General features: G+C 45.2%; 4 protein-coding genes across 6 annotated transcripts; 3 read left to right on the plus strand and 1 right to left on the minus strand.

Moving 5' to 3' along the window:
* The first annotated feature begins 16,172 nt into the window (after positions 1–16,172).
* On the plus strand, positions 16,173–27,087 carry FAM210B (family with sequence similarity 210 member B). Its single transcript, XM_006049067.4, has 3 exons — positions 16,173–16,422; positions 23,869–24,044; positions 24,552–27,087. Exons 1-3 carry the CDS (start codon positions 16,237–16,239, stop codon positions 24,766–24,768), a joined length of 579 nt encoding a protein of 192 aa, XP_006049129.2. The 5' UTR covers positions 16,173–16,236; the 3' UTR covers positions 24,769–27,087.
* A 1,827-nt stretch (positions 27,088–28,914) lies between these two features.
* On the minus strand, positions 28,915–44,575 carry AURKA (aurora kinase A). Its single transcript, XM_006048996.4, has 9 exons — positions 44,459–44,575; positions 41,338–41,381; positions 40,082–40,361; positions 38,603–38,657; positions 37,397–37,588; positions 36,493–36,631; positions 31,975–32,123; positions 29,707–29,881; positions 28,915–29,566 (listed from the first exon to the last, which is right to left on the minus strand). Exons 2-9 carry the CDS (start codon positions 41,374–41,376, stop codon positions 29,387–29,389), a joined length of 1,209 nt encoding a protein of 402 aa, XP_006049058.3. The 5' UTR covers positions 41,377–41,381; positions 44,459–44,575; the 3' UTR covers positions 28,915–29,386.
* A 97-nt stretch (positions 44,576–44,672) lies between these two features.
* CSTF1 (cleavage stimulation factor subunit 1) lies at positions 44,673–58,681 on the plus strand. 2 transcript variants are annotated; one of them, XM_006048994.4, is made up of 6 exons: positions 44,673–44,817; positions 50,369–50,569; positions 52,060–52,337; positions 52,441–52,638; positions 53,741–54,131; positions 56,474–58,681. In XM_006048994.4, the coding sequence occupies exons 2-6, from the start codon at positions 50,401–50,403 to the stop codon at positions 56,731–56,733; spliced, it is 1,296 nt and encodes a 431-aa protein (XP_006049056.1). In that variant the 5' UTR covers positions 44,673–44,817; positions 50,369–50,400; the 3' UTR covers positions 56,734–58,681. The 2 variants fall into 2 exon arrangements, with proteins under 2 accessions (XP_006049056.1, XP_006049055.1); XM_006048993.4 differs by lacking the exon at positions 44,673–44,817 and adding an exon at positions 44,874–45,022.
* Positions 58,682–64,768: 6,087 nt separating this feature from the next.
* Positions 64,769–100,155, plus strand: CASS4 (Cas scaffold protein family member 4). Of its 2 annotated transcripts, none has more exons than XM_006048998.4 (7): positions 64,769–65,113; positions 84,548–84,964; positions 90,052–90,153; positions 91,887–91,967; positions 93,053–94,387; positions 95,263–95,340; positions 98,666–100,155. In XM_006048998.4, the coding sequence occupies exons 1-7, from the start codon at positions 65,069–65,071 to the stop codon at positions 99,074–99,076; spliced, it is 2,469 nt and encodes an 822-aa protein (XP_006049060.4). In that variant the 5' UTR covers positions 64,769–65,068; the 3' UTR covers positions 99,077–100,155. The 2 variants fall into 2 exon arrangements, with proteins under 2 accessions (XP_006049060.4, XP_006049061.4); XM_006048999.4 differs by having other exon boundaries at positions 64,770–65,113; positions 93,077–94,387.
* Positions 100,156–108,645: the final 8,490 nt, after the last annotated feature.

The following is a 108,645-nucleotide window of genomic DNA, read 5'->3' on the forward strand; positions in this document are numbered from 1 at the left end:
AATCTGCCTGCAATATGGGAGTCCTGGGTTCCATCCCTGGATTGGGAAGATCACCTAGAGGAGGGCATGGCAACCCACTCCAGTATTCTTTCCTGGAGAATCCCCAAGGACAGAGGAGCCTGGTGGGCTACCGTCCATGGGGTCACAAATAGTTGGACATAACTGAGCAACTAGGTATACACTGGGACTCTTTAGAATCTTAGATGGTGTGTTAAGCCCTCTATGTCTTGTTCCATCCACTTCCTGCAGGAACCTGGACCCCTTGCTTTGTAAGGTGCTCCTTAGCTCCCATCCTTTCCCCTCCCCGTCTCCTCCCTCCAATCTACTCCACAGCTTCTGCCCAAGACTCCTTTACTTGTTGTGTTTCTAGACAAATCTTATTTACAGTTCCTTCTAAACTCATAAGCTAAGTCTAAATATTGAAAACTGGACTTCCCTGGTGGTCCAGTGGTTGAGAATCCATCTGCCAATGCAGGGGACACCAGTTCAATTCCTGGTCAGGGAAGATCCCACATGCCACGGGGCAACTAAGCCCAGGCAGCACAATTACTGAGCCTGCATGCTCTGGAGCCCATGCTTCACAACAAGAGAAGCCACTGAAATGAAGTCTCAGCACAGCTAGGGTACAGTCCCCGCTTGGCACAACTAGAGAAAGCTCAAGCGCAGCAACCAAGACCCAGAGAAGCCAAAAATAAGTAAATAAAATTTTACATACTGAAAACCAATAAATAGACTTTATATATTACTATGAGATTATATGTCTAAAGAGCATGGTACAGTGTTTAGCACAGAGTAAGCCCTCCAGCCATAGTAGTTATTATTTTTACAGCAAATATGATTCATGTTGGTAGCCAGCCTCCAAAGGGGTCCCCAATGAGTCTCACCTCCTGCTTTATTCGCCTCCTGCACTGAATAGGGCTGACCTGTTTGACAAATGGGATGTTGCACAAGTGATAGCGTGGAGGACTTCCCTGGCGGTCCAGTGGTTAAGAGTCCACCTTGCAGTGCAGGGAATGTGGGTTTGGTCCCTGGTTGCAGAACTAAGATCTTACATGCTGTGCAGCAGCTAAACCTATGTGCTGCAACTGGAGAGCCTATGTGCCGCAACTAGGACCCAGTAAAGTCAAATAAATGAATATTTTTTTAAAAAAGAAGAGACTGTGTGTGATTTCCAAAGCCAGGTTGCAAAGAGTATCATAACGCCTGCCTTGTTCTCCCGGGATTTCTTGGGCTGGGGAAAGCCAGCCATCATGTTGGGAGGACGCTCAAGATGCTCTGTGGAGAAGTCCTGTGGAGAGGAACTGCCGGCTACATACAACTGGTCTGCTGTGTGAGTGAGTTACTTCAGAAGTGGATCACCCAATCACAGCCAAATCTTCACATCCCGATAGCCCTGGCCCATATGTTGACAGTGACCTCATGCAAAATTTTAAGCCAGAACCACCCATTTATGAATTCCTAATCCACAGAAACTGTAAATGATATTAAGAGTTTATTATTGTTTTAAGCCACTAGGTGTCAGGGTCATTTGTTATGCAGTAACAGATAATTACTAAACTCTACAATGGTAGTCAGCCATGGTACTGAGGACCATATTTCACAGTACATGACTAGTCCCAAAGGGCACTATCCTAACTCAGATAAAAAGACGGGTCTCTCTCAACCAGAGGTCATTCTTGTAGCCTGTGCTAAGACATGGTTTTAATTATCTACAAAATTCTTTCTTGATTCTAGTGGCAAAAATCAAAGCCAGTTTTCTATTCTAAGCTATAGGTCATCATCTCACTGAGGGCCTTCAGCTTTGACATTTTAACAAAGAGGAAGGCTGTCCAGAGCTCAGCCTTGCACCATACTCTAATGCTCCCTCCCATCTCTAATGCACTGCAGAAAATCACCTAAGCAGCTCGCTAAACTGTAGATCCCTGGATCTCATCCCCAGGGATTCTGAATTAGTGGTTTTATTCTGGAGCCAGGAATCTGCTTTATAAGGAAGCCATCCCCAGGTAATCCCGATGCAGGTAGTCCCGCATCTACACTCTGAAAAGAGGTGCTCTAAAGTCTGGTGCCTCCTCTCCCAACCCCTACTGCCCTGATACATTAGCTGAGTGATCAGTTAATGCGATGGGAATAACATTGAAAGCATTTGCCAGCATCATCAAGTCAGACCTTCTCCAAGTCTGAAGTTGGGGGACAGCAAGCTGAGCATCATTGTGTAAAACATATACAATCACAAGCCTTTCTCTATCTCACAAAAAATCTGCCAGTAAACAACTCAGAGAAAAATCCCCGTGAAAGAATCAGTGGCCCTTCCTACCTCCCGCAGGATTTTTATTTTCCTCCCTCGTTTTGCAAATCTGAAAGAACTACATCTGTTTCACTCTATCAGGTGTTCAGGACCAAGATTGCTTTTCAGCAGCTCCTTAGAGTCTCATGGATTTCCACGTAGGCAAAACGACTCAGGAACCTTGAGAATCTGACCTGTGAAAGAAGAGTGTTTCTCTCCTGCTGCCTCGCTTACGTTTCTCGGGGATATTGCTTCAAAATAGTCGTTTCCTAGCCCTGGTCAATAGCCATTGATTATTCAGCACTGCAGTTATTAGAGAAGCTTGATGTGCAGAAGCTAGAGCTCAGCTGGTGGCCAGGTTCACCACACAGGGTAATGAGATGAGGACTTTGTGCGCACCGAAGCATAAATATTCTATTTTTAACTAGGCCAGAGATGATCTTGAACAAAGAAACCCATAGATACAACAGCTGAAAGTTCATACTCCAAGAGACAAACCCACAGAGATGCAGGTCCTTTGAGAGTTGTTGAAAAAATCATTCTCTACATTCACCTTCAATCAGTATCTATAAATTCACTAAGATTTACATGTGCCAAGATTGCTTCAAAGAGAAAAATAAGATTTGTTTCTATTTCATGGTCTTTATTGCATTGTGTGCAAACTAGTGATTCCTGGGGCCCCATCTGGAGCTCAGAAATATTTGGCCACACCTACAGAGGTTCTTTGTTGGTTTATTTGGATATACTGTCAACATATTCAGTTCAGTCACTCAGTTGTGTCTGACTCTTTTTGACCCCATGGACTGCAAAATGCCAGGCTTCCCTGTCCATCACTAACTCCCAAAGCTTGCTAAAACTCATGTCCATCAAGACGGTGATGACATCCTACCATCTCATCTTCTGTCATCCCCTTCTCCTCCTGCCTTCAATTTTTCCCAACATCAGGGGCTTTTCCAGTGAGCCAGTTCTTCACATCAGGTGACCAAAGTAATGGAGTTTCAGCTTCAGCATCAGTCCTTCCAATGAACATTCAGGACTGACTTCCTTTAGGATTGACTGGTTGGATCTCCTTGCAATCCAAAGGACTCTCAAGAGTCTTCTCCAATACCACAATTCAAAAGCATCAGTTCTTCAGTACTCAGATTTCTTTATAGTCCAACTCTCACACCCATACATGACTACTGGAAAAACCATAGCTTTGACTAGATGGACCTTTGTTGGCAAAATAATGTCTCTGCTTTTTAATATGCTATCTAGTTTGGTCATAATTTTCTTCCAAGGAGCAAGCGTCTTTTGATTTCATGGTTGCAATCACCATCTGCAGTGATTTTGGAGCCAAAGAAAATAAAGTCTGTCACTGCTTCTAATGTCTCCCCATCTATTTGCCATGAAGTGATGGGACCAGATGCCATAATCCTAGCTTTCTGAATGTTGAGTTTTAAGCCAACTTTTTCACTCTCCTCTTTGACTTTCAACAAGAGGCTGTTTAGTTCTTCTTCACTTTCTGCCATAAGGCTGGTGTCATCTGTGTATCTGAAGTTACTGATATTTCTCACAGCAATCTTGATTCCAGCTTTTGCTTCATCCAGCCCGACATTTCCCATGATGTACTCTGCATATCAATTAAATAAGCAGGGTAAACAATATATAGCCTTGACGTACTCCTTTCCCAATTTGAAACCAGTCCACTGTTCCATGTCCAGTTCTAACTGTTGCTTCTTGACCTGCATACAGATTTCTTAGGAAGCAGGTAAGGTGGTCTGGTATTCCCATCTCTTAAAGAATTCTCCACAGTTTGTTTTGATCCACACAGTCAAAGGCTTTGGCATAGTCAATAAAGCAGAAGTAGATGTTTCTCTGGAACTCTCTTGCTTTTTCGATGATCCAGCAGATGTTGGCAATTTGATCTCTGGTTCCTCTGCCTTTTCTAAATCCAGCTTGAACATCTGGAAGTTCACAGTTCATGTACTGTTGAAGCCTGACTTGGAGAATTTTGAGCATTACTTTGCTAGTGTGTGAGATGAGAGCAATTGTGTGGTAATTTGAACATTCTTTGGCATTGCCTTTCTTTGGGATTGGAATGAAAACTGACCTTTTCCAGTCCTGTGGCCACTGCTTGAGTTTTCCAAATTTGCTGGCATATTGAGCGCAGCACTTTAACAGTATCATCTTCTAGGATTTGAAAAAGTCAACATTTTAAGTCAGGAGATTTCACACTCTTTCAATGCAGATGGAAAGCCTTGGTCAGTTAGCATTTTCTGTGTAATACCATTGATGGTCCTACGATTCTAGGGTTCAGAAACTTGGGCTGGGCTCAGCCAGGTGGCTCTCCCGGTCTGGGATGTCTTGACTGATCTCTGTCCAGGCTTGTTCATGTGTTTGTGGTCAGCTGTCGGATCAGAGGGGTGCTGGCTGGTGGAGCATGGCCTCAACTGGGACAACAGACTGTTCCATCAGGTCTCCTCCCCTAGGAGGCTAGCCTAGGCTTGTTCACAAGGTGACCACGGGCTCTAAGAGCAAGAACAGGGTATGCAAGACTTCTTGAAGCCTGGGCTCAAAACTTACACATGCCATTACTTCTGCTACATTCTAGTGGCCAAAGAAACTTCACAGACTTGCCTAGATTCAAGGGATAGAAAAAGATTTCATCTCTGGATAGGAGGGGAAGAATTTGTGGCCAATTTTGCAAATTTACAAAGCGCTTATCTTAAAAAAAGTCAGTAGGACTGCCCTGGTAGTCTAGTGGTTAAGAATCCACCTGCCAATGCAGGGGACGTGGGTTTTATCCCCAGACAGGGAACGAAGATCTCACACACCATGGAGCAACTGAGTCCGCGCACCACAACGACTGAGCCTGTGCTCTAGAACCCGGGAGCCACAACTACTGAGCCCACGTGCCTCAACTACTGAAAGCTTGCGGGCAACTTAAGCCTTGTGCCCTTGAGCCCAAGCCCTGCAACAAGAGAAGCCATTGCTGTGATAAGCCCAAATACTGCAATGGAGAGTAGCCCCCTCTTGCTGCAACTAGAGAAAGTCCACACACAGCAATGAAGACCCAGCGAGCCATAAATAGATAAATAAAAATTAATTAATTAATTTAAAAAAGATATCAACAGATGTGAACACAGTGTTCTAGAGCCTAGAGGAAGCTTCTCCCTATGAGGGCGATGTCAGCACCCCTCTGCACAAGCTGTGCCCTTGGGATTCATTTACACAATCATCTGGCCCTGAGGACCTGGCAGGGTTTGCCATTCCTGATCCTGGAATAAGTTCCGAGCCGGTGTATCACAAAGCCCCATCCCAGCCATGACTGCTATCTCTGTCAGGAATCACTGGAATTATACACCAAACCCTGGGGTCACGTTTCACTTCTCAGGAACATCTCCTTTCAGTCCATCCTATCTCCCTCCCCACAATAAATATCCCACTTCCTACTATGAGAATCAGTGAGGGAAGGAGCTGTGTAAGAGGGGAGGGAGATGACTCTTCAGCAGATGGAAGACCCAGGAAACAGCAGCTTTGGAGCCAATGGACTTGGGTTCTCCTCGAAGCTCAAGGATCCCCATTTATTTAGTCTCTCTAAGCCTGTTTCTCTTCTGTAAAACCGTACCTGCTATGTTTGCATACTTCTCCTTGAAAATTAATTATGTTAAATGATCCAAACATTTTGCATAAATATGAACCTGTTTTTAGTGTAACAGAAAGTTAGCCCCCAAAAAGAAAGAAACATAAGTAATAACAACCCAGAAAAGCACTCAGAGAAATGAGTGGTTAAGGTCATTTTCCTGCTCAGCTGTGAGTTTACATCAGGCTCCCTATAACAACAACAATTCAAGACTCTGGTGCAGAAGTGATTTGCTGAAAGATCCGGAGACCCAAGGGCCCAGGGGGCTGTTTTAGGACCTTGAATTTAAAAACTGTAACTTGCCCCAAACCTCAGGAACACCTACAGTGCTTGCTGCTCCTCTGTTGGCCTTGGGAGAGCCTGCACTGCCACCTGCTGGCCGAGAACGTCGGGGACAGGGTTATCCGCCTGGCACAGAGCAGGGTTACTGAGCTAAGTCCAGGACAAGATCTGCACCCTAAGGGACCTGCAAGCATCACTCAGTGGTAAGCCAGCAAAGCCGGGGTCCCCTGACACTCAATTCAGAGACCCAGCTCTGCAGCCCCTGCCCCCTTCAGAGCCCCCAAACACCTTCTCCTTAACCTCTCTAAGCCTCAATTCCCTGGTTTGCAAAATGGAAATGATGTCCATCCCTTGAGGTGGCTGTTAGGGGCAAATACACAGACCCAGAAGAAACCCTCAAAACCTGGCAGCAGTGTGCAACAAGCAGCAGCTATTGATGTTAGGCCTGAATTTCCACTGAATCAAATAACGGAACAGGAATAACCAATAGTGTCCCCACCCCCGCCCCATCCACCAGGAATGAGATACTCAGGAATTACTATCGGCCAGGCTCCAAGACCCTTAGATGTACTGAACATTTTTAAACCTCAAGTATTCCCATAAAGGCACTTTAAAGGTGGTGCTAGCGGTAAAGAACCTTCCTGCCAATGCAAGAGACATAAGAGATGTGGGCTTGATACCTGGGTCAGGAAGATCCCCTGGAGGAGAGTGTGGCAACCCACTCTAGTATTCTTGCCTAGAGAATCCCCTGAACAGAGGAGCCTGGCAGGCTATAGTCCACAGGGTCCATAGGCAAAGAGTCAGACATGATTGAAGCAAATTAGCATGCATGTATGCATTTCCATAAAGTCAGTAACATTTCACAGATAAGGAAAGCTCAGGGAGATTAAGTAACTTGGTCAAGGACAGCTAGAAGCAAGTAGCAGGACAAAAAATTCAAAAGCCAGCAACCCTGTATCTAGAAGTAAGACAAATTTTCTTCCTGGATGGATATTGGCAGGTCAGATCTCCCTCACCCCCCATCTTTTTTCCTGGATAATCTATTTAAAAGGGGAAACTAAGAGAATCAAAGAGTTGGACACGACTTAGCCACTGAACAATGACAACAGAACAAATCAAATAGCTTTGTTTTCCCCCAAAGATCCTCCTCCACACTTCTACTACCTGACAAGCTCCTCAGCCACAGGGCCTGCACTCAGCTCTGGAGCTCAAAAGCGCGGAGTGCCAGGGTGCGGTCTGAAACTGACCCGTGTGAACCGGGCCAGGTGAGGCCCCAGAAAGAGGTGTGCCCTCCAGATGAGTGAGTGGAGCTTTCAAAATGCAGGGAAATTATGCACGAGGCTTGTAAGATACAACAAGCCATTCTCCGCCCCGCGCCCAAGAATCTTAAAGGTTTATGCAGAGGCTTTAGAGGGGTTCAGTCATCCAGAAGGCCTGGGACAACACATTGTTCTCAAGGGTACCTCCTTGAAATTGTTCCCACTGCCGTGTGGTGGGCAGAAGGTACTTTTCCAGGATAGGGGAGGAGCTTCCAACTCTCAGGGTTTAGTTCCAGAGCCCAGCGGAGGTCAGATCCTCTCCTCCTGGCCCACCTCCAGGCTTCCCACTTCCCACATCTCCCAAGTCTGCCCACTCAGCCGCCCCAGGCGTCCCCTCCTTCCCATTTGCTTCCTCCACCCACACCTTCATGCTCCACAGTTTAACATGGTCGTCAGATTGTGTCCGCTCCCTTCACTGAAGATGAAGACCCTTCAATGCTTACCCACCGCAGCTAGAATAAAATCAGCTGATCTGCGCAGCACCCTACCCCACCCCCACCCCCTGCAACTTTTTCCAGGCCCCTTCAAGCCCTTCACTCCTTGCAGTCCCAGCCACTCAGGTCTCCTATGAGTTTCCCGTCCCCAGTCCACCATTCACATCACTCTCATCCTCCTTGGGACCTGCACCCAGCCCTCCCTCAACTTGGTGACTTCTCCCCAGAAGCTCTGTGTCTGCTCCTCGGCACCTTTCAGATGTCCGATGCCTCCTTCTGCCGGAAACCTTTATGATCACCCCTTGCCCACCACAGATTCACAATGCTGGCTTCCACTGGCGATCTGTTCTCTGTCCATCAATCCCACCCAACTCTAAGCTCCCTAAAGGCAGGGACCATTTCCAAGCCATTCCACTGCATGATCTGGCAAAGGAGAGGGCAGGAAAAATTTGAGGAAGGGAGGGAAGGAATGAGACGACAGAAACAGCCTTCATGGATGATCAATCAGTGATTATTAATGTAATTTGTAATGATAACAGCTGACACCAGGATGGGCCTGCTCTGAGCTCTGCACTGTTCAAACTCCACATGTCAATGCATTTATTTAATCCTCACATTGTGTCCCCAGTATATTATTCCCATCTTCAGTTCAGTTCAGTTCAGTTCAGTCGCTCAGTCGTGTCCGACTCTTTGTGACCTCATGAATCGCAGCACGCCAGGCCTCCCTGTCCATCACCAACTCCTGGAGTTCACTCAGACTCACGCCCATCGAGTCAGTGATGCCATCCAGCCATCTCATCCTCTGTCGTCCCCTTCTCCTCCTGCCCCCAATCCCTCCCAGCATCAGAGTCTTTTCCAATGAGTCAACTCTTCGCATGAGGTGGCCAAAGTAATGGAGTTTCAGCTTCAGCATCATTCCTTCCAAAGAACACCCAGGACTAATCTTTAGAATGGACTGGTTGGATCTCCTTGCAGTCCATGGGACTCTCAAGAGTCTTCTCCAACACCACAGTTCAAAAGCATCAATTCCCATCTTACACGTGCAGAACCTGAGGCTCAGGTTTGGTTGCCCACTGTCTTCAGGAAGCAAGCAGTGTGCCTTGACCATGAACCTGGGCTTCCCTCCAGAGTTCATGCTCTCAGCCCCCACAAAAGGGGCCCTAGATGTCCATCTCATGAGGAAAAGGACAGCCCCCTGTGCAGGGAATACAAGGCAGATACTTAAAGAAGGATTTTTGTGTTTACTGACATGGACATGTCCTTGATGGGACAGTGGGTGAAAAAAGCAAATGACGAGCATGAGAAATGGTATATTTCCTGCCAAACTGGTGAATAAGATATGTTACAATCATCAGCGATTACAACCACCACCAATGGTGAGCTGGTGACCCCTGAAGGAACCCAGAAAGGAAAGAATACCTGCCATCTAGTACCATCAGAATGAAGCCACTCCCCACAGTGAGCCCTGAGGAAAAGCAGGATGTGAAAACACAGGATGCTGGCCCCAGAAAGTGGAGGTGCATATCAAAGGAATGATTTCAGTGAGCCCAGTCTCTTCCATCTTCCCATACAAAGAAAAGTGCCCAATTCTTTGAGATAATCTGGTTTTCTTTAACAATAATCTTTTCACATTCAGATTATCTACGCTTTGATGCAAAACTTCAGTAAAACCTGGCTCTTCCCATTGCCTCCTTGAAGCAATTCTCTCAGGATTACTTGAGATGCTGCCTTCCAAGCTTGAAGTCCTAAAAATTCCTGCCAAATGAAACATAGCTCTCAACTTTTAGGTTGTGAATATTTTTTAAGTCAACAAACACATGTTATAATCCCATTTTTTTTAAAACATCAAACAAAACAACCACCAGATGTGATTGTTCATACATAGAAAGGTGGCTGAAAGGACACGCAAAGCTGGTCACTGAGGGGAGGGTATCCCCATTATCTTGCTCCAGGCTCTGGAATTCCCTGAGACCTAGCAAGGCTGTCTCCAGTTACAGCGCCCAACTCCCCAGCCCCTTACTTGACTGACACCATAGGGCTCACTGTCTCTGTAAAGACATTAAACAATTAAGAATAAATTGAAAAAAGTTGATTTTCCCTGGTGCAAAAAAAAAAAAAAAAAAAGATGAGAACCTTCTCATCACCACTTTCCTTTTCTTAGAGCAGTTAACTCTTCCTCTGCCCCTTTGAGTTGTATGCAAATGTTTTAAAGGCAAACTTAGCCACTTGCCAGTTTTTACGACCCAGGAAAATGTTAGTTAAGAGTCTTAAGAGCTGTCTCCTTGATACTGATGTATAGAACAGTCTTATGGACTCTGTGGGAGAGGGAGAGGGTGGGAATATTTGGGAGAATGGCATTGAAACATGTAAAATATCATGTATGAAATGAGTTGCCAGTCCAGGTTCGATGCACGACACTGGATGCTTGGGGCTGGTGCACTGGGACGACCCAGAGGGATGGTATGGGGAGGGAGGAGGGAGGAGGGTTCAGGATGGGGAACACATGTATACCTGTGGCGGATTCATTTTGATATTTGGCAAAACTAATACAATTATGTAAAGTTTAAAAATAAAATAAAATTTAAAAAAAAAGAGCTGTCTCCTTGAAATGTGAACATCAAGGAAGACAGCAGCCTATCTCCTAGTCCAGGTAAGGGTTTAACTTTGGTGGCCAGCTCTGTGTTATCATTATGGGTTTGTCATAGAGATGGGAGAAGTGTCTATTCCTTTGGATAGACAATTAGCAAGGACAAACGACCTCCCCAGTTACCAGTGGATTTGGGGCGAGCTATGTGTGACAAATGGTGCCGTCAAGTCCTCTTACCTGAGAACTAGCTATTTTTTGTCTTCAGATGAAGCATACATTCAGCTGCATAAAAGGAGGAACTTCCCGTCTTGCAATCTCTAGTGAATTGCCTGCTATCTGCATCACATTCTATTATACTCTATTATTCTATTCTATAATAACTTGATGTTTATTCAATAATAAAACTCTTTTGTTTTTCTTATCTTTTTGCTGAAAGATTTTCTGGGTCGGCAGATTTTGTCTTGAATTCCTCCCACCACTCTTCCCTGCCTGGCATCTCTTCTCTGGTGGAACATAAGCTCCATGGGGCCTTGTCTTCCTACTTCACTGCTGTGTGCCCAGCACTTAGGAGTGCTCAAAATGTGTTTATTGAATGAATAAATTATGTTGCTGGCTGTGTCCTTTGAGCTTTATTTTTTACAAAGAGCAAATGTTACCCATTACAATAACTAATGTATTCTTAATTATTAATTAATAATAAAGTACTCTTGCCGGGAAAATCCCATGGATGGAGGAGCCTGGTAGGCTACAGTCCATGGGGTCGCAAAGAGTCAGACATGACTGAGCGACTTCATTTTCAATTTCTTTTCTTTACAATAATTAAAGCAAAAACAAACAATGAAGCCTTTAAAGACTCCATAGTTGCCCGTAGAACAGGCAGCAGCTGGTTTGCTTTACGGATATTGATTTTATTTCCTGTTAATCCCCATGCTTCTCAGACATGAGTCAATAATCTTTAAATTGTTCTAAGTACTTTAGGTGTTCTTATTAGCAACCCTCCAGACATCGAACAAACAAAAGGAATCTTCATGAATCATGGTTCCAACTAATTGAGACCTTTCCCGAGTACTGAGAAGTGATCATTTCTATCTTGAAGGCAGTAGAGGGGAGATTCCTAGAAACCAGCAAGTTCATCCTCTACAAGCTATTGCTTTTCTCAGTGGTGGTTTTGTAAGTCGCATCTCTCTCGTAGGTGGCCTCATTGGACTGGACAGCTCAGGTCCCACACCCTGTGCCCCCCACACACACTCAAAGCCTTTAGTCGTGTCCAGCCCACACCATTCATCCTCTTCTCAGAATGAATGAATGAAGAGAAACAGTAATAATAATAATGATGGCCACTGTGCTTACCATGATCAGCTTTCAGGAAGGCACTGTGCCAAGCACCCAACTACATGAAATTTCTCTTCTTCACAGCAGCTGTGTGATATGGCTGCTATTAGTATTCCCATCTTACAAATAAGAAAACTGAGGTTCCAAGATGTTGAGTGATTTAACCAGTTACATGGTCAGTACACCTTAAAGGGGGGGACACCCCCATCAGGCAATCTGACCCCAAGGCCCCAGCTCTTGGCCCCAAGCCATAAAATGCTATTCATTTCAAAACAGATTTCTGGAGGCTGGAGGTCTGAGGTCAGGATGTCAGGATGGCAGCATGGTCACGTTCTGCTGAGAATTCTCTTCCTGGCTTGTGGACTGCCTTCTTGTTCTGCCCTCTTGCTGCAGAGAGACTGAGCGACTGGCGGCTCTTCCACTTCCTTTAAGGGCGCTAATACCATTACATGGATCTAGCCCTTACGACCTAACCTAACTGTATTTACCTTCCAAAGGCCCCATCTCCAAACAATATTGTACTGAGGGTTAGTGCTTTAACATATGAATTTGGGGAAAGACCCCCTTCATTCTATAACATTCCTCACCAAGACACTGGATTAAATAAGTCATGGAGTATCTATAGACAGAATGTTCTACAGCTTTTAAATAATATTCCACAATTATGGTTCCAACAGGAAAGACATTCAGTTCAGTTCAGTTCAGTCCCTCAGTCGTGTCCGACTCTTTGCGACCCCATGAATCACAGCACGCCAGGCCTCCCTGTCCATCACCAACTCCTGGAGTTCACTCAGACTCACGTCTATCGAGTCAGTGATGCCATCCAGCCATCTCATCCTCTATCGTCCCCTTCTCCTCCTGCCCCCAATCCCTCCCAGCATCAGAGTCTTTTCCAATGAGTCAACTCTTCGCATGAGGTGGCCAAAGTACTGGAGTTTCAGCTTTAGCATCAGTCCTTCCAAAGAAATCCCAGGGCTGATCTCCTTTAGAATGGACTGGTTGGATCTCCTTGAAGTCCAAGGGATTCTCAAGCGTCTTCTCCAACACCACAGTTCAAAAGCATCAATTCTTTGGTGCTCAGCTTTCTTCACAGTCCAACTCTCACATCCATACATGACCATTGGAAAAACCATAGCCTTGACTAGATGGACCTTTGTTGGCCAAGTAATGTCTCTGCTTTTCAATATGCTATCTAGTTTGGTCATAACTTTTCTTTCAAGGAGTGTCTTTTAATTTCATGGCTGCAATCACCATCTGCAGTGATTTTGGAGCCCCCCAAAAGAAAGTCTGACACTGTTTCCATTGTTTCCCCATCTATTTGTCATGAAGTGATGGGACCAGATGCCATGATCTTCATTTTCTGAATGTTGAGCTTTAAGCCAACTTTTTCACTCTCCTCTTTCACTTTCATCAAGAGGCTTTTTAGTTCCTCTTCACTCTCTGCCAGAAGGGTGGTGTCATCTGCATATCTGAGGTTATTGATATTTATCCTGGCAATCTTGATTCCAGCTTGTGCTTCTTCCAGCCCAGCGTTTCTCATGATGTCCTCTGCATAGAAGTAGATTAAGTGAAAAAGTCATACTATGATGTCTATATTCAGCATGACCCCATTTTCACCAGTACAAGGGGCAAGGATCTCAAATCCATCCCCTGACCAGAGGGCTACTGACCACTAAGATTCATACAAACTATAGTAGAGAGGGACAGGCATCTTTATTAGAAGGAGAGAGCTGGGTAGACAAAAAAGAAAGAAATGCCAGCCACATTTCCTTGTCTTGAGTCTTCCCTGTGCCAGATTCAGTTCTGCAAGTACTGAAATATATTATCTCCTTTAACTTTTGCAGTAACCCTTTAAGATAGGTGTTATTACTCCCACTTCTTACAAGTGAGGAAACCACCAGCTTAGACAGTTGGAATCACTTAACAGAGATTCTAAATCAGGCCTGCACCGCATCAAAGTTGTGATGCTAACCACCAGCTCACGAAACAACAAAGTCTTATTTTCACTGCATCGCCACTGCTGGCACAGGCAGGTGTTCAGAATAATGAATGCTGATTGGAAATGAACAGAGAGGAGGCATGAAGCCATATGTGGGAATGGGTAGTTTGGTTTGCTTTGGAAAAGGGGACTGAAGCAGGAGGTGGAGAATGGTGGAGGGAAACAAGTAGGTGGGCTGGAGCCATCAGTTAAGACCCAGGCTTCCCCTGAGAGGTAGGAGGCAAGGGTGTGTGCCAAGAGGGAAGGCATCAGGGCAGGAGGGAGGACCCCAGGTGGGCAGAAAATGTTTAGAATAGGCACTGCAGAATCTGACAGAGAAAGAGAACTGGAATAAATACAGAGGTACAATCAGAATATGTAATCGGAGAAAACAAGGCAATTTGTCCCAAATACTGTCCACTTTTTATTTTAACACAGTCTGCCAGATTTTAACACATTCCTAGAGAAATTAGCCACAGTGAGTAACTCTGAGGCCCTGGACCCCCAGGCAGATTCCCCTGGAAACTGGGGCAGAGTAATTCCTCCATCAGAAGGGAAAAATCCTTTCTTCTTCCTCCAGCATCCCAGCCCCCTTTCTGTTTCAACCCCCTCACATACACACTGACTTGTTCCCTTCCCCCTGGTACACGTGCACTTCCCATGTGACACTCACCACCACACATGGGCACACAGGCCCATCCACTTTCTGGAATTACCATTCCGCCATACCACCCCTGCAGCCATCCTCCTCTACCTCCCTGCCAATAGAACCCCAACTGTGTTCAGGAGGACAGTGTGCCTGCTTTGATCTAGGCCAAGTCTGTTTCTTTGCAGGATCCTCAAATTCCAGAGTCCCCTGCAGCTAACAGTATCATGTGACTCAGTTCTACCCAGTGAGACAAGGTGGGGGCAGGTTAGGGGGCGGTCTTGAGGTACTGAATTTGAGCACACGGATTCCCATCCCTTTGTTGTGCACCTTCTGGTCAGCATGGCTATAATTTCCCTTTGCAGCTAGGTTTCTGGGTACTAATTTCTTTCTGCCAACTGGATGCACTCATAAAATATTTTGAAGGCAGAGGCATCCTCCCGTAGCTTGGGTTGTTTGCTGCTGGTTAACAAGTTGGGAGAGATGTGGGGTTTTCTGCAGCAGAATCCAGGTGTCCAGTTGCCAACCCACGAGTGTGGACAGTTAGTGGGGACAGAAGCCGCAGCTTGACCCTGCCTTCTGGTATCCAGTGGCCTGTTTTGTGGAAGGCAGCTGCAGTGGCAGCTTTCTGATCCTGGGGTCACTGTCTCTGGCAGTGTTCTCTAAAACTCATTCTTTTCGCTAGCTTGCCCCTGACACTCACCTTCCCGCTTGTGACTGAGGGGCCACTCCCCTTGCCCCCTGGTGTTGCTCTAACCAGAGTCTTTCCTGGGGGCCCGGCCACTCCTCCAGCTTTTCCAGTGGTTTTCCAAGCAACAATTCTCCGTGCTATTTTTTCCCCCTGCTTAAAAATAGCAAAGATCTAGAAACACTTTGGATCCTTGCTGCTGCTGCTGCTAAGTCACTTCAGTCGTGTCCGACTCTGTGCGACCCCATAGACGGCAGCCCACCAGGCTCCCCCGTCCCTGGGATTCTCCAGGCAAGAACACTGGAGTGGGTTGCCATTTCCTTCTCCAATGCATGAAAGTGAAAAGTGAAAGTGAAGTCGCTCAGTCGTGTCCGAACCTTAGCATGGACTGCAGCCTACCAGGCTCCTCCGTCCATGAAATTTTCCAGGCAAGAGTACTGGAGTGGGGTGCCATTGCCTTCTCCGAAAGTTTCAACCAAAAGTGCTACCAGGGGTCAGTCATGAGAAGAGGATGAGGATAAGAGGCCTCGGGGAAGGCTTCGTTTCTGTAAGTCTCAGTTTTTTCTGCAGAATGGAAACCAAAAATTAGTATCTTTATTGCAGTTAACAGTCGAATACTGTTGTAGATTGCAGTTCCTAAAGATGGTCACGACAATATTTCCCACTCCACAAGCCCTGCCACCCGTGGCCTTGCCACTTCCCATCAAGTCGGAGGAATCTAACTCCTTCTCTCTTCAATCTGGGCTGGGCTGGCCTCCGACTCGCTCGAAACCAACATGATGAGTCAGGGTCCTTGGGGCTGGAATTAACCCGGTGTCAGTCAGAGCCCGCTTTTCCAGCCCTCGCATTGGGCGCAGGATTCCAGCTCCGGCCCCGCCCACTCCGCGGGGCTCCAGCTCCGCCCTCGCCGCTCTGGCTGCGGCGGGGCAGGCGGGGCCTAGGACTGGGCACGACTCTGGCCCCGCCCCGCCGCTCGCGGCTCGGGCTCCCGCGGGCCCCGCCCACCGCGCTGCTCCCCCTGCGGTCTGCTGCTAGGGCGGCAGCGCCCGGCTCTGCGCACCATGGCCGGGCTGCTGGCGCTGCTTAGCCCCGCGGGCCGGGTGGGCGCCCGGGTTCGTTGCCGCGCCACCTGGCTCCTGGGCGCCGCCGCCCCTTGTGTCCCGCCGCCGGTGTTCCTGCCGCTGCTCGGGCCCGGGCCGGACGCCCAGCTGCTGCGCGCCGCCCGCGGGAACTACCAGGGCCGTCAGGTAAGCCTCCCCACCCCCACCCGGATCCCCGGGCTCCCGGATCGCTGGTCCACCTGCGCCGGAGGAGAGCTTTACACGCGCAGCTGCTGAGACCGGGCACCTTCAGGTCCCCAGACCCCAAATCTCTTCAAGCCAAGGAAGCGATCTCCCAGTTGACAACCGGGGAAACTGAGGCTCAGGGGGGGCGTGGCGAATGCCCAAGGTCGCAGCCTCCAGGGTATCCCAGTTGCCCAAAGCTGGGCCTGCGCTGTGGTGGCGGCCAAGAGTATTGGAGGTGGGGCTGGACTTGGTATCGACGTTGTCATCCGGCGCTTAGAGTTGTTCCCTTTGAAGTCACGCTGGGGCCCCTCGCTGGGCTGAGGAGGAAGGCTCGGTGGGTGCTGCTGTCTCTAACACCACCACCACCTGCCCCCGCACCTTCCCCCCCTCCCCCCGCCCCCGCACCTTCCCCTGCCCCCGCACCTTCCCCCCTCCCCCCGAGTACTTGCTGCCACTCCCTTTTTATCTAACCGCGAGTGCAGGCCTCCCAGTTAGACTGCGGGCGGGACTCGCGCCTGAAACGCAGGGTTTCTTCTTTGTGTTTATCTTCACTTGCCTTCTATGCATGGTAAGTGGAAACTGGTTTTCATTCAGAATGCAAATGCAGACTGCTCCTTTCTGTAAATATGTTTCAGTTTGATTTTGAAGTGGGTCTCCTTAAAGAAAACAGGTGGTGAGCAGTGCCTTCTGGAGATGCAGAACTCAGTTGGAAGGAGCAGTGCCTGGAGCTTTGCTGCTCTGGTCCAGCCTGCCTGCATCCACTCACCAGGGTTGCTGCCTCACCCTGTCCGCAAGGTCTCTGAGGCCTGGTTGCTGACCTTTCAGGGGGCTAAAAATAACACCTTCCCAACAGTAGTTTGGGGACCATTCCATGAGCTGGTGCAGGCCTGAGCATGGTGTCCCTGGGAGCCAGTGCTTCTTGAATGTTCCATAGGCCTTTGACCCATGACCTAACCATGCCTCCACCACAGATGGAGAAACTTCCTTCTCTGCCTTGTGCTGCGCCATCTGACAGGCTAGATCTTATCTTTGCCTCCTGAGCCCAGCTTGGGGATCTTCACATGCCTAACACCCTCCGCATACACCCAGCTGACTCCTGGTGATTCTCCAGACATCAGCCTAGCTGTCCCTTCCTCCTGGAAGCCTTCCCTGACCACCAGTGATGCCTCGGATGCCTCCACTGGCCTCTCCTCAGCCTCGTGGGAGTACATCTTCTACGCTCTCCTCATACGGAATGTCCTTCTGATTTGCTTGTCTGTCTGGTTAGCCTGGCACTGGCAGGTGTGTGAGTGTGTGTGTCTGTGTGTGTGTCTGCAGGTGTGTGCGTATGTTTGCTGCCCTCCCTCCACCAATCCCAGCCACCACTGCTGCATTTATTAAAGTAAGGAGGCTGTATGAGAAGAGTCAAGAAGTTTGGAGGAATAAGCCAAAAATCTTGCTTAAAAGGTCAGATTGTTAAGAGTGACACCTGTTTTCATTCATGCAGTAAATAATATTAATGATAAACACTATATTGTGTTTACTTTGTAACAGGCACTGTTCTGAGTACTTTGAAAATATCAATTCGTGTAACTCTCACAACAACCCTGAGACATAAGCAATACTATTATCTTCACGTAAGCCCAGAGAGGTTGAGTAACTCTGTGAGAAACACAGAGATTACCTGTCAGAACTGGGATCCAAACTAGTCTGGTTCCAAAGCTTTTGCTCTTAACAACTGTTCTTCACTTATTTGTGAGTGTCTGCTCTGGGTTGGCACTGCTTTGACTCACTGAAAGGCAGCATGTGAGGGAGAACTGGGAGATGAAAACGCTGGGGCTCAGAGAGCCAAGCCATCCTCAAGTGTATGAAAGCACGTTTATCTAAAAACAGACACCGGGGGAGGTACGAAGTTATCTCCAACCAGGACAGCGACTAAAAATATATCACAGGTTTTTAAGGTGATATCTCACCAAGAAATGAATGTTTGAAAGAGTCCTATTCCTTGCAGGTCACCTCTTCATAAATTCCTTTTATTTTAACCTCTTTCGTCTCCTCCAGGCTTAGGAAGAAAAATACATGATTCACAGTGATTAAAGAGATTTTCAAAATAAAAGGAAGAAAATTGTCCATGTTTAAAAAAAAAAAAATCTAACTCTAGAAAGTTAAAAACTAACCTTGGCACTGGCTAACAGGAAATTGTCCATGTGTCTGAATATTTTGTCCCTCCTGTTGTCTGGCAATAGATACTTGTTATTCTGTAGCTGGAAGTCTGGCTGCCTTTTTATTTTTCTTTTTTGGCCAAAAGGCCATTTGCCAAAATAGAGCTTGCACAGAAGAGGGAGGAAGAGAGAGAGAGTGGCAGCTCCGCCCCGTCCTGTGAGTGGACAGATGGGGCAGAATGAGGTTCTGTCAGGCCAAGTGTTGGGGTGGGAGTGAAAAGGGCTTTCACTCATCGTCATCCACCCCAGGACATGGTTTGGCTCTGGGAGCCATCCTATCAGCGCCCGGCAGCCCTCCTCCGCAGCCAAAAGGCGGGTGGGGACCTGTTTATCAGAAAGAGCCTAAGCTCCCAGCGGCCATTCCGGCTGGTGGGCGTCGGAGAACTGGGAGCGTGGGTGCTGGCCGAACAAGGGAGGCTGAAGACAGTTTTCCTTCTCCCCTCCAGAGTCCTGAGGTTCTGGAACAGGCTCTTCCTCTAGGAATGTTCAACTCTTGGGGGACAAGAAGGAGAGTCTGTAGTGCAGAACCCAGTCTGGGCACTGCCAGCCAGCTCACAGCTTCACCCCAGAGCCCCGGTCTCCCATCTGTCAAAGTGGAAGTCACAGAGGTACCTGTAGCATGAGGTCGTGAGGGTTTTTATAAAACCTTTAAAGTCCTAAGCTCAGTGGCTGGCTCAACAGAAGTGGCCTCTCCTGAGAATACTCATGGTTTTCCTAAAACCTTTCAAAACATGATAGGCTTTCCTGCCTATCAGAATCAGTCTCTGGGACCCCATAAACGGATACTGGCTCAGCGATAAAGAATCTGCCTGCAGTGCAGGAGACGTAGGAAATGTGGATTTGATACCTAGGTCAGGAAGATCTCCTGGAGGAGGAAATGGCAACCCGCTCCAGTATTCTTGCCTGGAGAAACCCATGGACAGAGAAGCCTGGCAGGCTACAGTCCAGGGGATTGCAAAAGTCAGACATAACTGAGCAACTAAATCACCCACCCTTTTTTTAACTGTTTGTTTTCATAAGTCTGAAAACCCCCCGCAGAAGTTAAAGCTAAAGGCTGTGAGAAAATAACAGTTCATCCCCACCCTTAAGGCCTTAACACTTAATTCCCAGGGACAGAACAGCCTTTAATGGTACTGAAATTTAATTCCAGGATGAAAGCTTCCGGCGGGGGGGGGGGGGGGGGGGTGGCGCGCGCGCACGTGTGTGTGTGTGTGTGTGTTTGTGTGTGTGTGTATTTGTTTTTTCAGTCCTAACTGCAGTTTGGGAACAAAAGAGATGCTCTTTCAACTGGGAGGTAATGAAAAGACTCTTAACTCATAAATCTGAGTTTTGTACCAGCTTTTGGGAGAAGAGGGGCAAATGAGTAGCAGTTGCGTATGATTATAAATCATGGATGACTAGACAAATTTTGTTTTCTTTTGGCCGCATGACTTGAAGGATCTTAGTTCCCTGACCACGGATTAAGCCCTTCCCCCTCAGCAGTGAAAGCAAGGTGTCCTAACCCCTGGGCCGCTAGGGAAGTCTCAGTTCTGAGCAAGTTTCGATCCAAGACTGAATTCCACCTGCTCATCACCATGCCCAGAATGTGGCTCTTCACTGAGCCTTCCTTCCTTCCTCTGCTTTTGTACCTTACCTTCCACAAACGTGTAGCACGTACACTTTATCATTCCAGCAGCTGACTCAGAGCCAGGCCCTCCTGTCCTGCATGAAGCCACGGTGAGATCCTGTCCCAGAGGTTACCAGGCACAACAACGCTCCCAGACACAGCAGACATTCTTTGTCAGCAAAAAATGTGCTATGGTTCCTAGCTTAGCCCGCAGGATAAATTTTAGAATCCATACTTTGTATTTCAGTTGAATCAAATTCTACTTCATAAAAAGGAATGAAGTTGGATACCTGCTACAATGTGGATCACCCTTGAAAACATGATAAGTGGAAAAAGCTGCAGTAATCTGTTCAGGCTGCTATAACAAAAATACCATAGACTGGGCAGCTTAAGCACTTCCCAGGTGGTGCTAGTGGTAAAGAACCTGCCTGCCAGTGGAAGAGACATAAGAGATATGGGTTCGATCCCTGGGTTGGGAAGATCCCCTGAAGGAGGGCATGGCAACCCACTCCAATATTCTTGCCTAGCGAATCCCATTGATAGTGGAACCTGGCAGGTTACAGACCATAGGGTCGCAAAGAATCAGACACAACTGAAGTGACTGAGCACTCAAGCACAGGTGGCTTAAACAGCAAACATTCATTTCTCACAGCCCAGGAGGCTGTAAGTCCAAGATCAGGACAGGAGAGGGTCTGCTTCCTGGTTCATTGCCAGCTGTCTTCTGTCCTCTTGGCATGTCCTCACATGTTAGAAGGGACAAGGTAGCCCTCTGGGGTATCTTTTATAAGAGCCCCGATTGCATTCATGAGGGCTTCACTCTCATGACCTAGTCACCTCCCACCTCCAAATACGGGCAGGGTGGGGATTTTGTTTCATTGTATGAATTTGAGGGAGGGGAGGCAAGTTGCACAAACATTCAGTCTGTAGCGGAAGCCAGTCACCGAAGGCCCCGTGTTGCACGACCCTATTCATATTAAAAACATCCAGAATGGGCAAATCCGTAGACGGAAAGGAGCTTGGTGTCTCCATTCTCCCCGGCAAGACGGGGGAGAGGGGAATGGGAAGTAACTGCAGATAGAGTAGCAAAAATCTTCCAGAATTAGACCCTGGTGATGACTGCACAATGGCAGACACACATGAACCATGCAACTGTATACTTTAAACGTTAAGGTGGACTTAACGGTTTGTAATTTCTATGTGAGCAAAACCATTTCCAAAGTGGATGGGCCCCTCCCTGGGGAGGAAGAGAAAATGCACGTGGGACGTGGAACGTTAGATGATGAAGTCAGGTTGGAGGGAAACGCACAGGAACCACAGGGTGAGGGGCTCTTGGTTTTAAAGAGAGCAGTCCGGGAGGGCCTCCCTGTGGTGGTGCTGGATAAAGATCTGGAGGCAGTGCTGTGAGGCCCTCTGGGGAAAAACTTCCTGGCAGATGGAACAGCAGATGCCAGGGCCTGTCGGGCCTGGCCTGTCCTCCTTAAAGCAGCAAGGAAGCTGGGCGGCTAGAATGGGAAGCAGGAAGGAGAGGGGTTGGGTGGGGGGTGGTGTCTGGAGGGCCAGCGGGGCTAGTGCACAGACTACTTTAGCTTCCAGGAGGCCTCTGAGCGGGGGCGGTGCTGTAATCCCACCTCGGATTTCACAGGCTGTCTCTGGCCACTCTGTTGAGGGGTCAGAGGTAGGATTGGGGGACAGCTAGGAAGAAGCCGTCACAGTCACCCAGGGAGGAGGTGCGGAGCTTGGGCCAGGGTGATAGGAGTGTTGGGTGGGGAGGGGAGGGGGGTTAGTTTGGACCTGGTGGGGTTGGCTGATGGCTGGTTGTGGGAATCAGTGACTCAGGTTTCAGGCAGAGCATCTAGGAGGATGAGGTTTGCCGAAACAGGGACAGCTGTGACCTGGAGAGGAGCATGTGGGTGGGAGTGGGTCAGGAGCTTGTCCAGACGTGTTGTGGATGTGTGACTGTGGACATCACAGCCAAGGCAGATGCGCCAGCTCAGAGTTCAGGGAAACACACATCTGGGTCACCACCCGAGGCGGGGTGTCAGCAGGGCCCAGCTGGTGTCATGCGGGGGTTTGGACCACTTCTCGCTCCCAGTGCCCTCCCTTGGTGGACACACGGAGTGACCAGAGAGGAAACCCAGCGGCCACCTATGCCTCCAGAGCAGGGCGGGGCGGAACTGGGAGGACCGCTGCCTCATTCGGTTTGGAGGCTGCTGATCTGGATATCTGGGTATCATTTAATTTCATTCCTGGGGTCGCCATGATGCATGTCATTGTCCCTACCCCCAACCCCTGCCTTGCCAGCTTTTGAGGTATGCCTGTGCCCCTGCATGTTCTAAAAATATAAGGAAATGGCCTCCACTTCAAAGTCCATAACCGGAGCTGGCTGACCCAGATCCTGTCCTTGAGAAGAGCTCTGTCTGTGAGGTCTGTCATGAGAGCTGAAGCAATCCTTTGATGAAAAAGCACTCTCTGCGTGGAGGAGTTTTGTCTTTTGAACCCAATATTATTGTTTTTGTTTCTCTCAAACCGTACCAGGCCTTGTAGATGCTCAATAAATGTTAATGGACACCCTACACAGTAAATCATTTCTCTGCAAACCCCCAATGCTGTATTTATGGCCTAGGAACTAGCCCTCCCCCTATATCTGTTCAGATCTCAGGGATAAACCTTGATTCCAAAAGTAAATATATCATAGCTTCTGCTCCCATTTATTTCACACCCACAGGCTAGAGTCTAGCCTGGTTGTCATGTGCATAAGACAACACCCGTTTGTTTTCTTACAGTCAAGGAGGTCAGAAGCCCATGAGGTCTCATAGGTGCTAACCTCAGGGCATCAGCAGGGCTGGGTCCTTCCACCTGCTCTGGTGGTGGTGGTTTAGTCGTGTCTGACTCTTGTGACCCCATGGACTCTATGTAGCCCACCAGGCTCCTCTCTGTCTATGAGATTTTCCAGGCAAGAATATTGGAGTGGGTTGCTGTTTCCTTCTCCAGAGGATCTTCCTGACCCAGGGATTGAACCTGGGTCTTCTGCATTGCAGGCAGATTCTTTACTATCTGAGTTGCCAGGAAAGTCATTTCCTGTCTTTCCCAGCTTCTAGAGATGCCTGCCCCCTTGGCTTGCCCCTTTCCTCCATCTTCAGAGGGAGTAGCACCAGCCTCTGCAAATCTGACTCTGCTTCTCTCCTCATGTCAGCTTCTCTGACCCTGCTGGCTCCCTCCCTTCACTTACAAGGACCCTTGTGATCACATTGGTCCCACTCAGAAGATCCAGGATGATTTACCCATCTTAGGATCCTTAACTGAATCCTACCTGCAAAATCCTTTTGTCACATAAGGTAACATATTCACAGGTTCCAGGGCCTAGGAACTAGACATCTTTGGGGCCATCGTTTTGCCCATCACATGTGGTACCCAGCCCTTCAGTGCACTCAGTGGCGTAGCGGGCATTAGCCTCAGCTGATGAAGAAAGAGAGGAACTCATCTCTCATTGGATAAGAAAGAGCAGAACATCGCATGATTCTGAAGGTGGTGATGTGGTGATGACCACTCACATCCTTGCACCTGCCCTCAAGTGTCTCCCTTTCTTTGGTTTGTGTGCAGGACCCCAGCAAAATCACTGTGACCACAGGCAGCAATATCAAGGGCACAGAGGAGGAAAAGCTAAGCAAGTCGCAGCAGCTGAAAAAGATTTTTCAAGAATATGGTGCCGTGGCAGTGTCACTGCACATTGGAATCTCATTAATCTCCTTGGGAATGTTTTACATGGTTATTTCAAGGTAAGATTGGGACAGTAGTAGGTATTCGTTTTTTGCTATCATGTAAGAGTCTTTGAGCGGAGAAGACAATGGCACCCCACTCCAGTACTCTTGCCTGGAAAATCCCATGGATGGAGGAGCCTGGTAGGCTACAGTCCATGGGGTCGCTAAGAGTCGTACAGGACTGAGCGACTTCACTTTCACTTTTCACTTTCATGCATTAGAGAAGGAAATGGCAACCCACTCCAGTGTTCTTGCCTGGAGAATCCCAGGGACAGGGGAGCCTGGTGGGCTGACATCTATGGGGTCGCACAAAGTCGGACATGACTGAAGTGACTTAGCAGCAGCAAGAGTCTTTGAGAGTAAGAACTTTCTTCCTAAGACTTAGTATTCATCTAGCTACCTTTACTTACATTTTAAAAAAATAGTGTAAATCTCATAGCCAAATTGAGTGCTTAACTTAGTCCCTTGCTGTAGTAAATATCTTTTGTGTTTCTGTGTTTGTCTGTCTGTCTCTCTCCCCTCCAGTGGTGTGGACATGTCAGCCGTCCTACTTAAACTCGGCTTTAAAGAGTCACTGGTCCAGTCGAAAATGGCGGCCGGCACAAGCACCTTTGTGGTGGCCTACGCCATCCACAAGCTGTTCGCGCCCGTGAGGATCAGTATTACCTTAGTTTCTGTGCCCTTGATTGTCAGATACTTTCGGAAAGTGGGAATTTTTAAACCTCCAGCGGCAAAGCCTTGATGAACTCTTCAACTGTGGGCCTGAAAACCTATTTCTTGTAAATGACACATGCTAGATTGGTTTTAGGATGTAGGTTTTGTGGTGGGTGGGTAGCAAGGGCTAATTGTTGCATTCTCACAAATAGGATTTACTTTTGCCAGCAAAAATTCAGGGTTTCAAATCATTGTAGTTTTTCTGCTTTAAAGTTTGGGTAATGCTATTCATCACAGGGCTTGTCTGCATACTCTAAAAATGTCAGCAGAACACCACCAATGAGTTGTCATGTCAGACAAAACCGTCAGCCAGGAAATGTTCCTTCCAGAAGACCATTGGTGAGGGTCTGCCTGCAAGAGCCTCAGGGGTTCGTCTTTGCTCAAATTCTTGAAGGGTGGTGATTCATTAAGCTGATTTTTAAAATTCCCCTTCCTCCCATACATGTCAGGCTGCTGCTGCTGCTGCTGCTAAGTCACTTCAGTCGTGTCCAACTCTTAGTGACCCCATGGACTGCAGCCTACCAGGCTCCTCCATCCATGGGATTTTCCAGGCAAGAGTACTGGAGTGGGGTGCCGTTGCCTTCTCCAACTTGTCAGGCTGCCTGCAGTTTAATATGCAGTATTGTGCAAAACAGAGTCCAGTGCTACAATTAATGAAGCAGAATTGAGGACTTCCCAATATGTAATCAGGATCTAAATTAGCATCAACACTTTGACATTCATTACACTTGTTTGGGCAAAGAAAACAAACAAGTATTTCTGGTATGTTTCATTGATTCCCAAACATCTTCAAATCTGGACATGTAGAGCCTGCCTCAGCTGGTTTTTCACAAATTTCATTAAAATAGGTCAGAATCATTTGTCTCTTTAGGTAAAAAATGGAAACTTTGTCCAATAGTAATGGCATCAGTTGGCTCCACTGCATGTATATGGAAAACTGAGACAATCTTGGCCTAACTCACTCTGTCTCAGACTTCAGACATTCCAGAATCACTGTCACAATGTTTACACTGAGTTGCTATTTCTATTTTTTAATTGAGTTAAAATTATGTGTGTAAAAAAAAGATTTTGTATCACTCTCTAAAAAAGGAAAGTTACTAGCAGTTTCTGTAAATAAGAGGCCACTACAAAATATATAATACAGTAATAATACAAGCCGGGGAGGGATGGAGCCAGTTTACCAGATAAAGGGGGTGTGACCTGAGACCCCACATTCTCTGTTAGGGACATTTAAGAATAGAAATCGAAGCACACACACTCAAATTGAGACTTTCTCTGCGGAATAGTCAGAAGCAGGCAACAGAGAAGGAATGTCTTCCGGTAGGCTTCAGCGTCACTGACAGCCGCCCCGCCCCGGGCCGGGTTCCTGCAGGGCACCTGCTCCACACCCAGGAACCCCACTGTAACCCGTCTGCCCCTCTGCCATGGATGAGGGGTTGTGTTTATCTTTCTGGCTCCCAGATTTACTTTTTATTTTAGTTTTTTGGTTTGATTAACTACACTTGTGACAATCAGAAAACTAAAGCAACTGTGAACTGATCGTCCTGGTTTTACTGAGCTCGGACTATTGACATTTTCCTAGTTAGACCTTAGTGATCCACATCAATCGGTTATTTCAGTTAACTTTTAAAAGTATCTTCGTGGGACAGATTCTCCACTTGCAAGATCTTTAAAGTGCATTGGGTATTTTCTCCCCTTTTAAAGCAGTTAGCCCATTGCCAAAAAGTTTTAGCCATTTAAAGTTGGAACTGTCTTTCTGGGGTCTAATTCCAAGGACCATGGACACAGCAGAACAAGATGAAGGCACCAGGGCTAGGTAATTCCTTGTGAGGCAGGACCAGCACTTCTGTGTTGCTGTCTCTATGGCAACAGTTAGCTGTGGGCTCCTAACCACCTTCCACACCGGCTTCCCAACCCATTCACATCCTGAGTAATGCCTATGCAAAAAAGCCCACAGGGATTCCTCCAAGTTTAAGGGCTTAAATCTCAAACTTTGATTCTGTTTGGAGAAATGAGAGTGGACTGAAAGGGCAAGCAATAAATTATCATACCAAATAGCCATAGCGTTTGCTTCTAAGCCCCAACGCCACTCCACTCCTGTGGCCAGTGGTCAAAACAGAACAGAGTTAACTAGAGAGGAGAGAAAGTCAAAGGATCAGGGAACTAGAGCATTATGTGAATTCACCAGCAAGATGTACAGATTGCTTGTATTTTGTTTTTATGGAACTAGGGGAATAGAACTGATTATCTATTTTAGAAATGTAAGCCATTGTTCACCTCTAATTTTTTAATCTGACAAAATGAGCAGCTTAAGTTCCATGAAACGAATAAACACCTTTGTAAAGTTTGTGAAGAACCTGTTACTCCTCTTGTGGTAAGCCATCACTGCTGCCAGTGACAAACCAGCACTGCGTGGGACTAGTTTGCTAATGTGGCCCCATTGCAGTGAGCTCTTTTCTGGGCCTGTGTGGGATTGTCTCGGGCAAATGTGGCTTAGCTAATAGCCCTGGTGGGATTAGTCATGTCATGTTGACCACGGCTGGGGTAGATGGATGAATGGGATATAAAGCTCAAGACTATGGGAACTGGAAATTCCTTTGTCCTAAGGCAATCGGACACTGCAGTTTTACCCACTTGTTTTGCTGTTTCCGTGACTACTTCACCAACTCTGCCATGGAAGTGTATAGCACTTGTGTGGACATTTCTGATCTCTGTACCTCTTGCGTTGAAAGTTGGCCATGAAAGCTTATTTCCTCTCCTAGTTCTCAGTAAGTTCAACACTTCCACCTTTGTCTGCATCATGGTCAAGTTCACCACCTCGGTTGATGCACAGGTGTTGGCAGCTAGAAATATGTAATTTTACGTGATAGGAGCACACAGAACCTGAGACCAAAAATGGGAGAGACCAGCTCCTCATGGCATCTCATTTCTAGGCCGAGACTGAACAGCTGGTGAAAAGAATTACCTGTGGACTGCAAGCAGACTTATCTGTGGACTTGGGTTGCAAGTTGACACAGATGCCACAACTCTAGGGTGTCCCATGGGGACCAGGTGACCAGGGTAAGGGAAGCCCCAGCCAGCTGTACTGAGGGGGCAGCAGTGTCCACTTGTATGAACCACTTTGAACACTGGCAGCACCCAGACTCCGGTTCGGCTGGGGAGGGAGTCCGGCTGGGTGAACACTTTTACCACAGAATCAAGACGGAGGGCCAAACTGGGAAAATCAGGTTGCCGGGAGCTGGCTCACCCAACACGTGGAACTCCTCACCATGCTGTCAAGAACATGGTCAGAGCCCAGAAGGGGGCGGGTGTGGACATGGATGGTTGACCCCTCCCCTCTGTCCAGCCAGACCGCCTGCAGCTCTAGTGAGCCCCCAGCGGCCCCCGTGCCGGGATCACTCACTTCTGTGAGCTGTTGCTGACTGGGCAGGTGACTCCTCAGGGTGAGGGCTCCAGCGGGCTGTGGTCATGCACAATGGTGAATGTCCACTGCCCAGGACAGGGACCAAGGCTCGGGGGCACCAGGGACAGTGGAGGGTGCTGGCTGCGCTCACAACCGCTCCTGGTGTTCCCCAGCAGAGCACCCCACTTCCAGTTCCCCCCACCAATGGGCCACATTTCCTGCAGGCCCCTCCCTCAGGCTGCAAGGACCTCTTGCCACACCTGCCTCTACACTTTAAATCCTCTCAAGTCCAACTGAGAGACTCCTTCCCCAGGGCCCTGCTCCCCCTTTCTGTTCCCTAACCCATCACAAGGTGCCTGCTGGTTGACGACTCCTCCCCCACCCCCAGGAGTGTAGGACAAGGGATGAGGGAAGGACGGGAACGAAGGAAGGCCCATATGTCCATGGGCCTGCCGACCTCCCCCGTCCCCACCACCTAGTGACAGGATTAGCCCAGTTTCTCAAAGTGTCTGTCGAATGTGAACTCCTGGGAGACGCACTGTAATGTCAAGGTTACACACGTGAGAACTTTATAAAAACATCAACACCATGAGAGAAAATAAGGCTTTACCATTTAGAAAGGGCTGAGACACCCTTGTGCCCCAAGACTGAGGCAAGCCCATGCTCCTGCCTCAGTCTCACCAGGTGAGTGACTGAGGACCCACAAGCAGGCCAAGCGGGGGTGCTGGACAGACCCCGAACAGTCCTGAAGGGATGCTGTGGGGGTAAAGATACAAGGCTATACAAAAGTCTTTATTTTAACATTTAAAAGGAAGAATCACATGTTCATTCTGACAGCGTTACCAGACTGGGCCACCCGATAAGTTACACACACACAGGACTGGGAAGGTTATTGCACAGTGTTTCAAGGGTCGAGGCAGGACTAGGCATGACCCCCTTCCCCACAGCCAGGCTCTGAGTCCATCTTCCACGAGGACGCCTTACTCCAAATAGGCTTCGGGGTGGCTGCCCTCAAACCTTGCCTCCGGATTGATTCTATAACCAGTGAAGTTATTAGCACGATTCTCACGGCTGCGCCCACTGCTGTAGGGTGTGGTGTCTGCAGAAGTGGGACTCCGAGCACTGCCTGCTTGTCAGCAGCATGTCCTGTAGAGTCTCGATGGCGGGCAGGCCACAGGGAGACATGCCAGCAGCCTGCTCCAGGACAAGGCAGCCCTGGCCTAAGGATCTCTGCCCCCAAAGATTAAGACTGTTTGCTAGTTGATTCTTTTTTCTGACAACTTGATGGTTTTGAGTTGGCTGTGATCCAGGGGTGTTCAAGTACTTCTTTGAGGGTGGGCCTCTGGCTGGGATTGTGCTTCAGCAGTCTTGAAATGAGGTCCCTGGCTCCCTCGGGCACGCAGTCAGGGAATGTGAATTCCACCTGGATGAGTACACAATAAGTGACAAGAGTCACAACGTGGCTCAGAGAGAACACGAGAAATACTCAGATCATAGCCTCCTGTCAAGGCTGATAAGGAAGGAATTCTAACAACGATGGGTCCCTTTGTAGTGAGGGCTTACCCGTGATATTCTTCTGTAGGTCTCCTGGTACGTGTCTGCCTCAAAAGGAGGCTTCCCGACGAGGAACTCATAGCAAAGCACCCCAAGGCTCCAGAGGTCCACTTTCTCGTCGTGCATCCGGCCCTCAATCATCTCAGGGGGCAGGTAGTCCAGCGTGCCGCAGAGGGTGGTCCTCCTGAAAACACAGGCAGGCTCAGGTTGACGTGCTACTGTTTCTATTAGCACGACAGCTGCTCAAAGTCACCAACCATTCCACTAACACTGAGCGCTTTTCCTAGGCTAGCTCCTGTGCTACAAAGCAGGTGCTATTAAAAATCCATTTTTAGATGGGGCGCTGTACCAGACCTCACAGCTAGCAATCATGTGGCACCCCAAATATGTCTAATTCTAGAACTTCCTTAAATGATAAATAAGATTTAAACTATCACCACTATAAAACTGTGTGAACAACTAGGGAAATTTGAACATGGACTAAATAGTAGATATTAACAAGACTAGGTTTCTTAGGTGTGATAATGGTTGTGATTATACAGGACAATGTCCTTATTTTCAGGACGTGCCTACTACTGAAGTACTCAAAGGATGAAGCATGCTGCCTGTCACTTATTTTTGAAGGTTCACCAAAATGTAGACACACTCAGTATGGTAAAATGTTAACAACTGTTGGGACTATAGGCACTGGATAGGCAGGTGATCAATTCAGCGTGTCTGTTTTTATAACAGAGGTTGGAAACAGACATCAAAACAGGAGCAAAGGCTAGGCCGATTTTGCTGCCTTGTACCAGTTATTCTTTGGTGCCACTGGTGCCCGGCGAGCACACAAATGTTCACTCGCCTAAAGAAGCTGCCACTGTAGACTCCTAGCCTCTCACCACCACTGGATTCGGGAGAAAGCCCAGATCAAGAGCCTCAAAAGACAGCACAGTAACCTGAGAGCTCTTACAGTTAACCAGCTATGTGAAGCCGGGCCAAGTGACCAGCATTTTATATGATATCCTCTTTATCTTTCCTGCCATGATGACACCGCTGGGCAGGCCAAGGTCCAGCTTAGCCCTGTGGTGCTACAGCCATTGCTGTTGGCCTCAGAGGCCAACAGCTCCCACTTGTGACAACCAGATTTTTTTCCCCCCAAAACAACAAGAGACTGCAATAGCAGATTCAGTGCCTTGCTGCAAACAATTAGGAGTGATCTGTATTAAAAACAAATCTCACACTCAACAGCATCCATGTTGGACTATACAGTTTTTTTAACTGGCTTTAAAGTAATCTGGTTACAATTTTTTTAAGACCTACCCCAAAGCTGACAAACTCTTAGCAGTAGATGTATGCTTTTAATTGCCCTACTTCACACATGGTTTCAAAAGCTCATTGAAACCCAACTTAAAAACAGGAGAAAATGTTTTAGCTCTGCTTACAGAGTTCACTTCAATTGTTTCATTAGGTTGATCTCTCTGCTTTAAGAAGAGATAGGAAAAGACTGCTCTGTTGACAGGAGCAGACCAAAGAATCTTTAACCACCACCCTGAAAGCTCCATCCAAACTAGTTTGATTCCTTTAAGCTCTCAGTTCTAGAGCTCTGCAGGTGCTGCCCTCAGAACTCGTAGAACTCGTGTCTCCTGGCCCTGGAGGCAGTGGAGTTTCCCTCCCACAGGCAGTCAGGTGTTACTCCCCCTCTACACACTGCATTTCATTCCGTGATACACTTGTCGTATCTTTTACCTATTTGTCCCCTTCACTCTAAGGATAGTATGCATCTTTAACCCCAGGATGCTGCTACTGCTAAGTCGCTTCAGTTGTGTCCGACTCTGTGCGACCCCATAGACGGCAGCCCACCAGGCTCCCCCGTCCCTGGGATTCTCCAGGCAAGAATACTGGAGTGGGTTGCCATTTCCTTCTCCAATGCATGAAAGTAAAAAGTCAAAGTGAAGTCGCTCAGTTGGGTCCGACTCTTAGCGACCTCATGGACTGCAGCCTACCAGGCTCCTCTGTCCATGGGATTTTCTAGGCAAGAGTACTAGAGTGGGGTGCCATAGCCTTGCCCGTAACCCCAGGATAAACATCCACAAATGGCTGCACAGTAAAAATGTTCTTGAAGACACTAGTTTCCTGCCAGGCCTAAATTACTCCAAAGCATGTATATCAGTTACCTGACCCAACCGCCCACAACATCTATGCTTACATTTACTTATAGTAAATATTTTACTATTCAGCTCATTAGCCCCTAGGCTTTTGCTAAACCAAACAAGTTCCATCTCTGAAGTTACATACCTGGAGGATGGGGCATGTACCGACCACCCAAAATCGGCGATCTTAAGCTCTCCAGCTGATCCAAGGAGCAGGTTCTCTGGCTTAATGTCTCTGTGAATAACTCTCTTTGAATGACAGTAAGACAAGGCATTTGCCAATTCTGTGATATACTATTAAAACAGAAAGTATTGGAAATCTGTTTTAGATTTATATAACAAGTTAATTTTAGACATCTCTTCTGAAAGGAAACTCAACATAGATTTTAACATGTTTTGTAGATTTGAAAGCAAAAACTAGAGACAGTGGATGACTCTACAAGAAAACAAACCAATTTAGTGCTCAGCATGAAGCACAAGTGACCGTGCTAGGTTTGCTAACGCAGCAGGTGCGACACCGGAAGGCAGGAGGACACGAGGCGCCACCACATCCCACCTGGCAATTTATGGCCCGGAAGCCATCAATTATGACAACACTGAAAAACTGGTACAAATGAGTCAGACTTGAAACAATTTTTAACATTCTTAAAGAAAAACTTTATAGTCCATTCCCATTGTTAAAACTAAGGCAAAATTACAACAAAAGGGTTTGTTTGAAGCTATAAACTTAAGCAAGCCCAGGATTTGCTTTAACATGTAAATGAGAATTGTTTTCTAATATGTTGAAAGAATATATTTAGTTCTGACTGACGTTTGAGAAGTGTTGGTTCCTCAAAAAGTAATTCTAAACAGGACTGAACATTATGTTATACCGAAAAGGTTTACCATATGAAGGGGTACAAACCAGATGTTATCATCAGAAAGGACATTTTTCATTGCTTTCCACCAAAATTTAGACCATAAACTTAAATAAACCATAAATAAACTGAAAGCAAAGGCAAAGAAAGCTCATCTCCTGCACCAAAGTGGGTGATGCTCTAAGAGGATACAGTACGATTCCAGATGACAATGGGCTGCCCCTGCTCAAATCCGGCAGGAACCAGAGCTCTCTGCATCCACCCCCTCCACACGCCTCATTAAGATTATGGATTATGTCCAGAACTAGTTTTAATTAATCAGGAAAGAAAAACAGGTAGGTGTGTGTGTGTGTGTGTGTGTGTGTGTGTGTGTAAACTACTAGGGAATCTAGAAAGAACAATCTTTTACTTCCTTTCAAGCAGCTATCTGTTTACACCAAAGTAAATTCCACTGGATTGAAGACAACTGAGTACAAACATTACTTGCCAATTAAAGAAGAAACTAGCTTGCCTAGTTAATATTTAAAAAGCAAATAAGATAGATTTCTACTTATCCAAAGGGCAAATATTTAAGTTGAAATAGTATGTCCTCATTGCACAGACAGAACCAAAGCGGTCATTCACCAACAGTGCTGTGATTTCAGTAGAAGATAAAAGTAAAACCACTCCAATTTAATGCCATTTAGATCAATGCCAAAAAGATAAGTGTACATACTACCCAGAGACCTCCACTAAGAAACAGAACAAAGTAACCACCATTCTATAGGCCCTTCATCTGCTAATTCAACAAAAAACAGTCCAAATTAAGACAACTTCTTCAAACAATTTTCACATTAATAAAGAAGAGTACAATCCATGAAAAAAAAAAAAAGAAAAAGGCAAAACAAAAACCTGATTATGTTGGATTTTAAGATTAAAAATGTCTGCCCATGAAAGACACAGTTAAGAGAAGGAAAGCACAAGCCACAGAAGGGGAGAAAATGTTTGTAAAACACATGATAAAGGACTCATATCACAAATACACGCGGATTCTTAAAACTCAGTAAGACAACAAAATTTTTAATGGGCCAAAGGTCTGAACCTGGGTTCGATCCCTGGGCTGGGAAGATCCCCTGGAGAAGGGAAGGCTACCACTCCAGTATTCTGGCCTGGAGATTCCATGAACTGTACAGTACAGTCTACTATACTGTATAGTCCATGGAGTCGCAAAGAGTCGGACATGACTGAGCGACTTTCACTTTCAAAGGTCTGAACAGACCTCAAAGATGCTACAGAGATGGAAAATAAACACCTGAAAAGATGCTCAACCTTGCATGTCATTAGAGAACTGCAAATTAAAGCAATGAGACACCACTGTACACCTACTGGGAAGACTGAAATTGAAAAAGCACGACAGCACCACTTGCTGGTGGGGAGCCATGGACACGCTCATGCGTGGGTGGGAATGCACAGATGGTAGGCATATCCACTGCAGAAGACTGCTGACAGTTTCCACAAAGCTGAACGTAGACTTACCATACAAGCCAGCAAGCACACCCCTAGGTATCTACCCAGCAGATAAGAAAACTTGTGTCCCTCAAAAACCCACATGCAACTGTTTACAGCAGCTTTACTCGTAATCAAAGACTAGAAGCAACCAAGATACCCTTCAACAAATGAAGCAATAAACCAAGGTAGAGCCATATGATGGAGTATTATTCAGCAATAAAGAGAAATGAACCATCAAACCCTAAGAGGATACAGATGAACCTCAAATGCATACGGTTGTTCCCCACGAGGGTAACTGGTTAACAATTCTGACACCACTATACATGAACACTGGAATTGGATAAAAGGATGGCCGAAGCTGGAATCCAAGTTTCTCAGTGTTGGAGTGGAGGTTATGATAAGGGAGGAGGGTAGAATGATCCATGTGATAAGGGACTCATGTTTACTATAGATACAGGTGGATAATTATAAATACTTTTAGATACATGCAAATACCGAGATTACAATACACACATCTCAATGCTCTCTTTCAGTTGAAAGCCCAGAAGTAGTAACAGTAGCAATGAGCACATCCAGCACCCAGATCAAGGCTTCTAATAACATTTTCCAATAAAAGGAAGCAAAACTCCTTAGAGAAATAATGAATTCTAAGACTTAGAAAATGTGTAAGACGAAGCTGGAGCACCTTATAGCACCGACAAACAGAAAGTGCTTTTAAAAAATACACAGGCCCACACTCCCCACAAAGATGGGGACAAGTCAGAAGGACACAGGCACTGTGTAAAAGAGCACCCGGTGGCCAAACCTGGAACGAACAATGAGAGTAAAGTGCTATTAGATTAATAGCACCTCAAAGTATCAAGCATCTGAGTCCATACTCATAAATATTTGAGTAAATCAATAAGGGAGAAAAGACAGCTCTGTGGTACAGAATTCCAAATAATTTATGTTGATACCCTGCCCTGTAGGAGAAGAGCTGTTCCTCTGAAAAGGGAGAGAGAGTAACTCTACAGAGGAGAAGCCTGACAAACACTACCCCAGCCGGGTGGTCAAGACCAACTCCTGGGGATGAGTCAGGTCAGTAGCTTGTATCCTTAGAGAATGCATTTCACCTCTGACCTCCCTCCCCAAACCCATGACCCTAATCTAAAGTTATGACCAACCTAGATAGCATATTCAAAAGCAGAGACATTACTTTGCCAACAAAGGTCCGTCTAATCAAGGCTATGGTTTTTCCAGTGGTCATGTATGGATGTGAGAGTTGGACTATAAAGAAAGCTGAGAGCCGAAGAATTGATGGTTTTGAACTGTGGTGTTGGAGAAGACTCTTGAGAGTCCCTTGGGCTGCAAGGAGATCCAACCAGTCCATCCTAAAGGAGATCAGTCCTGGGTGTTCATTGGAAGGACTGATGCTGGAGCTGAAACTCCAATACTCTGGCCACCTCATGCGAAGAGCTGACTCATTTGAAAAGACCCTGATGCTGGGAAAGATTGAGGGTAGGAGGAGAAGGGGATGAGAGAGGATGAGATAGTTGCATGGCATCATCGACATGGGTTTGGGTGGACTTCAGGAGTTGGTGATGGACAGGGAGGCCTGGCGTGCTGCAGTTCATGGGGTCACAAAGAGTCGAACACGACTGAGAGACTGAACTGAACTGAATCTAATCATGAGAAACAAAGGAAATCTGGATCTAAGTGTGGATTTCAGTCAATAGTTATGTACTAGTGGTCCATTAGTTATAACAGTTGTACCACACAGATATAAAATAGTAATAGAAGTCAGATGTGCATGGAAAAAGTAAGTCTGCACTATCTTCAATTGTTCTGTAAATCTAAAACTAATCAAAAATACATTCTTCTCTTTTTTAAACAGGGTAACTATTTATATATATTTCCACAGAAACAGCTGTGGAAACCAACCACAAGATTTCATTTGGTATTTGATTTCATCTGTATATAAGGTACACCTAAGCTACTCTGATTTTCCCATTTCACATATTTGATCCTATTAAGCCAGTGGTCCCCAACCTTTTTGGCACCAGGGACCAATTTTGTGGAAGAGAATTTTTCCACAGACCTGGGGTAGGGCAGATGGTTTCAGGATGACTCAAGTGCATTACATTTATTGTGTGCTTTATTTCTATTATATCAGCCTGACCCCAGATCATCAGGCATTAGATCCCAGAGGTTAGGGACCCCTGTATTAAGCTAGCTTTCCATGAAACAAAGCCCCCTCTATTATATAATGAAAGGTACAGCGCTATGTAGGACAGGTATAGAGTAAACACAATTAGTCTGGACAGTAAATGAAAACTCACTGTGGCAGTTCTCTGCTCATCAAACTTTGACAGTTTCTGAAGTTCTCTATAGACAGCTCCGAGGGGTGCATATTCCAAAATTAAGTAAACTCTGGTAGCATCATGGAAATAACCATACAGTCTGAGGATGTTTGGATGCCTGCAATGCAAGATGGACATCTGGTATGGGGGGTCATCTGTACTGAGTATCAGATCCCTCATGTGAAACCAGTGGTGAGAGCTGCTGTTGGTCACAGATCCCACCTTCCACTCCCCTTGAAAATGTGAAGCTATGAACCCACTCTAAGAAAAAGACGTACACTGCTATCAATTTACATGCATTTCAAGGTATTAAACCTGGACCTCAGGTTTAGTTAAGACTATTTCCTTCCTTCGAACCATCTGTATTCTTAGGGGGAAAGAATTCAGCTAAATATTAAGTCTCCGCAAATTAAAAAAAAAAAAAAGACATGCCATTCCCACAGTAGTTTGAAACTCAAATACCATGAGACAGACAACGCAGACCATGTTCAATAACGGCAGCAGATGTGCTGTGGAGGACTTTAGACAGCTGAGCACAGGCTAGCTGAGATTTTTTTTAATTCACTGAAAACAAAAAGATCCACTGGCCAAAGTCAACCTGTAGGCTACCAGTGTGCAACCCGAACTCAAAATAAGAGGTATCATTCCTTTAATTATCCATCAAAACAAAACAAAACTCATCCAGTAAATTACTCCATTAACAAGACAAACCTTCAAGCAATTTTTCCAAACCACAACAGTTAAGTCTAGATAAATCTTTGAAAAAATGATGAATTTAGTCATTCTTTGCAGTACTATGAAGCCAGCCTTCTACAAAGAAGTTCATAAACATTGAAGTCTAAGTTCCGTACGCCACTCTCCCGGACATCATCTGAAGACTTACCTGAGATGCGACTGTATTTCTACTTCTCTTCTCAGCTGATGCTCAACGCCTGCCTTCTCCAGCTGAGCTTTGAATAATACTTTAAGAGCCAGAATAAACTTGCTTTGTTTTTCTCTCGCCAAATAAACATTACCAAACTTTCCTTTACCCAGCGGGCGACCAATTTCAAAATCTTCCAAAGCCCATTGCCTTCTGGGGAAGAAATGAACATTTTAAAGTGTGAAGAAAACACATCCTTTCTAATGAGGTATATTAATGAGTAGCAGACATCCCAGTCCTATAAATAATTCCATACTCAAAGTTGTATTCAGCACGTATCCTCGGCAAGAACCAAACCACAGCCTCCTCTGAATGAGTCTAGACTTCTGGAGCTGAGGCACTTGCTGGGAAGTGGCCTGAGACAGTACTATGCTCTGAGCACAGACCCATTAGCAACGATGCTAAGACCATAGGAGAATTAGATGAGGAGCTGGAGAAGGAAGAAGGTTCCCGAGATAACTGGGAACCTCTTTCAAATGGCCTCCTCTAGCCGTGGAGATGCCACCACTCTCTGGGGTGGAGACGCACTCTGGGAAAGCAAACAGGATGGAGCCTACAGGACAGTGGGCTGGGAACCACTGGATGAGACTCTCAGAAAGTTTCTGGTAGGCAGCTAGAGCAAAAAAGGCTGTGGGTTTATTCCTGTCACCTTCTATTACATGCTAGAGTCTAGACAGTTCAGAGACTGAGAGCAAGGGAAAATACAGCCAAGCTTTATTATGAAGAACAAATACAGTAACTGTATCAATACTTTCAAAATACTCTACAGTCAAGTATTTGTCCATAGGGCTGCAAGAGGACCACATTTTGTTGTTTAACTTCCACCTCTTTATTAGACGTAGTAGAGAAGCATACATAAACTGTACGCAGAAGTTACTTCTGAGGGTAGAGAGGAAGTTTCACTTGATTTCTGTAACAGATTCTAAGTCAAATATAAGTCTTTTCTAAATGTGAAAAGCAGTAAGAAAAACTCGAGTCTCTCATAAACATCATTAAAATCCCTTCTCTTTGAAGATTTAGAAAATATAGACGTTTCAAATTTCCAAGTGAAAGTACAAAGGTCTATTTTTAACAGGCCTGTTCCTATAACTAAATTTGCAATTAAATGACATTAGTATGTTCTAGTAGAATGATGGTACAGAACTTTGTACATAAGATAAAACTTACTTTTTTGATTCTTCATTTTTTTGTTTTGATGCCACTTCCTTCTCAGGATTATTTCCTAAATTGAATAAGTTAACAGTCTTTGATTAGAGATGAATCGAAGAGTGGTCACCAAAATATCAGTGGTATGCCCAGAATGACAGATCAACTATTTTTGGTTTTCTTTATTTTAAAAAGGAAAAAAAAAGACAACTACACTGTAACCTGACTCCTGCCATCTGAAGTCTGTATAAAGCTTTGAGAGTAAAGATAAGCAGATACATCATAGGCCCTCATATAATCTAAAAACTCAAGGCTGTGTAGATTCTCCCTGGAGCCTCAGTTTCTAAATGAAGAGCTTCTAAACAGAGTTACCAGTCTTCCCATCCATAACAACTCATCACCTCTTCCCCAGGAGGTGGGTCAGTATCAGACAATGTGCAACAAAACATGAGCCCACCAGCACCCTCCTTCCACTGTGTTAGCAGCCAAGGGGAAATTACGCTGGACATTCCTACTTGAGTATTTCCAGCACTTCAACCTCCAACAGCAGCAGTTTGCTCTGGTGAGATATTTGAATTCAGGTCTAAACTGTCGTCTTTCCCTCCACGGTTCATGATCTCGGTTTAGTGGTTTAATGCCAGCTGTATAACCACCATCCCCATGTCTGGCTTACCGCCCAATTCGATCAAGTTGGCATCCTAAGTGAGCTCTCAGATCTGTCTCAATCACTCTGCCCTGGCTGTGTCTGAATAAGTTAATGCTTTGAAGTCTTAGCTTCCTCCTCCACAAAATCGAGGTAGAAACTACGGTTGCCTCTGTAGAGTGCTTACGAAGACATAATGACACAATGTGGATGAAGGAAGCCTGCTATGGAGCACTCAACAACTGGTAAATAATAACTATTAACACCAACCCAGCTCAGGCCCCTGCAATACTGGAGCCAAACCCCAGTGGCCTCCCTCCTACCTGGTACCCCTGGGTCCACCATTGCTACTCTTCAATTCATCCCACATATCCAGATAAGCTTTCTCTAAGAGGCAAGTCAGCCCCTCCTCTGCTCAAAAACCTATCAGCAGCTTCCCAGTACATAGGGGACAAAGCCCTGCTGAGGCTGACAGTGCCCACCCCGACCTCGCCCCGCCTGCCTCAGTCCACTCACTCCCCCAACCCCCAGCACTTCCCTCCACACTCCAGAACCTTGGAATTTTTCAGTTCTAAGTGTACTTGCTAAAAGAATCCCCTCTGCCCCAGTAAGCAATCCAAAGAATACGGGGCTGCTGTTGTGTCTTCCCTGGCTGCCCACCTCTTTCAGGAGGGTGGGGGTCAGGCCTGACCCACAGTAGACTTGTTACTTCACCCCGACATCAGATGCTCTCCCCATCCTCAGTAGAAATGACGTAAAAGCTAGGGTTCCAAATAGTAAACACACATCTGTATATGTGGTAGTTTTTTAAGCAAATAAAAGAATGGCTCTCCAATGAGCCTAAGAAGACTGCTTACCAGGCACTGGTGGCTGGGGTTGTTTGCTCTTCTGGGTGTTACTTGGCGGCCTGGTGACAGGACGAGGGGCGCTGGCTGCCTGCGGTGGCTTCTGCTTCAGGGTCTGTACTGGTTTCTGGATGGAGACTAGCTTCTGTGCTTGTGAAGGAACACGCTGAGAGGAATTTGTGGGACACAGGACGCGCTGAGCCTGGCCGCTGTTCACAGACACCGGATTCTGAGAGGGAAACTGCTGAGCCACTGGAACACGTTTTGGGCCATCACTAACTGGAACTGCAGTCTAGATGGGGGAGGAAAAAGGAATATGATGGTCTTCATGAAGGAAAGCTGAGTATCTTGAGAGTATTCCAAAGGTCTGTCTTCTAATACTGCAATATAATGACTGTCATTGGAGAAGGAAATGGCAACCCACTCCAGTATTCTTGCCTGGAGAACCCCAGGGACGGAGGAGCCTGGTGGGCTGCCATCTATGGGGTCGCACAGAGTCGGACACGACTGAAGTGACTTAGCAGCAGCAGCAGCAATGATAAGATGGACAGGGAAACCGATTGGAATCAGCACTTGCAGAGGATACAGTTAGTATAGGGTTGAAATACCTGAATGACACCTCCTACCCGCTCCCCAACACCCTACCCCTAAAAGTCATGTCCCCATTAAAAAAATGTTCATTAACTAAACTTTTATCTAAAAAGTGAGTCATTAAACACTTTCTAAGAATTCTCAGTGACTTGGGAATTATTCTTTAGCAAGAAGCTACAATTCAGAAACTTTATACTAAAATCCCAATTCCACTGAAATTTCTTCAACAATACTTGTATTTTTTCAGTCTTTTCTCTAAACATATCAAATATTCAATAGTGATTATCTTTGCGGGAAGTTTTGTATTTGCCACATGTTCCACGAAAAGCTAATTATATAATTTTTTTAATAATGATGAGCACAGTTTTAATAGTCCCCAAAGCTAATTACGATTGATTTACTAGTGTTTCAGTTTCCAAGTACTCACAAAACGGATCTGAGGCAAAAGAGGAAACAAACATAGGCTCTTCAAAAAGTTAGAGCAAAATAAAAGTTACACTGAGAGAAGCAACAGAGCCTTGATGAATGCTCAGGAAAGCAACGAGTTCCCACCCAGGGACGTGGAGGAGGAGCCACAGTCACACCTCAAAGGAAAGGTGAAAACAACTCTAGACTTAAACCCAGCTTCCCTTTGGGTCTTACAAACGGAATCTGAGATTCCTGATTATTCAATTTACCTTAGGCCCTGAGATGCAGTTTTCTTTACATCTGTCCATGATGCCTGAAAAGAAAAAAGAACCACCTTTAATTTGTAAAAATCCATCTGCTTCAAAGGGTTAAAAATCCTGATGAAAAAAAAAGCCTCAGCATCACACAGAATTTTACATGATTTGTTGTCCAATGAAGGCCGATAAGGGAGCAGCATTCTCTCTTGTGATAGAGCATAAGTATGGGGCTTACATCAGGTTCAGGTGTGGGGCCTTTCTCTCCCCTCACTCACTGCATCCCATTCTCTCCCCTCCCTGGTACTCCAACCCCACTCCTGAACTGCGTTGTCCCTTTCTCCCATCATCTCTCTAATGAATCCCTTCCATCAGTCTATAGGCTGGCTTCCTTAAGTGCTGCCTTAAAAAAAAAAAAAAAAAAAGTCCTCTTTACCCTTAAATTGACTCAAACTATGACCACATCTCTGGCTTCCCCTTTCAGCAGCAGAACTGGGCAACAGTTGTCTCAATCACTTCCCTCACCAGGCTGCAGGCTCCCTCCCACAGGGCTTTCATCCCCACCAGGCTCCAGGCAGACCCAACTGTTGCCAGATCCAAAGGTCAATTCTCAGCCTTCCCCTCAGAAGCATTCCCGGCATTCCAGGGGGTCCTGCACTCTATTCCTGCACAGACTTGTCTACTAGCTGTCCCAAAGCAAACACCTTTGCTGATGAGCCTCACCTGTGCCACCAATCTCAGTGTCTAGGGTAACCGTGGAAGGGATTCCCCACTCTCTGTCTACACCTTCCTAGGGCCCCAGGGCTCTAAACATCTCTATTAGGAGAATGCAAATTGGTGCCTTCTGCCCTCTCCTCTCTATCACCTGCTGAGCATGCCCCAGGAAAGCCTGCCAGGCATCTCAACCCAACACACCAAATGAAATCTCTTCTTCCCCGGCTTTCAATACCATCCACAGGCTGAGGACCCCCAAATTTCCATCTTGAGCCCAAAGCTCTCCTCTGAACTCCTACCACCTGGTAATCTGAGTGGCATCTCAATCTTAACCTGTCCCCAACTGACATCCTGCTTCCTCCCAATCCCCATTCCCCTTAACCTGCTCTCTCCATCCTGCCAGTTGCTCAAGTCTAAAGTCCTATAATCTTTTATATGGTTCTCCCTCAAATCCTGTATCTAAGCCATCAGCGTATCCTACAGGCTCTATTTTGAAAATCACTGCTCACAACATTTCCTACTCCCACCTGGTCAAACCACAATTTTCTCTCCCTTCAATTATTTGCAAAAAGCTCCCAGTGGTCACTCTGCTTTCACCTTTGCCCCATTATGGTCCATTTGCAACACCGTGCCCAGTAATCCCTTTAACAAGTCAGATATATGGATCCTTGGGCCAGAGAAACCTTTATCCATTTCTCTTGCTCCCTAAATTCTAGAATCCAATCAGAAAGCACTCTTCAGACCCCCACTTTCACATCCATTTTATAAGCAAACAAATAACTCCACCTGCAAGAGGAGACCAGACTAAAGAATCTGGAGTCCTTATATCAAACAGCCATTCAGAAATAGACAAGAAAAGGAAATACATTCTCATATCATGTGAACCGTAATTTCACCCATGCTGTGGTGCCTTCTTCACTCTCCCTGACAGTTACAAGCAGCTGACTCATGAGATCACATAGCTCTACAGACACTGGTTTTATAGAAGCTACCAAAGTTCATTCGCTCCAGGTAATACACTTTTCCTTCTCAGGAAGAATAACGGAACAGAATTGACTAAGTCTCTGATTCAGAATTCCGCAGAGAGCCACAGAAGACAGTTTCTCAGGTGATTCTGGACTCCAGCCAAGTTCGAGTCTCATGTCCAGACGACCTGCATAAGATCCCTGCACTTCAAACTGGAGATCCTACTAGTCTACATAGAAAAGCAGATTTAATAGCACTGTGGGTGGAGACTTTTCCTTCCTTCATCAAACCTGCAAATTACCCACACATATGAAGGAGAGTGGAGAGGAAATGAGTATGCTGCTGAAACACGTTTAATTTAAACAAACAAGGAAGGTTAAGGATAAGAAGAAAACAGTGAAAGTCAAGGATGGTAGCCACATGTACATCAGGAGGACAACTGTTAGAAATGGAGACTTTGGAGCCCAACTCTAGACCTAACAAATTAAGACCCTGCGTTTCAAAGACATCCCCAGATGACCAGTATACACCGGGCATACACTAGTTCTCAATGAAACATCAGAATCACCTGCAGAGCTTGATAAAAATACAAACACCTGAGTCCTACGCCCAAGCACTTCTGATCCCTTGCCTGCATGGGTCGAGTCTAACTCTGTGCAACCCTATGGACTGTAGCCCACCAGACTTCTCTGTCTATGGGATTCTCCAGGCAAGAATACTGGACTGGGTTGCCATGCCCTCCTCCAGGGAAGGCCAGGGATCGAACCTGAGTCGCTTCCATCTCCTGAGGGTTCTTTACCACTAGCGCCACCTGGGAAGCCCCTCTGATCCCTTAGGTGGGTTCATATTTTTAACTAGAACGCTCAAGTAATCCCTATAAAGGTAGTCCAGGGTCTACGGTTTGAGAAACACTGGCTTCCAGGTTTATTTATTCACCCACTCATCCATCCTGCCCGGACAAGGGCCTTTCCTGGCTAGTCCATTCAAACTAGCCCACTTCCTAGTACTCATCCCTATCGGAAGTTATCTTGCTAGTCTGTCTCCTCACCCCCCACCCCTAGAACGTCAATTCCAAGACGGCAAAAAAAACATTCTGCATTCTTTCTTACCCAGGTGCTCACTTAACATGAGAATCCCATCAGAAAGCAATCCCCCCACCCCCACAACCCCATTCACTCCGGGTGTTCAATAAACACCAGGCGGCATGTTATAGGGCATATCGGTATCCAAGCACAGAAGGGAGGGTGCAGGGAAAGCACGGGGGGCGGGGGAGGGGGCGCAGGGAGGAACGGGGCGGGGGGTGGGGAAAAAGGAAGCTCTGTCGCCCCGACCTCCCCTCGTTGACCCAGCGATCCCCAAGACCGCTTCCCTCCCACCAAACCGCAAAGGCCACCCTGGGTCCGCCAGCCCGCCTGCCTGCCAGCCAGCCTCAGAGAGATGCCCCAGGTCTACGCACCTGTGGACTCCCACCTCCGACCCAAAGAAACCAAGTCCTCCCGAGAGCTCAGCCGTTAAGATTCAAAGTCTTCATTTTAAATAGGAGTTAAACCCTCTGTTCCGAATGCTGATTGGTCGGGGCTAGAGAGGCGCTGCCTTTTCATTGGTTCTGAGCCAACTCTACAGCTTGTGTCACACGCACGCGGAGAAGGCGCGCAGGCGCACTTGCTGCGTAAGGTCTCGGAAGTGGTGGAGCCAACGGCCCGACACACCCGTGGCCGTTCTAGCGCCCGCGGTGTTCTCTGGATCTGACATTTGTCCATAAAGCACCAGTTCCTTGGCGTCAGGGTTGTCACGGAGTAGATAAAGTTGAAGGAGGTGAGCGAGTCTTTCGATCGTGCCCGTAAGTAAGATGGCGAGAAGGGCAGGAGCAAGTTGACGGGTGCGGATCGATAGCGCAGCGCTCAGCGCGACGCCCTATGCGCGTGCGCAGTGAACGTGCGCACGGAGCGATTGATCGGGCAGGATTCGCGCCTCCATTTTTCTAGGAGAGAGCGGGAGACGGAGAGAGCGGGACCAGCGGGTATGGGGAGCCAGGGTTGCGTGGAGAGTGCTGATGCGGTCGGCTGGGACCCTTGGGGGACCATCGGGAGGACCAGGGCGGGGCGGGAAGGGTCATTAGTGAGCGGGGTGGCGTGCGCCCTGAGTTGCTGGGCTCGGCCTGCACTGTCCCTTCTTTTCCTTAATGGCCTTGCTCACACTCTCCCATCCATCCTTCGTTGGCCTCTTGGTCGGGGTCATAGCGGAGCGTTCTGTGAGGGGGCGTCTGTGTTTTCGCCCTGGTCCTTCTTCCAGCTCCAGGTACAACTTGTCCTGCACTGGGCTCTTCCTGCCCTCGGGCTGTAGCCCCTTCATCTGCCAATTTGGGGATGGTAATTACCTGCTTACTAGCCCAGCGAGTGAACGTTCTATGGGAATTCAGTGGGGTTCGTCCTCTCTTATTTCATCTCTTGGTACGCCGGTTGATGGGCCTAACGTAAGTGAAGAGACAGGATGACAAAGCCACATTTTCCTTGCAGTGTTCACTGATTTCTTTGAGCGGCTTCATCACCTCTGTTGTGTCCTAGTGTTTACACAAGCATGGATTTACATGCCTGGAAAATTCCATGGACGGAGGAGCCTGGTGGGCTGCAGTCCATTGGGTCGCTAAGACTGGGACACGACTGAGCGACTTCACTTTCACTTTTCACTTTCATGCATTGGAGCAGGAAATGGCAACCCACTCCAGTGTTCTTGCCTGGAGAATCCCAGGGTTGGGGGAGCCTGGTGGGCTGCCGTCTATGGAGTTGCACAGAGTCGGACACGACTGAAGTGACTTGGCAGCAGCAGCTCAACCCCCATCAGTACAGCACAGTAAGAGCACAGGCTCTAGGTTAGGATCCAGGCTCCGCCATTTACAACCTGTTGAATCCTGGGTGAGTTAACCTTTCTGGGCCTCCAGTTCGCCAGCTCTAAAATGAGATTAAATGAGGGTTGAATGAGGTATGCATATTTGTTCCTTACACAACAAATATGTGTATTACGTACTGTGGCTTGGCGTGCATGCTTAGTCACATCGAACTCTTGTGATCCCATGGACTGTAGCCTGCCAGGCTCCTCTGTCAATGGGATTTCCCAGGCAAGAAAACTGGAGTGGGTCGTCATTTCCTCCTCTAGGGGATCTTCCTGACTCCAAGATCCAACCTGGCAGGTGGGTTCCTTACCTCTGTGCCACCTCATTAAATGCTGTACTGAATGTCTAATGGATTTTCAGTTCAGTTCAGTCGCTAAGTCCTGTCCAACTCTTTGCCACCCCATGAATCACAGCACTCCAGGCCTTCCTGTCCATCATCAACTCCTGGAGTTCACTTAGACTCAACGTCCATCGAATCAGTGATGCCATCCAGCCATCTCATCCTTTCTCATCCCCTTCTCCTCCTGCCCCCAATCCCTCCCAGCATCAGAGTCTTTTCCAATGAGTCAGCTCTTCGCATGAGGTGGCCAAAGTACTGGAGTTTCAGCTTTAGCATCATTCCTTCCAAAGAAATCCCAGGGCTAATCTCCTTTAGAATGGACTGGTTGGATCTCCTTGCAGTCCAAGGGACTCTCAAGAGTCTTCTCCAACCCCACCGTTCAAAAGCATCAATTCTTCAGCGCTCAGCTTCCTTCACAGTCCAACTCTCACATCCATACATGACCACAGGAAAAACCATAGCCTTGACTAGACAGATCTTTGTTGGCAAAGTAAAGTCTCTGCTTTTCAATATGCTATCTAGGTTGGTCATAACTTTTCTTCCAAAGAATAAGCGTCTTTTAATTTCATGGCTGCAACCACCATCTGCAGTGATTTTGGAGCCCCAAAAAATAAAGTCTGACACTGTTTCCACTGTTTCCCCATCTATTTCCCATGAAGTGATGGGGCCGGATGCCATGATCTTCGTTTTCTGAAAGTTGAGTTTTAAGCCAACTTTTTCACTCTCCTCTTTCACCTTCATCAAGAGGCTTTTGAGTTCCTCTTCACTTTCTGCCCTAAGGGTGGTGTCATCTGCATATCTGAGGTTATTGATATTTCTCCTGGCAATCTCGATTCCAGCTTGTGCTTCTTCCAGCCCAGCGTTTCTCATGATGTACTCTGCATATAAGTTAAATAAGCAGGGTGACAATATACAGCCTTGACGTACTCCTTTTCCTATTTGGAACCAGTCTGTTGTTCCATGTCCAGTTCTAACTGTTGCTTCCTGACCTGTATACAAATTTCTCAAGAGGCAGATCAGGTGGTCTGGGATTCCCATCTCTTTCAGAATTTTCCACAGTTTATTGTGATCCACACAGTCAAAGGCTTTGGCATAGTCAATAAAGCAGAAATAGATGTTTTTCTGGAACTCTTGCTTTTTCGATGATCCAGCGGATGTTGGCAATTTGATCTCTGGTTCCTCTGCCTTTTCTAAAACCAGATTGAACATCTGGAAGTTCACAGTTCACGTATTGCCGAAGCCTGGCTTGGAGAATTTTGAGCATGACTTTACTAGCGTGTGAGATGAGTGCAATCGTGCGGTAGTTTGAACATTCTTTGGCATTGCCTTTCTTTGGGATTGGAATGAAAACTGACCTTTTCCAGTCCTGTGGCCACTGCTGAGTTTTCCAAATTTGTTGGCATATTGAGTGCAGCACTTTCGCAGCATCATCTTTCAGGATTTGAAAGAGCTCAACTGGAATTCCATCACCTCCACTAGCTTTGTTCATAGTGATGCTTTCTAAGGCCCACTTGACTTCACATTCCAGGATGTCTGGCTCTAGGTCAGTGATCACACCATCGTGATTATCTGGGTCATGAAGATCTTTTTTGTACAGTTCTTCTGTGTATTCTTGCCATCTCTTCTTAATATCTTCTGCTTCTGTTAGGTCCATACCATTTCTGTCCTTTATCGAGCCCATCTTTGCATGAAATGTTCCTTTGGTATCTCTGATTTTCTTGAAGAGATCCCTAGTCTTTCCCATTCTGTTGTTTTCCTCTATTTCTTTGCATTGATCGCTGAAGAAGGCTTTCTTATCTCTTCTTGCTATTCTTTGGAACTCTGCATTCAGATGTTTATACCTTTCCTTTTCTCCTTTGCTTTTCGCTTCTCTTCTTTTCACAGCTATTTGTAAGGCCTCCCCAGACAGCCATTTTGCTTTTTGCATTTCTTTTCCATGGGGATGGTCTTGATCCCTGTCTCCTGTACAATGTCACGAACCTCATTCCATAGTTCATCAGGCGCTCTATCTATCAGATCTAGGCCCTTAAATCTATTTCTCACTTCCACTGTATAAATCATAAGGGGTTTGATTCAGGTCATGCCTGAATGGTCTAATGGTTTTCCCTACTTTCTTTAATTTAAGTCTGAATTTGGCAATAAGGAGTTCATGGTCTGAGCCACAGTCAGCTCCCAGTCTTGTTTTTGCTGACTGTATAGAGCTTCTCCATCTTTGGCTGCAAAGAATATAATCAGTCTGATTTCGGTGTTGACCATCTGGTGATGTCCATGTGTAGAGTCTTCTCTTGTGTTGTTGGAAGAGGGTGTTTGCTATGACCAGTGCATTTTCTTGGCAAAACCCTGCTTCATTCCGTATTCCAAGGCCAAATTTGCCTGTAACTCCAGGTGTTTCTTGACTTCCTACTTTTGCATTCCAGTCCCCTATAATGAAAAGGACATCTTTTTTGGGTGTTAGTTCTAAAAGGTCTTGTAGGTCTTCATAGAATCATTCAACTTCAGCTTCTTCAGTGTTACTGGTTGGGGCATAGACTTGGATTACTGTGATATTGAATGGTTTGCCTTGGAAACGAACAGAGATCATTCTTTCTTTTTTGAGATTGCATCCAAGTACTCTTTTGTTGACCATGATGGCCACTCCATGTCTTCTAAGGGATTCCTGCCCGCAGTAGTAGATATAATGGTCATCTGAGTTAAATTCACCCATTCCAGTCCATTTCAGTTCGCTGATTCCTAGAATGTTGACATTCGCTCTTGCCATCTCTTGTTTGACCACTTCCAATTTGCCTTGATTCATGGACCTGACATTCCAGGTTCCTATGCAATATTGCTCTTTACAGCATCGGACCTTGCTTCTATCACCAGTCACATCCACAGCTAGGTATTGTTTTTGCTTTGGCTCCATCCCTTCTTTCTTTCTGGAGTTATTTCTCCTCTGATCTCCAGTAGCATATTGGGCACCTACTGACCTGGGGAGTTTCTCTTTCAGTATCCTATCATTTTGCCTTTTCATACTGTTCATGGGGTCAGTACCCAGTAAATGTTAACTGTTCTTATGATCAGTAGCCTCAGTAATTCTCCAGAGGGCATTGTGTAGTTAAAGACATATTCCCCACCCCTTTACTACAGTCTCCCCCTTGCAGAATTAGTAGTGCAGGAGTACCAGGAGGTACTGGTGTTAATAGGCTGTTGACCACCCTTCTTATATTATCTCTCCTGTGGTCTGTCTTTTAGTTTTCTTCTCTGCCACAACCACCTGTCTGACAGTGACTTATTCTTTATTGTTGTTTCCCATCTCTGGTGTCTGTACAGACCTACACATATGTACAGAGGTTGATTTTTGTAATCAGATTATCTAATCATGTTCACCAGTTGGAGTTCTTTTTTTCCCCCCATAAACTCAAAAACTAACAATTATTTACAGTTTTCTCTTTTGCTTTCTGAGACTGAGAACTTGTAAATCAAAGTGTGCAGTGCTTCCAATTTTTCCATTTTTTTAAGTAGTTGTTTTCGCCGTATCCTGTTCACAAATATTTTATTAAGCAGTGCTTTCCAAAGCATTCAACTTGACTTAGTTTTCATTACATGATAGCTTTTTTGCCCTTATGTTTTGACTTACTGTGTAATTAAATTATGTAACATAACAAGCTCCATTGTCTTAAAAGGTGTTTTAAGAATAACCATAACTGACCTTAGTAAATGTAACAGCTTAGGCTGGTGGAAACAGTAATGTCTGGGCATCTACAATAGCAGCTCTTTTACCTATTACAACATTACCAGTGTTTTATTAGCAGAACAAATGGAAGATTCTGGGGATTGCAGTGAAAAACTAAAGTCGCAGGTGGCTGATTTGGCAAAGAAACAACGGTGAAGAGAGGTCTAGCTGTAAATGTTGGCTGACATATTTTGAGCTGTTTGTGTGCCACTGTGCACAAAAGAATCTACACGCACTATCATGTTTAACCTTCACTGACTTTTGAGAGCTGAGGGCCCTGATCTCAGAGAAACATAGTTGCCAACCAAAGAGAATGCTGGTAGAGCTGGGATTTAAACCCTGAGAAGTCTGACCAGATTCCTGTGTTGCTTCTGTGGTTTACTCGCCTTTGCCCTTCATTATCACCTGTTTTCTCTTCTTACAGCTGGCAGGAAAATTATCTTCCTCTTCTCCAAGATGTACAGAACCAAAGTGGGCTTGAAGGACCGCCAGCAGCTGTACAAGCTGATCATTAGCCAGCTGCTCTATGATGGCTATATCAGCATTGCCAATGGCCTCATCAATGAGATCAAGCCTCAGTCTGTGTGTGCACCCTCGGAGCAGCTCCTGCATCTCATCAAACTTGGTAACTTGTGAACGGAAGTTCTTCATTGAGCCCATGACAGTTTCAGATGTTTTTCAAGATGATTGCCCTTTCATTTCAGCGCTAGTATGTATCAAGTACAGTGCTAGATACTGGAGGAGTAAACAAAGTCCAGATTGTGAAGGTTTTGAGCTGATTCTGTCTAGCCTCTGGATCTTTATATGAATTATCTGGTGCTTTCTGCTGTTCTGTTTATTATTGCTTCAAATCTCAACTCAAATGTCATCTCAGAGTCTTCCTCATCTCTTCTAAAATAACTTGAACATCTTCCCCATATTTCCCCATTTGCTCTGAAACAACAGTCCTATTTCCTTCATTATAGAATCACTATCTGAAATTTTCTTTATTGTTTAGAGTTGTCATTTCCCTCACAATCCTTACCACCCACTGGAAGACTGAAAGTTTAATAAAAACCTTGAACCTTGTCTTGTTCAACAGTGTATCCTGGTGCTTGCCTGTGTCATAGGAAGCAATAAGAATTACCATACATGTTTGTACCCTTTGACTTGGCAATGTAAATTGTCAGATTAGCCTGGGGAAATAGAATGATTTCCACTGAAATGCCCAGCAATATGGGTTGTGGGAGCTTAGGCTCCACTAGGTGAAGTCCTCTCTCCAGATACTTGCCTCTGAAATGTTCTACTTTAACCACAACTATACAAGCTGGTTACAAGTGGTTATAAAGGTTCTCGTATCCATAAAATTGGATCCAATGGTGTGATGTGGATGAACATTTATTAAATTGACCAGGTGTTTGTTCTGTATGGTTAAATGACCAAGTAAGTTCCACCATGTTATATGGTGTGGTTTTATTTTTGTTTTAAGAAATGAAACAACCGTGTGCATGGAGAAAGGCTCAGAAGAATTCATATCACCACGTTAGCAGTAATTATCTCTGGGTGATATATATCATACAAGATTATGTTTATTTTTTTGTTCATCTGCATTTCTGATTTTTTCTATACTAATCAACATTGTTTGTACAATGTCAAGTTATTTTTCAATTCAAAATGAATATTCTTGATTGACTTTATTCACAGCTTAACACTTTTCCAAAGATGTTTCCCTAGTGCTACTACTAACACTATGTCTGACTTAATGAGCTTCAAGCTGCTGATGACAGATCTCGACATGCAAAATATTAAAATTCAGAACGGGAAAAAGTGAGCGATTTAACTAGAGAAGTGCTTTTTTTCAGCTTGTATAGTTGTGGTTAAAGTAGAACATGTCAGAGGCAAGTATCTGGGGAGAGGACTTGGAGCCTAAGCTCCCACAGCCCATATTGCCTTACAGTCTCGTCACTGTGTGTGCCCCCAGCTCAACATACGTAATTCTGTACAGTAGTAAGTGTCATGTGGCTCCAAGAACTAATACCTTGACATTGGCAAACAGCATTCCCAGTTTGGATCAAGAACTTTGCCTTGTCCTTTGAAAATAATGTTTTCCATGCCTTTCATTTTCGCTGCTTTCAGGAATGGAGAATGATGACAGTGCAGTTCAGTATGCAATTGGTCGGTCAGACACGGTTGCCCCTGGCACGGGAATTGACCTGGAGTTTGATGCAGATGTCCAGACTATGTCCCCAGAAGCATCAGAGTACGAAACCTGCTACGTCACATCCCACAAAGGACCCTGTCGCGTAGCTACCTATAGTAGAGATGGGCAGCTAATAGCTACTGGATCTGCTGATGCGTCCATAAAAATCCTAGACACAGAAAGAATGCTGGCCAAAAGTGCCATGCCGATCGAGGTGAAGATCCCAGTCACATCTTACCGTTTATCTTCTGTTGTCTCTTCTTGGAAGAATGAGAGTGAGTGCGCTTAGAGTTTCTCTTCTGTCCTTGTTGGCCTAGGTCATGATGAATGAGACTGCACAGCAGAACATGGAAAACCACCCAGTGATTCGAACTCTTTACGACCACGTGGATGAAGTCACGTGTCTCGCCTTCCACCCAACGGAACAGATCCTCGCCTCTGGTTCAAGGGATTATACTCTTAAATTATTTGATTATTCCAAACCGTCTGCAAAAAGAGCTTTCAAATACATCCAGGTGAGGAATGTTTGGAAAGGAGCTTCTTTTTTTTTTTCTTAAATACAGTGAGCTGATGTGTGACTCTTCTCTTTCTAAAAGTTGTCTCAGTGGTCATCCTATAAACAACAAGGAGGATGCATTGCCTGCCACAGATGGCACGGCTCTGGTGCTGTCAGGCACCAACTTCCTCTGGCCACTCAGGACAGCTGGTGGTCAGAGAGATGGTTCAGAATTCACATCACTCTTTAAAGGTTGAAGATTCTTGCTTAAAGACAAAATATAACCAACTTCTCCACAGTGTAACTTATGAGAATTACAAAATTATTTAGTTGACACACTCAGGTATTTGCCGAAAAAGCAACATTTGGTTGCCTTATTCTGAATACGCAGTTCAGACATTCTGGTGTTTTAGTAGTGGCTTCCACCTCAGTATTTGGAGCCCTGGGACAAAGAAGCTATTCTTTTTGGGGGTGGATCTTAGTTCCCTAACAAGGGATCAAATCTGTGCCCCCTGCAGTGGAAGCACAGAGTCTTAACCACTGGACTGCTAGGGAAGTCCTAAGGAGCTATTCTTAAAGTACAGTTGTTTATCTTTATTGACTAATTGTATATGAAGGTATCGTGTGTGTGTGTTAGTCTCTCGGTCATGTCCATTTCTTTGCAACCCCATGGATTGTAAATATAACCCGTCAGGGTCCTCTGTCCGTGGAATTCTCTAGGCAAGAGTGCTGGAGTAGGTTGCCATTTCCTTCTTTGGGAGATCTTCCTGACCCAGGGATTGAACATGGGTCTCCCGCATTGCAGGCAGATTCTTTACGGTCTGAGTCACCAGGGAAGCCCCACAAATGTATCATAGAATGATAATATTCCATTCTGAGTTCACCCATTGTTTATTTGAAAATAATGAAGCTCACTTCTGTGTGGAATAATCTTACAAGTAAATAGTTTTGGAAATCTTTGTTTAAATGATTCTCTCATTAAGTTCTTGTTCTTCTCATGCCTGTGTAATATCTGGTCATTGTTTTATGGATTCTGGCATTGGCCAGATATTCTGTGCATTTCATCTAGGTTTAATAGTGGTTTCTCCCCCCTACGTGTTCCCCACCCCTGCTCCTGACAGGAGGCTGAAATGTTGCGCTCCATCTCCTTTCATCCTTCGGGAGACTTTATACTTGTGGGGACTCAGCATCCAACACTTCGACTTTATGACATCAACACATTTCAGTGCTTTGTCTCTTGCAACCCTCAAGATCAGCACACTGATGCCATATGTTCAGTGAATTACAATCCTAGTGCCAATATGTACGTGACTGGTAGCAAGGATGGCTGCATCAAATTATGGGATGGCGTCTCAAATCGATGCATCACAACGTTCGAGAAAGCACATGATGGCGCGGAAGTTTGTTCTGCCATCTTTTCGAAAAATTCTAAATACATTCTGTCAAGTGGAAAAGACTCTGTAGCTAAACTTTGGGAAATATCAACAGGACGAACGCTGGTCAGATACACAGGTATGTAAGAGGTTGATATCAATTCATGTTTCTGAGATGTTTTAGTTTCCAGACCTCGAAACAGATCCACACAATAAATCCATGTAAGTCAAACAAGAGGCAGAGCTGGAAGTAGAAGCCACAGTTTCTTAACTTGGCTCATCTCAGTATGTTAACAGCTAAAATTAGATCTGATTCCACGCAAGTAACACTTGAGAGTTTGGAGGTTCATTTGTTTACCCACGGCCTGCCTATTGCCCACAGAACATGGACGTAGTGCAGAGAAACCCCTCAGTGAGTGAGAGGGAAGGTCTTGGCTTGTGCCTGAAGAAAGGAAGCCCCCAGAAGAGACCCCAAGAGTTCTGGACCTATATCAATACGCGATGATGTTAGTCTGATTGTCTGACTAATTCACATTGGTCTCTGGTTGTAACAGTTGTCCCAGAGCTCTTTTTACGAGATCCATTTAAATGGATCCTATCCCTAGCAGTCCGTGTTCAGATTTAACTATTTGATAGTAAGTGTTAAAATACTGTGTTTCATCCTTTTGATCCTCGTAGCAGCAAAGGCTGTTGGGTAGAAAACCAGCTGGTTTCCCCTGTTGTGAGCTGTTTGTGTCACACACTGAAATTACTGCGACCAGAACTTAAAACTCAAAAGAAAACAACACTATTGTAAGGGCTCTCCTGGGGTGCTAGTAAGTGAAGATTGGAGAGTTAGTGACCTGGGAACCGCTAGGGTGCAGCATAACCTACCTTAGGATTATCTCGTGGTGACCAGCGTCAGCTTCCTTCTCAGCTTCCTCTGTAGCTGGTGCAGCACGGAGGAGTCATTTTTGTTTTAGGAATGTTTGGAACATTTTTGTAGTTATGTGTGGTTGATTGGTTGGTTTTGCTGGAGATTTGGATTTGGTTTTTAAATGAGATAATACTGAATTTATATGCAAATTCCCTTTTTTCCTAATTCACAGTTTAAGACCCCTTCATGTCAGCACTTTTGGATCTGTTTTTCCAGTTTTAATGTTTAGTTAGAATTCAAAGGGCTCTTGAAATAATGAAAGAGAAGGGAAAACTATCAAGTAAATATTAGACATTTTGATATTAGAAGTTAACTTAAAACACTGTAAACAAAATGCTGGACTTCAGAGGAAACATCCATAGCATATGTAATAAACATGTCAGATATTGGTCAGTGAACCCAAGAAAAGATGGCCAACTTCACCAAAAAACCTAAGAAACAAAAATGGAAGTATCCTTTTCTTGTTCATCAGATTTTAGGAATTTAAAAGATTGGTATTATCTAGTTCAATAAACATTTTGGGAAATCACGTATTGTTCGGAATATCAATTGGTAAAGTATTTCTGAAGGGCAGCTTGGTGTCATAGATCAAAATTTTAAATATACATATATTTTTGACCTGCTATACCCAGTGTTAGAAATTTAAGAAGAGTCTTGGGAAGCATGCACACACACTCATAGTAACGTTTGGTGAACACTGAGCCTGCCAAGTGGACTGGACATCACACCTTTTAATCCCCGCAGCATCCTGAGGACAGGTGCTCTGATTATCCCCACAGAACAGATGAGGCCTGGGGAATGTTAAGTCATTTGTGCAGGGTCATGTCCAGAATAAGTACTGAGTCCAGATCCAGTACCACAGTGTGTATTTTGACCCATTGAGCTATATTCCCCTCTTTGTAGGTCACCACATGTAGTAGGCTCTGACTTATATAAATCAGAAATGAGTGTACAGTGCACAGAGATATTTGGAAAAGTTGCTTATCAAAATGTTAACCCTGGGTATAAGGTTATCAGATTTTTGTTTTTTGGTAATAGTTTATGTAATACTTTAAACATAAAATACGGTTTTTTATTCATGGTCATTAAAAAGCATTAAACTTCCTTCTGGAGAGTGGCTGCTCATATATCCCAGTGCTTCTAGTGCTGGGAATTTAATCCCAAAGAAATAATGTATTCTCCACCAAGGATGTTTATCACAGTATCGCTATTGGATACAAACTGAAGGCGTGGCAAGAAAAGGATCGTTAAGTACTGGTGCTTCCAAACAGTGGGCTACTTTGCAGCTAGGAAAAAAGCATGGAGAAGTGTACCCAACGTGAAGTTAGATAATGTGGCACCACTTGTATATTCTTTTCCTTTTTAAGGTGTTTTTAAGAGTTTCCAAAGTTGAACAATAAATGTGTATTACTTCAACAATTAATACTGTGTTTATATCAGTACAGCTAATAACAAAAGTAGAACTGGTGTCTAAGTCAAAAGTAGAACTGGTGTCTAAGTTCTAGATGTGAACTTGGAAAGCTGGCCCTGGCACCCGGGCCCCTAACCTCTCGGTCTCTGCACAGGCGCCGGCTTGAGCGGGCGGCAGGTGCACCGGACGCAGGCTGTCTTCAACCACACGGAGGACTACGTGCTGCTGCCCGACGAGAGGACCATCAGCCTGTGCTGCTGGGACTCGCGGACGGCCGAGCGCCGGAACCTGCTCTCCCTGGGCCACAACAACATCGTGCGCTGCATTGTGCACTCGCCCACCAACCCCGGCTTCATGACCTGCAGCGATGACTTCCGGGCACGATTTTGGTACCGGAGGTCAACCACAGACTAGAGCTGCCTGTGCTCAACAGAGTTCTTTTCTCAAGGACTCTGCCCTCTTCTCCACCAACCCCCTCCTTGTCTGTCACCAGCCTCAGTAGTAAGTCATCGCTCCATCTCCGGCGGTTGTGCTGCCACCTCTACATCCTTCTGGGATTTGTATGAAAGAATCTTTTTTTACCTTGATGGAGAATCATGGTGGAAAAAGTTGGAAACACAGATCTGTGCAGTTGTTCTGCACTCACTGATTATTACAGTGTGATTTTCATCAGTTTTGTAAATACAGGACTGGCTATTTCTCTAGACTCTTGATCACTTGAAGGATAGGGTATTAAAGTGCTTTCTGGATCCCACGTGGATCTGTCATGAGGAATGTGCATCCGGATATTTTTGTCAGCTTCTGTGCCTGTTCTGCATCCTCCTTTGTATATTTCCAAAATACATTTTGGCAGATATATAGGCATACAGCTCTGAGAATCAAGGGTTTTATGCCATATTAAGTTCATTTTAGAAAATCTATCAATTCTATCCTAAAATGACGTCATTCTGATAATAAAGCTCAGATCTGCAACTTTACTGTCAACACACGTTTCACTTCAGTGAAATGAGCGGCCGGCTTTTTTCTGAAGACTCGTAGGAGGTGTGTGTCCCAGCACACTTCCCTCATAGTCCTTGCACAACCTAAAACACTTATCTTCAGTAAGATAACCTTGTTACCTTTTGATGGGAAACACTGACAGTATAGTCTATCTAATCAAAATTAGGTGAACCGCCTCCTGCTGTCAGGTGTTGCTCATCGTCAGGAATGATCTCTATCAATTGACTTTCTCCTCACGTGATTTCAGATCTTAGCTTTCAGTTCCCTGCAGCATGTACCATGACTACTCATCTTGGATGTGCCCAGCAGCGGTGTTCTCAGAATTTTTTTCCTTTTTTTTTTTTTTTTTTTTTTTTTTGCAATTAACCAAATAATACAGGTTTTCTTATTCTTAGAATTTTTTATATAGTGACAATACTTCTCTGGATTCAATTCTAGCCTCATCAGAGAGCGCTGAGCTCCTCTTACCAGATAGATGTTCTGGTTTATCATTATCCCCCAATACAGATACCTCATGGTCTGAGTAGGAGCACCTAGAAATACAATCCGGGATCATTTGATAAAGATACTAAATAGACTAATTGTTTTATGTTATAGAAATTAATTTATAGTCTTCTGAAGTTTACTGCTTAAAACTTCTGCTTTAGACGTTATCCTTAAGGATCATTTTAACTCTTTGATCTATAAAACTATTTTCATGCTAAGTCACAGGAAATAGTTCAGGTTTCCAAAGAGCTATATTTTTGGGTCCTTAGTGAGTTTAAATTTGTTTCTTGATTCTCCAATATTTGAGCTTGGCCATCTGTGGGTGCCGTTTTTATAAGACTGAAAGAAACCTGCTGAGTAGAATAAAGGATAACCAGTTCTACCCAAGAAATTACCAACCAAAACTACCCACGTTTTGCAACTTTCAGCCTTTGAAGCGGTAAAGTCGAGGTCTAAGTTTTCTGCTTCTCTCTGAGATGCACTAGGGTGAGCACACTGCACTCTTGATACTGGTCCCACTGGACCTTTCTAACTGCTCATGAACTGAAATGATAATGCCTACTTTTTTTCAGCTTTTGGAATAGTCTCAGCAGTGTGTCTGTAGTTTCAGGACTTCTGTTTACAAGATCAAGATGCTTCCACGTGTGTTTCCAAAATAACTTCTTTTTAAAATTTTTCTTCTTTTAAAACTCACATTCATGTTTCGAACTAGTGTAAAGGGACTTGGTTTCCTCACATCCTTAATTATACCACAGAACAAACACCCTGACATGCAGAGGGTGAGTAACATTCAGTCAAGATCAGAACTTAAAACTTCAATGTTATTTTTTTTAAAAATATGTGATTTCTAAAATAAACTTTTTATATATAATGATCATTTTAAAGCTAGTTCGTTTTTTGGGGGGAGTTCTCGCGCATGTTTCTGTGTTACAACATAAGGTCTTCAACAGCCATTGTGAGTTTGGATTGATACCTCTCTCGGTTTCTCTAGTGTTTTGTTCTGGAAACCAGACTTAATCACCTGTAGATGTGTATCTTTGCTCTTTTATGAATTTAAAATTTTGAGTATAATCTGTTCCTTTGAACATTCAGAGAAATCTACCTTTTGTCTTAAGTTTTGGTTTCCCTTGCATGCATGCCTGCATTCTCAGTTGCTGAGTCATGCCCAACTCTTTGGGACCCCATGGACTGTAGCCCGCCAGGCTCCTCTGTCCATGGGATTTTCCAGGCAAGAATATTGGAGTGGGTTGCCTTTTCCTTCTCCAGGGGATCTTCCCGACCCAGGGATCAAACTCAAGTCTCCTGCATTAGCAGGCAGATTCCTTATCACTGAACCACCCCGAAGAAGAGATTGTTGGGGGGAATCCCAAGTCTCAGCTCGCTTAAGGGAAATCATTTCTCTTCCAGGCAACAGTTTCCTTTTCTGTGATTGAAGAGCTTATCAAAGTCATCCCCAACATGCACTTCCATCAGTGAAGCTCCTTTTTTAAAAACACATCATGATATAAACAAAATTGGGGGAGGGGGAAGACACTGATTTCTGGGGGGAAACTTCTGCTTTTGAAAGAAACAGCGGGCCAGGATCCTCTGAGAACCCCTTTCACTACAAACCTGAACAGATTTCATTTTTAATCACTAAGTAGATAGGTGAGCTAGCAAGAGAGCATGGGAGTTCCTGAGGCAGACCCCACCACAGCCCACATCCAGAGCACTGATAGTGACAGCTGCTGGTAACACAGTGGACATTGGCAGTCCCTTGGAGCCTAGATAGACTCCTTGAGCTCTTGAGTCTTCACAAGGTAGGAACTTTGATCAAGACCCAGAAAGAAAACCCAGAACCCAAAAGGTGCTTCCCCCTACAGCTAAAAGGTGATGTTGACAAAATCCCACCTCAGAAAGAGGAATTCCACCCACAGCACTGGCTCAGGTTTGGGGAGGAGGGTCTGCGGTGTTGGGACAGGAGAAGGCTGTCGAGAATCCCCTGTCCACAAGCTGTTGGCTCCTTGAGCAAGGCTACAACAAGTCACACCGCTTAGTGGTTTAGAAAAACCTCTGTGTGGTTTCAAGCGGAGAACTTAAAACAGCTCCAGCTGATAGTGGAGTGTCAGGCTAGCACCTCTGTACAGCTGGGGTCCCCAAACTCCAGGATCTAATGCCTGATCTGAGGTGGAGCTGATGTAATAATAATAAAGTGTACAATAAATGTAATGCACTTGAATCATCCTGAAACCACCCCCCCACCCCCACCCCAGTTCACAGAAAAATTGTCTTCCATGAAACCCATCCCTGATGCCAAAAAGGTTGGGGACTGCTGCTCTTCAGAAGAGCACATCTTAGCCCCAGGCCTCAATAACTTCTCCCAGAGAAACTCTTTAAGAATTGTTTTCAGGGGCTTCCCTGGTGTCTCAGTGGTAAGGAATCCACCTGCCAATGCAGGAGACTTGGGTTTGATCCCTGGTCCAGGGAGATCCCATGTGCTGCGGGGCAACTAAGCCCATGTGCCACAACTACTGAAGCCCAAGTGCCTAGAGCCCGTGTAACACAACAAGAGAAACCACTGCGACGAGAAGACCCCACACCGCAACTGGAGAGCGGCTCCTGCTCGCAACTAGAGCAAGCCCACGCACAGCGATGAAAACCCAGTGCAACCAAAAACATAAGTAAATGAATCTTTTTAAAAACATAATCACGTGTTCTCGAGTGTAAGAAGCAGCCATGGTGATGAGAATCAGCAGAAACGAGTCAGACAGTGGAATTAGCAGGTGCATGATAGGTAAGCATTGTGTATAATACGTCTGAAAAACTAAAACAATAAAATGGGGTCAAGGATCAAGAGACTTTAAAAGTAACCAAGTAGATTTGAACAACAACAACAAAATAACGAGAAAAACTTTCAGCATTTTCGTAGCTTTCATACCTCTTGTCTGGAGAGGGCAGTGGCACCCCACTCCAGTACTCTCGCCTGGAAAATCCCATGGACGGAGGGGCCTGATGGGCTGCAGTCCATGGGGTCGCTAAGAGTCAGACATGACTGAGTGACTTCACTTTCACTTTTCCTTTAATGCATTGGAGAAGGAAATGGCAACCCACTCCAGTGTTCTTGCCTGGAGAATCCCAGGGACGGGGGAGCCTGGTGGGCTGCCGTCTATGGGGTGACACAGAGTCGGACACGACTGAAGCGACTTAGCAGCAGCAGCAGCAGTACCTCTTGTCTTTGCCCTGTGCCTTTGTCTTCCTTTTCCCTTTAGTAGGTGTTATCATCTATGAAGACTCTTTCCCAGTCATTTTCTGGCCAATTGTCTCTTCCCTTCCTGGTTGCACCCCCATAATGACTACTGGCTCGTGGCATCATTTTCTGCATTCAGCCTTGCCCTCCAGCTTTACAGACCTTTCTCCACCTGTAGCATTTCCTCTACAGTGTCCTTTTTTTCAAGTCTTGCTCTGATTCCTTTTTCCTCTCAAACTTGGGATCAAAATTCAGGCTAGTAAGCTGAGCTATCGTTAATTATAATACCTCAGTATTTCAGTCTTCCCCGTATTATCCCTATACTAGGGTTTTTAGATGAATTTGTTGGCAATTTATGAAATCCTACTTTGACCAAAGGAGCTCTTTTGAGTTACCTTCTTGAGGTTACAATCTGCCCGATAATCAGGTGATTTTAAAGCAGCACAGGGGATTCCCTGGCAGTCCAGTGGTTAAGACTTTGACTCCCAAGGCAGGGGGTTCGGGTTCAATCCCTGGTCAACGAGCTAGGATCCCACATGCCTCCTGGCCAAAGAACCAAACCATAAAACAGAAACAATATTGTAACAAAACCAATAAAGACTTCTAAAAAAATAAAGCAGCACAGTCTGAAATGTCCTGCCAGGACTTTAATGCTCTAGACATTCTGAGTCTGGTGTTCGGCTGGACTTGAATGTCAGGTATTGAACTGACACTCATACAGCTGAGTGGCTGAAAGTCCACACGAAAACAGTATAAAAAAGCATATGAAAAAGAGCTCAGTACACAAAACAGTATGCCTTCCTGCACATTTGTTAGGAGTTATGAAAATGATCAGACTCCCTAAGTTCTGAAAAGAAACTCAACTCAAAATTCTGTTCTCGGGAACTTTGCTGGTGGTGCAGTAACTAAGACTTCACACTGTCACTGCAGGAGGCCTGGGTTTGATCCCTGGTCAGGAAACTAGATCCCACATGCCACAGCTAAAGATCTGGCATGCCGCAATGAAGATCGAAGGTCCTGTGTGCCTCAACTAAGACCCGGCACATCCAAATAAATAATAAAAATAAACAAAAAATACTGTTCTTAGCAGCACATTACTTAAGAGAAGGGGAGATTATCTTATTAGAAGCTTTCTCACTTGGTTCTCTTAATTCTAGCTGTTTCAACCTTCGGTCTGTGGGATATTGCGAAAACAACCCAATTTCCTAGAATAATCAACTCTCGCAATGTTGAGTTAAAATGTAAATATGAATGGACCGCAGCAAAATGTCTACAGCTTTCCATTCAGAAAAATTCTAGCTGATCAAACAGGAGTCTGAAAAATCAAGCCCCTCATTCAATACCACACTGAATATCTATGCAGGGGTGAGTATTTAATTTAGGGTCAAATCCTATTAGTTTTGTTTTTTGGTTCAGACTGTTCTTCTTGAAAAAGACATGCAAATGACATCATTCTCATTTGCATAGGGACCTTCAGCATCATCCCTTCAGTACTGGGAAGAATTGCTGACTGGAATTCGCCAAGGTGATGGGAACCATCCAAACTTGAATTGGCGTGAAATCTATCTGTTGTCTTTTCCAGGAGACTTGGGTTCAGAGTCTGTATCTGTTCATCACTTGAGCAAGTTTGTCCAGCCTTTCTACTTTTTTTCAATACAATAGAAAACAGTGGTTCCAAGTGTGAAGAGGAGGAAAAAGGAGTGACTGCTGATAGGTATCGTCTTCTCATTGGGGTGATGAAGAAGTTCTGAAATTAAATAGTGGTGATGGTTGCACAACTCTAAATATACTAAAAAAACACTGAATCGTACTTCTGTGGTACGTTAGAGTCAAGTAGTGAAAGTGTTAGTCGCGTCAGTCAAGTCCGACCCCTTGCGATTTCATAGACTGTAGCCCATTAGGCTCCTCCATCCATGGACTTCTTCAGGCAAGAATACTAGAGTGGGTTGTCATTCCCTTCTCCGAGGGGTCTATGTGAATTATGTGCTAATAAAGCTGTTACTTTTTAAAATTCAATATCAGCAGTACAGTACAATGAATCCACACGGATCCATGACTCAGACTCCCCAATTTTCAGCTCATGGCCAGTATTGTTCTAATTACCTCTATCCACTTTCCCCTTGAATTATTTTGAATTTTCAAATTTTGTCTGTAAATGTTTCATCTCTGAGAGATAAGGGCTTTTAAAAATGCAATCATAACATCATTCCATTTCTGTACATAAGAGGCATCAGAGTTTGGTTCCTTAGATTCCCTCTCTGAAAACACGAACCTCAACCTTAGCTGGACAGCGCTTGCCTCTTCCTTATAAGGTGCTCCATGACCTGAGGTCACCAACACAGAGGAGCTGGTAAAGCCAGAAGAAAGCAGGAGCAAACGGGTACACCTGAGAGAAATGTCCAGATTCATATTTAAAATCATCTGCTATTTTTTTAGTGGCCTTTGCCTTACAAATATCACCTGCAGTAGTACCATTTTAACGATTTGTCTCATATGTAAAGACAAACAGGATAAACAGGATAAGTGCCTGTAAAAGATAAACAGGTACATCTGTTAGTCCAGGCTCTACACTGACCTGCCCCTGCTTCTCATACCTTGCCTTCCATGTGAAGCCTTTCCTAGATTATTCCCTCTTCTCCTGTCTCTGCCCTCCTCTCTATGGAGCTCCACCTTGAGCTTGTTGCTCAGTCATTTTGTGACAGTTCTGTGTGATCTTTGTTCCTTCCCTCTTATTTGCTCTCATCTATAACATGTCAACCACTTGGCCAGGGAAGTTCCAACAAAGGTAGCAATTTAGAATATAGATTGTCTCCCACTGGAAATCAGTGAGCTCTTTCCACCCATAAATCCTTTCTGGTGCTCAGACAGGACAACCAGCAGACAAGACAGTAAGTGCTGTAATCACGGGATGGGAAGAGAGAGAGAGCTCATTGGAGACGGAACCTGAGCCCGGCTGGAAGGATGGACACCAGTTTGTTTACGTGAAATAAAAATGCCAACAAGCCTAGCAAGCCATTTGCGTCCCTGTAGGTCCTCTCTGGATATTTAGTCTGAATTTAAGGAAAGTGGAAAGAATCTGCCTGCAATGCAGGAGCCATAGGAAACTCAGGTTCGATTCTTGGATGGGGAAGATCCCCTGGAGAAGGAAATGGCAACCCTCTCCAGTATTCTTGCCTGGGACATCCCATAAACAGAGGAGCCTGGTGGGCTACAGCTCAAAGAGTTGCAAAGAATTGGACATGACTGAGCAACGAAACACACATGCTCACAACAAAAGTGGAGCAATTTAGCAAGTTGTCCTGAATTGCATGATGAACTAGCATTGTGACTTCAGGTTCAGATGGTGGGTGGGTGAGATTTGAGAGATAATATACTTGTATTGACAAGTGCTCGGCATAGCCCTGCTGCAGAGACAGCACCCAAAGACCAGGGGGTGGGCAATGGGGGTTGGAGCAGGGGGAAGTGTGTGCCTGACCCAGAAAGATGTGGGAGGAGGTCTCCTGGATACCGCCCCCCCCATCCCCGGACTCGTTTTCTCTGGCTGTTGCAGGGCAAGTTTTAAGGGGCAAGAAGGAAGAAACACTGACTGCTATCAGAAATTTGTCCTGGCGGCCTCTAATCAGAGAAATAAGTTTGTCTGTCCAGTGGGAGTTGTTCCACAGCGCTCAGGGAATGAGACTGCCATGCGTTCATACACTCAGCTTTTCAAAGTAGGAACTTCACCCTATAAAGGAGAAGACTATTTTTTTCCCCTTTTGCGGTTTCTCAGAGCAAATGTGTGACAGTCTCTACTCATAGACGTTAGGCATTGAGGAGTGAGGGTGGCCTTGATTTCTTATCTTCCCTCCTTCACTTCTTTTCTTCTCCTCCTTTCCAGAAAGTCTGCCTTCTGGGAGAACCATTCTGACAATTTCCTGTGCTGTCAGATAGCTCCATAGAATTCAGTTTCTGAGAACCAGCCAGAGGCATGCAGTGACATTGCGTAACCGCTTCTGAAGTCAGAGATATTAGCCGCCGGGCTCAGAGGAGCTGGTTCACATGAGCAACATGAAAGGAGCAGGCATCCTGGACGGAGCGCCCAAGGTGAGTGGCCGGGCGGTCTGCAGGGGCAGAAGATAGAGCAGTCTGGGTTAAGGACAGCGGCTGATTTCAGTGCTGAGTTTCTGATGAAGTCAAAAATGAAACAGTAACATGTAAGCTCTAGAGGGGAAAGTTTCATGGGAGTTTAAGTGCAGAAAATATATGTGCTGTAAAGCTCCTTACCAGTCTGACTCAGAGATGGATGCAAATTATTTTCTAGCAAAACTCAGTGTACATGATTGATAACACAACCCATCTCTTTGTGCCCATTCACCTTCTAACACATTTCTGAACGAGACACAGGTCTCTGCTCTGGCCCTGAGCCCTCAGCAGGCTTTCCTATGCTGTTTTCATGATACCTTCTGTACTGATTATTCCTGAGCCGAGCTCAAGTCTGTGGCAGGGATCAAAAAGGTTTTGCTATTTAGAAAGTTGAAATAACTGCTTAAAAAAGAAAACAAAAAAACTGCTCAGACACAAGGAAAGTGAAGGTCAGGGTTATTTTGCTACATCTTTTTAAAAATTCTAAGTAGAACAGGAAAAAGAAATGAAGCAATTATGAAATGGGAAGCTTGCTTATATGATTAAATATGTGATATTTATTATTACAATAATAATCATAGGTGTCATTAGTGAAAGTTACAGCTGAACAACCCACGACAGCCTCTCTAATGTATATTAGCTATCCTAGAATTTTGTACTGAACTATTTTCTTTGAAAAAAATTTAAAGCACTGGGAAAACAGAAAAAAAAATGCAGTAAACGTGTACATTATCCTTTACCTAGATTCACTGATTCCAGGCACTTTATCACATTTGTGATCTATTTATATATATTTATATATATATATATATAAACCTATATATATTTAGACACAGGCTACATTCACATTTTCCAGAAATCCAAAAATATCCTTTCTAGCTTTTTTGGCTATTACGATGTCTTTGTGTGTGTGTGTGTGTGTTTGTTTTTCTAACTCCAAACTCATTCCAGGATCACACATTTTGTTTGTTAGGTCTCTGTCAACCTTAATCTAGAACAATCCACTACTTTTTATTTCTTTCATAACATTGACATTTTCTATGACTATCCAGATTTTTTTTATGATTTAGACTTATTTTTATTTATGGGCCGCTGAATCTGCCCAGTTTCTACAGCACTTTGCAGCATGTGATTAACATATATATATATATATATATGCATGTAACATATATTTGATAGTCTCAGCAGCCCCATAAAATTCTATTATCGATATTATACAGATAGTAACAGCTGACCCTTACTGACTGTCCATCTGCCAGGCCTGGTGCTGAGTTTTCTGCTTGCTTTTTCTTATTACATCCTCTCGACATCTCCATGAGGTAGGTGTGTTACTCTTATCCTCATTTTACAGATGAGGAAAGTAGACCAGATGAGGACAGATGACCTTGAAACGACTTGACAAGGTCATTTGCTAGTTAGTAGAATGCCAGGTACCAACCAGGCAGACTGACCCAAGCCCCAGCTCTTAACCACCTCACTATATCCTGATCCTTAGGCAAGAGGTCCACACTCTTTTCATAAAGAGCCAGATAGTGTTTTATGCTCTGTGGGCCACCTCTGATCTCCAGTGCATATTCTTGTTTGTTTTTACAACCCTTTAAAAATATGAAATCATTCTTAACTCGTGGACCGGTCATGCGGATTTGGTCCAAAGGCCCTAGATTGCCGACCCAAGTCTTAGATGAATGACATGTGAACTTGTTCAAATGCCCCCACCCAGTAAGGGCAGTCCCAGGGCAAGAACCCAAGTCTTCCACTCCCAGTCCTAAGGCAGCCTCACCTCACGGCTTCCCCAGCATTCCTATAAAACCACCAGTACACAAAGAAAATAATATACTTTTTAAAATGGCTTTACAAGAGCGGGAGCAGTAACTGAATATCTGTGGGGCTTCTTGTCTTTTACAGTGAAAATTATGTATTAGAATGCTGTCTGTTTTAGCACTGTTGATCTACCTCAGTATTTTTAATGCCTACATTGTTGTTTAGGTGCTTCTGATTCGATGGTAACACAGTACTTGAAGGGGTCATGCCATGGGAGGGGTCCCCCGCATCGGGGCATCTGACTTTAAAGCAACCCTGCTTTTCACTCGGGTCACCCGAGTGTTTCACCCCAACACCTCCCGTGTCCTGATGTCTGCCTGTGCACGTCGGGAGGTGAGCAGAGCCCTCCCAGGCTGTCCCCCAGTGTTGCTGCTTAACAGCCAACCTGGACTTCCTCATCACTAGAATTTCACCTGTGTGCACAGCAGACTCTGTGTAATTGTCTGATTTTATTAAGTTTCCCCAAACTGTCTTATTAAATGAAGAGAAAAACTGAAAAATAAACGTGATAAAATTAGAGCTAGGAAACACTGACCTCAAACAGTGTGACTGCAACAAAAATAGAGACCATGATGCGTTGCCAAGTTGGTAAATCCAGCCTCTCAGTGGACTGTAGCTGACTGGCTCCATGTTCAACTCATTCAAGAAAAGCTAGAACATCAGGTCTAAAAGACAAGATGAATAAGTGGTTTTATTAAATGTAATGCAAATTGTGTTTACGTCTGAGTGTGTGTGTGTGTGTGCGCGCGCACATGCGTGCACACGTCCACACACTTAGAAGTGATACTGAAAATAGCATCTTTGTCTCCCTGGAGTGAATGTCCAGAAATCGAAAGAGGAATCCTGGGTCAAATAAGCATGGTGGTTATTTTCCATCACTTTCTGAGAATCTCGAGTATTTGAAAACCTACTTTCTGTAGTATTTTCTCTACAGTCTAGACGTTCTCTCTTATGAGTAGAGCTATAGGCTGTTTGCTCACTTGGTTTTCTGAAGGGAATTTTCAGACAAGTGTATTCATTGTGTTACTGAAAGGTGGATGGTCCAGAGAACTGACTGAAATCATATTTATGTTTTAAGAACTTTTAAATGTCCTGAAATGTTCTCAGCATTTCAGATTTCAGCTTCAATTGAAAAGCAAATGGTCCTGCTTCATTGCACCTCTGAGTGAAATGGTTCCAGATTCAGTCAAGCAGGGTCTATAGTGAAGACTTTGAATTGTTTTTTTAAAAAAACCACCAACATTCCCAGGGTTGGTTTAGACCCTGATAGACTAGGGTGGCGTCAGAGTGTCCACTGGTCGCTGAGACTCTCCTGCTCTGGTGCTTCTGGGCAAGAATGCTCACTGAGGCTTTGTTTGTGAGTGGGGAACAATTTCAGGCTCTCCTTATACCTTTAGAAGCTCTTAAGTATAATGATCCACTCCCACCAGCTCCCCCACTGGAGCTGAATTCTTCCCTGAACGAATTCCTTCCCCTTCTCCCCTGCCATTCCTGGCCTGGCATGCTTCTCTCTTCCTGTGGCTGGACCACTGGGTACTCCTCTCAAGCATCTCGCCAGCCAAAGGCCTCTCTGCACCACCCTATCTAATCCGCCTCCCTTTAGACACCCACTGCATCATCTCACCATCCATCTCAGCCTCTCTTATTAAGATGGGAGATTGATTGTTTCCTGCTCTGGAAAGTCAACTCCATTAAGGATAGATCTGGGCTTTCTCATTCGGCGCTGCAACTTTATGTATTTATTTATAGCTGTGCTGGATCTTCTTGGCTGCACAAGGACTTTCTCTAGTTGCAGAGAGTGGCGGGGGTACTCTCTAGTTATGGAGTGCAGGTTTCTCATTATGGCGCCTTCTCTTCTTGCAGAGCGTGGGCTCTAGGTGCACGGGCTGCAGTAGTTATGGCTCCCAGGCTCTAGGCTCGATAGTTGTGGCGCACAGGCTACGTTGTCCACGGCACGTGGGATCTTCCCGATCAGGGGCGGAACCTGTGTTTCCTGCGTTGGCAGGTGGATTCTTTACCACTGAGCCACCAGGGAAACCCTCAGTGCTGCATCTTTAGTGCCTACACACAGTAGGTATTCAAGAAACACCTAGGTGTATGTGTGTGTGAATGAATGGGAGGTTAACAGGCGTGCAGAGCCCTTGCAACACAGCCTTGAGGACAGGAACGGTACTTCCTGCTTATCAGATGTCTGGGAACAGAGGTCATCCCTGACTCTCAGCTCTCCTAACCCCTCCCTGGCCCCAACCTGACCCACCTCTCAACATAGACACTTGAGAATCACCTGCTCCTTCTCCCGTGATCAGATGTTGCCTTATCTCTGAGCCTTTGCAACCAAAGTCATAGCCGTAAGCACTGGTGGCCTCCCTCTGACTTTATCCAGCAGCTTGACCCCTTCACCTGCCTCCCAAGGCAGGACAGGCTGACACAGAACCCAGTGGAAAACATAGCTCATGGTTCACTGTCATCCTTTCACCCAACACATAGTTATCGAGCTCTGGGGATCAGGGTGATCAACAAAGAGCCAACGTTCCTTGGGGTCAGAAGGTCGGTAAGTCAGTAAAGGGATTCAATGATTTCAGATGCTGCTAACTGCCCTAAAGAAAACAAAACAGGGTGACCTGACAGAGGTGGTAGACAGAAAGGGCCTCTCTGGAAACCAGGATGATGGGGAAAGTATTCCAGGCAGAGGGAACAGCAAATGCAAGGGCAGGAATGAACTGAGCAGAGCAGAGTGTCAGTGAAAAGGCCAGTGATGTTAGAGAAGAGTCACAAGGGGAGAAAGTGTCAGCAGCAACATTTGAGGGCTCAGCAGTGTCCTGTGCACACTGGGTCTAGTCGACACTGTAAGAACTTGGACTAAGAACTTGGACTGCAGCGGAAACCAGTGGCCTGTTTAAAGCAGGAGGTGACACGGGCTGTCTTACCTTTTAAAAGATCACTCAAGCTTCTGGGTGCCCATGGACAGTCAGTAGGAGACAGCAGAAGCAGGAGGTGAGTCAGGAGACAGAGCAGGGCTTCCTTTTCCATCTCGGATGGTACCCTGCTGTTCTCAGTGCACATGGAAAAGCATCATTCGCTCTGCCTTTTGAAAAAATAAGACATTTGGTGTTCAAAAGTGTCAGGAGATGTGAACAGAATGAAGAGTAAATAAAGGCATAAATAGCTTTTAGTGAACTGCGTGTTAAATAGTTTTCTTTTTAAGGAACTGATTTTTTTTTAATTTTTTAATTGGAGGATAATTGCTTTACCATAGAACAATGTGAATCAGCCTTAAGTAGACATATATCCCATATATCCCCTTCCTCTTGAACCTCCTTCCCACCCCACCCTGATTTTTTTTTTTTTTTTTTGGCCACACTGAGTGGCCTGAGAGATAAGTACCCAGAATAGGGATTGAACCCTTGCTCCCCTGTAGTGGAAGCTCAGAATCTTAACCACTGGACCGCCAGGAAAGTCTCAAGAAACTGATGTTAATTTTCGCCAACTTTATTTCCATTTTCTGTTGAAAATCCTTTCCTTCATTCCACAAATATTAAGCCAGATGCTGCTCTAAATGCCACAGAGAAAAAAGGTTTAGTCCCCTTTATCAATACTTAATAAATCATCATTAGCATTAACAATCTAGTACAGAATATTATTCTTTCCCCTGTTTGATAACCTTTAATTCCCTTAACAGGGTATTTACTAAAGAGCTCACTTTGCTGGGGGGAGAGGGGGTGGCAATTGAGCGGGGGAGGAAGCAAAACAGAACACCATCGAGCTTACCCCTAAACTTAAAAACGTCCATTAGGAGACTTTTCAAAGGAAAGTGGCCTGCATGATAATGGAATGGGGAAGCGGCTGTAGAAACATGTGTGGTCATCTTGGAACCGTGATGACTCAGAGAGGAAATGACAAGAGGGGAAATAACTTCAAAGGAGGAAGGTGGGAGGCTAGTAACAACAACAAAAAAATGCCCCTACAAGTGATACTCGAAGACTTCAACATGAGTTGCAAAAAGGGGAAGTCATCTGTTAGGAACCATTTCCAAATGCAGTGCTCATGAGCCATGTGTTTAGCAGAATGGGAGAGGGCTCTCGTGTGCTCACGGCCAGGACAGAGTTAGGACCTAGAGTGCAGCATGTACGCCAGCGCCAGAGAGGGCGGCTCCTCCCAGGGAGGCTTTGCCAATTCTTAAGGCACCTCAAGGAAGTGTTAATCCTGGGCAAGTCCAGGCGACCCATCTGCCCATTCAGAGTGGTTTGCCATGAGTTTATAAATTAGTGAACCGGTTGTTCTTTTTCTTTAAACCATTGCTTCTCAAGATTTCTCCAGTGGTCCAGTGTTAAGACTCTGGGCTGCCAGGGCAGGGGTGATGGGTTTGATTCCTGGTCAGGGAACTAAACTTTGCTTCACAAAAGCAACAGCAGTTTTGTTTCTCACACATTTATTACAGCAGCCTATCATCTGGGGGTTGGAGTTGGGGACACCTGGGGTAAGAAAGCAGTAGGATGCTTCTCTCTTGGAGATATTTGACATCTGGTTAACAAAAGCTGAAAAGTGCTTGGTGATCCAGTGGCTAAGACTCCAAGCTCCCAGGGCAGCAGACCCTGGTTCGATCCTTGGTCAGGGAACTAGATTCTGCACACCACAACTAAGACCTGCTGTAGCCAGATAAATAAATAAATATTTTAAAAAAGAATGTTCACTTGGGTGCAGAATTTAAACTCACAGGTTGAAAGAGCATGAGAGTCAATTGCTAACAGCGAAAACATCAAGTGGCTTCTATACTTGGGGAAACACCAAAATGAAGGGATCAAGAAATCAACAGGGACAGTTGCAGAGCACATTGTCTATAACCTTCCTCGTGGTGTCTCCTGTAAGGCTAGCAATTGGTTTGTCTGTGACTCATTACTAACAACAAAATGAATAAACCTGGTAACCTGGAAAAAAATTCCTGCTAACAGAATGGGAGAAGAACTTAACAGGTAGCTTGTTGTTTTCCTAACAACGCTAAATATGACCCTAGGCAATGGAGAATTCCATGAACAAGTATGAACCTTCACTTATTTCTCTGCAATCTATTAAATAGCTTGGACCAGTTTTGAATTCTTCCTGATCAGTCAAATGGAAAAACCACACCCTACAGGGACTTTGACCTCGGTCACACCAGATTATTTTAGGTGTGGTTCATAGATGGGACATTTGTTAATGTTAGCTATGTATTCTAATGTGCATTGGGAAAAAACTAAAGCTGGCTTATCAAATTTTTAATTTCATAGGTCATATTGCTTTTGGAGAGTGTTTTTTTTTTAATTGGCTTAATTTAATATTGTTCTTTAAGTTAGAAAGTATACAAACAGGTATGACAGGAAGCATGCAGTTAATAGTCACCCTTCCTGGTGGCTCAGATGGTAAAGTGTCTGCCTGTAATGTGGGAGACCTGGGTTCGATCCCTGGGTCGGGAAGATTCCCCTGGAGAAGAAAATTTCCACTCCAGTACCCCCGCCTGGAAAATCCCATGGATGGAGGAGCCCGGTAGGCTACAGTCCATGGAGTTGCAAAGAGTCGGACACAACTGAGTGACTTCACTTTCCTTTTTTCCTTTCCTATGCAGATAATAGAACACAAAGTTTAAGAAGCACAGTCTTAGACAAAGCTTTCCCCTAATAGGGGTGGTGTAATTGCTTCAGACTGCTCAAAGGCCATGAAACACCTTCTTTGGTCTTCATGCCATTCCTTCCCTTTACCTTTCAAAGCAAGAAAAAAGGAAGGAAAAGATGAGATAGGAAAAGATCCCACCTGTAACTTTCTTTAATTCCTCTGATGACTTTTACAAAATAGGAGATAAGAATAAGAGAAGAAACTGTGCAAAATGCAGTGGGGGGTGGGTTGGAGCTGGATGGGAATCCTACACTTTCAGATGAGGGTCCTGTCCTGAGATCCAGGAAATTCTCAGCTACTTGCCCTCCTCCCTCCACAAGTTTCTCACAAGAGAAGGCTGAATCCCAACCACTTACCTTGGCCCACCTTTGCTCTCAACAACTCTTGTCCCCAAACCAAGTATCTTAAACAAAAATTCAGGGACTTGTCTAGCAAGGAATGAACTTCGAGGTGGGGAGGGGCTTTGGGGAATGGATGAACAAATATGCTGTGTCTCTAGGGCACTACAGGCTACAAAAACAGTTTGGTACAACACCAACCTGTCTTGGGCCACATCCAAAAAGATCAATTACTTAGAAGACCTGGGAGATCTTCATTGTTGCATCATTTCAACCCTGAGCTTAGACTAAGGAAACTTGTTCACCTTGCTCCCCCTAATACACATCAGACATACAGTTGGTGCTTAATAAGTGTCAAATCAGTGAAGCAGGGAAAGCATATTTTAGCAAAGTTCCCATGAATAGGGGAAGTATATTCAAACATCTGGGTCTGGTGAAGACCCAAATCTATTGGATAACCACACTATTCAGGCATCAGGGAAGAAAATGCCTGATTTCCACTCAGTGGCTTTGGAATTTTTTTCTGGCCACTGTCTCTTCCTCAAACTCTTATTAGTCGACAATGCCTTCTGCGGCTACAGAAGTCCCCGTGTGAGAGACTTTTACATCTGAACCATCAGGAAGAATTCAAAGCTGAAAAGATCAGAATTCAACATTATGATGGAGAAATCAGTTAAGGTTTGTGCCTGTTCATATAGTCAGGATCATTTTTAGAGATGTTGAGAAAACACGGAAACTTTCTTTTATTTGTTTCTATTTTTTTCTTTTAATATTTTTGATGCATTCTTATCATGCTCTTTCTTTCTTTATTTGGTTGTACTGGTCTTCATTGCTGCTCTCAGGCTTTCTCTAGTTGAGGCGAGTGGGGGTTATTCTTTGTTGTGGTTCACGGGTTTCTCATTGCGATACCTTCTCTTGTTGCAGAGCATGGGCTCTAGGGCAAGTGGGCTTCTGTAGTTGCGGCTCTCGGGCCCTAGAGCATGGGCTCAGTAGTTGTGGCTCACAGGCTTAGTTGCTCTCTGACATGTAGGATCTTCCTAGACCAAGGATCAAACCCGTGTCCCATGCATTGGCAGGTGGATTCTTTACCACCGAGCCACCAGGAAAGTCCTGTTTCTCTTAATCTGGAAAAGTGTATTTCAATATCTCAGTTAAATAACTTCAGATGTTCTCTGCATTCTGGAGCCTTTCCATCCAGAACTTTTCACTTTTTCCTCAAAGTGGAGTGGAAGCCAGTTATTTTCCTAGCCCATCCAAGCAAATTAATATTAAGCACAAAAAAGACAGCAGTTTTCCCTCAGCATCTCTCATTTAACTACTTTGCAAAGTTAAAAAAAAAAAAAAAAAACTCCAAGAGAAACTACTCTTCTTTATACTGTGGGGATAATGCAAGAAATTACTTAGCTCTCACTTCATTAAAAAAAAATCTAAAAATTTCTGAAATTGAAATGCAGATCATTGTAGCCACGGTGTCTCAAGTTCTGCAGCACCCATGTTTAGGCATGACACATTCAAAGGAAATAATTTAATAGAGTTGCCAATCTCCAGGCAAGTTCTGGTTGCGAAATGTACCATCTTGCTATGTTAAGTGACTCTCGGTTCCCTGTAACTTGTGGAATTTTACTTTTCAATGTAATTGTGGCTATAGAGAGCTGCTGAAATTCATGAAAGGAAAGAAAGGTTAAGATAACTTAAAGAAGAGAAAGAAGAGGAGGCCCGATGGCCTCATAATACAACTCCATGCACAGGGAAAGTAACAAATGGTTAAACCAACACTTTCCCGGGTGTTAGACGCATGCAGTGCACAGCTGCAGTGTCCTGCGGCTGCTCATCCTTCATTTCTGGTCTTGGGAACAGTCCCCTCAAAGGAGGCCTCCCTTCTGGTCCAGGTGTTTGTGCCCAGGACATGTCATTCTGCAGCTGACCACAGGGGAAGGGGTGTGATGGGGACAAAGGCAGCCTGCCTCCCCCGTTTTCCTGGAGACTCATTCCATGCCTCTCTCACTTGCCTGGGCCAGCCCAGAAAAACCCTTCAAGCTTCTTCCAAACCAAACTTCTGTGATTTTTTTTTCCAAATTTTGTTTATTTATGGCTGTGCTGGGTCTTCACTGCTGCCCGCGGGCTTTCTCTAGTTGTGGCGAGCACAGATACTTTCTAGTTGCAGTGTGCGGGTTTCTCATTGCAGTGGCTTCTCTTATTGCAGAGCATAGGCTCTAGGGCACGCAGGCTTCAGTAGTTGTGGCCCACAGATCTAGTTGCCCCGTAGCATGTGGAATCTTCCTGGACCAAGGTTGGAACCTGTGTTCCCTGCATTGGCAGGTGGATTCTTTACCAGTGGACCACCAGGACGTCCCAACTTCTGTGATTCTTAACACACCTGCAGTTAGACCCTGTTGCATTTATTTTTAATATTATTTATTGATTTTTTTGGCCGCATCGGGTCTCAGTTGCAGCATGCAAGAGTTTTCATTGTGGCACACAGAGTCCTCTCTAGCTCTGGCACACCGGCTTAGTTGCCCAGTGACATGTGGGATCTTACTCCCCAACCAGGGATCAAACCCATATCTCCTGCATTGGAAGGCAGATTCTTAACCAGTGGACCAGCAGGGAAGTCCCTGACCCTGTTACATCTAAGCGGTAGGTCTTTGTTGCCTTCTCTGGGGATCTTCACGCTGTAGTCCTACTCTCAAGGAGCTGGGGAGAAAAAAAACACTGACAAAATCAGCCAGTTCTCGACAATGGTCCAAACACTTCTCAGCATCTTTCATGCTGTAAATGGTCCTCTGAATGGATGGACAATGAGAGTGCCATCGATGGTGTGAGTTATCCTGGAAGTTCATGAAGCGTCTCCCCAGGTGTGAGATGCTTTTACGTGACAAAATGCTTTTGGCTGAGGTGAAGACTGGCTTGGTCAAGGTTCCCATCTAGCAAATCTGGAAGTAGAACAGGGATCATGACAAGCAGAAGCACAAGTTTACCAACACAGAAGCCATTTTCGTCCAACAGAACAGAACCCTCTTTACACTAGATTCTTGAATTGAAAAATCAAAACATGCACATGTGATTTAAAAAACTGAAACTGTTCCAGTAAACATGGACTGAAAGCATGTTTTCCTTTAATCCCAGATCTCTAGGGTTTCCTGGTCTCCAGTTCCCCAAGCCAGAGGGGGAGCCCCAATGACTTAGGTCTTCTTCCAGAAAGATGCTGTCCTCATAGAAGCCTACCATCTGCAGTTTCTCATCTTGCATTTAAAAATATTAGCATTCAGGGATTTTCTGGTGGTTAAGTGGTTAGGACTCTGAACTTTTGCTGCCCAGGTCCAAGTTCAACCCTTGGTCAGGGAGCTAAGATCCCACAAGCTGCATGACAGTCAAATAATAATACTCTGTTTTTGAGACTGTTCCACTTCAGCTCATATAAACTCTACCTCATCCTTTTTAATGACTGTATAGTATTCCATTATACAAATGTGTCATTATTTGTCAGTAATTACATTGAAGCCATTGTCTGAATTCTTAATGCAGTATCTAATTCTGATGCTCTAACCATGCAACTTATCCAACTGTGTTAAAATGTTTTTTATCAGATTGCCATCCCTCTCTCCTGAGGCACCCTTGGTCATTTCCTCATCCAGAGAAATGCACATGACATCGTGTGATGGACAGTGTGATAGACAGTAACCACTATGACTTGTAGGCTAAAAGGAAAGACTCCAGGGTCAGATTTGCCTGTGTGCCAATCTTGGTTCTATTCCTTGCCTCTCTGAGCAGCTTTAGGCTACTCACTCACCCTTTCTGTGCCTTAACTTTCACATCTCTTAAATGGGACATTAGTAACAGTCCCTGCTTTATAGAATTGTGACTACCAAGTGAGATAATCAATACTAATTACTTATCCCAGTGCCTGGAACTGAGTTGAAAAGCTATGAGCAATCCTTATTAATGAGGTATTGGCTAAATTAGTAAACAACAGCATGAACATGACTCAATATACCTCCGGAAGATTAGAGAGAATTTTTTTTCTCTTTGATTAATTACAGGAACTCAATATTAGCTGACACACAGTGTGTATGAAGTCTGCATTGTTATATGGACTTTGCAAAGTGGGGAGCCTCCCCAGAGAGTCTTTGCAGTGACTCCTTGAAAGCCTGTCTGCCCCTCCCTCATCTCTTCTAAGGTTACCTTGCAGAATGTTGTCACTCATCAGCATCTCCCATGAAAAGATGTCATGTGGATACTGTGCTTCTTCCTCAGGGTTGTCCTTCTTCCTCTCTCTTTCTTCCCTTTTTGGAGAATGTGGGTGGGAAAGGAAAAATGGAGGTGGTAAGGGGATTTTTATTATGCTTTTGGAAACTTTTATTTCTCTCTCTCCTTTAAAAAAAATTATGCTTTAAAATTTGATGGAAAATAAACAGTCACAAGCCAAAAGATAGCACCATTCTCTCTGCTTTGATCATTCTAAGCCTGTCTATGTATTTACATGATTTGAAATACTTCCAAGTACATTGAAGGGGAGACCTTTGTCTTTAAAGATGATCAAAGAGCTTTCTCCATTCTGCATTTACTCCTGATGTTCTGAGTCTGGACTCAGCAGCCTCATAAAAATGGATGACAGAATACTGCATGGATCTCAAAGAAATTCCTACATCCAGGAAAACCTTCATGAACCTCAGGGGTTCACATTTCCCATACACCACAGGATTTGAAATATTTACAGTATATGTGGTTTTAAAAATTGTGACTTCTGTATAACTGTTCTCTCTCATGGCCCTCAGAAGGGAAGTATGAACCATTCCATCACCTTCCCCTAAAACTAACTAAGAATTCTTGGAAGTAAGTCATGGAATCTGTGAGAAGGAAGCCAACATGCTAAACATGGACACTTTTCAAAGAAGGATTTTAGTAGACGAAAAACACTCATCTTGTTAATGGGGTTCCATGACATTGTACAGAGCAGGGACCCAGCAACCGCTTGCTACTCAGAGTTCCTTGCACATTTATGATCTATATTTCTCCTTGTTTGTGGCATTTGTTTATTTACTACTTCCTGCTGTGTGCTGATGCCCTCATGGTATAATTACCTTCCCAAGGAAAAAATCCTTTTCTAGCTACCTTAATGGAAACATCCCAGGATCCTTACTCTCCTATCCCCTGCCACTAACTCTGTAATTTCAGGTGTACAAGAGTCTGGGAGTGGAGGGAGACTTGTGAAGGATAAAGCGAGGAGGGAGCAGGATTGGGCTGTGATGCTGCTGATCAGACCCTTGTGGAGGGAGAGAGGGGAACCATCAGGGGAGGACAGAGAGAGCCTCAGACCATGAGCAATTTGCACATAGTCATGGATAACATAATGGGATGGGTGGGAGGCTTCAGAACAGAAGGTCCATTAGAGGAGTCCTGCACTGGACATAAATGCTCCTGCGACCCTAGTTTTAATGCTCAGTTTGCAAAGGAAACCAGGGTGAGGTCTCTAAGACCCCAGCACTGGGCTGGACTCAGCAGTAGAGTACTTCATTTGACCCAGGTATTAATTTTGAAATCTGTCTGACCATGCCAAAGTCCCCACCACTCTCAAATGTCTGACACCTGGCCTTCCTCCCTGACATACACATACTTCTTCCCTGGTTCTTATGATCATTTGAGTTTGCCTCTCCTGCCTATGGCTTCCCAGGTGGCTCAGTGGTAAAGAATCTGCCTGCCAATGCAGGAGATGCAAGAGACCCAGGTTTGATCCCTGGGTTGGGAAGATCCCCTGGAGTAGGAAATGGAAACCCACTCCAATATTTTTACCTGGAAACTTCCATGGGAAGAGAAGCCTGGTGGGCTGCAAAGTCCATGAGGCTGCCAAGAGTCGGACATAACTGAGAGACTAAGCACACACATGCACAGAGACTTTAGCAGATTAGAGTAGGAATTGACTTGGACTTTGGGAGGCTGTGCAGTGAATTGGCCATAGCAGGCTTCAGAGTCAGAGAGACTCACATTTGGATCCCTACTTTCTTCCTGCCACCTTGTGACCTTAACCTCTCCTAGACACAGGCAACATAAAGCTCTGAAATGTGGCAAAAAGAATAGATGAGACCCAGCTAGAACATTCTGAGTTTCTGCCACTTTGCTCTTTCAAGTGAACTGAAGAAAAGTGGAAAGGCAAGCAGGAAGGCAAGCTGGGCTCTGGGAGAGCCAGTGTGGGGCAGTCACCGAGGAGCCCACCCTCCTGGTCTAAAGAGGAGCTGACCACCCTGGCAGTGGGAATGATGCAGAAATAAAAGTCGGTAGCTTCAGCAGGTGCATTTCTACAGGCTCCTCTAACCGGCCTCTGCTTAGAACTGTAGCTGCTTCTGCCAGCTTTTACATCACTGCAGAAGACAAAGTATGGGAACAAATCTCTCTCTCTGCCTCTTACTTCCCCTGATCCACAGTGCAACTCTCTTTCCTTCTCAGTAGTTATAACCCTGCCCTTCTTTCAAGACTCACCTCAGGATTACACACAATCCCTTAGCAGCTCCTCCCAACTGTGCTCCTACAGCCAACCACCACCCTCCTCTGAGCCTCAGGCCTCTCCCACCTGGACTGGATCACCACTGGCTTTGATGAGCTTCTTTGGCTTCACACCAGCTCCATCTAATCCCCTTCCCATCCAGAAATTAGAGAGAAACGTCAGCCAATATGGAAGGAAGCTCTAGGTTTTTGTTTACTTCTTTCCAGACAACCTGGTCAGGGCTTCCATGATAGCTTAGCAGTAAAGAACCTACCTGCCATCACAGGAGGCACAGGTTTGATCCCTGGGTTGGCGAGATCCCCTTGGAGAAGGAAATGGCAACCTGCTCCAGTATTCTTGCCTGGGAAATCCTATGGACAGAGGAGCCTGTTGGGCTACAGTCCATGGGGTCGCAAAAGCATCGAACACAACTTAGCGACTCAGTAGCAACAACAAGACAACCTGGACATCTTTCAGTTTCCCTGACTCACCATACAATTCACACAAACGCACAAACTCACTCCCTCCCTCACCCATTTCTCTTCCTCTGCCTGGATGATTTCTCCCCCTTTCTCAATCCGACTAATTTCTACTCACTCCCAGATTGCAACTTCCATGGCCAGTTCTCAGGAAAATGTTCTCTAAGCCCTTATCCATCCCCACTTCCCAACTGTACTCAGAATTCCTCATAACTTTCTGTATTTTTCTTGGCTGCACTTAAGTAGAAACCCTATGTTTATTTCTGTTGTGTGTCTCCTCTGCTAGGATATACACCAACATAAGATCAGGAACTGTTTTCTGCACCACTTTATCTCCCCCGAGCGCCAGGCATATAATTGATGCTCAAACTTGATGTATGAGTAAATGAAGCTAGCTAATTACTCCCATGGCTCATTGCCAGTTCAGTATGGATTAGCACTTTGCATCTGGCCATGTGAATGTCTCCCCAGAGAGAGAAACTCTTATTCTTTGCCTCTGTTTCCCTAGTCTCCTTTCCCTTCTCCCAACTGTTGTATGAAGATGGGCATTTGGGGGAAAGGTCCTTTTTGGAAATTGGCAAGGAAGGTTTCTTCTGTTGTACCTAAGATCTAACTGTCTTTGTGCCCAAAGGGAATAAAAATATAAATATATGCCTTCCTTCATCTCTTGTCTACACAAATGTTCCCAAATTAATACTACCCTGAAAGCCCCTGATCTCACCTGATCTTGGAAGCTAAGCAGAGTTGGGCCTGGTTAGTACTTGCATGAGAGACCACGGGCATACCGGGTGCTGTAGGTCTTTTGGGCTTTCCCAGTGGCTCTGGGGGTAAAGAATCCTCCTGCAATGCAGGAGATGCAGGAGACACAGGTACAATCCCTGAGTTGGGAAGATCCCCTGGAGGAGGAAATGGCAACCCACTCCAGTATTTTTGCCTGGGAAATCCCAGGGACAAAGGAGCCAGGCAGGCTACAGTCCATGGGGTCTTGAAGAGTAGGACACTACTGAGCATTCACACACAAAGAATAACTTGGGGGTGGCCTCAGTGGTGATCATGATTGTAATCAGAACTCTGTTGTAGTAGCCCATCAGTCCCTTCGGTCTGTTGTCTGCAAAGCGTTCAGTGCAATATCAGAGACATAAGAGCTCGATACCTGTTTGCTGAGGCTGCTATTTCTTTTTTTGTTTAATTAGATTAATTAATTAATTTTTATTTTTGGCTGTGCTGGGTCTTCGTTGCTTTTCTCTAGTTGAGGCAAGCAGGGGCTACTCTTTAGTCGCAGTTCGCGGGCTTCTCATTGCAGTGGCTTCTCTTATTGCAGAGCACAGGCTCTAGGGCATGTGGGCTTCAGTAGTTGCGGCTCCCAGGCTCCAGAGCACAGGCTCAGGAGTTGCAGTGCATGGGCTCAGTTGCATGTGGGATCTTCCCGGACAAGGGGTGGAAGCCATGTCTCCTGCACTGGCACGCGGATTCCTCACTCCTCAGCCACCAGGGAAACCCAAGGCTGCTATTTCTCATTCTCCCCACACTGCCGTCCTGTCCATAAAAGTCTGGCTTGGTCCCAACTGGGTTCTTTCTTAACATGCCCAGAGGGCCCTCGTCTCCAAGTCCCATGCATGCACATGGAGGAGGAGCCCAGCCTTCCCGTGTGGTCAGGGACAGCCTCTACAGGAAGTGACTTGAGCTGAGACCTGAAGGATGAGGAGTCAGTTGTGCAAATATATGGCTGAAGAGTGTTCAAGGCAGGAGGACTCACAAGGGCAAAGGTCCTGAGGTGGAAGTAATCAGTGCGTCAGAGAAAGAAAACGAGGCAGCTGGAGGAAAATTAACAGAAGAGAAGCACTAAAATTAACAGGAGGAAGTCACTCAAGCCGGGCAATCAGGCAGAGAGTTTAGGTTTTGTTCTAAAGGTAGTTCTAAGCAATTGGACATTTTTAAACAACAGACCAACAGTCTGATTTATGTGTAAAAAATATCATTCTATACAAATCAAAACTACAATGAGGTATCACGTCGCACCAGTCAGATTGGCCATCATTAAAAACTCTACAAAACAATAAAGGCTGGCAAGGGTGTGGAGAAAAAGGGAAGCCTCCTACACTGTTGGTGGGAATGTATTAATAAATTAGTACAGCCAAAGGAGAACACTGTGGCGCTTCCTTAAAAAACTGATAATAGAGCTACCATATGACCTTGCAATCCCACGCCTGGCATATATCTGGAGAAAACCGTAATTCAAAAGGACACATGCACCTCAGTGTTCATTGCACCATTATTCACGATAGCCAAGACATGGATGCAACCTAAATGTCCATTGACAGAGGAATGGATAAAGAAGATGTGGTGCATACGTAGCATGGAATATTACTCAGCCATTAAAAGAGTGAAATACCATTATTTGCAGCAACATGGATTATCATACATAGATATTATCATACTAATTGAAGTAAACCAGGCAGAGAAGGAGAAATGTCATATAAAATGTCATTCTGATTGGTGTCTAGAGAATGAATTGGAAGGAGAAGGGTGCAATAATGGATATGAGGAGAAAACGTTGAGTCCATGGGACCTCAGACAAGTCATCTGATCTCTCTGACCCTGTTTCCTCATCTGTAAAATGGGAAGAAGAAAACCTGCCTCTGAGGCACCTGAGAATTAACTGATATCATAGCTTCAGTGTCCCCAACACAAAATAATTCCCCATTCAGTATAGTCTACTGTTAGCTCCCTTTTCTGGGAGAGGAATTCTCCAAGATTTCTTACATGTATTTAATTTTTTATAACGTAAATATTGATAGTCTTTGTTATCAAAGCTTTGAGACATTAATTGACTGCAGGAGGTGTCTCTGAACCAGTTGTAACAAAATACTATTTTGAGGGGAATCCTGTTCTAGCAACATAGTTAGGGTTTTCCTTTGCTGTGACTATATGCCCTTTAGGGTGTGGACTGCTGCTCTGAAGATTGCAGATTTTTCTGTCCATGGAAAGTAAACCATGTCTCCATAGCAAGACTGTCGATGTCCATTTTGGACAGTTGTGGGTGCCCGATCAGGCAGGTGATCACACAAGGCAATTATTCTCTAGACAAGTATCCCTTTTTGCAACAGGCAAGTCCACCAGCTAAGCTGCTGCCAATCTGGGCACTTGGAAGCAACTGCCATGTTGAAGCAACTGCTCTGCCTAAACACACACACTATCTTATTTCCAGACAAATGCAAGCACGTTTCAGATGATGGGTTTTTTCTTCTCAGACTGCGTTAGATGTATTTCATGGGAATTGTGATGATAGATTGGAGACTGTGTTTTGCTTTCTGTTTTTTCCCCAGTGTGAACAAAGTCTCATTTTCAAAAAGGTAAAATCATAACTCTCATGCAAATATGAAATGAACTCACATCAAGGATTTTATTAAACTGATTAATTGATGAGGGAACCAGAAAAAGGTTAAAATCAGGTCAAGGGGCATTTGAGGAGCTAGGTATTTGTAGGCAGTACAATACCATTGCTGTCATTATAACAGGTGGGGTTTTTTTGTTGTTGTTTGGGATTTTTTGAGAACCATGTAGCTTACAGAAAGAGCGTGGGTCTGAGAATTAGAAGATTGTTTATATTTTGATTCCGGCTGTGTAGACTAGTCACTCACCCTCTGTGTCTTTGTTTCACTGCACATGAATAAATGATCATTAATAGAGCCTCTGCTCTGAGCCTGGGTCCATGCTCAATGCTGCGAGAGAACAGCAAATCGAGCAAGATGTGATCCCAAAAGTCATGGAGCTTCCAAGGCCAGCCAGGAGAAAAGCAACAACCAGGCAAAGAGCAATATAATCGTTTTGACAGTTTGCAGCCAAGCTTTACTGAGCACTTACAAAGTGCCAGGGGCTGTTCAGTGAGCTTTCTATACATATCAACCCATTTAATTAATAACTTTGTGAGGCAGAGGTGGTGCTAGTGGTAAAGAATCTGCCTGCAGTGCAGGAGATTCAAGAGACGTGGGTTCAGTCCCAGGGTCAGGAAGATCCCCCGGAGGAAGAAATGGCAACCCACTCCAATATTCTTGCCTGGAGAATCCCATGGTCAGAGGAGCCTGGAAGGCTACAGTCCAAAGGGTCGGAAAGAGTCAGACATGACTGAGTGACTGAGCACACCTACATCAGGTAGATAGTGCTATTATTCCCATTTTACAGACAAGGAAACTGAGGCCCAAAGATAGTGGCTAATTTACTTAAGGGCACAGAGCTAGGAAGGAGAGCCAGGATTTCAACCTAGTTCTGTGCTAGGCTGCCGTCTACCATATAACTCGGGTGGGTCATTTGTTCAGTCACTCAGTGGTGTCCAAGTCTTTGTGACCCATGGACTGCAGTATCATCTCCTGGATCTTGCTCAAACTCATGTCCATTGAGTCAGTGACAGGGAAGACTACCTGGAAGTTCTGACATTTCACCTGAGACTCTCCTCACCTCCCCAAGTATGGCTAGAAATAAATCAGGCAAACAGCAGGGACAAGAGTCTCTGGGTGGTGGGGAGGGGAGGAAATGAGATAAAGGAGCAGCTGTGACTGTGTTCTAAGCTAGTGGTGTGGCAGTCTTGGCCCTTGGGAATAACAATGACTGTGAATTCTTTCTCTCCCATCTCCAGACCCTCTTGGCCAAGGCACTTTATGACAACCACCCTGACTCCGCTGATGAGCTGGCTTTCTGCAGAGGAGACATCCTGACCATTCTGGAACAAAACGTGCCAGAAAGTGAAGGCTGGTGGAAGTGTCTGCTCCACGGGAGGCAAGGCCTGGCCCCTGCCAACCGCCTCCAAATCCTAGCGGAGGCCTCCACAGACAGGCCTCGTCCCCCTTTCCTGAAAGGCCTAGACAATGCTCCCGCCATCTCCCAGGAGACCTACGAGGTGCCCACCCTGCTCAACCCCTCATCTCCTGTGTACGAGCAGATGAAGAGTTGGGTGGAGGGGCCCCCACCTCCCACAGTCCAAGTCTACGAAGTCCCTGACCCACCTGCCTGTGCCAGAATCGTCTGTGAAAAGAACCTAAGCTTTCCAAAACAAGTAAGTACATTTCCAGACAGAAGAAATAGGTCAAAAGGTAGGCAGCACCCAGGGCCTAAATACCCTTAATTGTGGGTGTCCATCAGGACAGCAAATGTACAGGATGGGAACGAGACAGTTGGGGGGATTGGGTTGTCGTTAACACTCTGGGTACCCTGGTGGTTCCTGGCTTGCCATGACACCCACACTTGGCAGGAAACTGAATGCTTAGTTGAGCTGAGTCTGAAAGAATGATAACATTCACAGTGGTCTCTTTTTACACTAGGAAGAAACATTAGTTAAATGGAGGGGTTGAATTTCCATGGGTCAAAGGCAAGAAATCATTCATCAGATTTAAAATATGTGTTCCTTTCAACCTAGAAAGGATTTCCAGAATTGTTGCAAAAATATACAAGAAGGCAGAAGTATATCTGAATGAGGAAGTCATAGCCATTACAGTATTATTTGTTATAGGGAAAAATTCCAGTTGCCTAAAGGAATATTCATGGAGGATTGGTTACATAAGTTTTGGCAGTACCCTAGGACGAGCCAGTGTGTGTGTGTGTGTGTGTGTGTACTGCAGTTGTGGGGGGGGAAATGAAATTAGTTCTGTAACGATTTATAAGGGAGGGAGAAAGAGCCATTTAAATAAAAACCTAACAAACAAACAAAAAAAACTTTAAAAAGTATGTGTGTATATGTGTGCATTGAAAAGAACACACACTAGCAATGGTCACCCTTAGGAAGTGGAACTAGTTAAGCAGAAAGTGGAAGAAGTCATTAAACAGGGATCTATACTTTATTCGCTTCCGTGTCCCCTGCACCTTGGATGTGCCTAGCCTGGGGTGGGCACTTGATAAATATTTGATGAACAAAGAGACTAAGAGGTTGATTTGTGTGTTATATAGAACATGTATTACATCTGTAATTTTTAAAAAAGTAACATTTTTTTAAAGCCGAGGAAGAGAAGCACTTCATAAATGTAGAATGAAACATTTTTTTAAAGTAGGAGAGGAAGGGACTTCCCTGGTGGTCAAGTGGTTAAGATTTCACCTCCCAATGCAGAGAGTGCAGGTTCAATCCCTGGTTGGGGAGCTAAGATCCTACATGCCTTGGGGCTAAAAACCCAAAAGGTAAAATAGAAGTGATATTGTATCAAATTCAATAAAGACTTTAAAAATAGTCCACATTAAAAAAAAGAAGAAGAAAGAAGCAGGAATTTAAAAGAAAAAACAAAAGTAATGCACTGTTTCCCTCCAAGCCCTGGCCTTCATGAGGTGTTAAGAATGCAGCACAGTCTTGCACGATCTTCAGTCACTGCAAGCATTTCCTGCCATCACACACTTTGCTTTCAGCTCGATGACACATCCCACCTGGCCTCAGCTCTGCACAGAGGTCCTGATGAGGCCCTAGGCCAGGAAAGGTCACTCCTCCCATGTAGATGCTGCCCCTCCTCCCAGGAATGTCCCACTTACCCTGCAGGCCTCCTCCACACCAGCTTCTTCTTTGATTCCTTAAGAGACTTATTTAAAGTCTTTATTGAATTTGTTTCAATATTGCTTCTATTTTATGTTTTGGGGGGTTTTGGGGGGGGCACATGGGATCTTAGCTCCCTGACCAGGGATGGAACCTGCTCACCCTGCACTGGAAGGTAAAGTCTTAACCTCTGGACCATCAGGGAAGTCCCTAAGAGATTCCGAATCCTTCAGATTGCCTGCCTACCTGGGCTGCCAGGCACACGACCCATGTTACACAGAACAGCTGCCCCTCTAGGCGCCGACTACAAACACCAGAAAGAGGTGGCTGATTGTCCTGCAGCCATCCGCGAGGTGGACCTGAAGTCCCTTTTCTGGAACAACTGGCCCAAATCTAGGCCTGGCACGCTCAGCTGTCATCCGAGCAGCTGACCCAGAGTGGGGCCTGGGTGCTGGCTCCTCTGAGAGTGAGTGGTCTGGGCTGAAGTTAATTGAGTTGCTCCCTGATAGCTCAGTTGGTAAAAAAATCCACCTGCAATGCAGGAGACCCCGGTTCAATTCCTGGGTCGGGCAGATCTGCTAGAGAAGGGCAAGGCTACCCACTCCAATATTCTTGGGCTTCCCTTGTGGCTCGGCTGGTAAAGAATCTGCCTGCAAAGTGGGAGACCTGGGTTCAATCCCTGGGTTGGGAAGATCCCCTGGAGAAGGGAAAGGCTACCCACTCCAATATTCTGGCCTGGAGAATTCCATGGACTGTAGAGTCCATGGGGTCACAAAGAGTTGGACACGACTGAGCAACTTTCACTTTCAAAGGAAAGAAAAAAACAAAATCAAAGGCCAAATGGGACGAACTGAGAGAGTAGCATTTATGTGTATACACTGCTGCTGCTGCTGCTAAGTCACTTCAGTCGTGTCTGACTCTGTGCAACTCCATAGACGGCAGCCCACCAGGCTCCCCTGTCCCTGGGATTCTCCAGGCAAGAACACTGGAGTGGGGTGCCATTGCCTTCTCTGGTGTATACACTACCATGTGTAAAACAAACAGCTAGTGGGAAGCTGCTGTATAGCACAGGGAGCTCAGCTCAGTGCTCTGTGATGACCTAGAGGGCTGGGATGGGGATGGGGTGAGAGGGAAGCTCAAGAGGTAGCGGATACATGTATATAGATAGCTGATTCATGTTGTTGTACAGCAGAAGTGAACACAACATTGTTAAGCAATTATACTCCAATTAAATTTTTTTTTAAAATCTAAGGTCATTTTCCCCACCCCCTAAAAGCACATCAGGTGCAAAGTCTGCAGTTTGCTGGGGATTCTGAACCCCCAGGACCATGCCAGGCTCCTGAGAGATGCTCCATAGACATTTGTGGAATGAATGAAATGACCAGATCCAACATAATGGGCTCACTGTCAACTTCTAGACTGATGTTGGTATAAAAAGAGAGAGGAGTTGACCATCCTAACTCAGAAAAGGGTCAGGGCACTAGCGTAAGATTTGTCCTTGACATGAAGCGTGGAGACCTCACTGGTGCAGGCTGTGGCCACGGCAGAAACCACAGCCACTGAAGGGGATTTCAGAAGCCGGGGACTCCTCACCACTCAAGCAGGTCTTGAGGTGGCCCCAGTAAAACACTTGGGGAACTTTCCTGCCTTTTATTCCTGCCTAAGTTCCCTCCATCACTGCCCTATCTATGTTTTGGCTCTCTCCCCATTCCCTTTTTCATCGCCTTCTCTGTGCTTGAGGGTCTTTTAAAGCAAGCAATGTCATCTGCAGCTTAGAAATCAGGAATCCAGGTTCACTTGGTTTCTGCAGCAGCCACTGCCATGCTGGGTGACTGGAGACATCACAGCACCCCTCTAGACTTCTCTTTCTTGGTCTGTATCAAGAGAAGGTTCAGTTCAGTCCAGTTACGCAGTCATGTCTGACTCTTTGCAACCCCATGGACTGCAGTACGCCAGGCTTCCCTGTCCATCACCAACTCCTGGAGCTTGCTAAAACTCATGTCCATTGAGTCAGTGATGCCATCCAACCATCTTATCATTTCTGAGTTCACCTCAAACTGTAGTTTTTGGTGATTCTGAGTAATCTTGATTCTTCCTCTACTACAAGAAGGAAGGAACTAGAAGGATGCAAGATTATAATAACTTAAGAATCTTCTGATCCACAGAAGACAGGCATCTGCTCCCTACTTGGGTAATCCAGTGGTGAGCTTTGAGTCTGAGACGGCTGAAAAAAATAACATTCTGAGCAGAAGCAGACATTGGTAAAACTAAGCAAGCCCAGCCACTAGCTTTGAGCTGTTTTCCAATGGGCAGTTCACAGGCTTGGCACACAGCCCGGGGGACCCATGTCAAAAATTCCCTTTATACTCAGGTTGAGCATCTCTAGATTTATGTTAGCCAAAAATTAAAAACCAAGAAGGTGAAAATATGTCCCTTATCTCAAGTTGTCCTCATCAGGGACTCTACATCTTTCTAGCTGGAAGAGACCTCTGTTGATCTGAGAGAAAAAGAGACCTCTTTAGATGAGAACAAAACTCTTCATTTTACAAATGAGGAAATTGATTCCCTGGGAGGTGAAAGGCCCATCCAAGGTCATATCCTGATGAACGCCAGAGACTAAAATTTCCTTGTTGTGTCTGTGTCTGTCCACACCCCTGGCCTGCCAACACCTAAAACAGAGCTCTTGGCATGCTCTTGATCTAGTTCGCCTGGCTCTGTGGCTGATACTATCTATTAATGTTTTATTGAAGTTTAACCTCTAGATCCTCAGAGGACACAGTTCAGTCACTAGTATCTGAATCCAGAAACACAATGAAACCAGCAAGCCAGAAGCCCCCTCCCACCTATCCCAGCCACTTCCCCCCAGGGTAACCACGATCTTGAGCTTTGTTTTACTTTTTATTCCAACTTCCTTATTATAATACACTGGCCTCTCTTTAAAAAAAAAAAAATGACCATACGAAGAAAGTATTTGATTTTGGTTTAAATTCAGAAAGGGTAATCTTTTGTATTTCAAGTAAAAAGATCAGATTTCCTGATGAAATCTGCTTTTAGGTTTAAATTGCTTATAGACCGTCTAGTTCTTGAACTAGAGTTTCCTTCTGTCCCCTAAACCTTTCAAAACCATGTTTCTCAAAAAAATGTTCCTTAGTTCCCATCTACGTTTTCCAAGAAACAATGGGCATTTCTGAACTGTCTTCTTTCCACCTACAATTCCAAACCAAGGAAAGTCCCATCATAGGCTGTAGGTTGTCTCTTGGGCAAGTGTGACCCACAAAGTCAGCTCCGTAAATAAAATTCTGAGAACATCAGAATCACCTGGGGGCCCTGACAATAATGCAGTTTCCTAGGCTCTCCGTCAAGACTCAGAGATTCTGTGCAATGCACGCGGGGCCCAGGAATCTGCATTTCCAACCCACTTCCCAGATGAGGCTGATCCACATGGTGAGAAAGATTGCCCTCCATCACAGACCTCCCCACCAGCGTCCTGCTGTCTCCAGTCTCAGAGCAAAGGGTCTCCAACAAGAGGTGCCCAGAGAATGTCCCAGCATGATAGCGGTGCCTTTGCTGTTTGGTGATCCATGGATGCGGTGGTAACATTTCTTTTCCTCTGTTCTTCTTTTCTCCCCAAGGCTATCTTCATGATTCCTAGACATGCTCGGACCTCATTACCAGCCCTGGGTTGCCAGGTGTATGACGTGCCTGCCCAGAGCCGGTGCCCACCAACTTTGAAGGTGAGCCTCATCTGTGGCCCTGCTCCGCCCAGGTTTCTCCATCTAAATTGTTGGCTCTCAGCGTCACGCTGACCTTGCATTTCTGTTTTACCATTGAGAGATCTTTGGAGCTTCAGTTCTGACTCCAAGGAACCCATCACCACTCAGAAACCAGCTTTGTGCCCAGGGAACCCAGACATGCTCAGAAGAATATTACTACTATTTGAATTCTGAATATTTAAAAATTTTTTACTTTGCATTTGTAATGCTTTATATCCATGCATATATACACACTGGAAAAAAGATTGGCAACCCACTCCAGTTTTCTAGCCTGAAGAATCCCATGGACAGAGAATCCTGGTCAGCTACAGTCCATAGGGTCACAAAGAGTCAGACACGATTGAGTGACTAACACAATATATACACACACCTGTATACACATATCTGCACTTTTTAAAAAGTAACAGTAACACGAAGGATATACATCATAGTCTTAACATTATTGTTGGTTATCTTAACACTGATTATCTCTCGGGGAGGAAATTTCAGAGGTTTTTTGTTGTTTTTTTTTTTACCTTATTTGAATGTAACTGGTACATCAGTTTTGTAAGACATACTTCCTATAATCAGAAAACAACTTCACTCACTTCTTAGCCCATCAGAACTGCCCCATGGCCATGCTCTCCCCTGCCCACCAGACACAGGGGAATGGCCTAGATGCTTCAGCCACGCCTGCTTCCTGGAACCACGCCCAGAGACTCTGAGGTTTGAGATCTGGGGTGGGCCCATGAAAGTAGGAATTTTAAAGCTCCCAGTTGGTTCTAAATTCAGGCTGGTTTGGCGACTTCCTGGTCGCTCCCAGGTAGTAAGAAGTCTCCGTGCAGGAATTTAATGTTCTGAGCAGGCTGTACCAAACTTCCTCCTGCCTATAAAGTGAAAGGAGGAGACTTGGAGGAGACTCATGGCCTGACTCTCTTCAGTGATTAGGACTCTAACTGCCGAGGGCCTGGGTTCAATCCCTGGTCAGGGAAATAAGATCCCACAAGTCATGATGTGTGGCTAAAAAAAAAAAAAAAAAAAGTCCAAAACAAAAACCCTTTCCAAATTTCAGCTTCTTTTCTCTTTCTTTGAAAAACCTGTTCTGGTGCTCTCACCTTACCTTGGAATATGGAACCTATTTTTCACATCCTAATATATATATTTCCTAATTGTTGCACCTCCCCCACAAATGTCTATTATCTCTAGAGGTATTTGCTCATTACTGGGTGTATATATGTCACTTAGTTCAGTGGCTAGTCATTAGTGGGCACTTAGTAAATATTTGCAGGATTAATACATGAGTTATAAGCACAGGAAAATTTCTACTGGGAAAACAAGAAAGAAAAAAGACATAGTAAATTCCAATCTTATATTTAGTCTTCTTTAATTCAGTCTTAAGGTGAACTTACAGAAGGAAATGAACTGCTGTTTTTAACTCAGACAACTGCAGCTAATTCTCTCTATAGTTTGTCCCCACCTTTGATTGAGAAGGTGCCTTTTTTAATAAAACACAGAGCCCATTGTTGAAAATATACTCAGAACAGCACACACTTGTACCATAAAACCATCATGACTGAAAGTCCCAAAGTCTTCAGTGATTTGTGTTTTCACTTGGGAAAAAAAAAACAACAAAACACCAGCGTTGAGACGGTTTGTGATGTGCAGTCACCAGGAAGGAAAATTCCAAGTTGACCTTCTTCGTGGTCTCTTCCCAGGAGCCAGGCACACAGCAGCTATATGATATCCCCCCCAGCCCCCAAAAGGCAGCACTGGGTCCCCCGGCCAGCCAAACAAACGTAAGTATGATCGGCACTGAGATCTGAGACTGTGCAAACCTGAACTGCCTCTGGGAAATGTTGTTTGCTTGGTCAAAATTAGGAACTCAAATCCCTCATAGCAGAATTTACTTCACTGGAGGCAAAACTTGTAACTGCGACAGTGTTCAGGAACCAGACAAGTCATGTGGTCTAGATAAACCCTTTGACTTCCGTACGCCTCCGTTTCTCTTTACAAACTTACTGTAAGAATTGACATAATCCCTGCGAAGGACCTAATACAGTATGCACAGAGCAAGAGCTCAGGAGACTTGAGATAAATGCTTCTTGCAATCTACCTTGGAGACATGCTGTGTTGAGGTCGGTTTTTATTTGTATGGAGGGGAGATGACTTAACTTGAAACCTGTAATCCATGCTTATCAATGGATTCTGTCACATGCATACAATAAATACACCTATGCCCAAGGTGGGCTTTCCAGGTGGCGCTAGTGATAGAGAACTTACCTGCCGATGAGGGAGACATTCTCTCCCTGGGTCAGGAAGGTCCCCTGGAGGAGGGCATGGCAACCCACTCCAGTATTCTTGCCTGGAGAGTCCTATGGACAGAGGAGCCTGGCGGTCTACAGTCCATGGGGTTGCAGAGAGTGGGACATGACTGAAGTGACTCAGCACGCATGCACTCATGCCCAAGGTGGCTTCTCAGCAGTGTCATGAGGGATGCACAGGAGTTTGTTAGATGGAAAGCAAGGGGTTGAGTGGACACTGAGAACAGAGGAACCAGCTTGGACAGAATTGAATATAGCCGTGCAGGAGAGCATTTTGGGTTCAGAGAAAGGTAAGCAGCCTGAGTCGCTGGACCTTGAAGGAGGGGAGTGCCAGGTGTGGTGGCAGAGGCAGAGAGCAAGGAGACTCAAAAGCAGTCTGGAGCCAGACTGTGAAGGGCTTGAGTGGTGGCGGAAATGGGAAGCCACTGCAGAAACTTGAGCAGAGGAGTGACCATCAGGCTTTTAAGATGCACAGTGCCCAGCGCTTGGTGGCTCCTCAGTGTAATACACATGCATCCCCTGAGTCACTCACACTGTCTTTTCCTTAAACTAAATAACAGGTGACGTTGTGTGGTTCTTCAAGGAGGCAGAATATTCCCCCGACACCAAGCATCGCCTTAAGGAGGGGTGGCTGCAACACACTGCCAAGCCCTCAGAAATCGGAATGGATTTATGACACGCCAGCGTCTCTGGAAAAGGCTGATGTAAGAAATGCATCTCCAAATAGCTCTGTGGAAAAATCGGGGCACCATGTCCTCCCCAGGTGTATGTCCAGCTTCCACAGCCCTCCGAGCCGCAGAGCAGGGACTCTCAGTCCACACCCGCAGAAAAACATGCCCATGCAGAAAAAACTCAGCCTTCCAGAAATTCCTTCTTATAGCTTTCCACTAGCCATGGCTGCATTCCCTTTGGATGAAGCTGTCAGCTACAAGGTTCCTTCAAGTTTTCTGATCCCCCGAATGGAGCAGCAGAACACCAAGCCGAACATTTACGACATCCCTAAAGCAAGGCCGAGGGACCCCCAGGTTGGGAAAGAGCTGGAGAAAGCCAATGTGCCTTCAGAGAATTCCTTGGACCAGAACTCCCCGTGGTTTCCTAGCCAGGCAGCATCGCTGTCCCCTGAACTAGACAGCTCATCTGTGTCCAGCTCTGACGGTAGAGCCAGCATTCTTTCCTCCTGCTCCTCCACATCCACTGACTCTTCGTCCAGCTCCTTCTCAGAGGAGTCAGCCAGAGAGCTCCCCTTGGACCTGGACTTGGCCAGAGAGACGGTCACAGTTCTGCAGCACAAGGTGGCCAACTCTGTCGGGGGCCTGATGCTCTTTGTCAGTAGAAAGTGGAGGTTCAGGGACTCTCTGGAGGCCAACATTGATGCAATCCGCAGGGCCGCTGACCGCACAGAGGAATCCTTGAGAGAATTCCTGGATTTTGCCCGAGGAGTCTGTGGGACCACCTGCAACCTCACCAACAGTAACCTTCAGGCCAGAATTAGGGATCAGCTACAGACAATCTCCAACTCCTACCAAATCCTGCTTGAAACAAAGGAAAGTCTGGAGAGCTGCAATTGGTCCCTGGAAGTCCTTGTGACTGACAAAATTCAGAACAGCCCGGATGACCTGGAGAGATTTGTCCAGGTGGCACGGATGGTTCCGGAAGACGTCAAGAGGTTCGCCTCCATCATCATTGCCAATGGGAGGCTCCTTTTCAAGCCGAACTGTGAAAAGGAAGATCCCGTGCAATTGACCCCAAGTGCAGAGTTTAAGCTTGCCAAATCCATCCAGCTTCCCCAAAGGGAGATTGAATCCTATCAAAGGAACACTCCTTTTCATAAGCAAAAAGAAAGCAAACACTCTCCTGAACTATTAGAGAAGAATAGGACAAATGTTTGTGAACAGGTGAGTTCAGAGTTCCACGTGGTATTAATAAAATATAAAGGGGCTTTCCATTTTTATCTGGAGTGGTCACCCATAAGTTAGATGCTGAGAATCTACTATTTCATCTTTGGGGAGGCATGAGTTCCATTTTCCAGAAAATAAAATTCATGAAGGTAAAATTCTGTATGAAATCTTACTAAGAAGAAAGATTAATATTAAGACAAACAGGATGTCTTCTGGACATTTTAGGGTTTGGGGCTTACCTCTGAAGCTAGGATAAGAAAGGATTCTGAAAACCTTTTGAAACCTGTTTTTTGAGCAAAATTTTTATCTCACCATCAAGTTTCCTTGCACTTTGGAAAGTTATAAACTGAGTCATTGTCAGTGTTCTTCTTAGGAACATAAGAGGAAGTATAAATACTCTTCCAAATCGTCCATGGTCCTAGCAGCCTCAAGACTCTGGTTACTCTTAGAAATACTTTCCTCCATGAGATGAAGCACTATAGTAAGACACCTTTAGTTCAAGAATTGCAAGTTGCAGGAGATGCAGCACATAACAGGGGCTGTGTCACAGGATAACTTGGTGCTTTCGGCCCCAGTCTTGGGGTTTTCTGCTGACATGCCTGGTGGTGCAAGAGCTTTAACACACTCCAGAGAAGCTGGACATTTAGATATTTTTCATTTCCGGTTAAACTCTGTGTCCTTCTATTAGGTTGTGTTGATAGGCAAAATTCAGCTCTTCACCTGCTAAAATCTCCTTTGTTGGCAAAAGGTATCATAGGCAGAACCTCAACAAAAGCATATAGAGGGATGCTCAAGTTTTAAAGTGGATTAAATAGCTATACAGTAGGTAAAGACTGTTCTGGTTGGTAATTCGAAGGGATTTTATGTTTCAGAAGTTGCCTCGCCTGGAAGAGAGAGAAAAGCCCATCTTGGAACAAAGGTCGGATGAAAACAGCGACTTGGAAACACAGGTAAGTGATGATGCTGACTGACTCTCCAACCCTTCTGATTGACTGAAACGCTTTATCCCCAGAGACATCTCCTGCTGTGAATAATTCAACATCACAGCCCTGACCCACATGGGAGGAGACTTGGTTTTGTCATAGTTCTTCCTTATTTACAATAGAAGGAACCCTGGAGATGAACTAGCCCAATGAGCCCCCAAGCGTGGAACACGGTCCTTTGACCATTAGTGAAATAATTCTAGGTCCTCTGCAAGTTTATCAATGACCTGCCATTAAGTCACACGGCCTAACATTCTTTTTTTTTTCCCCCACCCCCACCTTTGGCTTAAACAATAGAAATTTATTTTCTCACAATTCTGGAGGCTAGAAATCCAAAATCAAGGTTCATTTCTTCTGCGGCATCTCTTTCCCTGGCTTGTACGTGATCATCTTCTCACTGTGTCTTCATTTGATCTACCCTCTATCCGTTTATCAGTCTGACATTCTCTTTTAATGTTTCTGATTACAACAGAAAAACCATTTTGGTTTGAGGCTTGTGTACCTTCAGCACGTCTTTGACATATGATGTTCTTTTTTTTTGAAATCAAAGATGTTATCATTGTGCTTAATTTTAATTGGTTACCTCCTATTGCTGGCATATGATACTAGTTTTCCATTTACCAATTTAAACAGTTTTAACTTAAGTAAAAACTGGATCATTTAAAGACAAAGATGAAGCCAACTGAAGTCAAGAGGAAGGTAGAAACTTCATAGCGTGTGAAGGTTTTCTTTGCATAACTGGAGCCTGGGAACCAGTGAACCCACTCAACTTTCTGGCTGGGGGATCAGGGTAGGCAAGAAGGGTCAGAGTTATTCAATGATATGGATAAGATCGCTGCCTTTTCAGAGGCCAGCTAGGATAATAACTCAGGCCTCCTGATGCTTAGTTCTGCAAACTCCAAACCCCAAACTTAGTGGCCTGTCACATTGCTAAAAGTCACGCTATTTTATTCAACGTGAAGTCTGTCTTGGACTAGCAGTTCTCAAATTTGAGAGTGTGTCACAGTTTCCTATAGGGCTTGTTAAAACCCAGAGAATTGGGTCCCACCCCAGTGTTCAGGATGCAGTAAATCTAGGGTAGGGCCTGAGAATTTTCTTTTCTAATAAGTTCTCAGGTGCTACTGGTGCCGTGGTCCAAGGACCACACTTGGAAATATCCTGCTTTAGACTGACTGCTTCTTAGTGTGGGTAGAGGGACCACTGACCATTGGGCGGACAATTCTCCATCATGTGGGATGAAACATTGAGCATCCCTAGCCCCCTGACTGCCGGTATCCTGTGGTGCTCCCTCATCAGTGTGACAACCAAAAATACCTCCAGAGATTTCCAACACCCCAGGATCAAAGGCAGTACATTGTTTCCCTACAGGTAATACTCTCAAGCTAAGATGCCAACATTCCTATTCCCCAGATGGTTGCTTCTCATTTCTAGCCTCTGATGTGTTCTTCTCATGCTTCCTGCCCCTCCAAGAGTCTACCACAGCTAACACTCCAATCTTTTCTTCATCACTTGTCCTTGTTTATGCTGCTACAACAAAGTACTGTAGTCTGGGTGGCTTGCAAACAAGAGAAATTTATGTCTCCCTGTCCTGGAGACTAGGAGTCTAAGATCAGGATGCCAGCATGATCAGGTTCTGGTGAGAGATCCCTCCCAGGCTTCGGACCTGGCAGAGGACACAGGTGGGAAGCAAGCTCTCACATGACCCTTATAAGAGCACTAATCCCCCACCCTGGGGGCCGTGAACCACCGGGGAAGCCTTAATTCTAGTCACCACCTCCCAAAGGCTCCATCTCCTAATACCTTTACCTTGAGGGATTAGAGTTTCATGATACAAATTTTAGGGAGACACAGTCAGACCATAACGCAGTCTGAGTGCTTCTGAGCTGTGAGTTTTGAGATCTTAGATTGATAAAAGGGTGCAGTGTAACAAAGAAGGAGAATTTCAGACTTGCTGACTTGGGTTGGAGCTCCAGAACTTTTCTTCAATATTTATTTATGCATTTGGCTGCACCAGGTCTTAGGTGTGGCATGTGGGATCTAACTCCCTGACCAGGGATTGAAGCCTGGGTCCCTCCATTGGGAAGGGGAGTCTTAACCACTGGACTGCCAGGGAAGTCCAGCCCTCCAATCTTTATTTTGCTAATTGGGTGACCCTAGGTGACCTCTGCTCTTCTGGGATACTCAGTCTCCTCACCTATCACCTAACAAAGGGGATTTTGATTGTTACCTGGGGTGGCTGACACTAAATTTGACGCTGAGAATCTTTCACTAGTGAATAGGCTTTGGCACCACATTGCAGAAAATAAAATTCATGAAAGTAAAATTCTAAATGACACTTTAACTAGCAAGTAAGATAAATATTTTAATCTTAAAGCAAATAGGTCAGTATATTTTGATTTCTTCTGGAAATTTGGGGGAATTCAAGTTTACCTCTTATACTGGAATTAGGAAGGATTTTTAAAAAAATGCTTTAAAATCCGTTCTTTCAGTAAATTTTAAAATCTCACCATCAACTTTCCTGCATTTTTTTAAATTTATAAATTTAGGGGACTTCACTGTGGTCCACTGGTTAAGGCTTTGCCTTCCAGTGCAAGGGGTGTGGGTTGGGAGCTAAGTTCCCACACGCCTCAAAGTAAAAAAAAAAAAAAAAAAAAAAATGTAAAGCAGAAGGAATATTGTAACAAATTCAATAAAAAGGTTAAAAAAGGATCAACATAAAAAGAAAAAACTTTAAAAAAAAAGGTATAAATTTAGTCATTGTCAGTAAGTTTCTTAGAATGGGTTTCTAATGGTTTATTAAGAGGATTGAATATAATTTTATGTATATCTAATATGAATAATTATATATAACACAATATATAAGATTATATTTATAAGGAAGCTTTAAAAAGGGTTTCCCTGGTGGCTCAGCAGTAAAGAACCTTCCTGTCAATGTAGGAGATGGCAAGGACCCAGGATTTGATCCCTGGGTTGGGAAGATTTCCTGGAGGAGGAAATGGCAACCCACTCCAGTATTCTTGCTTGGAGAATCCCATGGACAGAGGAGCCTGGCAGGCTACAGTCCATTGGGTCACAAAAGAGTTGGACAGGATTTAGCAACTAAACAGCACAACATGCTTTGAATTAACATTTATTTGTTAGGCAGCATGTTGCACCTGCACGTGGGGCTTCCCAAACAAAACTATACTTTTTCTTATAAAAATTCTGCAAATTAAGCAAAAACAGAAGAGAGACAACCACAGCCTGTTGCTCGTGTCTCTCTCTAATCTGTCCTCTTCTTCCCCTTCTCTAGAATCCTAGCTCCCTGGTCCCCAGGCCTTTGAGTCAGCAGAATCCCGAGAAGAAAACCCGCCTTTCTGAACATTGCCGCCTCTATTTTGGGGCGCTCTTCAAAGCCATCAGCGTGCTGAACAGTAGCCTCCAGAACAGCCAACCCCCCGAGACCTTCATCACACAGAGCAAGCTGGTCATCACGGTCGGGCAGAAGCTGGTGGACAGGCTGTGCCGGGAGACCCAGGAGCGGGACGTGCGCAATGAGATCCTGCGGGGCAGCAGCTGCCTCTGCAGCCTGCTCAAGGACCTAGCGCTGGCCACCAAGCACGCCGTGCTCCAGCACCCCAGCCCCGCCGCCCTGCAGCACCTCCGGGCCGAAGCCAAGAAGCTGGAGCAGCACGCGCAGCAGTTCAGGGGGACGTTGGAATAAGCCTCGTTCTCCCTGTTAAACTCTTCACTTCAGTTGCACACCCACAACCTGTGCAAGTCTGTCCTCTGGGAAAAACCAACCTGGGGGTGTGCAATGGATGGCAGTCGTCATGGTGCCCAAACCCAGTGTTACCGAGGGTCTGGGAAAGTCCAGGATATTGGCTTATCCCAGAGTCAGGGAGGAGTTAGGTGTGAAGAAAGGACCTATGGTGTAGGGCCAGTGTATGAAATGAGGTTGTGGAATCCAGTTTTTTATATTAGCTCAATGTGTGCCTGTTTTAAGTTCATTCATTCATTCAGTACTTATTTATTGGGTACCTATTGTATGTTAAATTCTAGGTGCTGGGCATGTAGCACAGAATCAGACCAAGGCTTTGCCCTCAGGGCGTTTATAATCTAGTGGGGAGACAGAAAAATGATAAAGAAATACATACACAATATATTAGGTGCTAGGGAGAAGCCTACTTTTGGGCTTCCTTTGGGGCTCAGTGGTAAAGAACTCACCTGCCAATGCAGGAGACGTGGTTCGATCCCTGAATTGGGAAGATCCCCTGGAGAAGGAAATGGTAACTCACTCCAGTATTCTTTCCTGGGAAATCCCATGGACAGAGGAGTTTGGCAGACTACAGTCCATGGGTTGGCAAGAGAGTTAGACATGACTGAGCGACTAAACAACAGGGAGAAAATAGAATATGAGGATAGGGGCAGAGATTATTTTCAAGTGATTAATTTCTGTTGCATCTACTAGAAAATGTAGTATAATTTTCAGTTTGGATAGAATTAATTCTGTGAGACTAGTACAAATTCTGTATCTGTGACTTATACCAAATATGTATATATATATATTTGCTGTTTTATCTGAACAGAGTTAAACAAGCATGTTATAAGTAGTGGTAAATTTGCAATATAACATGTTCTATTGGGTTCCCTATTTATTTTGTACATTATAGATTCTGTGTTGATAAATTCAACACATGGATTGAACATTTGGTATGTTCAATCAGAAAAGGTTTATACCTCAATAGTCTCAAATGTGTTACCATTTATAATATTATGTCAATACAGTCATGAATTGAAACATCCTTTGCACCAATCTTTTCTTTGGAAAGATGTTTGATCTGTGTCACCTGGGTTCTGGTACCAAAGCAAAATGTTTATTTGTGTCACGCAAATGCTTCTCCCCAAAGTGTGCAAGGAGAGGAAGTAGAGGCCAAGTTTGCACATGCAACGCTAGCTCGGGAAAAGTAGAGCCAGGAAGTGGGGTATAAACAGCAGCCCTATCACTGGTCACAGATCTGAGAGTGGCCCAGAATTCCCCCCCACTCCCCCACGCCAAGTCAAACACCTCCTCTTCCTGTCCTTGCAGCTGGGGCTTTAGTTCACGTTTCTATGGTTACATCATCACTTCAAGGGGAGGTTCATGTCTTCTATGTGCCCCTCTGCCATGAGCCATCTCTAGGCTGGAAATTACCTGAAATGGTACCAGCTGCAGTTTCTATCTGCTACTCTGCACTTTTAAATTGTTGACTACCAAAAGACTGATTGTATACATCAAGTTACTCTCAGGGTCCCTAAAGAAGGATCCTGTCCTGGTGAGGCTTGGTTCTCTGCACTAGAATGGAGACATTTTCTGGGAGCAGCCGTGATCTGTGTCAGTTAGGACTCCTTCTGATACCATCTCTCTTAAGCAATAAAAGGAATTTATTGACTCAAGTATCTTAACATAATCCAGGGGCAAGCTGGCTTCAAAAACAGCTGCTTTGGGTACCCCCAGCAGAATCATCAAGGCCCAATTTCTGAGTCCTACTTTCTCTGTGTTAACTCTCATGGTTTCAAGGTGTCTGCCATGAGTTATGGTCTTTATTGGTCTGTGGCCAGAGGGGAAGAAAGAGTCTTGTTTTCTGCTTGGACTAGTTTAGATCAGATGTCTGCCCCTAACAACTCCATGGTAAGATTGGTGTATAATACCCAAAGTGTCCTAGACCTGGGATTTACCCCTACACACAGACACAGACACATACACACACACACACACACACACACACACACACAGCCATGAGTTCCTAGACAGAGGAGATGGCTCTAGCAAGAACTGTGAAATTACTTCTTCCCTTACTTCAAAGTAACAAGTCAGCCTGCCATAATCTCATGGATGCTGAGAGAAGACATGAGATTCTGGGGTCAGAGACCATGTCGGGGGTACCCAAGACCGCCCTGAGGCCCCCCGATTCGGTAGGAAGCTTCACAGGATCCCACGTATAGTGTCTCACCCCTCCGATCTATCACAATGAAAGGAGACAGAGCAAAATCTGCAAAGGGAAAGGTCACGTGGGAATGAAGCACCAGGGCAGGCTCAGGCTGCCAAGAGTCCCCTCCCGGGGGTTACCTAGGACCCCCTTAACTCCCCCAGCTGGGAGCCATGACAATATACAGGGAGTGTTGCTGGCCAGAGAAACTCATGACATCCTGGCCTCCAGGGTTTTCACTAGCGTTGATCATGTGTGAGCCTCTGTGTGGCGTGGACCAAAGTCTCAGACTCTTTTAAGGGAAGCAGGTGTCCTGTATGAATCACATTGTTTGTACAAACAGTTTAGGCCCTGCTCCATTCTTATCAACTCAGGGATGGTGGAACCTCTCCCTGAAACCAAGTTCCTATACAACCGCCAAAGCCAATCTTGCCAGCAGGCCTTTCTAAGGATATTAGTCAGACCTGTTACTATGTCAACTCTCCTGCACAGAGTCAAATGGCTCCTCTTATAGCCTCACAAGCGGTTACTGATTCATTTTTAAAATAAAAACAATTATTTATTTATTCTTAGTTTTGGCTGTGCTGAGTCTTCATTGCTGCTCGTGGGCGTCCTCTAGTTGCAGTGAGCATGGGCTACTTTTGTTGCGGTGCACGGGCTTCTATTGCAGTGGCTTCTCTTGTTGCAGAGCACAGGCTCTAGTGCTCATGGGCTTCAGTAGTTGTGGCACAGGGGCTCATTAGTTGTGGCTCTCAGGCCCTAGAGCGTGCAGGCTCAGTAGCTGTGACTCCAGGGCTCTTGGTTGCGGCGCACAGGCTCAATTGCTCCGTGGCACATGGGATCTTTCCAGACCAGAGACAGAACCCACCTCCCCTGCATCGGCAAGACGATCCTTAGCCACTCTACCACCAGGGAAGTCTGCTAATGCTTCATTTTTACATCATTTCCCCATACCCCTCAAGTCCCAGGGGCAATGCAAAGGTGTGTGTATGTGATGCTGTGCACACAAAGGGTTTGCATCAAAGCCATAAAAAACCCCTGAACCTAGGAAGCTCCCAATCTTTTATAGCAGTCTCTGTGTAAACCTGACCAAGCTTTGCCTCAGAGGGAGACTTTATCTTTATGACACTGGACAGCAAACAATCCTGCCCTTCTTCTCTGGAGGGAGATGTTGTCTCTGTCTTCCAAGGGGGGTTGCTACATACATCCTTGACAAGACAGTCTGGAACAAAATATCAAGCCAATGCCCCTGTTCAGAAGACATGCAGAAACACGAGAGACCCCTGGAGTGCTGTGTCCCAGCCGGAACCCCTAGCAAAGTGAGAAATGGCACTGTAGAGAGGAAGGGCTGCTCCAGGGAGACAGCAGTCAGTGTTTGCTCCAGGAGGCAAAGTGATGTGTTACACACTAGTGATAGCAACGGGATGCATCTATTAAGTGATTACTACATTTCAGATACTGTTCTAATGCTCTAGATGCTTTAACTCATTTAGTCCTTTAAAGTGACCTAGTCTCCAGGAGGTAATGAACAGGTCCCACATGGTTTCAGAATTCTATGTATGTATGTACCTATGTATGTAGAGAGATAGAATGACTGAGAGATAGAGCCAAAAAGAGAGACAGAGACACCACAAAGAGTCAGACATCTGGAGCTATATCTATCTATATATATTTCTTTTTTTGAGATCAGTTTAAACCAGGGACCTTCGGCAACAAAGTATAAAACCAGAACCACTAGGTTCAAAATATTGAAAACTGCTGCTCCTAGCTAAATGAGTTTCCTTCCTTTTTTTTGAAAGAGAGCAGTTATGGGATGAGTTTCCACTGATTGATTTAATAGGATAATTACTTCTGAAAAAGTTGTAAAGTAGGATAAAATCACATTTTTCAGGTTTCAGCAGCTTTTTGCTAAGTCTGTTTCTTCAATGTCCAGAATTCTGTACTGTTTCCTCTCAAGGTAGGAAGAGGAAATGGTGGGTGTATGGTGGTGGTGGTGGTGGTAGCACCCTGACCTCAATTAAGTTAAATTTCCTCAGGAAGATAGAAGTGGTGAGAAGCCTCCTTTAGAGATCTTTCAATGTGATAGGCACTGGGGGAGCCAAGAACCCAGGTGGGTGGCAACTATTTTTCTTAACAAAGCATCTTTTAAAAATGTTATGTTCTCCCCAAGTACGCACCCCAGGTCTCCCGAAGCTTCCCCTTTGCAAGTTGCCCATATTTGTAGGTTATTTGCTAATGTCCTTTTCCTTTCCTTCATTCATTTAACAATCATTTATTGAGCATCTCCTATCTGCCCAGGCCTCTTCTGATCACTAGACGTGCTGCAGTAGACAAAACAAAGGGTCTCATCATGCAGCTTTCTTCTCAGCTCAGGGAGATGGAATACCAGGGCCAAAGTGAGGGTGAAGGCCAGTGAGGCGCTCTCTTTGGATGCAAAATGCAGGCGGGCACACCCAGCACTTGGTAATAAAGATAAATTATATTTTGATACAACATTTTAAAAATCTAAATTAATGCAAAAACTCCATGGTGAACAAGACATCAAAAGTTACATTTATAACAGGTTATCAGTGATGGTAAATGGAAGGAAGAAATTAAATCAGGGTAGTGGATAGGGTGATGGGGGAGATGTGCATTTTTAAAAAAGATTTATTTATTTTTTTGGCTGTGGTGGGTGTTCACTGCTGCACTCAGGCTTTCTCTAGTTGCTGCAAGCAGGGGCTACCCTTCATCACAGTAGGTGGGCTTCTCAGTGTGCTGGCTTCTCTTGTAGCGCAGCATGGGCTCTAGGGCACAGGTGGGTTCAGTAGTTGTGGTACGTGGGCTTAACTGCTCTGTGCTATGTGGGATCTTCCTGAACCAGGGCTCTAACTGGTGTCCCTTGCATTGCAAGGCAGATTCTTAACCACTGGACCATCACGGAAGCCTGAGTTTTTTGTTTGTTTGTTTTGTTTTTAATGCACCCTGCAGCATGGGGGAATCTTACTTCCCTGACCAGTGAGCAAACCCATGCCCCCTGCATTGGGAACACAGAGCCTCAACTACTGGCCCATCAGAGAAGTACCAAGATGTGCCTTTTCAAATGAAGAGGTCTGGAAAGATTGCTCTGAAGAAGGGACCAGGAGCCAAGTGATGATGCATCACTGAAGAGAGTCAGCTTGGCAAATGCAGGGGAAGAGTGTTCTGCAAAGGGAACAGCAAGGGGAGTGTGCAGAGTAGATGTACACCTGGAGAGCAAACATACACCTGGAGAATTGATGTACACCTGGAGAGTAAATGTATGCTGCTGCTGCTGCTAAGTCGCTTCAGTCATGTCCGACTCTGCGACCCCATAGACGGAAGCCCACCAGGCTCCTCCGTCCCTGGGATTCTCTAGGCAAGAACACTGGAGTGGGTTGCCATTTCCTTCTCCAATGCATGAAAGTGAAAAGTGAAAGTGAAGTCGCTCAGTCGTGTCCGACTCTTAGCAACCCCATGGACTACAGCCTACCAGGCTCCTCCGCCCATGGGATTTTCCAGGCAAGAGTACTGGAGTGGGGTGCCATTGCCTTCTCCGGAGTAAACGTATACCTGGAGAGTAAACTTATACCTGGAGAGTTCTATCAAGTGGAGGAGATGCCAGTGTAGGAAAGAAAAATGAATGACATGAGCTGGGAGGCGTAGTTAGGAGCCCAGTTCATGTAAGGCCCTGTAGAGTCCTGGAATAGTTTTAATATTTCACTAAAACAGCAACGAAAAGTAACTTTTGTCTTGAATTACCGCCGCAATCACTTCCATTTTCTACTTTATTTTAACTGTCTTTGGGACACCCTCCCAGTGTAACCTTAAATGAGGCCGTGAAATTCTTTTTTATTTTTTGGCTATGCCAAGAGGCAAGTGGGATCTTAATTACCCACCAGGGGCTGAACCCACGCCACCTGCATTGGAAGCACAGAGTCTTAATCACTGGACCACTAGGGAAGTCCCCAGGCTGTGAGAATCTTGAAGAATCCTAACACGTAGTTTTGCGTTTTTGTTTTTTCATGCTGACTCTTAGAATGAGTTATTCTGCATATCAGCTTTTTCCAGACAGAATTGAAAACTGCAGCTTTGGAAGAGCATATGGGCAGAGCTAACAGGAAATAAAACCCTCAATGGTTTAGAAGTCGGAAGTATTTGGGAACTATTTTAACAGGCAGTAGAAGCACTTAAAGTAGTGGTTCTTAGCCTGGGCTTCAGGAAGCCATGAATAAAATGCATATATGTATAAAGTACAGCTGGGCTTCCCAGGTGGCTCAGTGGTAAAGAATCCACCTGCCAATGAAGGAGACAAGGGTTCAAACCCTGGGTCAGGAAGATCCCCTGGAGAAGGAAATGGCTACCCACTCTAGTATTTTTGCCTGGGAAATGCCATTGACAGAGGAGCCTGGCAGCTACAGTTAATGAGTCACAAAGAGTCAGAGATGACTTAGCAGCTAAAATAACAAACAAATTGTAGCATCCTGAGTGCTTATGGATAATTTTTCTGGGGAATAAGTCCAAAGCTTTCACCAAATTCTCCAACAGGTCCAATGACCCCAGAAAGGTTAAGGAATACTGATTTTTTTTAATTGGCTGAACAGCATGTGAGATCTTAGTTTTCTGATCAGGAATGGAACCATGCTCTCTGCATTGGAAAAGTAGAGTCTTAACCACTGGAGCACCAGGGACGTCTCTAAGGAGTACTGATTTTGGTAGAAGGTAATGGTTTTCTCTATCATGATTCCACTCCTCTCCTGCCCTTCAAGTTCACAGCTTGATCCAGGGATCAAACTTGTCACCAAGGATCCTCATAAGAATATCCTTTACCGGCTCATTCAACAAAGACAGTGGGAAGAAGCAGCAGATAATAGACCTACTTCCCAGTGTGGCTGGAAATGAAATACTCTAATGAAATAATGGCAGAATACAATACCTGACAGCTCTCAACACAAACTAGTTGCTACTGATGATAAAAAATAAACCTGTACATTTTAGCTGTGTATAGTCTGCAACATAGAGTAGCTAAGAAACCAATATTCTAAAAGAGGAAACCAAGGGGGAAGAGAAAAAGCATGCAGCTGCCTGAACTTTAACGCCTGCATAGTCATTACCACTGCATGTCATCAGTAGCGTTCTGGGGAGGAGGTGAAGGATCCTGGCATCTTTGGTTAGATGGGCCTCATTTGGGAAAGCCCCTCCCTCACCTCCTTTCCCTTCTACTTCCCTGATGTGTGCCAGGGACCCAAGACATCTGGCACATCTGAGCCTCAGGGTTGTCACTTGGATAACAGAAGGCACTATACCCCATACTAAGGTTGAGAGGACAGAAGGCAAGCATGCTTCCAACTCTCCCAGCATAGAATTACAGTTTGATAAAGAGCAGCTATTTTTGTTTATTCCACCCCAAATGAATTTGGTGAGGGGTAGTTGTACCTGTCCGAAAAGAACACTGGTTTGAAAGTCTGTCTAAAAATTCTTTATTTTTGCTATTCTCTGTTTTTCTGTCCATTGCTTTAAGAGAAAACCAATCTTAGAACCCATCCCCAGCTCTCACTAGCTGTTTAACCTTGTACCAGTGCTTTTGATCTTTCCAGCCTTCTGTTTCCCTACCCTAGAAATGAGATTCTAGTTGAATGAAACTTTTTTAGGGTCTGCTGGTCAACCCTCTCGGAATGAATCTGTACTTTTTTGGTTTATGGAGGACTAAAGACTCTTGCTCTCAACCTATTCGGAGAAGGCAATGGCACCCCACTCCAGTACTCTTGCCTGGAAAATCCCATGGACGCAGGAGCCTGGTAGGCTGTAGTCCATGGGGTCGCTAAGAGTCGGGCACGACTGAGCGACTTCACTTTGACTTTTCACTTTCATGCACTGGAGAAGGAAATGGCAACCCACTCCAGTGTTCTTGCCTGGAGAATCCCAGGGATGGGGGAGCCTGGTGGGCTGCCGTCTATGGGGTCACACAGAGTCGGACACAACTGAAGCGACTTAGCAGCAGCAAAGACTCTTGCAGGCACTGAGAATGCAAGAGGGTGTAAAACAAAGTCCCTAGGGAGTTTACAGTTCTTGAGATGTTAATAAAAATAAATCAGGTGCCAATCAGAGACCAACTGATTAAAGGATTTATTTTAATTCTAATTAACTGCAGTATCAGATAACTCAATCATCTAGCCCTTGAAGCTTTCCAATCCACATACACTGTATTTTCTCTTCCCAAGTGGGGAGTATTTTTAGTCTTTTTGTTTCATTTTGATCAAGGTGGTAACACCCAGACTCACGTCCATTGAGTCAGTGATGCCATCCAGCCATCTCATCCTCTGTCGTCCCTTTCTCCTCCTGCCCCCAATCCCTCCCAGCATCAGAGTCTTTTCCAATGAGTCAACTCTTCGCATGAGGTGGCCAAAGTACTGGAGTTTCAGCTTTAGCATCATTCCTTCCAAAGAAATTCCAGGGCTGATCTCCTTCAGAATGGACTGGTTGGATCTCCTTGCAGTCCAAGGGACTCTCAAGAGTCTTCTCCAACACCAGAGTTCAAAACCATCAATTCTTCGGCTCTCTGCCTTCTTCACAGTCCAACTCTCACATCCATACATGACCACAGGAAAAACCATAGCCTTGACTAGACGAACCTTTGTTGGCAAAGTAATGTCTCTGCTTTTCAATATGCTATCTAGGTTGGTCATAACTTTCCTCCCAAGGAGTAACCGTCTTTTAATTTCATGGCTGCAGTCACCATCTGCAGTGATTTTGGAGCCCACAAAAATAAAGTCTGACACTGTTTCCACTGTTTCCTCATCTATTTCCCATGAAGTGATGGGACCAGATGCCATGATCTTCGTTTTCTGAATGTTGAGCTTTAAGCCAACTTTTTCGTTCTCCACTTTCACTTTCATCATGAGGCTTTTTAGTTCCTCTTCACTTTCTGCCAGAAGGGTGCTGTCATCTGCATATCTGAGGTTATTGATATTTCTCCCTGAAATCTTGATTCCAGCTTGTGTTTCTTCCAGTCCAGCGTTTCTCATGATGTACTCTGCATATAAGTTAATTCCCGAACAATCTCAGTTAACATCACTTCTTTGTTGTGAATGCTTCGATCATAACTGACGCCCAATAAAAAGATACGTTCTCTTTTAGACACATAAACGTTAAGTGAAATGGATCCATCCCTATTCATCGCTAATTGCACTAATAAAATTTAGTCTTTTCCTCCACGCGGTCCCAGTCTAGGGATGTTTGCCCACAGTCAGAAAGGCTGGGGTGGGATGGGGCCCCAAAACACGGCTGCTGCTCCTGAGTCGTCCCCACCCGCGCCGCCCCCTGAACC

Source organism: Bubalus bubalis, chromosome 14 (assembly GCF_019923935.1).
Source record: "Bubalus bubalis isolate 160015118507 breed Murrah chromosome 14, NDDB_SH_1, whole genome shotgun sequence".
NCBI classification, from domain to species: domain Eukaryota; kingdom Metazoa; phylum Chordata; class Mammalia; order Artiodactyla; family Bovidae; genus Bubalus; species Bubalus bubalis.

What these genes read in the sequence shown, in the direction of transcription:
- CASS4 (XM_006048998.4), top strand. Translation starts at nt 65,069, where the DNA reads ATGAGCAACATGAAAGGAGCAGGCATCCTGGACGGAGCGCCCAAG. An exon ending in CCCCGGCCAGCCAAACAAAC is followed by an intron (nt 91,968 to 93,052) that starts GTAAGTATGATC and finishes ACTAAATAACAG; the next exon opens with GTGACGTTGTGTGGTTCTTC. An exon ending in ACAGCGACTTGGAAACACAG is followed by an intron (nt 95,341 to 98,665) that starts GTAAGTGATGAT and finishes CCCCTTCTCTAG; the next exon opens with AATCCTAGCTCCCTGGTCCC.
- AURKA (XM_006048996.4), bottom strand. Translation starts at nt 41,376, where the DNA reads ATGGACAGATGTAAAGAAAACTGCATCTCAGGGCCTAAG. An exon ending in ACTGCATCTCAGGGCCTAAG is followed by an intron (nt 40,362 to 41,337) that starts GTAAATTGAATA and finishes TCCCCCATCTAG; the next exon opens with ACTGCAGTTCCAGTTAGTGA. An exon ending in AAAAATGAAGAATCAAAAAA is followed by an intron (nt 37,589 to 38,602) that starts GTAAGTTTTATC and finishes TTTCTTCCCCAG; the next exon opens with AAGGCAATGGGCTTTGGAAG.
- CSTF1 (XM_006048994.4), top strand. Translation starts at nt 50,401, where the DNA reads ATGTACAGAACCAAAGTGGGCTTGAAGGACCGCCAGCAGCTGTACAAG. An exon ending in CCTGCATCTCATCAAACTTG is followed by an intron (nt 50,570 to 52,059) that starts GTAACTTGTGAA and finishes CGCTGCTTTCAG; the next exon opens with GAATGGAGAATGATGACAGT. An exon ending in AACGCTGGTCAGATACACAG is followed by an intron (nt 54,132 to 56,473) that starts GTATGTAAGAGG and finishes GTCTCTGCACAG; the next exon opens with GCGCCGGCTTGAGCGGGCGG.
- FAM210B (XM_006049067.4), top strand. Translation starts at nt 16,237, where the DNA reads ATGGCCGGGCTGCTGGCGCTGCTTAGCCCCGCGGGCCGGGTGGGCGCC. An exon ending in GGAACTACCAGGGCCGTCAG is followed by an intron (nt 16,423 to 23,868) that starts GTAAGCCTCCCC and finishes GTTTGTGTGCAG; the next exon opens with GACCCCAGCAAAATCACTGT. An exon ending in TTTTACATGGTTATTTCAAG is followed by an intron (nt 24,045 to 24,551) that starts GTAAGATTGGGA and finishes TCTCCCCTCCAG; the next exon opens with TGGTGTGGACATGTCAGCCG.